At 48.0% G+C, this 143,192-nt stretch overlaps 1 protein-coding gene across 2 annotated transcripts; it reads left to right on the top strand.

Annotated features, from left to right (window-relative positions):
• Window positions 1-818: 818 nt before the first annotated feature.
• Window positions 819-68,755, top strand: MN1 (MN1 proto-oncogene, transcriptional regulator). Of its 2 annotated transcripts, none has more exons than XM_036741414.1 (2): window positions 819-4,814; window positions 63,937-68,755. In XM_036741414.1, the coding sequence occupies exons 1-2, from the start codon at window positions 935-937 to the stop codon at window positions 64,119-64,121; spliced, it is 4,065 nt and encodes a 1,354-aa protein (XP_036597309.1). In that variant the 5' UTR covers window positions 819-934; the 3' UTR covers window positions 64,122-68,755. The 2 variants fall into 2 exon arrangements, with proteins under 2 accessions (XP_036597309.1, XP_036597310.1); XM_036741415.1 differs by having other exon boundaries at window positions 819-4,808.
• The last annotated feature ends 74,437 nt before the right edge of the window (window positions 68,756-143,192 follow it).

Below are 143,192 nucleotides of genomic sequence, written 5' to 3' on the forward strand. Positions count from 1 at the left end.
ATCCCAGCCTCTTGGGTCCGTCACACGAGCCTGGCAGTCCGCAGAGCCAGCAACCCGAAGCCTCCCGCCCCAGGTGCGGGACTACCTCGGCACGTCCCAGCTCTGCCGCGAACCCGGATCGGGCCCCCCACGTTCGCCATGCGGAGCTGTGCCTCCAGCAACCGGATCCCCTAGAACAGAGGCAGCTTGAACCGCGCTGTCTGGAGGAGAGTGGGGGGCGGATCAGAGCCACCCGGGCCAGAGAGTATTTGGACAGCAGGAGTACGGAGACTCCGGGAGGGGGACCTTCCGTCCTCCAGCGCTAGCCTTCTCTGAATGACTTCCCTTCGCGGGGCCTTTCAGCTGGTGCTCCTGGGGTGTAGGCGGCATCTCTCCGGACCCCAAGCGATTTGGACTTGAGAAGGTGATTGCCTTTCTTCCCTCCCCCTTTTCCCTTACCCCCCACTTTACTTTTTGTCCCCGTACGAGGACCTGATAGCCTCCTGCCCCGAGCCGCTGCGGCCCTGGGGCCGGCTCCCCCGCCCCTTCCCCGTCCCCTTTTCCCCCCTCCCAAGACCCACGCGTCTCCGTGCGAACCGCCCGGGGCATGTGGCCGGCTGCTCTCCCCCTAGAGGCCTTACCACTCTGCAAGATGTGAACCCTGCACGCGGGATTCCGGCTGAGGCACTATATTGGGTGAGGAGCGGAGACCTCCACCCAGCCCCCTCCCCACCCCCACCGCCTGGTGTCCCCGGCCCCCGGCCCAGGCTCCGGCCCCAGGGCGAGGTGGCGGCGCGCGCTGCGCCCTTACCCAGTTGAGCGCTCCCAGACCGCCTCGGAGCGCTGGTCGCGGGGCACAGCGAGCTGCAGGCAGGAGGCGCGCGGGGAGAAACAGGCTGTCATGCCCTATTGATTCTCCTTCGCCCCCTGACCCTCTTCCCCCTCCCCCGAAAGTATGTTTGGCCTGGATCAGTTTGAGCCTCCGATCAATAACAGAAACGCTGGCCAAGGCGAGAGGAACTTTGGCGAACCCGGCCTGAGCATGAACGGCCACTTCAAAGCCCCGGCTTTTCACGCGGGGGGGCCGGCAGACCCGACTATCAGCGCTCTGGGCGAGCCCCCTCTCCTGGGTATGAACATGGGCATGACCGGGGAGCCCTACGGCTTCCACGGGCGAGGCCACTCCGAGCTGCATACTGGGGGCCTGCAGCCGCAGCCGGTGCACGGGTTCTTCGGCAGCCAGCAGCCTCACCACGGCCACCCCGGCGGCCACCACCCTCACCAGCACCACCCCCACTTCGGCGGCAACTTCTCAGGCCCGGATCCCGGTGCCTCTTGCTTGCACGGAGGCCGGCTCTTGGGCTACAGCGGCGGTGGGGGTGGCTTAGGAAACCAGCCCGGCTTCGCTGAGGGCTACGAGCACATGGCGGAGACCCAGGGGGGTGAAGGTTTCGGGCAGCAGAGGCCCGGCAACATACCCGAGTTCCAGCACCACAGCTCGGGACCCTCGGGCCATGCGGTACCTGCCCCGTGCCTACCCCTGGATCAGTCCCCCAACCGGGCGGCCTCCTTCCACGGCCTCCCGGCCTCCAGTAGCTCGGATTCTCACAGCCTGGAGGCGCGCAGGATGGCCAACCAAGCGGGCGTCGAGTCCCTGGAATACAATTATCCTGGCGATGGGCCCTCTGGCCACTTTGATCTGCCAGTGTTTTCTCCCTCGGAGTCCGAGGGCCAGCTGCCTCACTATGGGACTAGCAGACAGGTGCCCGGGGGCGCCTTCCCGGGAGCCTCGGCCCTGCCCAGGGCCCCAGGCATGGTGGCCATGTCTAAAATTCATCCGCAGCAGCAGCCGCAGCAGCAGCAGCACGGTGGGGGAGTGTTCTTCGAGAGGTTTGGAGGGGCCCGGAAAATGTCAGTGGGCATGGAAGCCGGGGTTAACGCAGCCAGGCACCCCTTAATGCAACAGGCCCCGCAGCCGCCCCAGCCCCAGCCCCCTCCCCCCCAGCCGCAGCCCCAGCCGCCACCACCACCGCAGCAGCAGCAGCCGAGTTTGCTGGCCAGACAAAACTCTTGCCCCCCGGCTATCCCCCGGCAACCCCAGGCTGAGGCCAACCCGGCCAGCGGCAGCTTGCAGGACGGTGGGCCCATCCTTCAGAACCAGCACGCCCAATTCGAATACCCCATCCACAGACTGGAGAACAGGAGCATGCACCCCTATTCTGATCCAGTGTTTACCATGCAGCACCCGCCGCCTCCCCCTGCTCCTCAGCAGCAGCAGCAGCAGCCGCCGCCGCAGGCGCCAAACCAGAGACTGCAGCACTTCGATGCCCCCTACCTGAATGTGGCCAAGAGGGCGAGGTTCGACTTCCCCAGCACCCCGACCGTGGACCGCTGTGCTTCGTGGAATGGCAGCCTGCATAGCGGAGCGCTGGACAACCACCTGTCCCCCTCGGCCTACCCGGGCCTGCCGGGCGACTTCACACCCCCAGTGCCCGACACCTTCCCCCCGGGCCCAGCTCTGCAGCATCCGGGCCCGGACCCCCAGGCCTTGCAGCAGCAGCAACAGCAGCAGCAGCAACAGCAGCGCCAGAACGCGGCCCTCATGATGAAGCAGATGGCGTCCCGCACCCAGCAGCAGCAGCAGCAGCAGCGGTTGCGCCAGCCCGGCCTGCCGCCACTCAGCCACCCCGGGGACGTAGGACCAGGCAGTGCCCTGGTGCACGGGGGGCCGGTGGCCAGCCTGGCCCAGGCGAACTTTGATCGGGAGGGCGGCGGCGGCAGCGGGGGCGGCGGCGGGGGCTCCAGCGGCGGCGGGGGCGGGGGTGCTGGGCGCATGGGAAACTTCGACCCGCAGAACCCTCACTTGGCACAAGAGAGCGCCTGGTTCCCTGGGCCCCACCCGCCTCCTCCGCCACCGGGAGACCTCCTGCCTCGCAGGCTGGGTGGCTCCAACCTGCCCCCCGACGGTAGCCCCCACGAACTGGGCCTGGCGCAGGGCGGCTCTGGGATGCTCTTCCGGGGACCAGGGGTGGCTGGGCTAGGATTGCAAGAGTCTCTGAGGATGCCCGGTGAAGGCCACGTGCCTGCCCTCCACTCGCCCGGCTTGCACTCCCAGTTCGGGGGTAGCCTCGGTGGCCTTGGCCAGCTGCAGTCTCCCGGGGCCGGGGTGGGCCTGCCCAGCACCCCTTCGGACCGCAGAGCACCACCGCCCGACTTCGCGGCGCCTCCCCTGGGCGGCCAGCCGGGCTTCCCGTTCGGTGGGACCAGCCGGCAGGCCACCCCACTGAGTAACCCCGGCGTGAGCGCCTCCCCGGGCGGCGGGGGCGGGGGTGGCGGAGGCGGGGGCACCTACCCTCCGCAGCCCGACTTCCAGCCTAGCCAGCGGGCCTCGGCCAGCAAACTGGGAGCCCTGAGCCTGGGGTCCTTCAACAAGCCCAACTCCAAGGATAACCTTTTCGGCCAGAGCTGCCTGGCCGCCCTCTCCACCGCCTGCCAAAACATGATCGCCAGCCTCGGGGCGCCCAACCTCAACGTGACCTTCAACAAGAAGAACCAGCCCGAGAGCAAGAGGAAACTGAGCCAGACCGACTCGGACGCGGCGGTGGGAAGCGGCGGTGGGGGCAGCGGCGGCAGTGGCGGCTCGGGGAATTCGGGACCGGATTACTTCCCCAGCGGAACTGCGCCGGGGGGTCCGGGGCCCGGCGGCCCGGGAGGGACCAGCAGCGGAGGAGGGAAAGCCCCGGGCCCCCCTAACCCGCCCGCCCCAGGCGACGGCACAAGCCTTTCGCCCAACTACACCATTGAGGCCACGTCGGGCAACGACGGTAAACCGGTGCCCGGAGGAGGCGGGCGGGGTCGGGGCCGCAGAAAAAGGGACAGTGGCCACGTGAGTCCCGGGACCTTCTTCGACAAGTTCTCTGCTGCTGCTGCTGCGGACAGCGGGGGTTCGGGCGTGAGCCCGGGGCAGCAGGCGGCGCCTGGCCCTCCGGGTGGAAGTTCAGGCGGGGAGCCCCGAGGGGCGCCCACACCCCACGACAAGGCCCTAACCTCCCCGTCGTGGGGCAAAGGGGCCGAGCTGCTCTTGGGCGACCAAGCCGACCTCATGTCGTCCCTGGACAGCGGCATCCAGAGTGGGGCCAAGTCGGCGGGCAGTTCCCCGCACGTCGGGGACTTCGCTGACGAGGTGAGCACGGGCTATGCCAACGAGGACGAGGTATCGTCCAGCTCTGACAACGCGGCCTCGGCCCTGGCCAAGCCCAGCCGCAGCCCCCTGGTTACTGGCTCCCCGAAGATCCCACGGGGCCCGGCCGGGGAGCACGGACAGAAAGCGGCCCCGGGCCTAGGTGGCCTCCTCACTACCTCTACCTCGACCCCAGACAGCTACGGCCTGAGTAGCAGCAGCGGGGCGGCCCACCCGGGCACGCCAAGCCTAGAGCAGGTCCGCACCCCGACGAGCAGCACGTCCCCGCAGGACGAGATCCACCCGCTGGAGATCCTCCAGGCGCAGATTCAGCTGCAGCGGCAGCAGTTCAGCATCTCGGAGGACCAGCCACTGGGCCCCAAAGGCGGGGGCAGCGGGGGCGGCGGCGGCGGCGGCAGCAAGAAGGCGGAATGCGCTGGGGGCCAGAACGGAGACAGCGAGCTGGGCGCTTGCTGCCCCGAGGCGGTCAAGAGCACCATGAGCACCATAGACCTGGATTCCCTGATGGCTGAGCACAGCTCCACCTGGTACATGCCCGGCGAGAAGGCTTTGCTGGACGGCCCCGAGGATGACAAGACGCTGGCGCCGTGGGAGAAGTCCAAGCCCCAGAACCCAGTCAGCAAAGAAGGTAGAGGTACCGTGCCTTCTTCCTTCCCCTTCGCCCCCCTGTCTGACGGTTCTTCCTTCGGGGTCTGGCTGGGAGGCCTAGTTTCTCACCATTCTCCTGGGGAGCCTCCCCTCCTCCCACCCAGGCAGGTGCCCCTATCCTGCAGGGGGAGGAGGGCTCCCTGGTAGTGCATTCCCTGACTTACAGCTCGGATCTGGCTACATCAGAGGCATGCCAGAAAGCCCAGAGACTGTCTCTGGGCTGGAGTCCCTTATAACCCCATAGACTTTTAGGCTCCCCTGCTGGGGGCTGGCCACCCTCGTTTGCCCTGTGGGGGATAGGCCTTATCTGCTGCTTAGCTTTACGGGATTTCCTGTTACTTCCACCCCTCTTTGGGTGAATTGCGGACCGGCTGGTCCTCCGAGGCTAAGATTGTGGCTGGTGGGGGGGGGGGGAGCGGGGTGGTGAGGAAGCAGGAAAAGTTAATACCGACTCTCACCCCAGCCCTCAGGCTCCAGAGCGGCAGGAGTAAGTCTGGTGGAGCAGAGTCTCCTCTGGGCTGGACAGGTTGAGTGTCTCTCTCCTTTCACCCTCCTGCTTTCAACTCAGGAGCAACTTTTGCAGGAGTTAGGGAATTGCTGCACATAGGTGGAGGTAGGACTGCTTGCCAAGCCTTTCTCAAGTCATGACAGAGACCCTACCCTTTTCTACATCAGTGCACGGGTTGGTCCAAGGGCGTGTGTGTGTGTGTGTGTGTGTGTGTGTGTGTGAGACTTTCCACCTCTATCCGCCCTCAAACCCCCCCTCTCCAAATGGCTGGCATTTATATTCCTGCCTGCTGATCTGTGCCTTGAGCTGGGCAGGTGAGGGAAGGAAGGAAGTAAGGAAGGAAGGGAGGGAGGGATGGAGGGAAAAGGAAGGAGAAAGTAAGGAAGGAAGGGGGAGGGAGGGAGGGAAAGGAAGCAGGGAGGGAAGGAAGAAAAAAGAAAGAGGGGAGGAAGGAAGAAAAGAAGGAAGAAGTTGCAAGGCCTTGTGCATATCTCTGAGGCCCTCACTAATTTGACAGTTGCTCTTATAATGAATAGCTGTTTTGTCTCTTGTTACTATCCTGGTTTATATTCGTTGAGAATCCAGAGACCTGTCAGGGCTCCCACGACTGTCCCTGGATTTCCTTTGGCTTTTTTTAAAAACATTTTTTGTTTCTGGGGAGGGGGGCTCATAGAGAAGAGGTGGTGGCTGAGATTGACAAACTTTTCTAAGGCAAAAAAACCTGGGCATATATTCTTGGGAGGTTCGGAGGGCCAAGGGTTTGTCACCAGGGAGCTGCTCGGGGGTGACAGATGTTTAATTCCAACATTCGTTTCCATTATAGGTCTCCCAGTGTCTAGAGGCCATTATGAGTCTATAAGTTGAGGAGGAAAAAAACCTTAAATGGAAAACCATTGGAGTTAAAGTGATAACCGTTCTTTTTAACCTAAAGATGACTTCGGCTCCTGCAGATTTCCGCTTTATTTTAATGAGGTCATTTTTTTAAAGGCTAATGACTTCTTAAAATTATATATCATAATTAAAAAACATATGCAGGGGCTTCTTCCTTCACTCATCAGAGTATTGTCAGGCAGCCAAAAAGCAGCTTGGTTAAACGCGCCTCTATTATGCCTTCCTCATTAGCGCCCTATTTACTGGACTAGGACCTAGCTTGCTTCCTCTTCCTTCTCCTTCTCCTCCTCCAGCTGCTATATCATCTCCTTTTCCTGCTTCTTTCCTGTGCCTTCTCCTCACTACATCTTCCTCTTTTTTCTTTCTCTTCTCCACTTTCCTTCTCTTTGACTCCTATCCCTCTTTCTTCCTCCTACTCTTTCCTCCTTTCCCCTTTCTCCTCTTCATTTCCTTTCTTACCTTTTCCTCCTCTTATCCCTCCACTCTTCCTTTTTCTATTCCCCTTTGCTTTCCTTCTCTTCCTCCCTTTCCTTCTTTCCCTCCTCCCTTAATTCTCTTTTGCCCATTTCCTTTTCTCTTCTTTCTTTTTGTCTTCCCTCCTTTCTTCCTTTTTCTTCTTCCTCTCTTCTATTCTTCTAGCTCCCTTTCCTTTTCTTCTTCCTACTTCTCTTTCCTCTTCTCCTGGTTCTTGTTTATCTTCATCATATTTCTTCCTCCTCCTTTTCATCTCTTTCCAACTATTCCTCCCTTTCCTCCTTCTCCTTATTTTTCCTCTCCTTTCTTTCCTCATCCTTTAGCTGCTTTTCCCTTTTCTTGAGCCTTCCCCTTCTATTGGCTGGGGCTTGTAGACCAGGGTAGCCCTTAGGTAAAAGGTGGCCCAGCACAAGTCCCGAGATCTCCCAGCTCCTAGCTCCTAGCTCCCAGCTTCAGGGAGGCTGGCTCTCCTCCTTGGGCTTTCTGAAGCATGAATGGTCGGTCCCTGCCGTTTGCGTCTTTGTTCCTGGTTAATGCCCAGCCCAGGACGCTCTCCCTGGGAGCCGGAGCCGGGCGTGTTTAGCATGCACAGCAGCCGCTGGTGCCCATCAGTATTCTTCAGGCTTCACCCAGGCAAGGACATAAATTGGTTTTGTTTGGGGCCTTCCTCTCTTCTTTTCCATTTTTAAATGGAGTTGCACACAAGCGTCCTTCCTGGCCCCTTCTCGTTTATTTTCTTGTCCACAACATCTCGATTGGGCTGGATCAATAGCTAGTTAGCACAAATCACAGCTCCTGTCATTTCTACCTTGGCACAAATGCCCCTCCCCCTTCCTCCTCCCCTCAAATCATTAAAAGCAGATTGGCAAAAATGGTGGTGGGGGGGGGCGGTGGGTCAGGTGTGGGGAAAAAAGTTTTAAAAATCCAGGCTGGCTTGGGAGATGACAAAAAGCTAACTGGATAAATTCAAATAGCCACTTTATGGTCATTTAGATCTTTTCTTGCCTTCTCTGTACACCTTCTGTGGAATAAGCAGAGAGTGAGAAGATGGGCTGATTTTGTTTTTTTTTTTTGCTTTTTTTGCTTTTCTTCTTTAAAAGCCTCTTTGGGATTTCAGTAGGAAAAATAAATGAAATGACCTCTGATTGGAGAAATGTCCTTAAAGAAATGGCCCTTGCCTGCAATTGAGGTGTTTATTTTTGGAAGGAGAGTCTGGTGGTATTGGTTTATTCCACCCCCACCTCACCCCCCCAAAAAAAGGAAAAGTGAGTCCTATCCTTGGCATTGTCCTCAGGGATTAGCTCCAGAGCTGCTGAGCTTAGTCAGTGAACGTCAGCGGGCAGGAAGGGACCTCCAGTCCCTTGGTTCTCTTTGTCTCTTGCTCTGTGATGTGGGAAAGGAGGAAGCCGAACCTTCCTCTCAATAAAGCCTGGAATTTTGGTTTGTGTCAGACCTTGGTTCATCCTGACCCACCATCCAGAGCCTTCCAGGCTATCTCATTCAGATCTCACTTTTCCCTGCCTGCCAGTAAATAAGAAAGATTAAACTTTTCATTATGATGAGAGCCTGCTGCTCCCATCTGCCTACATTGTACAGCTAGATTTCCTCTTTCATTACAGATAGCCCCGTGAGTTCTTCCCCGATAAGTATCTTAGGGCTGGCCACTCTCTCAGGCATTGGCTTCTTTCTTGAGGTGGAAGGTCAGGACCTGTCCTTAAAACAAAACAAAACAAACAAACAAAAAACCCAACAATCCTATAAGCAATCTGTGGGCCCTCACTCAACAATTAGCTGTTGCTTAGGGGAAAACATGCTAATCTGCAACCCCCAACCTTAGCCTTCAAGACTTAGGAGGGAGAAGACCCTTCATCCTCCAAGGAAAAGTACCTACTTTATTTTGTCACTCGCTGTAAAATACTTAGCTACTGGAATGATTAAATATTAACACCGTTTCGGAATTCTTCCCGCCCTGGTGACAAAATACCAGTCCTGTGTTTAGCAAAATGATCCACACCCAGGCTGGAAGGCCCAAATAACTCTTCCGGATGGCATGGAGCATAAAACTCCTGAGACGTGCCTAGACTCTCCTATGGGCTCCCATGTCTTTCCTCTAGGCGGGAGATGTGGTGGGAACTTGTACCAAGACTTGCAGCCCGACAAAGTCTGAAGCCAAACATCCTATGAGATGCAAAAATGTAAAGCCTTCTCTGTCATGGCTTACTTGATGGTCTCAGGAAAAAAAAAAGAAAATTAAACAAAATAGAAAGCCACAATGTTCATTTTGGAAAAGTAGTCCCTAGGTTGCAGATGTCCCAAACTGAAAAAAAAAAAAAAAAACAACAAAACGACTCAGGGCCACTTTGAAATGTACTCACCCTGCTTTTTAGAAGACAGGCTGGGAAAAACTGACTGGGGGGGGGGGGCGGGGATGTATAGATGGTTTTGTGCCTCTAAGGACTTCTGTGATCGAACAGAGTGACTGCTAAGGGAGAAGGCAACTTTTTGTATTTTAAAATCTCTCTCTCTTTCTCTCACCCCCCTTCTTGTGAAGATGTCTGGTTTTAGTGGATTTCAGGGCAGATGGAAAAATGGTCAATACCATTAGATTCTTGAATCACCAGATTTTCATGTGGTGAGGTGAGGTGGGGGAAGGAGAAAAACGTTTTCTTCCTCCCTTTTTTATGGTTGGCCTGTTTGTTTTAAGACAACCTAAATTCATGGTGTCTAGAGTAAGTTCACACTTATTAAGTGCCTGGGATAGGAAATTTGAAGCAGTCCCAAACGTGCTTCCATCTCCTTAACTGGTGGGGGTTTCTGTGGATGGCGGCCCCTCTTCAAGAACAGTTTTACATTGATGTGAGGGGAGCCATTGGGAACTCTCGCCTCCTTCGGTTATCTGGCCCCAAAGTGGAAACCCCCCAGGTGTGGGAGAGGGAGGACTTAAAAAAAATCTGAGCCCCATCTGAGTACCATCAGGATAGCCTTGTGTTTGTACCAGTCTCTCACCTCTGAGTCAATCGAAGGCTCAATCGGGCTAGCCGGACATCAGTCAGTGCTGACAGGTCTGAAATCGGCTGCTGGATTGTGGCAGAAAGAGCCTTGAATTGGGAGTCAGAGGACCTGACGGAGGTGAATTCTAGCTCTCTTACTTCCTACCTGGGTGACTTTGGCCAAGTCCCTTCCCTTTCTAGACCTCAGTTTCCTTCCTTTGTCAGATCAGCAGCATTAGACCACATAAGCTCCAAGGACTGTTCCCAGCTCCAAAACCTATGAATTTATTTAGGAAGTCTTATTCTGAGAATTGACTGCCACCTTCCCCTCCCCACTACTGCAATCCCTTTTGAAACCTTTTACTGATGGTTTGAAAATTCAAGGGCAACTGAAATTATCCTTAAATGATGGGAAGTGAGGCACTTCGGAGAGTCTTAGTTTGTTTTATTATAATTTTTTCCCCATCAGAATTTTAAGGTCCCTGCCTTGTTATGGCGTGGGTAGTAGAGAACTGTGTAACCTAAACCTTTACAGGTGTTAATCAGGGGAGATGTAAACAGATCAGGCTCTAGTACCTTTCTGGGGAGGGCAGGGGAGCAGGAATGCTGTTTTCACTTAACCAGCCCAGTCCCCAGAACTGCTCCTGATGTTCCATGGCTCTTTAATATTTCACTGCAGTAATAAACCTGTCTCTCAGACAAGCCAACCAGCGTAACCCCACCCCCCCCAGCCCCGCACACATCTGCAATTATCCATTTCCAATAAATATTAATAAAGGACAGAGACAATTTAAAGCTAGGGAGGGAGGGCAGTGTGGAAGTCATACCTTTCTTTCATCCGCCATTAGATTTTTGCAACTGCTTTTAAGTAGCTAGAGCTCAGTATAATACTTATTATTCTTATTGTTTATATAATAATAATGATATACATATGCATATATCCATATATGTGTATGTGTGTATATACTCACGTGTACACACTATATATACATATATGCACATATACACACACACTCACACATGTGGAGAGTGAGGGGCTGCCCCTGGGGAGACGCCTTCCTTAATATGAATTCATTTACATTTCTCCCAAGTTCCCTTCAGACCTGGTAAAGCAGAGGAAACATTAGACTATTGAAAGGTTCTGTTATTTTATTGAGATTTCTAGGAAAGGAGCGAGGCTCTGTCTGTAAACTAATTTCTCTTTCTAGCAACGACATTCGCTGATCCCTGATATGATTTTGTTTGCCTGACAGAGGTATTTAAACTTCCACAAAGCCTCTTAATAGTTACTGAAAATGCTGCCATCCTTGCCAAGAAGTTATACGATATACTCTGCTGTTAGGAAATATACATCTTTAATAAATAATTCATACTGGATGGGTGGCATGTCCTGAGGAGGGAATTCTCCCCCGATGGCAATTATTGGGAAGACTTGATGAGGCCTCCGATGGGGAAACTGGCCTCAGCCCTAAAAATTCTCCAATTTGGGGATTGTGCCCTCCTCCCACTTTTCCTAACCCTACCTGACTCCTATGACAATCCCACTGTATCATTTCCTCTGCCCAGGTCTCCCCTGTGCCAACCATATTGAAGAGGATGGCCTGGGAGTGCAGACTGACTGACTCACTGGGTCACTTTGCTTCATTTGGGAAGGGAAAATACTGCAGCTCTTTCCTGTCAAGTCTGTATCCTATGTAGGGGCAGGTGGGCTCAGGGAGGCACCTGAAGGAGCACCTCAATCGTATCATAAAACACCAGCGATGGTGGGAATTTATCAGCCCTTCAGAGACAACTGTGTAAACCCTGGATACCATGCTGATCTCCTTCTCTCTCTCCTTCTGATGTCAGCCTTCTTCTCCAGCTCCCATTCCCTGCCGTCTCTTCCTCTCAAGAAGTTCGACTAGCATAACTTTTCTTGTTTGGAGTCAGAATTTCAACTCGCCAGAGATGTTTAGGGGATTCTTTCCAATTTTAGAGCCACTTGGGGTGGGCAGATTTTAGTGTGGAGATTGGTATTTACATGTGCAGGCAATTCTGAGTGCATGATGGGAAGAGATGTGCACGTGTGTATGTGTGTGTGTGTGTGTGTGTGTGTTCGTGTTCTTAGAAACCCTTTGGAAGGGCATGGGTTCTGCTCAGACCTGTTGCCACGTGGGGGAGGGAGGGGTGGGACAGGAAAATAAAGGGCCCGTAGAATTGCCTGGAATGGTGTGGCCAGGGCAGACACCCGGTTTTCACAAGCAGTCACCCAGAGGGAAATGGTGTCCCTATGTAATTCACTAGGTAGAAGATGGAGACATGTTCACATACACAAAACACTCTGATTTCTAACAAATGATCAGGCTGTCTGGAGCAATCTACTTTCTGCTTATTTTTAGAAAGGGAGGCCAGGGAAGAAATTAGTGAGATCCAGACTCCATCGACGGCTTTGACCGAAAAGGACTGAGTTTTGTGAGACATGGTATGAAAGGGAGCGGAGGAACAAAAATAGAGATTATTATGAGATGGCTGTGTGTGCTCTTCTGGACCAGAGGGGATCTGGAGGTGGTGGCTGTATTTCAGAGAGGCATACTCCATTCGGCCAGCCACCCCAGGACAACCCATTGCCATAATCGGTTGGGATGGGGAGTGTGTGTATGTGTTCTCTTGTGTGGTTCTGTGGATCTGTTTGTATGGGGTTTACATTGAATTAGCTCAAATGAGGGCCACCAGCCCAGACAAATTCTCTGAGACCCTCTCTTGGTTTGGGTCTTCTAGAGTAATGCTAGTTTGTCACTGGAAATGTCCATCATTATCATTTTTTTTTTTAGCAATGATGAGCTTGCCGACGGTGTCGACAGAGCAGATCCTTCTGCTTTTCCTAAGAGTTTCTTGCGGCCTCTGCTGCCCATTGGGTCAGGAACAGAATCTCTGTAGAATGACCCAGATAATGTCCAAATCCCTAATCAGCCTCTCTTCATCATCCATCAATACTGGTGCTGGAGTTTTGATTAGAAGATGCCTTTGAGCATACATATTTCTGAGGGCAAAACTTTTTTTTTGTTGTTGTTGAGGATTAAGGGGAAAAAAAACCCCACCACATATAAACGGGACTGAATAAAGGTCAGTCAGTTTACTTTGGGGAGACTTTTGAAAAACACTATCCTCTTGGGGTATAATTATTCTAGGACATGCCTGACTGCTTTGTTTGGAGAGGCTGTATTTTAATCAGCTGTTCATGAGCTTTGGGGTGATGAGATGCTGCCCTGGACATGACATCTGACCAGAGATGTTGTAGATAAAGAAAAAAGCTATGTGGTGTTTTGGAACCTCGAGATCCACTTGGTGCTGATCTACCAAACTAAAATGTTCAAATTTTGGAATTTTTGGTCTCAATAAAAAAAATGTTCGCATGCCTGAGGATATTCTCTCAGCTTAGAATTGACACCCCAGGTGGAGCAGGATAGTAGTATACTGAGGGCAAAGAGTTGTTGGTAGAGGGATTGTCTGGCCACCCAGACTGGAAAGCCCCATGCGTTTATAGTAAGGGTAGTTTCCCATCCTTCTCCTTCTTGAGATGGACCAGGAAGAGAACTTTCCAGCCCTATAGCCTTGCTGAGTGAAGATTTAGTCTGCAGAGCCCTGATCCAAATGCTGTTTAAGTGGAAGCCTGGGATTCAACAGCTGGAGAGCTTGGTGTGTTCATTTCATCGAGCTCGCCGGCTTTCATATTTCATTGAGAACATCGTAGGTGGTACAGGACCGTCTCTGTCCAACACTGCCCCCTCCCCTTGCCCCCTGCCGCAATTTAAAACAAAACAGAGAAAAAGCTAGCTTGTATGGTTTGCTGTCCTGATCGAAGAAGACAGAAGCACATGGTGGTGGATGAGGTGTTCATATTTTCTTTCTCACCGATATAATCAAATGTGTGCTTTATTTCCAGCCTCCATCTTGTCTCTCCTGTCTACATTGCCCTTAGAAAATGTGTTGTTTCTGTGACATAACTGATTTCTGGTTGTGAGTTTAACAGCGTGTGTGTGTGTGTGTGTGTGTGTGTGTGTGTGTGTGTGTGTGTATTGGGTGCATGTCTGTGGTTTCTTCTGTTTTGATTTCTCTCTTACTTCGCCTAGTGCAGAGATTTCTTTTAATTGATGGACCAGTATGAAAATCAGATCTGCTTCTGGAAGCTAGCTTAAGAATCTAGTGACTAAAAGTGATCCTTTGGTTACCTCACAGTGATCCTGTGACTGAGTTGTCAAAGTTCTATCTTTTGGAAAACCTAGAAAAGGCAGGGATGGGGTAGGGAGAGAGAGAGACATATCCACAGACACCCAGAGAGAAAGAGACAGTGAGATACATAGACACAGACACAGAAAAGGGAGTCAGCAGAGACATATCGACACTAAGAGAGAATGAAAGAACAGAGTCAGAGACACGGGGGAAAAAGGGAAAAGAAAAAGACAGATATACATACACACAGAGAAAAAAGGGAATAGTCAGAGAGAAACATACAGAGAAAAAGAGAGGAAGAGGAAGACAGAGAGACAGAGAAAAAATGGAAAAGAGAAAGAGACATAGAGAAAGGGAGAAAGAGAATTCAGACTAACAGAAAGAGAAAGAAGGGAAAAGAGAGAGACACAGTGAGAGAAAGTAGGGGAAGGAGAGAATCAGACACAGACAGACATACACAGACAGAGAGAAAAGAGAGAGTCAGATACACACAAAGAGAGACAGACAGACAGATAGATATGGTGGGGGAGGGGAGGGTAAGAGAAATAGATGAGACAGATGGAGGTAGATGTAGAAAGAGACAGAGAAATACAAAGAAGGACAGATGGAGATAGAGATAGACAGACAGATAGATGCTTGGAACAGGTCTCATTTTTACATGTGGTATGGCTGGAGAAAATCTCAACATTTACTCAGAGATCACCTAGCTTTTCCATGTCTTTGTAGTAAATGTGAATTGACTTTGGTGTTCTTATGGGGCCAAAGAGCTGGGCTAAATCTTCCCTCTCCCTGCTTCTTGGTGCAGTGTGTCTCCTGGAATTCCATCAAAAACAAAATGGCCTAGATATATGAGACTTTGGTATTTCTCTTTTCCTACTCCTCCTCATGGTTAATAGTTTTCAATCCCCCCTCCCTACCCCCAACCATCTGAAAGAGGGTACTCTTTGAGTGAAAAAAAAAAGGATTTGACATGAAGCTAACTTTCATTTGAAGTCAAAGCTCCATAAGAAATTGAGTCCTAAAGATGTGTTTTTTTTTTCGGGGCCCCTTTGGTCAGAGTTTCAGTTAGCTAGGCTGGCACAGGAAAAGTTGTTTTCGAGAACTTTAAGCATCCCCCAGGATCATGGTGGGAACACTTGGCCCCTAACTAGTGACTCACCCATTACCATCTGCTAGTCTCGTCCCTTGGACTCTACGGTCAGTGAAAGGTCCCAAGTCTTCATAGCCGCTGTCTTGTTTGCACTTTGTCAGGGACTGTTTCTTTAAACGTAAATACCCCAGCAACAGTGCTCAACTGAGCTCTTTGGCGGGAATGTCTTCGATGGTGGGGGACTGAGAAAAGAGAAACACAAAAAGGTCCCAAGAGACCCTAGTCTTTGTCTCCCTCTCCGGCTCTTAGAGGAGGCTGCGGGGCGAGTGCGCATTGGATCTTTGGCTGGGAGTTGTCGAGAATGTCAGGACTAGCAAGACCTATAGGGAAAAACCGCCGCTTTGGCCGAGTGAGCCTGCTTAGACCAAATGAAGGCCAGGGTTCCCATGAATTTCAGGCACCCATTCTGGGTTTATTGGTTTGATTCTTCCATCCCACTGGGGGAAGGTTGCAGAAATGATATTTGCAGTGGATATATGGGTGTGTATGTGTGGGGGATTTATTTATTTTGTCTTGCCCGCATGGAGGAGTTGGTATGTTGAGAGCCATAGGCCTCGGTGAACCGTACCTGTGATCTGAAATGATGGAAAGCTAGGACTCTTTTTGTTAAATTGGCTGGGATAGTTTTTCTTCCTTCATCAGCTTTTGGGGAGGGTGATGAAACCATTTAAGGTGTGGGAAAAAGGAACTGCAGACTCATATTATTCTATAAAGCCCCTTGTTCAAGCAGTAGGTAGATGTACCTAGCCATAAATAATGTTCTTTGTTTGGGGTGGGGTGGGTGGCAGCAGACAGACCCTATCAATCCATCTTCAGAAACAGCGGTAACACTGGCACAAGACTTGAGGTGAATCAGTCCCTTACCGCCTTTTGCCCGGGTTTCAAATCGGTCCTCTGCTTGTGGGTCTGTCTGGTGATACACAGTTGTATGGAGGGGAAGCATCAAATGATGCCCTCAGTGGAGGTCTGTTAGTGCTCAGAGACTGTTTCTGTTTAGAATGGGGCTGGGGTGGGGATGGTGGTGGGCCTGACTGCAGGGCCCAGGAGAGGGGGGGGCCGTTGGCTGAGTTCTTCATGAATAACTCCTCTCTTGCCAACTTGCTCGTGAGGGAGACCTCCGTGCCAGGAGGACAGGCTTCTGGTTTCTTACCCAAACCCCTGAGACATTTAAATATCAGAGGGAGTGTAGAAAAAAAGACAATCTCCAAATGAGGGGTGAGTCTTCACCTGCTAACTAGCTCTCTTCTCTGCCATGATTTCGTAGTGTGACCATGTTTTGTGGGATACACGTTCTTGACCAGTCTTGGTTACCTCTGATGACGTCTTTGGTTTGCTCAGAGAAAGGCACTCACTTGGAATTGCAGGACAGTTTGCTATAACTTTCCATTTTAGGATTCCCTTTTTTCCCTCTGAATGGTAAGAGGGGAAAAGGAGGCAAATGAGCTGAATGAAGAGGTAGTTTTCTAGACTCCTGAAGAGCCCAGGAACGGATGGAAAGGAAGGCAAAGAGGATCGAGTAGGATTGGCCTTCTGCCTTTCCACTCTGCCTTGAGGTGACACCTCCCCTTCCCCCCCACCCCAATCATTGTCGATAAACCTTCTGCTCGATCATGGCAAGGCCTAAATTGGCTAAAAATAAACTGACCTCTTAAATGGCCTGGTATGTTACTTTTTGTTGTTATTAGAGAGACCTCATTTTTTTTTTCATATTGGGGAAAGGAGGAGGCGGAGGTGGTGGGGGAAGGTTTTAGACCAAATTTGGTTTGAAAGCAGGAACAATTTAATGATCCTTCTACCGCGAAAATGTCCAAATTGTTTTGTTTGTCTTAGCTAGTTGTCCATGAAACACAAATATACAGTCATGCAGAGGTTGAGCATGAAATTAATTTTTTTTTACAAAGAGTTTCCTCTCACTGAAACTTGAGGGCTTCTCACACTGCAATAGCAACCTGGTTTCCTCGTCTCCCTCAGGCAGGGTCCTCTCGGTGTGGTGTATCTTTACCAGGAATCTGGCTGGGTTTTGCTTCAGCAGAGAGGCAGCCTGGGCCTGCCTTAAGTCTCACTCCTGGGGCTTAGCTAGCTCCTGAGGATTTCTTTATTGTCTGCCTAGAGTGATAAGGAGTAGCCTGGAGGAGTGCGTGTTAACTATACAAAGTTACCCTCACCCCAAATTCCTCCCTTCTGCCTGGTTTCCAGGACGGGGCTGTCCAGCACTGGCCCCTTAGTCCGATCTTTTGCCAAAGAGGCAGGAGGACCCTCTTTTCAGAAGTGGCTTTCCAGTTCATAAGTCCTTTGTGCTCATGGCCAAAGAAATGAAATTTCTCTTGCTTCTTCCTTTGTTCCCAGGCCATAGAAAGTTTCAGGGCATAAATTATTAATCTGTTTGTAGCGATCTACAAAATGGCTACATGTCCATCTGGGTATCCCTGAGCATGCTAGAGATGGAGGTGAGGAAGGCTGGCCAAAAGGGCAGGGGAGTGAAACTGAAGATGTTGGTTTGGAGGAAGAGGGGTGGGGTGTGTGTGTGTGTGTGTGTGTGTTTGTTGGGAGTGGGGGGGGGGACCCACTCACGTTCTCTTCCGACAAATGGTAACAGAACACGCTGGCTCCAGTGGTGCCCACATCAGATCGACAAAGGTTTCCATCGCTTGGAGAACATGATGTGGCCTCTCTCCCCAGTGGTCTCAAAAGAAGAGAGAATGTCAATTTGATGGCCTGAACTTTTCCTCTGCCATTCTCTGTTTCCGACTGATGATTAAAACATCTCCTGTTAGTGGTTGATTTGGTGTGTGTGTGGGGGAGGGTATGATGGAAGAATTTTTGGTGACAGTGGTCTCGGGTAAGATACTTTCCCCAAAGCTTCTAAAGTTTTTTTAAAAAAATATTTTAACTGAGTTCATCCAGAAGACCCATTTTCTTTTCAAGAAGTAGGTTGGGGAGCTAGTCTGTCGGCCCTGAGTCAGACAGAAATGAACTTCCCCGGGGTTGAGAAAACACACATTTGGAGAGATGGCGATACAATTACTTTTTTTTATGTGGGCCTATTAAGTGTAATGGAGGTTTGGTGCCTGGCCTTAAATTCGGAAAGGTCTTTATCTAAGCCCTTAAAACAGAAGCCGTTTCCTGTAATTACGAAACGGGGCATAGGCCAGGCCAGTAAATCTGACTGGTGGAGTTGGCCACAGGGCTTAGAGATGGGGACTAGGGTGGGAGAGGAAAAGGGGGCACCTGTTACCTGTATACACTGTACAATTAGTATATTTCCAGATTCCCTGTTTTGAAGATTGCCCCACTGGGCCAAGAAAGCCCGAGGACATTGGAGCTCTGAACGGCAAGTCAGAGAAATCAAGAGATTTGGGTATTGGGTACTTGGGAAGGGGGCTGCCTCCCCCTCATCAGAGTTCTGTAAGCACAGGCTGGATGACCACTCATTTGGTTTTTGTAGTTCGTATTCTGTTTGGGATATAGGTTGGACTAGCTGGCACCTGAGGTTCCTTCCAGCTCAGACATTCTATGATTCTGTGTGTGCTTATGTCTCTCTGTTAAATGGACTTGGCTAGCCAGTTTGCTGGTGTAGAGTCAACAGAGAGAATCATTCTTTTTTTTTTTTTTTTTTGAGCCAGAGAGAAATGTACGTGCAGATAGTGTTTTGAAACTTCTGGAATTCTGGCAGGATTGGAGGCATTCAGAACTGATCGCTTTCCAGGCTGGTGTCCCATCTCAGGGAGGGTCCGATTTGGCAACCTTCTGCCCAGAGCAGGGTCGCTACTGCTCCACAGGATGTGTTTTTCCTTCTTGGCTTGGCCCTGCAAAGGCCAGGGCACCCAAGCTTGGGTTGAAAGCCGTCTTGTTTAACTCATGCTTGGTTTTTTTTTTTCCTTTTTTCTTTTTTCCTTTCAAGAGAAGGTTTGCAGGGGGGATAGGGTGAAGAAATGTCGCTGAATTGGGGAAATCTCAGCCCGACGTGTTTGTTTGATCTCTTAAAAAACATTTTGTTTTCATGGATTGCTTTTCATTCTTTCCACGTAGGATAGAAAGTGGAAGGTTCCCAAACTGTGGCAGTAGTGAAGATATAAGTGTGTGTGTGTGTGTGTGTGTGTGTGTGTGTGTGTGTGTGTGTGTGTGTGCTTACACTACTTGGTCAGCGTAGACCAACATCTGTACATGGCCACAGTTTCTTAGCTGATCAGGGAATCGGGAGAATCTGACTAAAACTTAAACAATTTTATTCCTTTTTCACTCTGCTCCCCAACATGCTCCCAGAGGTCTCTCAGTGATATTTGTTTTGTCCTTTAAAAAAAGAAGAGCATTCTGTCTTCCATCCGAACTCCCTGTTGGAATAGATTTTAAGGAGTTATTTATTCAAAGTGCTTGAAGACCACTCCAGCCCTCAGCCATCGGGCTGCCCCCAGTACTAATGGCAGTGGGGCCTATTACAGAGCCGTGAAAGAATATTGTAAATGGCTTATGCAGAAAAACCATTTAGATAAAAATGCAATCTTCCCCTCCACATCGAGGGCCAGGAATTAATAGCACATCCTTTCTAAATGGGTATTTTTATATTATATTTTTACCCTAATGAAATTCTTTTCCCAAACAGGAGCTGGTTTCATTGGAAACTTTGGTGGGAAATTGATCTGTTTTTATCCCTTCGAAACCAGTGTCCCAGTTTCTGTAGCTTCCTCTGCCCCCTCCCTTCCCCTCTTCACCGGCCTTGTTAAAGTCTCCTGAGCAAAAGCCTCACGAAAGACTCGGTCTCTAACTCTGTGGAAGCTGCCTGCATTGGGGCTGGAGTAAGGAAGTGGCTTGATTTTCTGACAATTAGGTTTTCTTTTCCTTCTTCAGGATGTGGTTTTATGAGACGATTACCCATTTCAGAAAATAGGGTAACTATATGTGGGAGTCCAGCTGTTTATTTGGAGAGGGTGCTGGACCTGAGATACCTGGTGCAGTCCTGCTTGCCCACTGTGGGGCTGGTTTGAGGCAAGTCCCTTGTCATTTCCATCATCGAGAAAATGTGGAACTGGCACTCAGTGACCTCCAAGGTTCCCTCCAGTTCTGAAACCTAAGATGTCCAGAGGTCACTTTATTTCTTTGCAGGCTCAGTTTTTCCATCTTTAAAGTAAGAGAGGGAGTGGAGCCTAGATGGCCTCTGAGGGCCCTTCTGTCTCTAAAGCCTGGGTGACCCAGGAGCTTTGCAAATCTTAAAATATTAGATACATGTGAGTATTAAAAAAAATTTACTTTGAGACTCCTCAAAGCCCCCATTTTCTCCTCTGTTAAATAGAGTTGACAGTCATTGGCTTGCCTACCTGTTAGGGTTGTATGATGATTCACTGAGAGATCAAGGCCATTATAAGTATAAGGGATTAGTGATGTTATTGTGAAGAGACTCCCAGATAGAGACCTAGCCTTGGAATCCAGAAGACTTGGGTTCAAGTCTAGCCTCTGAAACATATTTGCTATGTGACCTTGGCAACTCTCTAAGGCTCTTAGGTTGCAGAGAAGGTACCAACATTCATTGGTGGAAAGTATCTCCTTATAAGAAGTTCCCTATGAAATCAGAGATCCAAACACAATTGTTACTGTTATTTTTAGTCCCCTCCACCCCCATCTCCACCAAGGTAGATGGTACATGTTGTGCCCCCAACTCTTTTGGGACCCTCCTGCTAGGCTTATCCGGCATCCTACAGAAGCCACGTTTTCTTCTCTTTGTCGTTCCCTCCCTGTTCTGCTTTGACATCAATGCTGGGCTGGCCGCCATCCTTCTCCCAAACCCTGGGCACAGATGGGCTTCCAACCAGAGCACATATGTTGCCATTATCTGAAAGATTCCTATTCAGAACAGCCTCTTCGTCGAGGGTCCCAACCTCCTGGTGATGGGCCTTGTCCGTTGATCTTGCAAGGTGAGGTTTTTCAAGAAAGGGACAGAGCCTGACAAGAGCACTCTAACCGAGGCCATTGGCAGAAAAAGGAATTCTGGAGATCTTTGCTTGGGCTCCTTCCTCCCAAGGCACATTTGTCTTTTCAGGGAATTTTTGTTGTCACTGTTGGTGGATGGTAGTTTATGCTAATGCCTGCCACTAACTAATCACAAAGGATTCAAGGCTGGAAGCAGAGGATGTGGCCCATGGGCAGGAGGTGATTTTTCCAGAGTCATATAGGTGGCAAATAGAAGAGCCAGGATAGGACAGGCCCTTGCTACAGATCCAACATTAGTTACACTAAAGAGTGTTGCTTCATATCAGAATGTTAGAGATGGAAGGGTCTTTAGAACACAGAATGTAGAATGTTAGAGCAGGAAGCAACCTTCGAACGTAGAATGTCAGAACTAGAATGAATCTTAGAATGTAGAATATCAGAGCTAGATGGAGGCTTCTAAGAGGCAGTCTAGTATGGTGGAGTCATAAATTAAGATCCCAGCTCAGTCCCGATGACTTTGGGCAGCTAATTCACATTCTCTGTGCCTGAAGCCATCTGTAAAATGAGGAGCTAGCCACTAGGGTCTCTTTTAGCCCAGATCTGAGATCCTACCAATTATGGACCATTTATGGGAGGAACCTTAGAACGGAGAATGTCAGAGCTGGGGGGGGGGGCATAGAACATAAAATATCAGAGCTGGGAAGGGCCTTAAAACATAAATCATGAAATGTCAGAGATTAAAGACCCCTTAGAAATTATTTAGTCTAAACCCCTCATTTTTCAGAAGAGGAAACTGAGGTCCAGAGGAGAGAACTGACTTGTTGGAAGTCCTGTGGCTTCCTGGTGGCAGAGCCAGACCAAGACCCAAGACCCTTTTCCTCCAGTTCCCCATTGTATCATGCTTCGGGGTTGGGGTTGCTAAGCATCAGTGCAGGCCTTCATCAGGGCCTGAAGCCTTTATCCTCAGCACTCTATAAAGGGCCTAAGACCCTTGGAGGAAAGGTGTGATGACTACGGAAGCAAGGCTAATAGTAATTCTCAGTGAATCACAAAATGCTCAGCTTGGAAGGGAGCTCAGAGATTGCTATTCTAACCCCTCATTGTATAAGTGAGAATACTCTGAGATTCAGAGAGGGAATCAGCTCTCCAAGGTCACCCAAGTGCCCCCAAGGCTCTTCACTTCCCATGACCTAGGCAGGGCAAGTGATCTAATCCCCATTTCATCGGTGAGGACACATAGGCCTAGGGAGACCAAGGGACCTGCCCAATGTCACCCAGCCAGTTTAGGTGGAGGCAGGGCTAAAGCTCCGGTCTCCTGGCTCCCAAGCCCTTAATAGTATTAGACACAAGATAACAGGAGAGAGTATGAACACATGCAGAGATACCCCTCAGACGCCACTGTGTAGGGGTAGTGAGGCGGGGCTCTGCCTCCTGGGGTGGGGGAGGCAGGTTAGCATTCTGAGGCTCTCTTCCCTTTTCAGCCTGTGATATCCCAGGCAGACCCCAATATGCAGCTGCCTTTGACTCTGGCTCCTCAGAGTCACGGGTCAGTGCCTGCTGTATGTGAGTGCCAGGGTCTTTTCTCTTCCCCTTGACAGCTTTCCCTTGGATTCGAAGGAACACTTCCCTGATATGAGTGAGTAATGGTCACTCTTCCGCATATGGCGGCGTTCAGAGATGAGCAGGCGCACTTGGGGCCTCAGAGGCTTGGACTGGACCATAAACTCTCCCCATCTTCTGTCGATAAAAAAAATTAAACTCCAATGCCCCCTAGCCCTCCAACACCTCCCCCTCTAAGAAGGCAGGGTTTGGATTGTATAAAAGCAAGTGGTTTGGAGGTGGGGGGTTGGGGAGAAAGGAAGCTCTTTCCAAGAAATCTACCATTCTTGAATAGCCTGGTTTTGTTCAGTGAGCCGGCGATAGCAACACACCGATGGCTAGCTAGCCGGAGAAACCCGGTGCTTTTAGCCACCAGGCAGGAGGGAAGCTTCATCTTTCGAATAATTAGCTGTGAAGTGAGTCAGCTGGGAGAAGTTTTGCCTTCCGTGGGTTCCCCTCTACCTCTGGTTGTTTATTTTTACGGTTTCTGTATTAAATAGCCTGGGAAGTAATTTCCTTATTTCTCTAAGCATTGTTCTCTGGAGCGGGTAAGAGTATACAGTGCTGATAAAGGGGGGCCCCCTGGGAAGTTAGCAAGTCTGTGCTGCCAGACAAACAGGGGTCTTTCTCTATAAGCCAGTCCCCTGGGAGAATTGGCCTCTTGGGCCCGAGTTGGTAGCTTCCGGCAGCATACCCCGCTGTGATCCCCAGATGGATATGTCCTTGGCTGGACCCTCATGGCTATTCCTCCCTTCCTCACCCCACCCCCAATGAAGCCATCCCTGCTCCAACTCCCCTCACTGGTCCCCTTTCAGATGAAAAACAACTGATCCCCTCCATCTCCCTGAGCAGCCAGATCCTCCACTGAATTGGTCAGGGGATGCCAGCGATAGAGTCTGAGAATCTCAGGGTGGGCAAAGGGTCCACTGGGTCTGGGCTCCAAGGGCTTCAGTCCTGCCTCTGCCATTAGCTAATGATGTGGCCTCAGGGCGGTCCCTCATGTCTGGGCCTCAGCTTCTAGACTGAGGTGTAGATCTAGACCTAGAAAATGAAGGCATTGGGTTGGATGACCTGTGAGATCCCTTTCAAATTCAGATTTAGAATGCTCTTCAATAGATGAAAAGCACTGCCATGGTGATGGTGGGGATGCTGGGGAAGGGCTTTAAAGTTGGCAAAGCTCTTTTCAGACTTTATCTCATTCTAGCCTCACAACAGCTCCTGGGGTGGGGGTCGGGGGCATCGAAGTTACTGTCAAGATTGTTATTTTCTGTTGGTGGAGTGACTTCTTCAGGGTCTCTGGTTTGTAAGTGTCAGAGGCAGGATTTGAACCTCAGTCTCTCTGACTCTGTTTCCAACACGAAGTCAGCTACATCCTGCCATCTCTAACCTACCCTAGCCTAAGCTGTTGGTTTGCTGGGGTGGGGGTAGACAAATCCTGAGCTTTGTTTTCACTGGGGAAAGGAGGCCAGAGCTCTTTCATTTGGTGTTCTAAGTTCCCTACTTGCCCTGACATCCTCTGTCCTAAGGCCCCTCCTAGCTTTGACATTCTGTGTTCTAAGGCCCCTTCCAGCTCTGACATTTCCTGTTCTAAGGCCTCTCCCAGCTCTGACATTCCCTGTTCTAAGGCCTCTCCCAGCTCTGATATCCCCTGTTCTAAGGCCCCTCCCATCCCTGACATTCTCTGTTCTAAGCTCCCTCCCAGCTCTGACATCTCATATTCTAAGGCCCCTCCCAGCTCTGATATCCCCTGTCCTAACACCCTATCCCAGTTCTGACATTCCCTGTTCTCAGGCCTTTCCCAGCCCTGACATCCCCTGTTCGAAGAACCCTCCCAGCTCTGACATTCCCTGTTCTAAGGCCTCTCCTAGCTTTGATGTTCTCTGTTCTGAGGGCCCTCCTACCTCTAAACCCTGTCATCTTATCAGTGCCAGGTGGGGAAGGAGAGACTGAAAGAACATATATATCTATTTTTCTCCCTGTTAAATGGAGTCAGGAAAACTTTCTGCTTCCTGGTGCCTGGCCTGAAAATGTCAGTGTGGCTCCTGTTTCTCCAGGTGGTTCCCCCCTCCCCCTTCCTTGGTATCTTTAATACCATGGGAACAATTGTCAAAGTGAGAATCCACCGGTTCTTCTGTGTACACCATCACACCATTCTGAACCCCAGATGACCAGCTCGAGCCAGTGCTTTTCTCTGGTATGTTTTGTGTGCCTGGAGATTCTGCATCTGGACTCTTTTGGCTTAATTTTGACTGTGTTCAACAGCTTCCTCCACCAAAAAAAGCCCAACCCCTCCCCCCCAAACTCCACCCAGAACCTTAGAGAATCCTTAACCACTCCCTCCCCCCCCCCCCCAATTGGGCCCTTTGCTTAAACCTGGGACTTAGAGATACAATGTAAGGTTATGGAGGGGAGAAGCACTTGTCTGAGGGGAGATCAGAGTGGTGACCTTAACCAAGTCATTTCCCTCAATGGGCCTCAGGTTCCTGCTTCTCTGAAGCCAGAGATTGTAGGATTTAGAGTTTGGAGGAGGTCATCGAATTTGACCCCCTGTTCTGCCAAGGAGGAAATTGAGGCCCAGAGAGGGGAGAGGTCATCCTAGGAATCAGTGACAGGAACATAAGGCAGATCTGGTACTTTTAGAACCAGGCAACCCCCTGGCTCTCAAGGTTAGACAGTGCATCCCAGGTTGTTCCCACTTTAAGATTTTCTGTTCTAAGGCCCCTCCTGGCTCTGACAGTCCCTGTTCTAAGGCTCCTCTTGACTCTGGCATTTTATGTTCCACGATTCCTGCTTCTTGCTTAATGCCAAGTAATTAATGCCAATAATTAATCCATAAATCTGTGAAACTAGAATAACTTTATGCCATTGGTGGGCAGGGGACAAAGCACAACCATGAGACCGATGTGACCGAGGGTCTGAGAACCAGTACCATGAGAGTGACCTGGGCCTGGAATGCCTGGGTATCATCCCTGGAAGCAGGATGGGAATGAAGCCCCTTCTGTCTTTGCATTTTTTTTCATTAGGTCAGCCTGGAAATACATCTGCTTAATATGAACTGCATAGATTTAAATACAATTAAATTAGAGAATAACCTCTTAATTAGGGTTTGCCTTTTAAATCTCATTTGATAAATTCCTTATCGGCCCTGACTTTAAATGCAGGGAGCTCTTCAGGCAGGGATTTGGATCCCCTTGGGGCCCCTGGGGGAAACACAAGAAAACTCACTGTATCTTTAAATGTGTCCATAGCCAGGGCCTCCCCGAGGAAGGCAGCGTGAGAGAGGCCCCTTTTAGGGCTAATTAAACAGAAAATTGAGTGGTGCTGGTAGTAGTGGGGGCTAGTGATAGAAAAGAACCATACAGCCTGGCACCTATTATTTTTTTCAGGGTGTGGGGGGTGGTGGTGGTGGCAGATGGGGGTGGGTGGGTACCCTAAGCTATTAAAAGAAATTCACAAATTCCCTCCTCTCCAGCCTGGTTGTGTGTGTGTGTGTGTGTGTGTGTGTGTGTGTGTGTGTGTGTGTGTTTTAAATGAAAGTAGAAGGCGGAGTGAAAATGTCAGGGGTCAGGCTGCAGGCAGCCAGGAGAGACGTCAGGGCAGCTATAGTCCCTGACATTGGAGGGGGGTGGTGGGTGAAGAAATTGGAGACGTGAACCATATCAGGTTAACTCTTCAGTGCCCAGAGAGGCTGAGCCGCCTTCCCTGGGCTTGGGGGAGCTGGCAGTCTTTCTTTAGATTGGGATCCAGGGGAGAGGAGGCCTGACATCTCTCACTCGCATCTGGTGATAATGACCATTGACGTTTATATAGCGCTTTATGGGTAAGAGTAAGGGCTGACATTTATGGGGTGCTGGAAGGTTTGCAAAGCACTTGCAATGCATTATCTCATTGGAACCCGACAACAAGCTCTCAGGGGAAGTATTACCATCGTTGTGGTGTCACCCATTTTGTAGATGACATAACTGGGGCTTAGAAAGGTGAGGAGTCAGTGGGAAAGCTCAGACACACACACACACACACACACACACACACACACACACACACACACACACACACACGCTGGAGACATGGCAGGTCATTGCAGCTCGAGCCACCTCTTTTTTTCTCTTTTCTAAGACGAAGGGGCTGGACCCAGCAGTTTCTGAGGTCCCTTCCAGCAAAAGCCTGCTCCTGCCTCAGTCCATGAACAGTCATGGATGTGTTCTTGGGCCAACAAATGCCTTTGTCTGAACTTTGGCCTCTTTATCTGTGAAAATCTCTGCTCCTCCTTAACTCAGTCATTCCATGTTCTAAGTCCTCTTACATCTGGAATGTTTTATGTTCTAAAGCCCGTCCCAGCCCTGACATCCCCTGTTCTAAAGTCTCGTCCAGTTCTGGCATTTGAGGTTCCAAGGTTCCTTCTGGCTTTACCATTCTATGAGTCTAAGCGTCCATTGGCCTTCTTATGTTTCTGACTTCATAAGAACAAAGAAACCCTACAACAGAGAAGTCTAGTTCCCTTGGACCAGTTCACTACTTGATCTGGGCCTCCTTTTCCCTGCTCTGTAAAATGAAATGATTTCTGTTTGAAGTGGAGGGTGTGCAACATCCCTAGACTTGTTGGGGTCCAAGCCCTCTCTGGGTTGGCAGGCAGGTCCAAAGTTCTTTGATCTCTCCCCTCCTTGTGCCTTTTCTGGGTCCTGAATGTTGTAGTTTTCAGAGGGAGAACAGGAAATGTCAGGGCTGGGAGGGGCCTCAGAACAGGGGATGTCAGGGCTGGCAGGGGCCTCAGAACAGGGGATGTCAGGGCTGGGAGGGGTCTCAGGACAGGGTATGTCAGGGCTGGGAGGGGTCTCAGGACAGGGGATGTCAGGGCTGGGAGGGGCCTCAGAACAGGGAATGTCAGGGCTGGGAGGGGCCTCAGAACAGGGAATGTCAGAGCTCAGATGGAACTTGGAGATCATCTGGGTCAGCCCCTTCATTCTGGCAGGCAGGAAGTTGCCACCCAGAGAGGGCAGTGATCTCCCTGTGACCCTCTCAGCCAGGGATAGCAACCTTGTGCCTGGCCCCAGGTTCCCCTGACTCCCATCCCAATACCAGAATGGAGCAGAAGACGTGCTTAGCCTCTTTTCACCACACTGGGGCTTCACTTTTCCTTCCTTTCTCTCTCTTTGAAACCCAGAACACAGCATCTGTTTTTGAAGGAGCTGTTTAATATTCAACTGTGATAAAATTAACTCATCCAAGCCACCCTTAAACAAGTGAATGAAACCCTGGGATGTGGGGCTCCAGGGGCTGCCTCCATCTCAGCCTGCTCCCTTTGCCAGAGGTGTGGGAGCCGACTGGTGGGGTCTGGACCCCTCACAAAGTGGGCCGGTGTGAAACCCTGGCAAGGCCTGCTGGGAAGGGCAGAAGGCTTGGGGCTGAGAAGGGCTCTTGGCCTCTGACTTTTAGGTGGTAGAAGGTTGTATGTATATACTTGGAAACTTCATCAGCAATTCCTGCAAGCCTAAGAGAACCCCAGGGGAGGGAGAAGGGGAGGAGGAGAAGGATTCTTTTCTGGAAAGCTTAACACAATGAGGTCTGCTCGAACTGGGTATCAGTGGCGATTTTGTCTTTTGTTTATATTGATTGATATGTCAGGGCTGCCACTCATTGGGGCCGTGGGCGGCAGAGAAAAATATGTGTTATGTGTGAGTGTGTGTGTGTGTGTGTGCGCGCACGCACGCGCGCGCATGTGCGTAGGAGAAGGAGGTGGTCTAGAAGGGAAGCCACATGTGTTCATGTGATGGGAAGAGCCTGGGCCTGGGGACCAGGACCCCTCAATGCTGCTGCCTTGTCGCTCTGAAAGCCGCTATTTCTACACATGTCCCTTGAGCACTTCCTAGGTGTGGGACCTCAGTCTTGGTCCTGATGACAGGAAGAGGACCAGTCTTTTTGCATCTTGGAAAGGATTCTTCACTAAAATTCCAGCTTCTCTGGGGTAGGGAATGTTTAATTTCTGTCTATGGGCCACAAGGCCCAGCAGAGTGAATGGTGCATTGGCTGCACCTACTATATAACATATAGGACATTGCAAAAGTCTTAGAGCTAAGATTTCTGGGACACCCTGTGTTCTTGTTGATTGGTTGAGGGAGGTGTGACAAGACATGCATTTATTAAGTGCTTACTGTGTGCCAGTGCTGGGAATACAAAGACAAGCAAAACTAAAGACAGTCTCTGCCCCAAAAATACTTATATTCAAATTGGGAAACAACACATAAAAGGAAATGGAAAAGGGGGTAGGGGGCGGGTAGAGAAAGAAATCCAGAGAGTCATTAGTGAGTCCTGGGGAGGAAAGAAGAAATGAACAAGGCAGGCCTGGGCGCTTTCCTTAAGATGGAAAATGGCATGAGGAGATTCACATGTCCTTCACTCTCCGATGCCTTTTGGCCTTTTCCCCATCCACCTCAAGCCGGGATAGTGGGGAGAGGGAAGATGGAGAAATAATAGGAATTTAAAATAGGGGATAGAGAGTGATGGCTTCCCTCCCCCCCACCTATGGCTCTCATAAGGATCCAGTGTGGGCTTCTCTGCCCTCTAGAAAGGCCTCAGATCCATCTCACTCAGATGTTCTCCTTGGAGACCGTTGGAAAGTCAAGTTGGAAACCCAGGAGAAAGTGACGATGGGCTGATGCTGGGCAGCTCGTCCTTTGGGTGTATGGGGCAGCTGGGGAAGGTAGAGGCTGCCTCCTGCTGGGCACTAATTGATGGAGTGCTGGCCCATGGAGGGCAGCTGGAGGGCAGCTCTGGTCAGGTTCCACAGGCTGCTTCAGCCCTCTGATCTGACTCTAAATGCTGTAGAATTAGGATGGAAATATTGCTGTAACTCCTGTAGAAGTAAAGGGGTAGTTCTGGTCCTTTCTTGGCTCTGGGTCACTCAAGGTGGTTCCTCTGCTTTGGGAGGTATGGAGGCTGCTAGGAGACCCCCATCTCTAGAATTCCAGTCAGTTCCCCACATTCAAGAGAAAAGGAAGCATGGTTGTAGAAATCTCTCCTACTCAGAAGAGCACAGGCCATGCCTCAGTAAATCTCCTTTGGGTGGGGCAGGCACCCCCAAAGGCTCTGCTGATTTTCCTCTGCAATACCAAAGAAGACCTTGAGCACTGGCTGAGAGAATAAGGGAATAATAAATAATAATATAATAATAATAATATTATAATAAATAATAATAAGGGAATAATAAACCAAGCCTTGCCACCATCCAACACTTCTTTGGATCAGACCTTGACACCCAATGGACTTTGAGTCCTAAATTTCTTACAGAATGTCAGGGAAGGGACCTTAGAGCATAGATTTTGAAGGACAGAGTCTAGGAAATCTGTTTCAAGTAAATGAGGCCCAGAATGTCAGAACCAGAAGGAAGCTGGGAGGGGCCTTAGAATAGAGGATGTCAGGGCTGGGAGGGGCCTGAGAATAGGGGATGTCAGAGCTGGAAGGGGCCTTAGAACAGGGGATGTCAGAGCTGGGAGGAGCCTCAGAGCAGGGGATGTCAGGGCTGGGAGGGGTCTTAGAACAGGGGATGTCAGAGGTGGGAGGGGCCTTAGAACAGGGAATGTCAGAGCTGGGACAAGGAACATTGGAGCTGGGAGGGGCCTTAGAGGTCTCTAGTTCAAACTCATTTTCACAGATGAGCTAACTGAGGCAGGGCATTTGAAGGGACTTCCCAACTCTATTTGGCCCCAGTCATCTTAAAAGCCAAATCATATTGAAAAGCTTCCAGGTAAAAGCAGAATTAATTTCATGTAATTATCTCTGATAAAATTAAATATTACTTACAATTAGTCTCCGGCAATTTCCCCACACAAAGTCACAAGAAACTTGCTTGGGTGGAAGCTGGCCTCAGGTTCCCTTGGCGCTCGGGAGGCCGTGGGCCATGGTGCTTGTTGTTCCCAGGCCCCAGTGAGTGTCCTGACCCACTGAGGGTCCTCAGGTCTGCATCAGCGCTGTCTGTCTGTGGTCTGGAAAGCGGAGGATGGGTGGGTGGGGGGCCTGAGGCAAAGACCTAGTTGGGAAACTTCACAAGACTGCTGAGCCTGGGTTAGGAGCCTCGTGCCCTGACATCTTCCAGGCCCCGCCGGCTGCTGGCCCAGTACTTCCTGCAGACTGACACCTCGGGTGTCTCCCCAACTTGCCTCTGTTTATTTTTCCTCAGCCGCCTCCCGGCAGTCAAACCACAGTGCTTTGGGAAGCAGATTGCGTTTTTTTGTTTTTCTTAAATATGATACACGGGTCTGTCCTCACCTCACACCCCTGCTCTGCTCTTACCAGACAGGCTGCTCCCACCCCATGGTACTGAGGAGGAGACCTGGGCCCGACAGGGACTGCAGGGGTCTGGGCTCAGGAGAGGGGGATTCAAAGAACCTAGGATGTCAGAGCTGGGCGGAGCTTAGAACAGGCAATGTCAGGACTGGGAGGAAACTTGGAATATAGAATGTTAGAGCTAGGAGGGCCCTTAGAACAAGGAGTGACAGAGCTGGGAGGGCCCTTAGAACAAGGGGTGACAGGGCTGGGAGGGCCCTTAGAACAAGGGGTGACAGGGCTGGGAGGGCCCTTAGAACAAGGGGTGACAGAGCTGGGAGGGCCCTTAGAACAAGGGGTGACAGAGGTGGGAGGGTCCATAGAACAAGGGGTGACAGAGCTGGGAGGGCCCTTAGAACAAGGGGTGACAGAGCTGGGAGGGCCCTTAGAACAAGGGGTGACAGAGCTGGGAGGGCCCTTAGAACAAGGGGTGACAGAGCTGGGAGGGCCCTTAGAACAAGGGGTGACAGGGCTGGGAGGGCCCTTAGAACAAGGGGTGACAGGGCTGGGAGGGCCCTTAGAACAAGGGGTGACAGGGCTGGGAGGGCCCTTAGAACAAGGGGTGACAGAGCTGGGAGGGCCCTTAGAACAAGGGGTGACAGGGCTGGGAGGGCCCTTAGAACAAGGGGTGACAAGGCTGGGAGGGCCCTTAGAACAAGGGGTGACAGGGCTGGGAGGGCCCTTAGAACAAGGAGTGACAAAGCTGGGAGGGCCCTTAGAACAAGCGGTGACAAGGCTGGGAGGGCCCTTAGAACAAGGAGTGACAGGGCTGGGAGGGCCCTTAGAACAAGGGGTGACAGAGATGGGAGGGCCCTTAGAATAGCGATGTCAGGGTGGGAAGGGGCCTCAGATCAGAGACAAGGCCATGGGACCCGTAGACAAGTCCATTCATGTCATGGAGCCTCAGTTTCTTCACCTGCGAAATGGCGACAGTGATACGCATTGCCTTCCTCACAGGACCATTGGGAGGATAAAGAGAGGAAGCATGAAAACTTATATATTATATAAGCTCCAGCTATTCTTATTTTGTCCCACCCAGTCCTTCAAAACATGGAGTCCAAAATTACCCCATTTCCAAAGGTTACCAACTTCCAGGGTTGAGAAACCTTCCCTCAGGGAGACAACTTGGCTCTGCCAGCAGAGAGAAGGACCGAGCCCCAGTCCATCGGATGAGTCATAGCCCTCCAACGACCTTCAGTTATCAATCACTGAGTCAATCAGCATCTATTAAGCACCTGCTGTATACCAGGCACTGCACCAAGTGCTGCAGATACACAGAAAGACAAAAGCCAATCTCTGTTCTAGAGGATCTCACAGTCCACTAGACAGGAGAGACAATGTGCACACAGCTGTGTACATGTCAGATATGTAGAGGGCAAAGGTGGAGATGATCAATAGAAGGAAGCCCCGCAATTAATAGTGCTCCAGAAAAGTGATGTGTAAAATGAGAGCTTTGGAGCAGACTTCTAAGGCCCCCCCAGCCCTGACATCCCCTGTTCTCAGGCCCCTCCCCGCTCTGACATCCCCTGTTCTAAAGCCCCTCTAGGCTCTGCCTTTTTCTGTTCTGAAACCCCCACCCCCCACCCCGCAGCCCTGACATTCTTTGCCCTAGCCCTGGGATGGGGAGATTGATTTGTAAATCGCAAAGCCCCTAGGAAGCATGAGTTATTCTGCGACTAAGTTCTTTTGATTTGGAAGAGACATGAGAGGCTGCCAGTGGTCTCTTGAGGACTCACTTAAGGCCTTTTCTCCATCCTCATCTTTCTGGGCTCCTGATCGATATCTCCCCCTCTCCCCATCCTCTCTCTTCTCTCTCCTCACAGGGCCCTCTGCCCACTTCTCCTCCCAAGGTGACCATTCCTTCCCAGTCTCCTTAAAGTCCATCCAGTCTTACCACTGAGCCTAGGAGGGGATGAGACTTCCCAGCATTGCTGCTCTAGAGCCCAGAGGAGCCTCAGAGGCTGTGGGGTCCATCCTCCTTATTTAACAGATGGGGAAGCGAGATCTAGAGAGCTGAAGTGATCTGGCCTGTGTCCCACAACTGCCAAGTCTCTGGGGTAGGATGTGAATTCAGGTTTTTGTGACTTCCAAGTCTACGTCTCCTCTAGTCCCAGCTCATGCCTTCTGCAACCTACTCATGCCCTTGGGGGCTCTGGGCCTCAGTTCCCTCATCAGAAAAACGAGCAGGTTGGAAGCGATGTTGCCCATGATATCTTCCAACTTTGGCTCATTCTGGCTTCAATGGAACTTCCTGCTGGAATCTCCTGCCCCTAACTGTCATAGTTAAAAGACAACTCCCACCAATGTCCCCCCCACTTCCTTTGCCATTCATCACAAGTGAGCCCATGGGAGGGCTGCCTTTGGATACTGACGCAGCTATAAAACCTATGCCTCCCTTCTGGGACCATTAATATCTCGACCCACGGGGTCTCGGGAGCAAGAAGGCTATAGCGTAATTTACTGAAATGATGTGGCCGGTTACGGAATTTTCGTTTCAAGTCAAGGTTGGACTTTCCGTCTCCCCCATGCTTGCCCTATCACCACTGTACCCAGAATGTTGGCCCTTTGGATTCAGTCTTTGCCGGGGCCGGTTTCCTTTTGCACCCCTGACTGAATAAAACCCAAGCATCTGAAGGGAAGGTTTCCATTCCTGATGTCATCTGTTGGGTTGGAGCAAAAATCAGCATCATAATAACATTAAGGAAAGCAGTCATAAGCCCAATGACTAAGAACATCCGTGGAGCTATTCTGCTGGTGACCACTGGGTAGGCGGATGGCTGGCGACTTGGGAACTCAGGGGAGGCTGGTGGTGGGGCTGGGGGTGGGTGGGTGATGAAGGCTGAAACAAGGGGGATCTCAAACAGAGACAAGTCGATGGAAATTGCTGGCATTAGTCATCATTAATAAACTTGGTTTCTTGTTAAAATGTCAAGGTGACAGTTTAGAGCCAGTAAGTTTCTGGAGATTTTAACAAAAATTGAAGATTTATTTTTTGTCTCTCCCTGGTACCATCACAGAGCAGTGTCAAGGAAACTGGTTTCAATTAGACCAGGGAACACTGGACAGTTTCCTTGTGGGTTGGCGCAAATAATAACAGTACAGACAAGGAGAGGTAGAATTTTGACCTGGGAGGTCAGCTGACCCATTCTGTAGCTCTAAGAGGTGACCATGGAGTACTCAGGGCCTTCCAGGATCCATTTAGCATTACAGAACTTTTTGAGGTAGAGACCACCCAGCTAAAGATGACCACCAAGAGCCCCTGGCAGCATGGGCAAGGGTCAACAGCATTGACCCTTGCGCATGTGACTCCCCTGGAACTAAACAGGTTCTTCAGAAGCCCTGGAGATTTTGGTCTTATTCCCTGTTAACTGACCTCCTCAGGCAAAGGGAAGCAAGCTATTCAACATTCACAGCATATGTGAGCCTTTCTAACCCAGAATCAGAACACAGAACAGGGCATCTGGGAGGAGTCTTAGAACAGGGGATGTCAGAGCTGAGAGGGTCCTTAGAACTGGGAGTGTTAGAGCTGGGAGGGGCCTTAGAACAGGGAATGTCAGCTGGGAGGGGAATTGGAACTGAGACTGTCTGATCTGGGAGGAAACTTAGAACACAGAATATCAGAGTTTGGTTGACTTTTAGGATATAGATAGACATAGAATGGCTGGTAGGCACTGTGGAACGTGGAACATTGGATGTGGAAAGATGCCTAGAAGCATAGATTCACAGAATCTCTGTTGAATGGGGACTGATGGGTCACCTGGTCCAAATCCCAGCTGACACATGAAATTGGCCAGCTAGCCAGTGCTTTGTAGGTGATGGAGGAATATGGCCTACATCAGAGAGCCAGGACACTCTTGGAATGCTAGCTACTCCTATTAAGTTGGTAGAATAAATCTGAGGTGGTTCTAGGCCATCTGTTGATGGAGGCCAGGGTGGAGAGGTGGCCCATTTCTCTTCTTGGCGCTGGGTTTGATCTCTTGGTTTTCCTTGTTTGTGGTGGAGTGTCCTATGTGCCTGGTTGCAGAGACTGCTTGGGGGTCAGAGTTGAAAGTGGATGTTGCTACCAGAAGTCCTAGATGGGGCCATGCCTTCTCCCTTCCTAGTTGGTAATCTGGGTTTAATTCTGTCTTTTGATTCTGAAGTATCAGGTTGAGGCCTGAATTTGGTAAAAAGGTGTGGTTTAACAGTTTAAAATGTGAAAATATATATGCACTAATGCCGTTTGGCTTTAAAAGCTAAGAGGGGGTGAGTGGCCTATTAGGTGAAGCGAAAGTGTTCCTCTTAGTCACACGGCCTGCTCAGGGTGTGGAGGGGTGCCTGGACTCCTTTCAGAGGGGCACACCCATCCATTCCCAGGTCAGCCCTGGAGAAGTCATGACCTTGGAGGCTTTTGGGAAAGATGGCAGGTCAGAAGGACAGCTCTGGGAGGGACCAGAGAGATCATTTACCCTCAATGCCTTCCTTTTAGAGAGGAGGTGGCTGAAGAATGGCCAGGGAGGAGGAGTGCATCACCTGAGGTCACACAGCAGAGCTGGGACCAGACGCTAGGTCCCTTGGCCCCTAAGCAGACAGATGTGCTTCCAGGGAGCAGGAATCTCGTGTCAGAAATCGGCATTCTAGGCTCCTGCTGGGAGCTATCCTTGTGACCTGGAGGGAAATTTCTCAGAGCTTCCTGTGTTTTTACACACGTTCTTTTACATACGTGTATTTTTAAAAAAAGAAATTAGGGAAAGAATTCTTACACTTTTGTTTTCATGGGTTCTGGTGAGAATCAAATATGAGAAAACATGCTAGAAAGGTGACTTCTCAGGCATATCCTTTTATGCTTTTTCTGCCTGTCCTTGGCTCCTAGCCCCGGCTCAGAACAGCACTGGGGCTGGGGCTCTCTGCAGATTCTTGCCGGTAGAAACACAGCAGCCTCTTTGCCCCCAGCCTTGGTGAAGCCAGTTTTCTTCTTGTGAAAGGGTGAGAGCATAATGAGTCTGTGTTTTCTCAAGGAGGATGTCTGTCTCAACTCTCCTGTGTTAAGTCAGCCGTGAACCAGTCTCAGAAGGTCAAAACTGGAAAGGGCATTAGAACCCTAATGGGGAGGGACTTTAGGGCATAGAAAGCAGAATGTTTACAGCTTAGAAGGGAATTTAGAGCTTAGAATGTCAGAGCTGGGAGAGGCCTTAGAACAGGGGATGTCAGAGGTGGCCCTTAGAACTAGGAATGTCAGAGCTGGGACAGACCTTAGAACTGGGAATGTCCGAGGTGGGAAGGGCCTTAGAACAGGGAATGTCAGAGCTGGGAAGGTTCTTAGAACATAGAAAGTAGCATGTTTAGATCTAGAAGGAGATTTAGCTGGAAGGGACACAGAATGTCCAAGCTGGAGGGGGCTTAGTTTCATGTAGTCATGGGACCATGGATGGGAAGGCTTTTAGAGACTGTTTAGTCTATTCTCCCTTTTAGAGCTGAGACCCAGGGAGGGGCGGTGCAATAGACACAGAGGTCAGGAGGGGAGGTGGGGCCCTACTAATTTGGTGCTCATTAGTGTCTCTGCCCACAAAAAGACAGCCTAGAAACTCAGGCCCTCAGTCTGCTATGCAAAACTGTCCACCCTGAGAGTTAGGGCAGGGACTTCCATCAAGGGTGGGAAGGGGGCCACCCGAAACTTGGAGTCCCTTTCTTTCATCAGGCTTGTTGAGTAGGAACTGGTCCTTTAAAAGGGGATGTGAGCTGGGAGTCCTCCACCCAGTCCCTCACCTCTCTCCACCCTCTTCAAGTCATACGCCCGGGGTAGCCCCAGCTCTGAGCTAGGTGGAAGCTATTTTCCCTGCCCACATTCATAACTGCAGCTCCCAATTAGAGTCCTCTATAATACCCAGATGAGGCTGGTTGGCTGAGGGTTTTTATTCCCATTTTATAGAGAAGGAAATTAAGTCTCAGAACAGTCAAATTGAATTCAACAAACATTTCTTATTTGTCTATTCTGTGCTAGGCCAGAGAGAGACACAAAGTCAAAAATTAAACAGTCCTGGGGGGCAGCTAGGTGGCGCAGTGAGTAGAGCCCTGGCTCTGGAGTCAGGGGGACCCAAGTTCAAATCCAGCCTCAGACACTTGACACCCTTACTAGCTGTGTGACCTTGGGCAAGTCACTTAACCCTAATTACCCTGCCTTCCCCCCTCCAAAAAAAGTTAAACAGTCCTTGTCCTCAGGGAGTTTTCATTTTACTGGGTGAGAGGGTGGTAGGGGGAAGATACAAGATGTCTAGTAAGAAAATTAACTCCAAGTTTATACAAAGTGATTTCAAAAGGGTGGGGGTCAGGTCAAGAACTCATCCAGGGTCCCACAGCTAGTAAATGAGAGATTTCGAATGTGACCCCAGATCCCTAAGTGCCAAGTCTTGGCCACTTTTTGTCATATCAGGTTGACTTTCCAGCATCTGGAGACAGTGTCTCAGGAGCCCTCAAATCTTAGCACTCCATTTCTGTAAGAAATTATATAGAGTTTTGATGTTCTAAGAAGATTTTACGAAGAAACTTCAAGTTTCTAAAGCTCTCTGTGTCCAAGGCTCTGTGATGCTAAGATTCCAAGGTTCTGTGGGTCCAGGATTCTAGAATTCTTGGTTTTCACAAAGTCTAACACTCTGTTCTGTAGGATTCCATGATTGTGGCATTCTGAAGTTCTGAGATTCATAGTTCTAAGGTCCCCTGGGTCTGAAGCTTCAAGATTCTAAAATTCTTTGTGTCCAAGGCTCCATGGTGCTAAGATTCCAAGGTTCCGTGAGTCCAGGATTCTAGAATTCCAAGTCTAAAAGCAAAGGGTTTGAGGTGCGGGAACAATTTATATGCCACTGATGGAGGCTTCCCTTCCTTCCCCAAAGCCCACGTGGCCCAGCTCTATCTCCTTCACTTCTGCCAGCCTTCAGGCCTCTTGTAGGAAAACCATCAGCCTGGTGACTCAGTCCTACTCCTAATCCCCTTGAGGACTGGATTCCTCTCCAGTTCATTTTCTTGTCTGGTGGAGGGAGACTGTGGCAAGATCAGGGATGTTTGTCTGAATGGATAGACTGATGGAAAAGGCTGGACAGGAAGACAGGGCTCTGGCCCCCACCAGCCTGTGTTTGTGATCCCTTGACACCATCAGGCTCTACCTTACCCTTGATTTTCTATTCTGAGGGCACTGAAGAGTGACCAGCTCTCCGGATTCCTGGGTAAGGGATTGTTGTTTGAGGCTGATGCCTCAAAGCAGGCGTGAGCCCTCTCAGGGAACATGCCTCCAGTGCCACCTCTGCACATAGTTCCAAAAAGAGACGGCCCCTCACGTTTGAATGTTTTACTGGTTTTTATATATGGCTAGACAAAGGGAGTCCTGGAGCAAGACAGAGAATCGGGCAGTGGGCAGATCCCCTGTGCTGGTTGTCTGGACCTTGGCTAGCCTTAGCTCTGCCACTGATTTGTTGGGCAGCTTTGGGAGAGTTACTTTCCCTGTTAGACATTTGTTTCCTCATCTGTAAAGTGGGCTATAATGATCCATATATGTATGTGTGTGCGTGAGGGTGTATGTGTGTGTGTATACATATACATATAGATATACACGCACACACATATGTATGTGTATATATACCATGTATACATACATGTACACACACATATAATCTTGGAGGTCCCTTTCAACTTACATTCCAAGTTCCAAGTTCTCCTCCAGCTCTTATATTCTGTGTTACAGGTTCCAAGGTCCTAAGACCCCTCCTAGCTTGAAAATTCCGTTTGCCTAATTAGGACCCTTCGAGTTCAGAAATTCCATGTTCCAAGGTCCCTCCCGGCTTTTAATTCCATATTCTTCAGTCCTCTCAGTTCAGTATTCTCTGTTCTGAGGTCCCTTCCACCTCTAACACACGTTCTGAGTCAATGGTGAGCAGAGAAGGGTCTGTATTTATTTAAAGTTAACAACCATTCCCTGTTAAGGGCAGCAGCTCACAGGTATGAAACAATTAACACTTGATATTGCAGATACATAGAGCACCTTGGGGTCATTCAGGTTTGGAAATACTGCATACTCTGAGCGACTGCCGATTGATGTTCCCAGATGTAGGGAGGCAGGTGGGGCTGGCCTTGGCCTGGGCCTGGGAGGGAGGAGGTCTGAGTTCCCAGCCTCCTTCGGTCTGGAGCCGGGATCACTTGGCAGGGTCTTGAGGTGGGTAGCAACCAAGAGAAGCTCTCGCTTGGCTGGGCATGGAGAGCCGGCAGCCTCGCGACATGGGAGGGTGGCTGGGACTGTGGGGCACTGTCAGAGTCTTTGCACCAGCATACAGGACAAGCCTGTAGGCTGGTCCTTCTCCAGTCCCGATGCTCCCCCATCCCTGAGTAGCTGCAGCTACTGGGGGATGAAGAGACACATGGGAGAGCTGAGAGCAGCCAGGCCCTTCCCTGGGCTGTGTGAGCTCAGCTTTCTTTTTCCTTCCCTCTCCCGGACTTTCTTTCCTTTTTGAAAACCAAGGAAGGCAAGGAGGAGGAGGACCTGGCTTGGAGCTGCTCCTCCAGGCCTTGAGCAATGAGGGCAGCTCTGACCTTTCAGACCTTTGCCCCTCCTCTCCCATAATTCAGAATCAGGACTTTAGACTTGGAAAGAACCTTCTCTTCCAGACGTGGAAACAGGGCAAGAGAGATGAATTGACTTGTCCCCTAGGTAATGGAGGCAGATGGGAATTTGAACCCAGGACCCCAGGTTCCTAAGCCAGCACTCTCCCTAGCCCCTCACCCTATCAGGGAGTGGCCGAGTTCCTTCAATGGTATTGACTTTTCAGGACATAAGAGCTGGGGTGCTGGATCCCCCTACTATCTAGTCCAAGGATCAATACTTTTAAAGGAAAAGAACCTTGTGTGTGTGTGTGTGTGTGTGTGTGTGTGTGTGTGTGTGTGTGATGTTCTCAGAAACTAACTTTTCAGGAAGCTGCAATATGTTTTATGGATGTACTTGTCCTACTTTCTGTCAGAGAGACATAATACCAACCTCATCTGTTACTGGGGATATAGATTTGGGGGTAAAAGGGACCTCAGAGGGTTTCCAGTCCACATTATCCATCTGAATAAAAAGACCGCACTGCAACTGTAGTCAGTGAGAGAAGTGCCCCCCCACACCCCCTCGCCCCTAATTGAAATGGGCTGTACTTAGGAGCAAGAGCTCTTTCTGACTTCCCTCCCAAATCTCCCCACCTCCTCCTTCTACTCTGGGACCAGGTGAAGCAAATCCCATCCTGTTTACGCTCAGTCCAGCGGCCTTGTTTTTGTTTTATAGCTAGCCACATTTATAGAGAGCTTTACATATGTGGTCCTCACCTTGTCCTGGTAGCATAGGGGCTACAGATGAGGAAGCAGAGGCCCAGAGGGATGAACTGACTTGCAAGTGGCAGCAGTGGGATCTGAACTCAGGATATGGTGGAACAGCATAAGTTGGTTGCCCTGGCTTTGATGCCCACCAGATCTGCCAATTTTTATGCTTGCTCTGAGAGGTGGCTGGCGAAGAGTACCCACTTGGTACCTGGAGACCTGGGCTGGAGTCCCAGTTCAGTCACTTACGTAGTTGTGTGACTTTGAATGAATGGTGGGTACTTTGCTTGCTTCTGTTAGTTAACCAGCATTTATTAAGCACCGACTGTATGCCAGGCGCTGCTCTAAGTGCTGGAGGTACAAAAGAAAGGCAAAAGTCAGTCCTTGCCCTCCGGGAGGTCATGAGGAGACAAGAAGAGAACAGCTATGGACAAATAAGATATATTTGGGATAGTAACTAAGGGAGGGAAGGCATTAGTGTTAAGAGGGATTGGGCCAAGCTTCCTAGAGAAGGTGAGATTTAAATTGGGACTTGAAGGAAGCTGGGAGGCAGAGATGAGGAGAGAGGGCATTTCAGGCATGGGGCACAGCTAAAGAAAATGCCCAGAGTCTGGAGATGGAGTGTCTGGTTCAAGGAAAAGCGAGGAAGAGAAAGGTCCCTGCCCCCAAAGACCTTACATTCTACTTGACAGGGAAAGCCACTTGTACACAGATAAGCAGGGTGTGGGGTCCTAGTGAAGGGGGGGGCAATCAGGAAAGGCTTCACCTTGAAGGGCAGGGTGTCAGGGTACCAAGAGATGAAGGTGAGACCTCCTGGGACCCACACATCTAAGGTTCCTGTGTTGATGAGATGAATCACTGGACAGCTGTGGACTCATTCCTTTCTTTTGGCTAGAAGGGCTGCATGTATGTCCTGGAGGCCCCACCTGGGCTGCAGAGCTGGGCTCCCTGATCCCATCCCAGAGGGCTGAGACACGGGCAGATCCAGTGACCAGCTGAATGTTAGAGCCTGCCTCCTCCAGGCCTTTGTTACGTGACCGAAAGTCACTCTGACGCAACACAGGATGGACAGTTAATAAGAGTCACGGGCCAATTCCCTTATGAAAAGTGGGAAGGCTTTGAGAGCCAGCTTCTTGTCCCCAGAGAAGGGACGAAGTAGAGAGAGCCTTGGGGGAGGGAGACTCCAGTCCCTGCTCTCCTGGGTTAATTACCTGGAAAGTGTTCAGCACAGTGCCTGGCACATGGTAGGCACTTAACAAATCTTGTTCCCTTCCCCTTCTTTCTGTTGCTGTGGAACACCATCATGACCCCACTGGATTAGACAGTGCCAACTTCCTTCTCTGTGACATGAGAGGACTAGACTAAGGTGAACTCTAGGGCCCCTTCCAGCTCTGACATCCTCTGTTCTAAGGCCCCTCTTACCCCTGACATTCTGTTTTCTAAGGTCCATCCCAACCTTGACATTCTCTGATTCTGTTCTTGGGGTCAGGTCCAGAGCCCAGACCTCCAGGTCTCTGGTCTACTGCCCTCTCACCCACAGCAGGCTATTTGAGACTTGGCCAATGCGGAAGGCTCCCATATCTCTCTTCTCTCTTTTCTCTTCTCTTCTCTTCTCTTCTCTTCTCTTCTCTTCTCTTCTCTTCTCTTCTCTTCTCTTCTCTTCTCTTCTCTTCTCTTCTCTTCTCTCTCTTCTCTTCTCTTCTCTTCTCTTCTCTTCTCTCTCCATCTCTTCCTCCCTCCCTCTCTCTCTGTCCTCTCTCTCTCCTCTCCTTCTCTCTCTGTCTCTCTCAGTCTCTGTCTTTCTGTCTCTGTCTCTCTTCTCTCCATTCTCTCTCTCCCTCTCCCTCTCTCTCTCTCTCTGTCCTCTCTCCTCTCCTTCTCTCTCTGTCTCTCTCAGTCTCTGTCTTTCTGTCTCTGTCTCTCTTCTCTCCATTCTCTCTCTCTCTCTCTCCCTCTCTTTCTCTCCCTCCCTCCCTCTCCCTCTCTCTCCCTCCCTCTCTCTCTCTCTCTCTCTCTCTCTCTCTCTCTCTCTCTCTCTCTCTCTCTCTCTCATCTATCTATCTGTCTTTCTCCCAGCTCATGCAGATCTCTCTGCACGGGGCCTAGTGCTGGAGGCTGCTTGCTCCCACATGGGGGTGACAGTGCTGCCACATCTCTGGAGCTGCCGGGTGTGCTGGGCACAGTCTAAGAATAATAACCCTGGGGAGTCTGTAGCCGTCCATCTGTCACAGGTCATCTTTCTGATCTCCCTGGAGCCTGGCGGGGAGGGGGCAGATAGCAAGAGAAGGAGGAAGAAGACAGCCAGAGACTCTGTGAGCCTGGGGACAGAGGAGCCTGGGCCTACCACCCCCAACAGACCAAACTGGGTTAGCCCCACCCAGGTCTGGCCTGCCTTTTGTCCCTGACCAATCAAGGCCTCCCAACCCTTCCTTGGGATAGAGGCAGAGCCGGGCAGGCATGGATGGGGCATCCTCAGCACAGTGGCCCATCCCACTCGGCTTCCCATCCCTCCCCAATCCCCTTCCCTTCCCATGTTTACAGCATCCGAGAGGACCCAATTCTGCGTTTATGGTTCGGGCCATTTCGTTTATTATAATTCCTTAGCCAGTTTTCAATCTATGTGACAGCTCTCTTGGCCAAGTCAACCTGAATTAATTCCCCAAGTCAGGTTTTTCAGGCGTTGCTCAAAACGTTTGTCTAACACCCACCGAGAGCCTTTATTTGCTGGCTGGAGGTCTGCCTGACAGTGCCATGCTGGGCTGTCTGGAAATGGGGAGCTTTATTCTCCACCTGGTTGGCACTTGATTGAGCACCTGATTTGGGCATAACACAGTATTAGGCACTAGGACAGGATGGTGAGATAGCAGGAAGGACAGAGGAATGGGGAGCTAGAAGAATGGGGTTTGGGCTTCAGTTTTTGTCCTTTGTAAACCAAGACCCCTCTCAGCTCTGACATCCCCTGTTCTAAGCCCTCCCAGCCCTGACATCTCCTGTTCTGAGGCCCCTCCCAGCTCTGACATCCCCTGTTCTATGGTCCCTGCCAGCCCTGACATACCCTGTTCTGAGGCCCCTCCCAGCCCTGACATCCCCTGTTCTGAGGCCCCTCCCAGCCCTGACATCCCCAGTTCTGAGGCCCCTGCCAGCCCTGACATCCCCAGTTCTGAGGCCCCTGCCAGCCCTGACATCCCCTGTTCTGAGGCCCCTCCCAGCTCTGACATCCCCTGTTCTGAGGCCCCTCCCAGCCCTGACATCCCCTGTTCTATGGTCCCTGCCAGCTCTGACATCACTTGTTCTAAGGTCCCTCCCAGCCCTGACATCCCCTGTTCTCAGGCCCTTCCACCTCCTCACCATCACAGTGATTGTACTCATGCAGATTTTGCTTTTGCACAAGTCATGGTGACTGCCTTTTATTCCTCCTGTTTCTCCTTTTGCCCTTATCTTTAACCTGCAGCCTTTAACTGACTCGGGTCTCCCTGCTTCCTTCTGTCCCCTCTGGGGTTTCCAGTACCTCCCCTGCTTCCACCTCTTCCTCCCCCTCCCTCACCTCTGGCCCCCAAGGGCTTTGAGAAGGAACATAGTGGGTGTTTCTCCTAAACACTCTTCCTTTGAAAACCAAAGCTTTATCTTAATTATCTTTTCTTCTCTCCCTCTCTGTGCTTATGGGTTTTCTTATTTCCTCTGTAGAATAAATGGAACCTTGACCATAGGATAGCAGAGGTGGAAGGGACCTTAGAAGAGAGAACAAGGACTGTTTGATTTGGACAGGAGCCTTCATGGTCATTTGGTTCAAGTTCAAATTCTCGGCCACTGTGTGACCATACCTCCCTCCCGTTACTTCTCTGGCCCTCCTCCTGCTCCTCCCCCAGGGTCCAACTTTCACCTTCACCTGTCCAAAGTCCCTGCTGGCTCTGCATCTAGATACTCTGAGAGCAGCCTGGCTGTTGCCTGGGTGCCAGGGGCTTGGTCCATCTTGATGAAGAGTTTGGAGGCAACTGTCCTGCCTATAATCAGCTCTTCTTTGCCTGCACAAGTCCCGGCTGATCAATGGATGCTGGCCTTGGCTTCTCCATTACGCGGCTTACAAGGTTGTCTTGCATGTTCAGCATAAGTTTAGGAGGCCTCGGGACATGGGCAGCTGCTGGACTGGCCTTCAGAGGGCCCTGACTTTGGCCTTGCTGCTCCCTAGCGGGGTACCCCTGGTCTCGGGGCTTCCTGCTCCTGCTCGTCTGTAACACCCAGGATTGTTGGGAGGCCATCACATTAGAGCTAGGAATGACCTTGAAGGTCACCTTGTCTGGTAGCTTTATTATAGACAAAGAAATGAATCAGTCAATAAATATTTATTAATGGCTTACGGATGTGCCAGGCACTGTCCTAAGTGCTGGGGATACAATGAAAAGCACAAAACATAGTCCCTGCCCTCAAAGAGCATACATTGTGAAGAGGGAGATACTGTTCTAATGGGGAAGATTCATAAATAGGTAGGTTAGAGAATGTGAAAAATGGATTAAGGAAACATTGGAGGATCAAATGAGATAATCTTTGTAAAGTGCTTAGCATGGTGCCTGGCACATAGTAGGCTCTTAGTGCTTAGCATGGTACCTGGCGCATAGTAGGTGCTATATAAATAATAACTTTTATCATCATCGTCGTCATCACCACTGTTGTTGTCTAGTCTGGAGAAGGAAGATTGGTAGGGTGGCGTTAGGGAGAGGACAGGTTGTTATCTTCAAAGACATGGAGTGATTGTGAAGTGGGCTCTGGCCCCCTCTGAAATCTGTTGTTCATCTTTTGTTTTCAAAGGAAATTTATATGTTGTGTGGCCACAGGCACTTTCCCACCTTGGACCTTGGTTTCCTCATCTATAAATTGGCTATGGGTAATGTCTGCTGTACCTACCTCATGGGGTAGATGTGAGGAGCAGACACTGTGAATCCTAAAGGGCTACATTGCTGGGTCATCCCTACTATGTGCCACATGACTGGTGGAGTTGAAGCCTGGAAGAAACCTTTCAAACCCTGTTGCTGTCACAGACTGGCTTATGTGCCTGTGGGCAAGTAACTTAACCTCTCAGGGCCCCCATGTGACTATCCAAGACTATAGGTTGCATAGAAGGTGCAAAGCTGCATTGGTAGAGAATTTCCTCATCTGTAAAATAAAATCCTCTGTTCTAAAGCCCTCCCAGACCTGACATTCTCTGTTCTAAGGCCCCTCCCAGTTCTGCCATCCCCTGTTCTAAGGCCTCTCCCAGCCCTGACATTCCCTATTCTAAGGCCTCTTCTAGCTTTGCCATCCCCTGTTTCTAAGGCCTCTCCCAACCCTGACATTCTCTATTCTAAGGCCTATCCCAGCTCTTCCATCCCCTGTTCTAAGGCCCTTCCCAGTTCTGCCATCCTCTGTTCTAAGGTACCTCCCAGGCCTGACATCCCCTGTTCTAAGGCCCCTCCCAGCTCTGCCATCCCCTGTTCTAAGGCCTCTCCCAGCCTGACATTCCCTGTTCTAAGGCCTCTTCTAGCTTTGCCATCCCCTGTTTCTAAGGCCCCTCCTACCTTTGCCATCCCCTGTTTCTAAGGCCCCTGCTACCTTTGCCATCCCCTGTTTCTAAGGCCCCTCCCAACCCTGACATTCTCTATTCTAAGGCCTATCCCAGCTCTTCCATCCCCTGTTCTAAGGCCCTTCCCAGTTCTGCCATCCTCTGTTCTAAGGTACCTCCCAGGCCTGACATCTCCTGCTCTAAGGCCCCTCCCAGCTCTGACACTCACAGTCCCAGAGAACCTGGGCTTCCCCTCTTGGAGCAGGCAGAGTCTTGGTTCAGTTGCTCCTTTCTCCTCTCTACAACACTGTACCCAGGGCCATCTTGAATTCATAGTGGCATTCTCCAAATCCCCTGGGTTGGCAAGAATGAAGTCCATCAGAAGAGAATTGCCTTTAAATGACTCTCCCAAGGCATTTCATCCCCACCTGCAGCCGTAAGCTGCTCTGGTCTCAGCATTTCAAACTACACAAAGTTTCAGAGAACAAGACCTCTGTTGGCTTCACCCAGCATCCAGGAGCACTTATGTAAGCTGATAGGGAGTCTCCCTCCCTCTCTGTCCCTGTCTATTCTCAGAGGGGGAGGGCTGTTTGCTCAGTCTTCTAAGACTGCTTTTTTTAGTGCCTGGGCCTTTGTCCCTGCCCCTTGCTCAGTGCACACCACCCCCACTCCGGGAGCCAAGGGCCAACAGCCACCTGGGCCTAGGGAGCCCAGTGACTCCCTGCCCCAGGACAAGAGAACAGCAAACCAGAACCAGATTTCTGGGCAGAAAAATAAAGTCAGCAGGACCTGGAACCAAGGCAGATGCAGATCCCTAACCAAAGTAAACGTCCTTCACCACCCAAAGATTCCTTCAGTGCCATAATAGTGGCAATAGAGATGTTGTTTCTAACTAAGGACTGGAGAGACTAGTAGCTTATTAGGGCTGAGAGGGGCCTTAGGAAAGGGAAGGTCAGAGCTGGGAGGAGCCTCAGAACAAGAAAAGTCAGGACTGGGAGGGGCCTTAGAACAAGAAATGTCAGGGCTAGGAGGGGACTTAGAGAGTCTTTAGTCCAAATTCCATATTTTACCAGAATAGACCAAAATATTCTTTTCCTCTGAATTTGAAGGGAACTGGGCAGTCTTGGTTCCTCTAGTGGGGGTTAAGATCCAACCTAAAAGGGGACCCTGGGAGGACTGAAGATAGAGTTGGTTCCCCTCCTGACAACCAGCCCAGATAAACGAATCTAAAAAATTGGGGAGGCTTTTGGTCCTGGGTTCTCTGGGGTGGTTCTCTGCTTGCAGTCAGAGGAGGGGTCCCCCAAGGCACTTCCCTGGCTGAAAGTCACAAATATATCTGCCTTGGAGCTTTCGGCCATTATTGGCTTCTATGCAGAGACACCTACAAGTTTCATGACCTACGGGCAAGTCTTATAGAAGTGACCCTTTGGTAGTAGGGCTGGGATGAAGAGGCACTGGGTATATGAGCCAAGGCAGAATTGAAACTGGGTTTGTATTTTTAACTCTACTCTTACATAATGGGGCCGTGTGGGCTCAGAAATACAGTGGTTTAATAAGTATTTCAACAGTTCCATGTTCCTGTTGGAGTGTGTTGGTGTATATGTAGGTATGTGAGTGTGTGTGCATATACATATATATGTTTGCATATATATTGTGTGTATATATATATATATATATATATACATATGTATTTTCACAGAGAAGTACATTTTTTAGTTTGTCATTTTTGTGAGTATTTCATGAAGCTGTGACCCTACCCTCAATCCTATGACAACTGTCATTCACTTGTCAGCTGCCTCCATTGGTAGTCTTGCCTAGGTGATTCATTGGCCAATTGCTTCCCACCCCCACCCAAATGTCCTTCAAGTCCCACTGAAAATTCCACCTTCTCCAGGAAGCTTTTCCTAATCCCCCTTAAAGCCTTCCCCTCATTTATTTCCTGTTCTTCAGACTATTTGTACCTGACCTGTGGTGGAGCCTTCCAACTCATATTGGTCTGATGAGCCATAGGCAGACACACTGGACCTTGACCCCCACATAGTGATGCCATTTTGGTCCTCTTGGAGAAGGAAGGTCAACAACCAACCAAATCTATTTCCTGTCTATAGCTTGTTTGTATGTACTTGTTTGCTGGTTGTCTCCCCCATTCTATTGTAAGTTCCTTGAGGGCTGTGTTTTGTCTTCCTTTGTTTTAGCACAGTGCCTGACACATAGTAGGCACTTAATAAATGCTTATTGAAAGGTTGATCAAGCAACCTTTCGCTATTCGCCTCTCATTGAGGGGCTACACTTAGTCTCTGTTGGTCTCTAGGGGATACCTAACATTCCCGTCCTCAGCAGTGAATGTAGTGCACTGGGAAGGACACTGGATTCGGAGCCAATGGTCCTAGGTTGGAATCCTGCCCTTGCTGCTTCCCACCTCTGTGATTTGTGGCCAGTCACTCACCTCTCTGGGTCCTGGCTTCTTTGGCTGTAAAGTGAGGGGGTCGACCAGAAGGCCTATCCAGCTCAACCATTCTGTGAGCAATTTTGTGGTCTTTTCTCCTTTTCTTTGAAGTGAGGGACACTCAGAAAAACCTGAACTAACCAGCGAAAATGACACCTTGCTAAGCCTCCTCCCTCCCTCCATCCTCCAGGAAGGAGATTGGCTATATATGAGATGAGTCCAAGTTATGCAGAGAAAAAGTTAAAGCAGCATTATTATGGGAGAGTGAAGGTATAGTGGTGAGAGCCCTGGACTTGGGAGCCAGAAGCCCTGGATTCAAATCCTGGTTTTGTCTCTTACATTCTGTGCGGCTTTGTCCTAAGTCCTTTACCTTTCATGAGCTTCATTTTCCTCCTCTGTAAAAGGAGTGGGTTGCATTGGATGATCTGAGATCCCTACCAGCTTTAAGTCTAGGATCTTTTAGATCAAGCCCAATATGGCTTTTCTTTAAGGCCCAATTTCACTTTATAGTAACATCAATAGCATAACATAACCAAGTCCCACCATAATGTCGTGGAACCACAGGGTAGGGATATTTGACTGGCTGCCTAAAGATATAAATCAAAAGATCGATGACCATCGGAGCCAGTCAGTGCTTAAGCCCTTGTGGTGTGGACTTGCCCGGTCATCAATCTCCTTGCTGTTCTGTTTATAGCATTTCTACAACAGAACCAGCCTCTCTTACAGAACATTGTTTCGTGGGTAGGACCTGTCACTCACTAAAACCCAAACCATCCAAGTATTGCCTGTTAGAGGTCCTGCTTTAATGAACACAGAATGATTTGTAATTAGCACATCCCAGCTCAGGCAGGCCTGTTGAATCAATTTCCAGCCTGCCCCCCCTACCTCCCCCAGTGCCTTATAAAGAAATGTTCAGTAAATGTTTGCTGACTTTAATTGTATGCAATGGGGTATTTTGAAATGGCCAAGAAAATGGCTTAGCAGTTTCCATTAAAAAAAAATCTAATACATTCCAGCTCCAATGCAGGAGTTACTACACCTTTTTTACTGGGAAAGGCCAAATTAATGAGATTTTACTGTTACCCTCTGAAGGCCTAGTGTTCTTAAAATCAGACTTGAGATCTGGCCCAGACTTCCTCAACTTGTAAGAGGTTGACTTGGTTGGCTTCTGACCCCCCAAATTCTATGGTTCTTTCCCCCAAGTTTGCTGGGGGCTTGAATCCTGGGAAGGGACCTTAGAGACGTTATAGTTCAACCCCTCATTTTACAGATAAGGGAACTGAGGCCTAGAGAGTAAAGCTGAGTTGGTTCAGCCAACGTGGGTTCTGAACCCAGGTCTTCCCCATCCGTGCTATAACAGGATGCCAGACATCCTTGTTTCATTCACCAAATTAGAGTCAAGTCATGGGAGAAATAGTGGAGTGGATTTTAGGTGCCACCCTCTCATCATCAGTAAGTAGTTATGTGGCCTTTGAGTAAGACACAGGACCTCTCTAGGCCTCATCTCCTTTACCTGGGAAGTGGAGATGGCCACGCAAGACCTGCCAGAGGGCAAGGAGCTTTCTTGGACAAGTCGGGGCTTTGAGATCCCTTGTAGCCCAGGTTCTGATCCCATGAGAAGGTGTAGGCCCGTTCACCAGGACTTAGCCATGTGGTGGCTGTGTCATACGGGTTACTGGCCTGATGAAGAACTGGAGGAGAGAAGTGTGGTTTGAAGGGCATGGAAGGTCACTCCTGTCTCCCAAATAGCCCTTCCATGGCCTTAAGAGGCTCAAGATTCTCATAGTAGGGATTCATTCTTTTGGGTCCCTAAAGCTTTTTTGTGTTAGGGATCCATTGTTAGAATCATACAAGTTTCGGTTTTAGAAGGAAGCACAGAACATAGGAATGCCAAGAGTTGGCACTATTAAAACTTAGAACAGGGAATATCAGAGCTGAGAGGAAGCTAAGAACCAGGAATGTCAGGGCTGGGAGGGGACTTAGAACAAGGAATGGCAGAGCTGAGAGGGGCCTTAGAACAGACAATATCAGAGCTATGAGGGAGCTTAGAATGGGGAATATTAAAGCTGAGAGGAAGTTAAGAACCAGAGATGTCAGGGCTGGGAGGGGACTTAGAGCAGGGAATGTCAGAACTGGAAGGCAGTTTAGAACAGGGAATGTCAGGACTGGGAGGGGCCTTAGAACAGGGGATCTCAGAGCTGGGAGGGGCCTTAGAACAGGGGATGCCAGGGCTGGGAGGGACCTCAGAACAGGGGATGCCAGGGCTGGGAGGGGCCTTAGAACAGAGGATGTCAGAGGTGAGAGGGACCTTGGAAATGATCTAATCCATACCCCACAATCAGCAAGAAAAAATGACTGGCCTCAGGTCATAGAGAGAATTTGTGGCAGACCTGGGCCTGGTACAAATGCCTTCGAGGGGGGGCAGATCTTAAACCTTAAACAGGTGTCTGCCCTTATGTAGGTGATGACACCTGGCTGTGATCAAGCCCCTGGGAGAATTGGTCACGGGCCAGGTGATGGAAAGAGGAAGGTGTGAGAGGGAGGCAGGAGGATGTCAGATACAAAGCTCTCTGCTTCACAGTTCCTTAGGAAGTGACCACAATGGCATGAGGAGTCCTGGGGGCCCTGTAGAGGCTGCAAGGAGAGAACCCCCTCCGAGCCTCAGGACGAGGTTCTGCCCGTGCCAGTGGCATAGCCAGTATCTTCTTGCCTCTTGGCTGCCCACAAGGAAGGCCCCTGTTGATGATCAAAACACTCCAAAGCTCGGCTTTGAAAAGCACTTGGAAATACGACAGCAGGGGGACCCATGATTGCTGTGTTATCAGGTGCTAATGACAGGGCTCGTGGCTGGCAGCTGCCCCAGTCAATGAGACATTATCCGTCGGGGCCAAGCACTACTCCTTCTCGACATCTGGCTGCCTGGCACCAGCCAGGAGGAGGGGACTGTGTCGGCTCATTGGGAGGCGAACTTCACCCCCGGTTCCCAGGAAGATCTGGGGGCATTAACAGGGGCAAGGCTGCCCTGCCCTTCAGCATCCCCAGGTGTCCCATTGGCAGCTGCGCCATACTGGAATGGTTCTAGCCTGACCTAGAAGCTATGACACCAGAATTCACTGGCCGCCAGCCAAGTTCTGGTCCTGAAAGGGGCACTGCTGAAGGTTTCTGGATTGAGGACTGGCTTCTAGCCTCTAGCTCCCCAATTTGCTTTCTGAGGGATAAAATATTTTTTGGGGGGGAAGTGTCCTCAACACTATGCTGTAGTACGCTCTGTTTGACTTCTTGGTCATCAGAAGGAGTGGTAATGAAAACACACTTAGGTAGGTAACACCTGACTGGGTCCAGGAGAGATGCTAGAGTTCCCTAATACATTAGGATGGTGACTGAGAAGTGTGGCTCACTGTTGGGCAGAAGCGTTGTGGTTCAATCATTGGCTGGAGAAATGACGTTTGTTCATTGGTAGGCAAATTAGTAGGAATTTGTAGCTTGCTCCTTGACTAGAGAGATGGGCTAAGGAAGAATAGTTTATCCATTGTCTAGAGACAGGTAGTTCCCTGATTGGTTTAAGAACTGTAGTTCACTGTCTAGGAGGTGGAGTTTATCATTAGGAAAAATGTGATCGGAGAACTATGGCTTCCTGATTGGATGTGGAGAGGTGTGGTCTACAGATTGTCTGGAGAGGTGTGGTTTTTTTAATTGGCTAGAAAGATATGGCTTACTGATTGGCTTTGTTTTTTTTTTTGATGGGCTAGAGATATGGCTCACTGATTGGCTGAGGAAGCATAGATTCTTGGCTGGGGAACTGGTTTTATTATTGGCAAGAGAGCCATGGTTTTCTGATTGGATGTGGACGGGTAATTTATTCATTTGCTAGAGAGATATGGCATACTGAATGAGGACTTGAAATACACCGACTGATTGACAAGGTAAAGCTTCAGATTGGTTGGGGAATTCTTGTTGGATGAGAAACTGAGGCGTATTGATTGACCAGAGAATTTATAGAGGATTTGTAGCTCTGGAGCTGGAAGAAGTCTTATTGGCCGGCCATCTTATTTTACAGATAGGGAAACTAAGGACTTGAAAAATTAAGTGACTTTTCTGAGGTTACGCAGTAGGGATTTGAACCCAGATCCTTTGACTCCAAATCTGGCCAGGCTGTGGCAGATAATTTAAAATTGGCCAATAGGCTAGGACATAGAGAAGTAGAAGTTGGGCTAATCCAATGGTCAAGGTCCATTTTGCAAAGCAATTTCTATGAGGAAATGTGTCCTGAGTTTCAAACCAATGACTCAGAAACAAAACTTCTGAAGCAGAACCTATTTGCAGTTTGGGGACTGCCTAGATACTGTGAATCAGACAATCAATAAACATGTATTAATCCCCTACTATGTGCCAGGTACTATGTAAAGTGCTAGGAATACAAAGAAAGGTAAAAGACAGTCCCTGCCCTCAAGGAGCTTATAGTCTAATGTGGAGACAACATGCAAGCAACTACATACAAATAAGGTAAAGACAGGATAAATGGGGGGGATGATTTCAGAACATGGAATGTCAGAGCCTTAGAACAGGGGATGTTATGGCTGGGAGGGGCCTCAGAACAGGGGATGTCAGAGCTGGGAGGGCCCTTAGAACAGGGAATGTCAGAACTGGGAGAGATCATATGTTACAGAGCTAGTAAGGGTCAGAAGTGGGAGCGGAGTCTGGCTCCTGTGACTGTATCCAGAACCCCTTCACTGGTCCGTATAACATGAATTATCCCCCAGTACAATGTAAGCCCCCTGAGGATGGGGCCTGTTTTGTTTTTGTATCTCTAGGGCCTAGCACAGTGCCTCTCTGGTGGTAGGGGCTTACTAAATTCTCATCCAACTGAATTGAATCCATAGGGTGTTTTATGGTTACAGAGTACTTTGTATACTTTGAGCAGATCATAGAGATGTGGTGAAAAGACTTCTGGAGTTAGAGACAGTGGATCTGGGTTCCAATCCTGACTCAGCTACTTAATACCCAGATAACTGCGGGCGTGCCATGTCCCCGCTCTAGGCCTCAGTTTCGCATTTGTAAGAGGATTGGGTTGGCCTGTGCAGTGTCTCGTGGAAGGCTCTCTTCCACGTCTGGATGCCCAGAGTCACTACCAGGCAGCTGTTAAGTGGTCAACAATAATACCTTTTGAGTTTCTCTGTATGAAGAAAACATTATTAATTGTCCAAGTTCCTTCAAATCTTAGGTTTTGAAGATTGGGGTTGACAGCTGGATTATTGGTCAAGCTGGTCTGTCGTTTTTCCCCATCCAGTCCTGAGATTCTTTGTGGGATAGAGCTGACCCAAGAAGAATGGTCTGCTTGGGAGGGAGGGAGTCAGCAGGGTGAAGCAGTGCCGGCTGGCCAGGAGCAGAGGCTCTGAGCCCAGGGTAGGGAGGGAGCCGTCCCTCTGTCCTTTGCTCTGGCCAGGCCACATCTGGATTGGTCATTTGGGGCAGGCGGTTTAGGCAGGGCAAGGATAATAAAAAGGTTGTGTCTAGAGGAAACCTCATTTCGAGACCTGTGCCATTCATACTCAGTGCAAGGCCATGGGCCATCGCCTACCTCCCGTCCAGGTGTTCTGGGCTGCTCAGAGAGGTTTCTAAGCTACAGGTGAGTGGCCAGTGTGGTTGATGGAGGGGGTTCTACCCTGCACGTTCCCTCTACCGAGGGTCCAGAAAAATGGAAAGCATCCGACGGGCCTTGAGTCTAGGGCATATAAGAATGAGTTGAGGGAACTGGGGCTGTTTAGCTTGGGGGAAAGAAGAATCATAGGAGGCTTTGAGAGCTGCCTTCCAGTATCAGAAGGCCTGTCTATGGAAGAGCTGTGGATTAGCTGTGTTTGGTTTGGCCCCAGAGGGAAGAGGGAGGAGGCGTGGTGGGGCTCCACGTAATGAGATTTCCTATTGTTTAGAGATGTCCAAAGATGCAGTGGAGCGCTCCAGGCTTCCTTCTTCGAGGTATCTGAAGGATGGGTAGATGGCTGTCCATCATCTTGTTGGTTCCTCACCATAACCCTTCAGGGTAATTGATTATTCCTATCTCACAGATAACAAAACTGAGGCTTAGAGAGATGTAACCGACTTGCTCAGGGTCACACATCGGGTGAGGGTTGGGGGCAGGATTTGAACCCAGGTTTCTGCTTGCTCCAGATCCAGTGCTGTCGTGCACAGCCCCAGAATGGTGACGACGGAGGCCGTCTTGGGGATTCTTTGGTAGGCCGGGGATGGGTGAGGCGGTGCTTGAGGTCCGTCCAGCTCTGAGATGCTGGGAGTCTCTGAGGGTTTCTGGAGCAGAACTGATGGGAGAAAAGGGAGGCTGGTGTCACGTTCTTGGCTAGGGCTTTCACTCCAGAGACCCCAGATGAAATGTCTACCTGGTTCTTTGTGAAATGGGGGGTTCATTTGTTCATTCATTCATTCATAGTACCTATTATACGCAAGGTCCTGTCAGGAGGAAAACAAGAAATACTAGAGAAATCGGAACCACGGAAGTTGAGGAGTCCATTCAATTCTCCCCACCCCCAACTTGAGGCAGCACTTTATAGCACAGAGTCAGGGAGACCCAAGTTCAAGTCCAGCCTCAGACACTTACTAGCTGTGTGACCTTGGGAAAGTCACTTAACCTGTTTTGCTTAGTTTTTTTAACGGTAAAATAGGGATAATAACAGCCCCTACTTTGCAGGGTTACCGTATGGATGAAATGCCTGGCACTTAGTAGCTATATAGATCCCTATGCCCTTCCCTTCCCTTTTCTTTCCTTGAGGCCAGAGACTGACCTGAGTTTCAAATCCTGCTGATGGGGCTGGGCCTCAGTTTCTTCACCTGTAAATTGAGGGAGTTGGACTAGATGTCCTCTGAGTTCCTTTCCGGCTCTGTGTTTCTGGAATTTTTGGCTTTGTACCCCCTTCCCCCGCTAGTGCCAAGCGCAGTGCTCGTAAATGCTTCATAAATGCTTGTCATTATTCTTCAGTCCTTTTGCAGATGTGTCTGACTCTGTGACTCCATTTGGGGTTTTCTTGGCAGAGATCCTGGAGCGGTTGGCCATTTCCTTCTTCAGCCCATTTGACAGACAAGTAAACTGAGGCAAACAGGGTGAAGTGACTTGCCCAGGGTCTCCCAGTTAGAAGGTATCTGAGCCCCAATCTGAACTCATGACTCCAGACCCGACCCTCTAGCAACCATAAATGCTTGGCTTGACTCTTATCATCCCTATTTGGATGCCCCGGGGGAAGGACACAGACTGGCGCAACTTCATGCACAGCCTGACCTTAGCTCAGACCTGGGCCTGGCCCCAGAGGGAGGGTTTTTTTGGTCTCCTCGCTGAGCCCTTCTTTCACCACATCAGGGTGTGGTGGGGATTAAATGAGATGAGAAATTCCAAAGGGTCCCTTCCAAACCATTACATACTCAGGCATTACTGAGGCCCAGATATCATCAGACAAAGAGAAAGTCAGAGGATTGAGGGCTGGAAGAGGCCTCTGGGGCCCCCAATTCATTTTACAGAAAAGGAAACTGAGGCCCACATAACTTGTCCGTGGTCCCACCTGCTAAGTGTTTGAGGGGGGATGAGACCTGGTGTCTCCCTGACTCCAGGTCTAGAGCTTAGAAGGACTCATGGGACCCCAGGACTCATGCAGTCCTGGTCTGGAGTCCTCCCCCACTGCCTCCCCCCAACCCTAGTCATTTTATAGGTGAGGAAACTAGAAACCAGAGAAATCGTACCCAGGTCTTTTGACTCCAAACTCAGGGTTCTTTCCACTGAGCCATAAAGGCCATCTGGTGCAACCTTCCAGTCCCCCCCACTTCTCAGGGGAAGAGGCTTGCCCCAGGTGGGAGAAGAGCTTGGGATTCAAACCCAGATTCTCTGAAGTCAAATCCTCTTTCCACACAGCCAATCTGTATAATGCATGTAGATATTAGTATACACAAATATTGTTACTTCATCACCTTGCCCTCGGTTTCCAATTTCAGCTGGAACAGCAAGCAGGCTCAAGTGTCCCGGTCTTTTGAATGAAGCCTTTCTTTGTGAGAGAGAAGCAGCTTCACAGGGAGATCCGGGCAGGGCCAGGCTGGCTGAGCTGTCACAAGCTGGGTTGGGATCGGAGGAGGAGTGGGCTCTGGGCTGGGAATCCAGAACGGAGCCCGGTCCGTGTCTGCAGCACCCAGCCCTCCTTCCACCGTCTGCTCCAGTGCTCCCTCTTCCCCCGGGCCTTCTCCCCAATGCCTCTCTATGCTCTGGCGTCCGCTCTTTCTGGAGGCTTCTCCCGAGTCACCTCTATCAGTAATGACCTTTTGCTCGGGAGCTTATATAACAGCTTTCCCAAAGTGGAATGAGGACAGCTTTGGGAAAGAGACATTTCCTTATCATTCAAGCAGGGGCCCGGTGGCCTTGGGAGACAGGATTCTTGGTCTGGCCTAGGTGGAGATTTGGGGATTTTGCTTTTTCACTTCTTGGTCTGGAACCATGATTTCCTCCCTGTGGGAGAACCTTCCGTGCTGCAGAGAGGCAGTCAGCCTGTAGTGGCTAGTCTTAGAGGATGACCTGGGGCTCAGAGAGCTTGAGGGTCTGCCTGAGCCTCCTACCGTCAGTCTGTTAGAGTCAGGACTCGATGGCCAGGCATCATGATTCCAAGGTCAGTCCTCCATCCGTTACACCGCTGTGTAATGGTACGTGTTACCATAAGCCCGCTGGCCTGGGACCTCCATGAGAGCAGAAACAGCTAGGTGGTGCAGTGGATAGAGACGCTGGGCTTGGAGTCAGGAAGATGTGACCTCTGACCCTGATTAGCTGTGTGACTCTGGGAAAGTCATTAACCCCTGTCTGCCTCAGTTTCCTCATCTGTAAAATGAAGATAATAATAGCACCTCCCTCCTAGTGTTGTTGTAAGGATAAAGTAATATTTGTAAAGCATCTTGCAAACTTTAAAGCACTATAGAAATGCTGTCTATTATTCTTATTATCATGCTTTTTAGAACCATAGGACCCGAGTTCAAATCCCAGCTCTGCTATTTATTACCTGTGTGACCTTGGACAAGTCACTTCCTCTGGATATGGACTTCAGCTTCCTCATTTCCACCCCAAACCCCACGATCCTACTTTCTCTGCTCTTTTTAGTGAGCCAACAAACATTTATTAACCACTTGCGGTGTAAGAAGGACCATGCGAAGCAAGGGAGTTACCAGGAGAGCCAATAACACTTTCTGCTCTGGAGAAGCTCATGTTCTGGGGGAGACAACATGCAGATAACTAGGTACAAACAAGATAGATACAAGATCCATTCAAGGCGATCTCAGGGCAGTGCTCTGCATACAGCAGGTGCATAATGTGTGTTTGTTGAATTTGGCTATGGCGTTCTGGAGGAGACAACATGCAGATAACTAGGTACAAACAAGATAGATACAAGATCCATTCAAGGCGATCTCAGGGCAGTGCTCTGCATACAGCAGGTGCATAATGTGTGTTTGTTGAATTTGGCTATGGCGTTCTGGAGGAGACAACATGCAGATAACTAGGTACAAACAAGATAGATACAAGATCCATTCAAGGCGATCTCAGGGCAGTGCTCTGCATACAGCAGGTGCATAATGTGTGTTTGTTGAATTTGGCTATGGCGTTCTGGAGGAGACAACATGCAGATAACTAGGTACATACAAGATACATATGAGATCAATTCAAGGTGATCTCAAAGGGAAGGCCTTTGAATGTCCCAAGCACCAGTGCTCTGCATACAGCAGAGTACATAATGTGTGTTTGTTGAATTTGGCTATGGCTGATCCTAGACTCCTTTCCAGGGAAGGATCCTTTGCCTTAACTCTTTCCTCCTTGCAGGCAGGGCTGAACAGAAATCTCCCTCCACTGAGGAATGTCATGGTCAGGAAAGGAGATATCCCGACCTCCAGCAGCTCTCAAGTCTCCTTGAGTAACACGATCCCGTCTCTGATATGAATAGCGTTCCCTCAGCGGTGACTGCAGCAGGGGAAATGGAAAGAAGGGCCCTGGGAGATAGGAGCTGTGGGCAGCTTGTTCCCATGGTCTGTGACTCAGTTTCCCCATTGGTAAAATATGGCATTTGACCCAGGAAGCCCCTTGGGTCACTGCCTCTGACATTCTGAAGCTCTTTCCAAGCTCTTGCATTTGCTCCTCTAACTAGGGAATGTTGGAGCTGGGCAGGGCTTTGGGGATCCAGCTCGGCCCCTTCCAAGTGGATCCAGCTCTGTGGCCTTTCCCTGAGCTTTGGTGACCCTCGCTTTCCACACCAGAAGGATCGTTCTTGGGTGGCATTGGTTTTCTATGTCTAAATCTCAAATTCCATATGTATTCTTTTAGCCTGGGGTTCCCAAGCCTCTGTTTTCCCTGCTGGTCTTTGCTTCCTATATGGAGACATTTCTGCTTTTCCATATGGGAACAGGTGGCCCCTCAGGTGAATCTTTATTTGAACCTTGCCTCCAGAAGTAGGGATGAGTTTATACTAAGCCATCCACAGTCCCTCACCATTTCTCCTCCTTTGTGAGAAGGCCGGCTTGGGGTCAGGGGCTTTGCCAGTGATCATGGGCTGGAGCACCCCTGGCCTAAGCAAGATGGGGTGGATCCCACTTATCTTGGTACCAGCAACATGGTGCTGTAGGCCGCTGGGCTAATTCTGCAGCCAAGGACAGGAGCAAAGCTGGATTCTTAGCTTATGGAGCTTATCTCCCATAAAGTCTTCCTGGCTGTAGGTACAGGGGCAGTTGGCTGCCTGCCGACCAGGTGGAACTGGGGCCCTTGGCAGCCCCTGAGGACCCCACCTGGGATTACCTAGGGAGGGCCTTGCTTTCTTCCATAAGCTGGTTAGACAGCTTCCTCAGTACTTAGGGGAAATCTCTCCAGGGCTTTCAGGAAACTGGAGCCACCCCAGATCAGTGGCAGAATTAATACTGACCCCCACGCCCCACCTCCCTGTTCTGATTAGTTTCTCACCCCCTGGCCCTGATTCTTTGGATCCTAGAAAGTTAGGGTTGGCAGGAACTTCTGAGGACATTCAGTCTACCACCAACTGCCTGATTCGTGAATCTCCAACCTAGATGTCATTGGGAAACAAGGCGACATCTCCCTCTGCTTTCATCTTTTTGGGGCTAGGGAGCTCACTTTCTAGAACCATTCTGTCCCATTTTGGAAGAGGCTGGATGTGGAGTGAATGGGCTGTGGTTATTGTGATGCCCCAATCTTGTACTCCATGTTTACCAGCTCCAAGTTTCTAGGAAAGCTCTTCCCTGTCTCAGTTTCTAGGAGCCTCCTGACTAAGCCTGACCTTTGATACATTCCCCCCTATACATACATCAGCTCTGATCTCTGGGAACATACAACATGGGGAGAGAGCCCCCCAAAAGGGGTCTTGTTCGAGGGCCCTGGCACTGAAGGCAGGTCTGGCCTTGGGAATGACAGGGGAAGACAGGGGGTTAACTTTGGGGGTCTTACTCTCCCTCTTCCTAACCCCTCTTGTCCCACTCTTGGGTCTGGCTGCTCAGAACCCCTGATTTCAGGCCTCCGCCCTGCACCAGCTCCCTAATTTGATCTCTTCTTCCCCCCAATATAGAATCACAGACTCTGAGAGCTTGGAGGGAGCTCAGATATCACCCAGACCAACTCCTATTCAAGCAGGAATTCCCTCTCTGGCATGTACCCAGCCTTTGCTCAGAGACCTCCAGTGATGGGAGATCTTCTGCCTTCTGACAGATCCATTCCCTTGGGGAGAGCTCTAAATGTTTTTCTTACATCAAGTCCATCATCAGACTTGGAGTCAGGAAGACCTGTGTTCAAATCTCACTTCTGTCACCTACTAGGTGATTTTGGATACTTCTCTTGACCTCAGTTTCCTCATCTGTAAAATGAGGGGGCTTGGACTGGATGGCCTCTGAGGTCTCTTCCAACCCAACAATCTGTGATCCCATGATCTTCAATGCAGGTGGTAGAAGAAAAGCAACCAAATGGAATTCAGTTATACTAAAATGTGAATGACTGACAGAACCTTCTATCATGCCCTGTGTATTTGCATGTTAATAGATGAAACTCCTTAACCCAAAGGACCGTTCACCTGGAAGAACTTAAGATGTTGAGTGGATGTAGAGAGGCCCTTTTAGACTGGGAAGCCTTCTGTCCAATATGGTGGTGGCCATTAAGGCTGATTCTGGCTGAAGATATTCCTTGGGTCTAAAAACACCAAAGAAAGGCCCTTCAATTGGCCACAAGTGGTCCTCAACAACACTGCACCGGAAGGAGGGAGACTAGGGTTCAGGTCACAGGTCACAGGTGTGCCACTGACGTATGGTAGGATACTGGGAAGGCCCTTTCCATCTTCAGGCCTGACTTTTGTTTTCTGTAGAAGAAAGGACTGGGATCTCTAAGGTTCCTCCTAGCTCTGACATTCCCTATTCTAAAGCGCCTCCCAATTCTAATATTCTCCGTTCTAATGTTCCTCCTGGCTCTGATTATTCTCTGTTCTAAGCTCCCTCCTACCTCTGATATTCTTTGTTCTCAGGCCCCTCCCAGCTCTGACATTCCCTGTTCTCAGGCCCCTCCCAGCTCTGACATTCCCTGTTCTCAGGCCCCTCCCAGCTCTGACATTCCCTGTTCTAAGGCCCCTCCCAGCTCTGACATTCCCTGTTCTAAGGTCCTCCCAGCTCTGACATTCCCTGCTCTAAGGCCCTCCCAGCCCTAACATCCCCTGTTCTAAAGTCCCTCTCAGTTCTAATATTCTCTGTTCTAACATTCCTCCTGACTCTAGTTTTTTTCTATTCTAAGGTCCTTCCAGCTCTGATACTCCATGTTCTAAGGCCCCTTCTCACTACAGCACTCCATGTTCCAAGGTCACCGCCAGTACCACCATTCTTTGTTCTAAGGTCCTCTCCCATGGATCATAGAAATTCAGTCTGGAAGGGGCCTAAGAGGTTATCTATTCCAACCCTTCTCATTTGTTGAAGAGGAACCTGAGACCACCTGCTCTTCCAGGCCTCAGAAGCCTGGTTCCAGCCACTGAAGATTTTGTTCAGAGTAGTGGAGAGAGGGTGGAGAGCTCTGGGGGCTGACATCAGCCAGAAGCTGCTGAGCTTGTCTCTGGAGCTGCCTAAGAGATGAGGAGAGCCTCCCCACCCCACCCAGCCACCAGCACCACCCTTGAGAAAGGGTGGAAAGGGGGGCTCCTGGGCTGGGGGTGGGGCCAGATGGGTGGGGCGAGACGCCCAGTAGTATTGGGGTGAAACCCTCTCTTCCTGGTTAGAAGAGGATGTTGCTGTGCCTGGGGAGAGGCCCATGGGTGTTCCCACAGAGTCAGGGGATGGTCTGAGCAAATGGGAAGGTATCACCCTGCAATACCAGCTTGTGTATTCCTGCCATCACTTTGAATTCATTTGAAATCAACAAGGCATTTTAAAAATCACATATAATATGCTAGGTCCACAGGCCAAGAAGTCCTCAAATCCTGGGTTCAAGTCTTACATCTGATCCGTATGAATGAATGAAAAAGCATTTTTCGAGCTCTTTGTAATATTCAGTCCTGTCTGACTGTATATGGATCTCCTGGATGAGAAAAGTACTTCTAGTCTATGCTAGCTTGGGCCACGGAGAGGTGGGGTCTTGCTGGGTGGGGTGGAGAGCACTGATACCTGGGAGAATCAAGAAAGGTCTCTTGAGTTGAGCCTTGGAGGGTTCTGAGATGGTGAGTGGGAAGCATGCTCCAGGTAGAGGCACCAGCCTAAGCAAAAGTCCAGAGATGGGAGATGGGAGATGGGATATGATATAAGAGGTCGGGTTGGCCAGAAGATGGTGTCTCCCTCCAAATGTGTATTTCTTGTATTTGTGTTCCCAGTGCCTAACCCAATGCCTGGCATACAGTAGGTACTTAATAAGTGTTTGTTGAGTGGTTGATAGGGAAGGAGAATAATATGTTCCAAGAATCCTGGGGAGGGAGGTGATATAAGCCTTATTATCCCAATTTCCTAGAGGAGGAAGCGAGAGAGGCAGAGTGGATTCATTATCTTCCTCTTTCAAACCCCATACCCTCCAAATAGTTCTATTACTTCTGAGGGTACGGCTATCTTCTTGCTCGTTCAGGCCTGAGACTTCAGGGTTATCCTCGACTTCCCTTTCCCAATAACCCCACAATCCAATCCATTGCCACATCTTACCATTTTATCTTCCCATCTCTCCAACATGCCCCCTTCTGTCCTCGGACCCTGTCCCCATCCTGGTAAAGGACCTCATCATCTAACACCTGACGTACCTGCTGGGGGGATGGGTGGGTCTGCCTCCCTCAGGCCTCTCCTCACTCCAGTCCAGCCTCCATTCAGACACCAAAGAGTTCCTCCTAAAGTGCAGATCTGATGGCGTCACTCCATTATCTCCGGCGGCTCCCTATTAACCTTCAAGATCACATCTGAAATCCTCTGTTTGGCTAAAGCCTTTCCCACCTGCCTCTACGCACTCTGCAGCCCAGTGACACCAGCCTCCTTTCTGTGCCTCACACACGCCACTCTCGACTCCGTGACTTCTCACTGACTGCCCCTCTTTCCCTGCCCTCCATCCCTATGGCCCGAACCCCTGTCAGGACTCGGCTCAAATCCATCCTTCTTCAGGGGTACAAAGATAAGGCCTCCTGGAGCAGGAGCCATGGGCTGGGCCTCGAAGGTCCGGTAGGATGCAGACAGGCAGACAGACGGTGACTGGTTGGCTTTGAGGCTGTTGGGCCTGCTTTGAGCAGTGGGTAGGGTAGGGACAAGGAATATGGCCTTCAAAGTCTTTCAAAGGAAGCTCCCTGAGGGGAGAAAGTGTTTTGTCTCTGTATCCTGCTTCATATGCAACAGAATGTGTGGCACTTAGTAGGTGCTTAAAACATGGCTGGTGATGAACTGAGTGAATACTTCAATTTCTTTTTGTCCATTTCCTAAGGATAAGAATGTATTTTCCAAGTATATATGTCCACTTTCTAGTATGTATGTGGCACACTGGGCCTGGAGTCAGGGAGGTTCATCTTCATGAGTTCAAATCCGGCTTTAGATACTTCCTAGCTAGGTGACCCTGGGCAAGTCGCTTAATCCTGTTTGCCTCAGTTTCCTCATCTGTAAAACGATCTGGAGAAGGAAAAACATTCCAGTATCTTTGAAAAAAACCCCAAAATCCACACAGTCCAAATGGGGTGAATGACAAATGCATATATTAAAAACATATTTATAAATATATGAATGTAAGCATATGTGTATATATAAGACCATATCTATATATAAAAGACTATATACCTCTCCCTTTACACACACATATACATGTGTGCATACACATACACTAGGTATAATATGCATATATGTATAATAGGTATAATACGGGGGAGAGAGAAAAGGACACAGGAGAGAGAGAGAGAGAGAGAGAGAGAGAGAGAGAGAGAGAGAGAGAGAGATTGAGACAGGGAGAGGGAGAGGGGAAGAGAGACGGAGAGAGGGAGGGAGGGAGGGAGAGAGAAAGAGAGAGAGAGAGAGAGAGAGAGAGAGAGAGAGAGAGAGAGAGAGAGAGAGAGAGAGAGAGAGAGAGAGAGAGAGAAAATATCCCTGGTTCTGATTGAGAAGATTGGCTGAAAAACCCAAACGCCGCTCGCCGCCTCTCCGCATCCCCAGCGGTCTGACCGTTCCCCTAACCCCCAGCCAGCCCCCAAATGTGCTCGGTCTCGGTTTTCCTGAGCTGAATTTTGGAGTGACTTTTGCTTGTTAACCCTTTCCAGGCCACGATCTCCCCCCGAACAAGACGTCGGCGGCGGCGCAGACCGGCAGCCACCTGCAGTGCCTCTCCGTCCACTGCACGGATGACGTGAGCGAGGCGAAGGGCAGGACCTCGGTGCCCACGTGGAGATCCCTGCACTCGGACATCTCCAACAGATTCGGGACTTTCGTGGCTGCCCTCACTTGAAACGCAAAAGAAAGATTTGTCCCTTCTGGTCATCTCCCACCTCCTCCTTCCCCACCCCGGCCCCCGACCCCTTTGCTCCCGCCCCCTGCTTCACTTTTTAATTTGAAAGGGCCGCTACTGCTGGGGGAACTATTTTTTTCTAGGTTGGTACCTGCTTAGTGGCACATGGACTGGAAAGGGTTAATTTAAAGTAAACCTCAGATTTTTTTTTAATCGTCTGCCACAGTATGTTACCAGTGTTAACCCTTCTGCAGTTAGCACACTTTGGCTTAATTTTTTTTTCCTGCTAGAGATTTCTTTCCCATTATTCTGTAATCTTGGCATACACCTTTAGATGAAGGCTCCCCCATTTCATCTTTCTATGTGTCTGAGTGGTGTATGTCATAATAAGAAAAAAAAGACTCTGTTCTCTCTCTCTCTCTCTCTCTCTCCCTTTCTCTCTCCCTCTCTCTCTCCCCCTGTCCCTCCCCCTTTCTCTCCCATCCCCCTCTCTGTGTCTTTCTCTCTTTCCTCTCTCCTTGTATCCTTCCCTCCCTCTTTCTTCTCTCCCTTCCTCCATCTCTCTCTGTCTCTCTCTCCTTTCGCTTTGTTCAGTGCTTACTAAAATGGAAATCCTGGAGTACAGTGGTACCGGAATAATGCCGGTGGAAACAATTATCACCACATTCTTTACCAACACTGGACTTTCGTCTGCTGCCCTCCATCAGACAGAAACCAAACAGTTAATGCTCTAGCCATGGAGTCCAGCCTCTGATGGGTTTTTTCTTTTTGTCCATTTCCTAAGAAAACATAGATATTTTTGTTAATAGGAATACCCTTGGTCCTTGGCTCTCCTCTTCCTCTCATGGTGGAGCTGGCCATTCCTCTTTATTGGCCCACCTCACCTATCCACTACCTTTGGGAAGAGAACAGCCTACGTGAATGGTGCCATTGGGGGCTGTTTCCTCTCCTCTCCTAATTCCTCTCCTAATTCCTCTCCTCTCTCTTCTCTCCTTTTCTTTCCTTTTATTTTCAGTCTTTCTTTTATAAACTGTATTCTTAGGAAGCCAAGCTTGCAGGTGAGCCCTGCTCTTTGACTATGATTTTGGGGAAAAGAGACTGATCTCCCAATGCCCAGTACCACAGGGAGCTAATCTACCATCTTCCTCCTCCTCATCCACAGACCAGAGCTGGAGGAGCTGGGGTCATGGGCTCCCCTCCACCTAGGAACCACCATCCCAGGCCCTCTTGGCCAGTCTCTGCTCCTCTCCTTTTTACTGTTTTTAGATGGGAAGGATTGCTTGACCTAAGGGGAGGAGACCTTTGTTTCTTTAAGGACAATGGGGAAAAGGGAACAACAGATGTCAGGGACGCAGCTAGTTCTCCTCTACTTCTCCCTTGTGTTCCTCAAAAAAGGGCCTTGTTGTTTCTTCTTTCTTCTTGAAAATCGGTTTGCAAAGTGCCATTCCATTAAAGCATGAACATCCCAGCCTTCTCTGGTCCACAGGCTGTTGGTTGCTTGACTCAGGGCCTTACCATTCTCTTTCTTTTTGCCTTCTGAAGAGCAGCCCTTGGGGAGCCCTGGCACCCCAAGACAAGGAAGGAGGAGGATAGAGGAGTCCTGCTTTGGCTCCCATTGGTCCCTACTCCCTGCAGTCTGCAGTCACAGCTCAGAGACAGCAGGCATCCCAGAGAGGGAAGGCCTAACTTGGAGCTGTGGGGCTTCCCCAATTCTCTCTAGACCTTGGAGAGGCAGGGGGCAGGAACAGCAAGAGGAATTATGGGAGAGATGCGGTAGAGGGAAAGTCAGTCTTCCTGGCTTCCCGCCACCCATAGCATCATCAGGCTGTGGTGCCCACAGTCTGCCCAGGTACAGATGGGGCTGGGGGACTCCTTCATCTGCAGAGTTCTAGATTATAACCGGGAGGCCATGATACCATGACTCCCCACAATGTAGGCAGAAGAGAGGAGAACAGAGCTAGGTAAAGGGTATGTTAAAGATACTCTCCCTCCCCAACTTAGGACCTGGGTCAGGTCCGTGAGGACCTTACAGGATCCCTGCCTCCCAGTACAAATGGTTTGGAAACTGAGGGCATTTCCCTGCTGTTGCCAGGACTTCACTAAAAAACCCTTATTATTTTAATTTCTGAATGATGTTTTCTCTTGTAGTCATCAAGGGTTTGACTTCTGTGAGGAATCTCAAAATTCAGTGAAATCCTAATTCTCTTCCCTCCTTTCTGCCACCTCCTTCGGTTTTGGGTCAAAAGAGCTTTTCAGGCTTTGGCCCTCTGTCCTCAGAAATAATTGTAACTTGAATTTTTGTGACTGACAGCTCTGGACACCCTGGGCACCAGCCCAGTTTCTACTGCCGAAGGGGTAGTTGAATGGGGGTGGGGGAGGCTTCTTGTAAAGGCATCATAGGATTTTGGAACTGGGAGGAGCCCTAGAGGGTTAATCTAGACCAGGTCCCCTTGGGCAACAGTCTGGAGAAAGGGACCTGTTCTCAGAATCCTGCCTTGAAATGCATAAAATTAAATGCATAGGATTACAAAGGAAATCTATTATATTGAAATAAAGATGTCATTTTTTTCCCATCCAAGTTTACCGACCCCCTGAAATCTTTCCATGGACCTCGGTTTAAGAACCCTTGATTTAGTCCAGCCCTCCCCATCTGGGGCCCAGAGAGGAGGAATGGCTTGGCTGGACTTCCCCACACTGGCCACCACCCTGATGGTCCCTACTGTCACACCCTTCTGCTCCCACCATGAAACCAACCCACAAACAAAGAATACTGTTTTCATCAAGTTCTGAACACTTTCCACCCTGTTGGGTGTGGGCAGGTAAAGTGGGGCAATGGTCTTTTTGTTCTTTGGGTAGTTGGGGCCCCTTCTCCCCAAAGCCACCTCTTGTAAAGACTGACAATGTCTTAAAGAAATGCTAGGTCGGGACAGTGAGTCGAGTGGCTTGGATCCTTCTTCGATGTTGGGATTTAGAGAACCATGAGTTGAGATGGAGAGAGAACAAGTTGATTTTAACTCCTGGGACTCCTCCCCACTCCTTTTTGTGTTTCTCCCCTCCTCCCCTCTGAAAATGTTTGGTTGTGGGATGGCTCGGTGCCCTTGGCAGAGGCCCAGCGTTAGGGGTGATTGATACAAGTGAGCTGATCAGTGTAGCCCAGACAAGCCCAGGGTTCACTTTGCTTCTTATCAGAGTGTGTGTTAGTGGATGGCAATGGTCCTGATGACCAGGTTGGGTTCTGTCACCTGGGGCCTGGCAGGCAAGGGCCCAACAGATGTTGGGAAGAAGGCACTGATGCCAGTAATGAAGCCTTATGGTGCCCTAGGCTACTGGTGGGCTAGTGGGGTGCCAGATACCATGCTGGGGTCAAATAAGAAGTGACAGATCATCTCTTAGCCTGAACCCCCACCCCCCAGAAAAATATCAATCCTGATTTAGAATGAGTGAGCCGAAATGGTTAAATGCTCCATTGCCCAGGTCACAAGATTTAAAGAGTTTACTGCAAATCTCTTCCCTCTTAGAGCCTGGTTTCTTTTTTGGGGGGGTGGGGGTAGGGGCAGGATTGGTGGGGGGTGGGGAAGGACTTATTTACACTTGAGATATTGTTCATTTCAAAGAACTTTTGCAGATGGGAAGGGGAGGAGCATCACCCCCTCTCATCCCCATCTCCCTCCCCTCCCCCCATTCATCTCCTTTTTTGGTTTCTGTCTGATTTGGGAAGGATTCTCACCATCCTAGGGGCCCAAGATCCCTAGACAGCCTCCCCTAGAGACTGGGTGTTCAGGATTCCCTCCGAGAAGAGATGTGTGGCCCACGATAGACCTGCCAAGCTTGCCAGCTCTGTTTCTCTCCCAATATTTAAGGAAAGGGGTAAAAAAAATCCCCATCAGTTAACTCCAGGTATGGGAATTGTTTTTTTTTTCCTTCCATGTCTCAGTCTCCCCTTTATTTAAATTCTCAATGGAGATTTGGAAAACTAGTGGCTAGTGATGATCTGGCTTCTTTTTCTACCAGAATCCTTTCTTCTCCATGGCTCAAGGAAGGTATGCAGCAACCCAGGTTTTGTCTTGGACTTTTTCCATGAGGTTGCCAGTTTGAGCAGCCCTGTTCCTCCTAGCCCATGGGTGTTTGGGCTTCTGGAGTTCCAAGGTCTGAACCTTCCTGCTCTCCATAATCCTGTCCTCCCCAACCCCCAATCAGACAGCTTTACAAGTCTTAAGCTAAAGGGTGTTATTTCTTTAAATTTGGTTAATAGGGAAAAGAAAAAAACTCAACCACAGCAAAACAAAACAGAAGCCTGCAGACACTGGTACTCTGTACTGAATAGCAACTCTTCCGATAATCTAATTGCACATGTAAAATATAAGAGCAGAACTCTGATATGTGTTAGGCAATCCTGCTCTCTCTCTCTCTCTCTCTCTCTTTCTCTCTCTTTTTTTGACTCTTGTTAAATTCATTTCCGAAATGCTTGGTTGGAAGACTGTAATGAGAGCTCATGAAATTGAGTTTATTTTTCTTTCCTTTTTTTTTAAAATGTAAAGTGCAGTCTTCTGTATTCATGCATATTGTATATAACTGTATATGTTTTACTGAACAACAAAGTAACAATAAATATGATGTTAATGGTGGCGATTGTAGATCTCGGTGATGGATTTTGTGTGTGTCTTCCTTTGACTAGCCCTCTTGGCACCTTTGGGGGAAGGGGATGATTGCGGTTGGTCCACTAAAATCTGGCGGCTGTCTGGCTTGGCGGTGAGAGGCCCATCTCTAGGTAAGTCTATGTCCAATTGATTCAGTTGCAGAGATGCACTGGGGTACAGTGGAAAGAGCAATGGTTTTGGGGCAGAGATGCTAAGTTGGGTTCCCACATCTGGCACTTCTTATCTCCATCTCTGGGTTCCCTCCAGTGCCAAGGATCCCAATATCCACTTCTGGACGGCTCTCATAAAAAAATAAAATTTTAATTAACATCTATTTTGTCTTTTTCACCTTCAATTCCCTTCTCCCCACCAATTAAAAAATAAAAACAAAGGCTTTTTGTTTTTGTTTGGAAACAAAAATCATCATCAAACTAAAGAGATTCCTACATTGGCTAGCCTCTAAAATGTGTGTCTCATTTACCCTGAATTCAACACCTCTGGGAGGAGGTGGGCAGCAGACTGAATCCTTGGTATTTTGGAATCAGGGTTGGTCATTTCATCGATCAGAATTCTTAAGTCTTTCAAAAAAAATTGTATTTACAGTGTATTTGTCTTTGCAATTATATAAATCTTCTTCCAGTTCTGTTTACTTCCGTCCGTATCGGTTTGTGCAAGTCTTCCCAGATTTCCCTGAAAGCATCCCCTCTGTCATCTCTTACAGCACCAAAGTGTTCCATTGCCCTCATATAGTATTCATAGACCATACTTTGTTCGGCCATTCTCCAATGGATGGACACCCCTTCAGCTTCCAGTTCTTGGCTACCACAAAAAAGAGCTGCTGTAAATAATGTTGTACATATACGTCCATTTCCTTTGAGTTCTTTGGGGTATAGGGCTAGTATGAGAATTAGATAGTTCTCATTATTAGGAAGTTCTTTTTGTCTTTGTTTTTAAACATCAAGCCTTCCTCTGTCTCTTCAAAGCCTCCTACTCCTAGTTCGGTGCTCTGGATCTCTGCAGAGGAAGCATAGTTTCTTGATATCCCTTCAATCACTTAAAGACAGACATCACATCCCTTCCTGAGTCTTTCTTTCTGTGGGCTAAATATCCCCAATTCCTTTATTCTTAGGTCCTACTGACCCCTACTTTTTGCTCTGTTCGAGCAAGCTTGATTATTTCTTTGCCGCATCCAGAGCAGATTAGAAGCAGCAAATTTCGAAGGAGTCAGGAAGGGGCGGAGAAGAATTTCCCCATGTTACACTTCATTTTTCTCCTCTGTAAATTTGAGAATATCTCTAAGGTCCCCGGCAGCCAGAAATCCTCTGCTCCTAGGCTGGGAAATAATGGTGGGAATCGACATCTGACAGACCAGGGAGGGGCTCATAGACATAGTCAAGAGCTTAAAAAGGTCGGTATCTTGGGTCCATTTTCTGCTTAGGGGCAGAGGGTTCTCCTCCCCTCAGAAGTCCCTGTGCATGGAGTCCAGTATGATGATCAGTCTTCACCATGAACTGGAGGCATTGACAAAAGATGAATTCATGCCCATAAGATCATAGATTGAGAGAGGGAAGGGATAGACTTTGTTATTTGTCCTTCATTCTTGGACCTGTGACGTCCTGGCTGACTTGCTAGTGAATTGAATTGTAGTGATGCAGACTTGTAGTAAGTGGTTGGCCTCACTCTCTCTTCCTGAGTCATCGAAGTCCAGTGGCAGGACAAGAGTAAGGAGGACTGGTGATGGCCCGGATGCAGTGAATGACCTTGGTGTCTTTAATGTCTGACCAAACTCTAAGCGCGCCACAACACCTGCTTCAGCTGCCTGCATGGCCATTGGAACAGGTTGTTCTCATTCCACCAGGGGAAGTCTTCACATGTGAGGGGTAGACAGCCCCTAACTCACCAATGGGTTTGATATGCTTTGGTTACCCTCAACCTGGCTTAGCCCCTCTACCGAAACAGTTTACCAGGGTGTGGCCACTGGGCATGTTACAGCTTCTTGGAGCCACAGGTGAGAGCTGGGTGACCGGTGAACACCAAAGATGGACAAGCAGCCCTAAAAGGGATTCAGCAACCCTCGCACCAGAGGTGCCAGGCCTCCCTGAACATCCCGTATACACCAAGGGATATAAGTGGTCAGATGGTCCAACCCCCTCATTTCACAGATGAGGAATCTGACACCCATTGGGGGAAAGACTTGCTCAGGGTCATATGACCAGGTAAGCAGCTGAGCCAGGATTTGAACCTAGGTCCTCTCCATCCAAATTCAGTATTCTTGTCACCACATCATGATGCTGTCCATTTGCCTATTGCTTCAGAGTGTGGGACAAGAGAGGGATGTCATTTAGAAAGATCCCATCACAAATTATTTAAAGACTACTTTGATGATTAAAGTTATAAAAGCTTGGTTTGAGATCAGATTGTAGAATTTTAGAGATGGAAAGGACTTTAGAGACCATCTAGTCCAACTATGTCCATTTTACAGCTGAGGAAACTGAGGTTCCCTCAGGGATGGGGGTACTTGTCCAGGATCACATATTTCATAAGTTCTAAATTTTCTGAACCCAGATCCAGGCCCTTTCCCATATTGTCCTAATTCTTAGACCACTTGAGTTGGAGCCAAGAAGACCTGAGTTCGAATCCTGCCTTAGGTACTATCTTTGTGACCCTGCATAAATCACAGACCTGGAGAGCCTAAGTGTCTGAATCTGAAGAATAATAACACAGGGCTGTTGTGAGGTTCAGTTGATGTGATGCATTTAAAAGACTTTGCAAATCTTAGAGTGCTACGTAAATTACATTTATTATTATCAATCACTATGGCGTGCCACTCTCCCAGCTTACACTGGACCTGGAGTCAGGAAGACAGAAGTTCTAGTCCAGCTCTCAGAAATTTACTATCTGTGTGACCCTGGGCAAGTTTCTCTCTCTCTCTCTCTCTCTCTCTCTCTCTCTCTCGCTCTCCCCTCTCTCTCCCCCCGTCCTCCCCTCTCTCTCCTCCCCCCCCTCTCTCTCCCGCCTCTCTCTCTCTCTCTCTCTCTCCTCTCTCTCTCTCTCTCTCTCTCTCTCTCTCTCTCTCTCTCTCTCTCTCTTTCCCCCTCCTCTCTGTCTCTCTGAGATAATATTTGCAAAAAGCACCTAGGACAGCGCCTGGCACATAGTAGGTGCTTCACAAATCCTTCTTGCTTCTCTCTCTCAAGCCCCAAGTAAGTGGAAGGAGATGATCAGAGAGCTAGCCAGCATGGACATGACATTGGATTTGGGCTCAGGAGCCTAGGGTTGAATGCCAATTCCACCTTTTACTTTTTATCCTTGTTGTTCAGCCGTGTCTGACTCTCTGTGACCCGATTTGGGGTTTTCTTGGCAGAGATACTGGAGTGGTTTGCCCTTTCCTTCTCCACCTCATTTTACAGATGAGGAAACTGAGGCCAGCAGGGTTGGGTGATTTGCCCAGGGTCACACAGCTAGTCAGAGTCTGAGGCTGAATCTGAACTCAGGTCTTCCTGACTCCATGCCCATTGCTCTGTCCAGCTAGTTGCCCAACCTGCCTCTTACGAATTGGTGGTTCTTGGAGCATTAGACTATGGGACAGAGTGTTTTGCAAACTTTACAGGGTCCTCTATGAATAGGAAATTATTACTGTGTAAAGGTGGGGGCCCAACTGAGTAAATCCATCGAACGCTGCCCTCCATTTAAAGTGAAACCTCATCAGTCAATCAGATTCCTTTATCACTGTGAGTGATATGGAATAGGAAGCCTGTTCCAGTTGGCCGGGGAATCTTGGGCACTCCCTAGGACAGCTCATACATGCCCATTTTGCCCTCCTTTGCTTTTGAGGAGACCTTGGACAAGGCAATCCTCTCTGCACCCCCTACTGCCACCCCTGAGTGGTTCCCATTCCTGGCGTGACTGGATGTGCTTTCCAGCCCTGCACTCGATGCAAGCCCAGCTGGCTTGGTTATTTGGTAGTCAACCTCACGAGAATGACCTGGTTTCCTCAGCCAATCCAAACAACATTCCTGTGCAATGTTACTCCAGTCAATAAAGGACTTTTCAATTAGCCAGGTAACAAGGAACCTGGGTTTGAATCCAGTCTTAGACACTGGCTTCATGACCCTGGATCAGTCACAACCTTGGAGAGTCTCGAAGCTCTTAAAATTGGCCCCGGTGTCTAGGAGAAAACCCTTTCCCAAGAGCCACTCCTAACCCCCTGCTCTGGCCCTACACCCACAGAATGAATTCAATGCTTTTAAATTCCTCCTGTATTAATCAAGGTTAGGTTTCCTCCAGGGATTCCTGAAACTCCTCAGCTGGAGATGTGGACAGAAATCTCGAGGTGTCTCCTTCTACACCAGGCACACTAACACTTCTCCAGGAGTCGCCATACCATAGATGATGCTCTTGGAGTCAGCACAAGATCTGCCATACATGTTAACATTTCTGGGAAAATTTCCTCTAGTTCTATCTACTGAAGGGTCCCCGAAAATGCCCAATGGATTTCTCCCACTTTAAGGCCGATCCAAATACAGTTTCAGACTGACCCAGTCATAGGACAAATAGGCTCAGTTAGAGACTGGAACATATCAGTTAAGCCCTTAACAAGTGTGTGGCTCAAAAGAAAAGGGATTAAACACATAAGGTCCATTACCTGGGGCTTCTAGGCCACTAGGCAAACCTTATTCTGTATACCTGTGGTCCAGAAGGTACTCTCCAGGACATAAACAGTCTGGCACTATGGGAAAGCAAAAGGAAAAAAAACCCAAACCCAAACTGATAATAGTAGCAGAAGCAGCAGCAGCATCGGCAACGACCACCACCACCACCACAACAACAAACAACTCCAAAACACAAACATTTCTCAGCCACACACCAGCCAGCATCTGGGGGATGAAAAAAATCCCTTCTGGCCCTGTTAGCTACAATACTCACACTGGGTACAGTAACACAGCAGATGTCAATATTTAAGCTTTCAAATGGTCAAAGGTTGTTTCAAAAGAACTGGTCTGATTTTGCAAGGAAACACACTGGAAAACTGAAATTTTACTGAAATCTGAAACCAAATTATTTTCTCTCCTGGATCCTGCAAATGAGTTTGCAAAAGCCTTGAGTGGAGAATGGAGGGGGGGGGTGAGGGTGGTGAGAAGGAAAGGAATAAAGATTTGTTAAGTACCTACTGTGTGCCAAGCTGGGCAGCTAGGTGCAGTGAATAGAGCGAGTGGCCGGAAGTCAGGGAAGACTCATCTTTCTGAGTTCAAATGTGGCCTCAGTCACTCACTAGCTATATGACACTGTTTGCCTCAGTGTCCTCATCTGTAAAATGAGCTGGAGAAGGAAATGGCAAAAATCACTCTAGTCATCTTTGCTGAGAAAACCCCAAATGGGATCACAAGGAGTTGGACATAACCGAAACAACTGAACAACAAAAATGTGTCCAGCGCTGTGCTAAACCCTTTACAAATATTATTTCATTTGATCCTTACAACAACCCTGGGGGGGCATCCTCTTTTACAGTTGAGGAAACTGAGGCAAGTTGAGGTGAAGGGACTTCACAAATATAAGAGGGAGGTGGTATAGGAGTTCTTTGGTAGACTCTGAGCTCAGTATGGCCGGGGGTGTAATGGTGAGCAAAGGGGGACTTTTTGCTGTTTTTTTCCTTTGAAGTGCTTCTCAGCACTAAGGCTTTTAAGTGCCTTTGATGGAGTCTTGCCTTTGTTTGAATCGGGAGTCTTTGATTGAATCAAGAATCCTTGATTGGAAACATCATATATATTCTGAGGTTAGCATTTTGCTTTGGGGGTCCACTCATTGGAAGAGTGTTTGTGTATAGCCAGACAAGACTCTGGGTTGTTGTTAAGGAGCCCCCCGGCTTTGAAAACCCAAATGTTGGTGCTTCTCTCTCTGGTAATTGTATGTATTTTTATAGTCAGACAGTTAGAAGCCTGTCTGTTGATTTGTGTTATTTTTTCTGTGTGTAATTTCTGTTTGTATTTGCTCTGAAGTTCAGGGTGCTGACTTTTTCTCCTGAACTAAATGAATGACAAATGTCTATCTATCTCTATCTCTATCTCTGTCTCTGTCTCTATCTCTGTCTGTGTCTCTGTCTCTGTCTCTATCTCTATCTCTATCTCTATCTCTATCTCTATCTCTATATGAAGTAAGTAAGATTGTTAACCCTGAAATAGCTATCTTTCCTAGGTAAAGCAGATCTAAGAACTTGCACTAGCAGCCATCCTGGGTATGCCAGTGTGGTTGCCATTACATGGGGCAACCCCCAAAGGCAATAGAGATCACAGGCAGCATTTTGAGAAGCCGTGTCCAGGCCTGGAGGTGGTGGCAGTGAGGGTCTCTGGCCAGATCATGTCACAGCATCATGTTTTAGGAAGGATATTGCAGAGATCAGGAGTGTCCAGAGGAGGATGGTGAAGAGCCTTAAATCAGTAATGAAAGAATGAATGATTAAAACATTGCTTAAGCACTTACTGTATGCCAGGCACTGTGCTAACAGTGAGGGGCTACAAATACGAGCAAAAAGGACAAAGAAAAACAGTTCCTGTGCTTAAGGAGCTTACATTGTAATGGGAGTAGAGGACACATAAAAGGGAGGAGCAATCTGAGCAGGGACATGCTGGGAAATGTTTAACAACTGGCTTTGGGAGGGAAGAAAGTATACTCAACGCACTTTGTTTACTTTGACACTTTATCCATCACTTTTAAAAGTCCAGCAATCAACGAAACAGTAAATCAAGTTTGATTTGCAATGTTTGCTGATTCCTGAGGCATAAATGCTCATGCTGAAAATAATAACAGGAATAGTAATTTATGTAGTGCTTACTATCAGTCAGGCACTGTGCTGTGTGCTTCACAATGATCTCATTTGATCCTCATAACAACCTTGGGAAGTAGGTGCTATTATTATCTCCACTTTACAGATAAGGGAACTGAGGCAAGCAGAGGTTAGGTGACTAGCCCAGGGTCACATTACTAGTAAGTATCTGAGGCTGGATTTCAACCCAAGTCTCCTTGACTCTAGGATCAATGCTCTACCCACTTCGCCACCAACTACATCATCACCATCACTATTACCATCACCATCATCATCACCATCATCACTGTCACCATCACCATCATCATCATCACCACCACCATCTTCATCGTCATCATCATCATTTAACAACCAGCTCTTGATAGCCAGTTGGAACTGGCCCTAGGAAATGAAGGTGGTGGTTGGATGGTCCTAAAATGGTTAGAAGATGGCTCAGAAGCCTGGTTCTGAACAAGACAAAGTGGAAGCTCACCCTTGGGACCCTACACTCCCACAGGCAGAGGCCACAAAGAGGAGGAGGCAATTGAGGAAGACGGATGGAGCGCAGACAGCATGATTTAGAGGTGTCGGGGCAGATCACCGCCAGCCAGCATTTCTGAGAATCTGTTGAGGGTTCGGGAGCTCTTTAGCCTGGAGAATAAGAGACTCAGGGGCATGGGAGAGGGCTCTCAGGAAAGGAGGGATCAGCCTTTTTTCTGCTTGACCCTAGAGGGGAGAAGTAGCAGAAATAGCCACAAAGAAGCAAATTGAGGCTTGGTGTCTGGGGAAAAAGTGACTAGAAAGGAAATAGAGGTAATCCATGGAATGGCTGGGGAGCTGGGGAGTGCCCTCTCACTGGAAGCCTGCAAGCCGGGGGTTTGTGCTTGAGCATGGACTAGACTGGCTGCGCTAGTGAGCCCTTGCTCCAAAACTGAAAGGAACCTTGGAGATCATCGAGTCTAACCCCTCATTTCACAGAGAAGGAAACTGAGGCACAGAGCATTACATGTCTTAGGGTCATAGACCCATAGATGAAACTGGAAGGGGTCCCAGAAGTCTGGCACAAATTTCATATTTTATAGCTGCGACCGGGCCCCGGAGAGAGCAGAGGGGGGAGGGGCAGCCACTGGCCTTTCAGCTGAATCGGGTGCTATTGTCGTTTTGTCTTGGTGCTGGAGGAGGACTGTGACCCCAGGGGGTGATGCTGTGGGATTCGAACCCACCACTCCTTAATCCCCCCATACTGAGCCCAAGAGAGCCTGACTTGTTTTTTAGCCTCAACTCCCAGCAGACCCTGGGTGGGGGTCACTATTCAGTTGTAGAGAATTCCCCAGCCTTTCTTTCTGCAAAACATGGGTTCTGTGCTTGTGTCTATGTGTGGAAAGTGCCTTTCTGTCTCTGTCTCTCTCTGTCTCTCTGTCTGTCTCTCTGTCTGTCTCTCTGTCTCTCTCTGTCTCTCTGTCTGTCTCTCTGTCTCTGTCTCTCTGTCTGTCTCTCTGTCTCTCTCTCCTGTCTCTCTGTCTCTGTCTCTCTCTGTCCTCTCTCTTTCTCTGTCTCTTGCTTTCTCTCTCTCTCTCTCTCTCTCTGTCTCTCTGTCTGTCTCTCTGTCTCTGTCTGTCTCTGTGTCTGTCTCTCTGTCTCTCTGTCTGTCTCTCCTGTCTCTCTGTCTCTGTCTCTGTCTCTCTGTCTCTGTCTGTCTCTCTGTCTCTCTCTCCTGTCTCTCTCTCCTGTCTCTCTCTCCTGTCTCTCTGTCTCTGTCTGTCTCTCCATCTTTCTCTCTCTCTCTGTCTCTCTGTCTTTCTCTCTGTCTCTCTCTTCCCCTCCCTCCCTCCCTCTCCCTTCCTCCTTCCTTTCTTCTTTCCCTCCCCCTCTTTCTCTCTTTTCTGCTTTCTCTCTCAGCTGCCTCTGTCCCCAGGGGTCACCAGCTCCTTGGCAGCCCCTTAATATGTCTCCAGGTCTGTCTGGGGCTGTCACTTGCTCCCCTCCCAGTCCCCAGCCCGTACTCACTCATTAGGCAGTGTCGCCTCTGTGAAGCCTCGGAGCCCTGGGGCTCCATCCTGTCTCCTGAGCTCTCTCTCTTTGATTGGCTCCCACTTAGTCCCATCATAAGTCATTATAACCTGGGAGGCCTTTTTCTTGGCCCAGGCAGGTGACACTCAGGTCTGACTCTGAGCCCTGACTGCCACACAGTTTAGGTGACATATTCTGGGGTGGGGGTGGGGGCGGAAGGAGCATTCTCTGTTGGGGCCTGGGGTTGTGGGGGTGTGGGGAGGACATAGCCATCCCTGCTGCAAATGAGTTGCTAAGATGCTTGACTCTTTTCCCCAGTAACTAAACAGTCTGTCAAGGACTTCAGGGTTTGGTTGCTAATCACCAGCTTGGGAAAGCCAGAGAGAGAGCAGGCCTCAAGGGGACCCTAGAGGGAGGTGGCCCCTGGCGGGGAATAAGACATCGTCCTGGAGGGCTCAGACCCTGAGATTCAGGCCTTCTGGGATGGGGGAGAGATTTCAAAATCCCACCATGGTCTGGCCTGGGCTCAGGCTTGTTGGCTTGGCCTGAATTTCACTTTGTCTGCACCCCTTCAATAATCATCCCTTACACTGGTGGAACATGTTGGCAAAGGGCTTTCATTTTCAGGCTTCTCTTAAATTCTTGGAATGGCCAGGAAGGAGGTAGGACTCCTATTATTCAGGCCTGTTTTATACAGCAGGAAAATGTGGCAGAGCCCAGTCGCAGACCAGGGGTCCTCACTCTGAGGCTGTGTCTCTTCTAGGCTTCTGTCTTCTTGGTTTGCAGTTTCCCTTGAGGGAGAATCAAGCAAAATTCCTGTGACTGGTCACATCCTTAGGGTGAGGGTATTGGAAGGCATGATCTCTGAGGGCCCTCCTGGCTCTGATGTTCCTTATTCTAAGGTTCCTCCTAGCCCTGGCATTCCCTGTTCTGAGGCCCCTCCCAGGTCCAAGACTCCAGCCTTTTCTTCTGTTTAGGACACTCTTGGGGAGGTGAGGGAGTAGTCACAATCCTGGAATCCTAGACCCTCAGAGTCAAAAGGAACTTCTGTGGATGATTTAGGACAATATAGGAGCTGTCCTTTTGTTGGTCGGTGACTCAGTCTACAAATGGGCCTGATAGCTGTGCTGTAGAACCCTGCTTTCCTCCTCATCCACCGTGTTTCATATTTTCTGCAAGTTGGTATTAGGTATCTCAGCCTTAGAGACCCCCATTTCAAGCCATCTGGGTGAGTGGCCTTCCACTGGTCTCTATTCTGAGTCACAGAGTTATGGAGGGAGGCCCTTCTCAAGCCTCAGGGAGCTTATCAGCTATGGGTGACTCAAAGAGGGGGCAAAAAGAGCAAGGAAGCAAAGCATAGTAAAATTTACCTGAACCTACAAAGGGGCCCTGTCAGTCACAGATGTGAATGCTGACATTCTCTGCCAAGGTTCCTGTCAGAAGGTGAGCTCCCTGAGGGCAAGAACCATGCTTTTGCTTTTTTTTTTTTTTGTATCTTTGGTGCTTAGCATAGTGCCTGGACATAGGATGCCCTTAACAAATGCTTGTTGACTGACTCCTCCTGAGCAATGCAAGAGATGGAAGGCAGGTGGGCTAAATGTAGGCCAGCCAGGTGGGGAAGGAGCCACCCAGAGCACACAAGGGAAGCAGATTGGCAGAAGGTCACTGGATTTCAGGATGGCTTTCCTGATTCATGCCCCCACCTCCACCCCCTTACAGATATCCAAACTCCAGGGATGGTGTGGTATAATGGCTAGACAGTTGACCTCAGTTAGAAAACCTGGGTTCAAATCTTCCCTGTCACATATATTGGCTACATCCTTCAGTGGAATGGGAGCTTCTTGAGAGCAGGCATTATTTTATCTTGTGTTTGTATTCTCGGTGCCTGGCATATAGCAGGAAGCAATGATAATTGCTAACATTCTCAATTGCCAAGGTTTTCAGATCATTGCTGCAAATACCTCATTTGATCCTTGACAATCCTGAAAGGTAAGTGCTATTACCACCCCCATTTTACAGATGGGGAGACTGAGGTACATAGAACTTGAATGACTTATTGAGGGTCACATAGCTAATAAGTGTTTGAGGTGGGATTCCAACTCAGGTCTTTTTTACTGTAAGCCTAGATACTCATTATACTGTGAAATAGGAAAGAAGATCACAATAGCTAGCATTTGTATAGCTCTTTGGGATTTACAAAATGTTTTACCAATGTCTTATTTGATTCTCACAACAACCCTGGGAGGTAGGTACTATTATTACCCCCATTTTATGGATGGGGAGACTAAGGAAGAAAAAAAATAAAGTGATTTGCCCAAGGTCACACAACCAGTAATTCTCTGAGGTTGCATCTGGAGCCAATCGTTAAAGGTCAAATGTGAGCATTTATACCTCCAAGGTCGGCAAACTACAAATTAAGGTTTGATTTATTGTTTTGATGATTGCCTAGACTTAAGGAAATAATAAAATGTTAATGACATAGATTAAACTTAAAAGTATATATGGTGTATATTTCCCCCTCCCAAAAGCTGATTGTTAAACATACCTCTAGCTGGATTTGTATTCGGGTCTGTCCTGATTCCAGGTCCAAGTTTGCCTCAAAATGAAAGCTCAAAGAGCTCAGTGTGAATCAACAGTGTGATGTGAAAGTAGAAGCAAGAGGATACAGTATCCATCTGCGCCCTATCAATGTTGCTCTATGTAATCGAGACACTCTTTCCTTCAATGTCTGAAGGATTAAAGACGAATGTCTCCGTGAAGGTGAGATAGAGAAGAGTGTGGAAAGTGTGAACAGGCGACACCTCAAACTGACCCAGTGAGGAATGCCAGAGAAGTACAGGAGTTCCAGATGTTATCAAGGAATAATATGAATGAATGAATGAAAGAAAAAGCATTTATTCAGCACTGTGTTAAGTGCCAAGGATCCGAGACAGTTCCTTTTTTTCAAGGAGCTCATATTCTAATTGGGGGAGACAAATCAAATAGGAGATTTCAGTTGCAGGGGGGATGGTGGTCCTTAGGATGTGCCCACAGAGCAGAGGGCAAGGCCCAGGGGTCCCGAGGGTGCATGGGAATGTCGGATGGTAATGCCGGGTAATCCTCTATCTTCCTGGAAGGATTACAGCTGGTGATTACTCGCTCATCCAAGTGGTATGAGTGTCCAGAGCTTTCAACAACCACCTTTGAGAAGAGAGGGAATAGGAGGCCTGAGGCTTGGAGTGTAGGATGACTCTTGGTAACTCCTACAGGATGGGGGGAGGGTCAGCATTCAGTTGGTAGGGGGAAGGGATTGGGCACACTGACCAAAAAGTGTGGGGGAAGGGTGTCCTTTGACACTTGCTCTTCCTACCCGATGGGAATAGAAACAAATTGAATGAAACAGCCACTACTACTACTACCGGCACTACTACCACCACTATCGCTGCTGCTGCTACGGCTACTACCACCATTTATCTAGGACCTACTATGTGCCAGGCTCAGGGCTTTATAATACTGATGTCATCTGATCCTCACAACAACCCTGGGAGGTAGGCGCCGTTATAATCCCCATTTTACAGATGAGAATCTGAGGGAAAGTAACTTACCCAGTGACACAGGCAGAATTTGAACTCAAGTCTTCCTGACTCCAGGCCCAGCACTCTGTTCACTATACCACCAATATACCAACAAGGGCTGTGTTGATTTGATTTGAGAGAGATAGATAAATAGATAGAGACAGAGACAGAGAGACACGGAGAGATAAAAAGAGACACACAGAGAGAGACAGAGAGACAGAGAGACAGAGAGAGATGGAGACAGAGACAGAGAGAGAGGGAGAGAGAGAGAAACAGAGAGACTCATGACTTGGTTACGTGGAGAGGATGAGGACGGACCACGCTCTTTTGGTAATCTTATGATGTCGGGGGAAAGTGAGGCAGAGAGGGCAGCATGGTGGGCGGACCCTTCCTTGACCCTGGTGAATTTAAGGAAGGACTCAGAGGAGAGGCTCGCTGGGCAGGCGCGCATGGGCTGCAATCAGCTTCTCTGGAGGGCGTTCCCCTCCGGATGAGATCACGAAACCCTCGGAGCATTTTCCCATTAAGAACCACAGGGTCCGGGACTAGGGAGGTGACTGCCCTTCTGTTCTCTGCCTCTGGAAGACCGTGTTCGGTTCTGGGGACGTACTGCAGGCAGCTTTGTCTTGTAGCCTCAGAGCCCCGCAGAGCGCCTTCCGCACGGCCGATGTTTAACAAATGCCTGTGGGTCTCACGACCGAGTCCATCGTTTACCAAACGGCCACCTCTGGAGGATATCCAGAGCAGGACTTCCACGCTAGTAAAAGGACTCGAGGTTGTACCACAGGAGGATCAGCTGAAGGAGCTGGGAACGTTCAGCTGAGAAAAGAAGGCTGGCGGAAGGAGGACAGGATGATATCATCCTAAGGTTTCTGAAAGGCTGTCCGAGGGACAGTGGTCGAAGCTTGTCCCAAGAGAAACAAGAGCGACAGATGGGTGGGAATTTGGGAGAAGCAGGTTTATTTAGAACCGACTGATGTCAGAGAAAGCTTCCTAACTGAGAATTATCCCCAAGTAGCCAGGGTTGCCTTGGAAGGAGGTGGTGAGTTCTCCCTCATTGGTGGTATTCAGGTGAAAGCTGGAGAGAGGTCATAGACTAGCTGGCCTCCAAAGTCCCTCCAAGTCAGAGACCCTTGCATCCTCTGGGGCCTGGCCTTGGGCTCAAGCCCTAAATGCCGCTCGCTGGCTCAGTAACCTAAAAAGCATGTTCTCAGCCTTGGTTTCCTCTTCTGTAAATGGGGGTGCTAAGGCCTTCCTAGGCTTGCCGCTAAAATGAGGCTTCGGATGTGAAAGCCTTTTGTGAGACTGAGCCAAGGGCTGTGTCCGCTCCAGCCATTGTTATTCTTGGGAACCGGGGGAGCCCTGCTGGGGCCGCCTCTGCCTTTATAGGGCGGGGGTTTGTCTCCTGGTGGCACAGACTCCGTATGAGGCTTTGTTCAGCTTCCAGGACCGGCCGGAGCAGTGCGAGGTCAGCGGACTACCAGGTTGAGAACTAGAGGAGGCGCTAGAGATCTCGTTCAACCCCTTCACTTGACAGCAGAGGAAACTGAGGCTCGGAGACGTGGCATAGTAGATACTCCTCCTCCTACTACCACCACTTCTATTGCTACCACTACTGCTATTACTATTGCTACTACTACTATTACTGCTACTATTACTGCTACTACTACTGTTACTACTACTACTATGACTCCTACTACTATTGCTACTACTACTACTATTACTGCTACTACTACTGCTATGACTACTACTACTACTACTACTACTACTACTGCTACTACTACTACTATTACTGCTACTACTATTACTGCTACTACTACTACTGCTGCTGCTGCTACTGTTACTACTACTGCTACTACTACTACTATTGCTACTACTACTACTATTACTTCTACTATTACTACTAGCCAGCAGTTCTATAATGCTTTAAGGTTTGCAAAGCACTTTATGAATATAAATTTATTTGATCCTCACAATGACCCTGGGAGGCGGGTTGGGTTGTTTTCCCTCCTTTTACAGATGAGAAAACTGAGGCAGGCAGAGATGAAGTGACTTACCTAGGGTCACACAGCTAGTAAGTGTCTGAGGCTGGATTTGAACTGAGGTCTTCCTGACTCTGGGTTGGGTGCTGTATCCACGGGGAAGCCTAGCCGCATGCACATAAACACAGGTACATATAAATATACACAGATCATATATGCGCATGTATACGTGTACGTGTATACTTATATACGTAGCCTCCTCCAGCCACAGACACGAGTCACTTGGGTCACAGTTTCCTGCTCTGTGGAATGGTGGGAAGGAGGTGTAGATCAGTGCTGTGGACCCCCTGGGAGGCTGTAGCTTTACTGTGAGGGGTCCCTGAATCTGAATGCAAACCAAACACTACTGCTGGACTCTTAATTAAGCTCTAAATCTAAAAGCCAAATGATTCGGATACGAAACCAGATTTTGTCACGAAGCTTTGTCTCGTCAGCCAAAGCTTCCTCCCAGCATCTGCTGCCTTACTCCATGACTCAGTGGCATAAATCAGCAAACTTAACTCTGGAGCTTGAATGAGTGAGTCTCTCACAGAGAGGTATTACTACAATTCAGATGTTGTGATTAATGAGATACAAATTTATTTGAAAGACTTGTTGAATTCTGAGGAGCTTTTTGTTACCAAGAGTTTTCTCTGTCTAATAACACGAGCTATTGGGTGGGTGGGACGGGGTGCTTCAATTTATTGGATGTAAAAGAGTACTGCTGAAAACGGCTTGGAAATGACTGCTCATGATGGTATCTAGGGTGTCTTAGAACTTTGACACTCTGCGTGCTCTTTTCTAAGCACCTTCCCCCAGCTCTGACATCCCCTGTTCTAAGGCCCCTCCCAGCTCTGATGCCATCTGTTCTAAAGCCCCTCATGGCTCTGACATCCCCTGTTCTAAGACCCCTCCCAGCTCTGACATTCCGTTCTCCATATTCCAAATTCTTTCTCAACAAAGTTACTAAACTGGCAGATCAGGGAAATGCAGTACACATAGTTGGCCTAGATCTCAGCAACAAATCTGATACATTCTTTCCTACTTTTCTGGTGGCAAAGCTGCGTATGGGCCAGAAGAGAATCGAAAGACTCAGAAGCAGTTGAAGGGTTGGCCTAGAAGTGTAGCTGGTTGGCCATTGATGGTGTGATGTCATCTCCAAATCTGGTCTCCAAAGGGGTGCCCCAGGGATCTATACTTGGCTCTGTGCTATTCACCATTTTTGGAAAAGGGCTTTGTTAAAGATACAGAAGGGATGCTCCTCACATTTGCAGAAAACACAAAGGTGGGAAAGAGCCAACACATGACAGGGCAGAATCAAGATCCAAGAAGCTCTTGACAGGCTTGACCTGAGGTTCTCAAACTTTAGTCCTGGGACTCATGGAGGAGGTGAGGGGGTAGGGAGGGCAGGAACAGGGGTGATGGGTTGTCCCCCAGACTGTTTCAGGAAGTCTTCAAGGTCAAGACTATTTCCATAATACTTTTCAGTCATGTCCCACTCTTTGTGACCCCATTTGGGGTTTTCTTGGTAGAAATACTGGAATGCTTTACCATTTCCTTTTTCAGCTCATTTTACAGATGAGGAAACTGAGGCAAACAGAATTAAGTGACTTGCCCAGGGTCACACAGGCTAGTAAGCATCTGAGGCCAGATTTGAACTCAAGGAGATGAATCTTCCTGACTCTAGGTCAGGCACTCTATCCATTATGCCACCTAGCTGCCCAGTATTTCATAATACTAAGATGTTTAATTTCTAATACAATAAATATCCGTAGATATTTACTAATCGAAAACTTCTTGGGGTCCTCAGTGTGTTTTAGGATTATGAAAGGATCTTGAGACTGAAACATTTGTGAACCACTGGGTTGAAAAGAGCGTGGGGCTGAATCGAATGAGATGAAATTCACTAGGAATAAATGTAAAGTCTTATCTTGGAGCTCAAGAAAGTATCTTCACAAGGACAGGATGGGAAGGCCTGGGTAAGACTTCGTGGTGAAAGGCACAGAGTTGTACTGGGCTGTAAGCTCACTTGGAGTCAGCGAGGATGGGATTTTGGGCTGCCTTGAAAGGGACAAGGAATAGGGAGATGATGGTCACACTAGACCCTGCCCTCATCATGCCTCCCCTGGATCAGCCCTGGGGGCCCCAATAAGCCAGAGAGTGACCAGAGAGGTCCAACCAGGATAAGGAAGAGTCCTGAGTTATCCTCTTGAAGGAACTGGGCACATTTAGCCTGGAGAGGAGAAGATCCAGGAGAGACATGATATTTGTCTTTGAAAGGCCACAGAAGGAAGATTAGATTTGATCCTTTTGGCCTCAGAGGGTGGAATTGGTAGCAATTGTGGAAAAGGAAGAGACAGCTTTAGTCTTGATGTCAGGAAGGACATCCTGATAACCAATGAGAGATGCCGGCCAGAAGTGGGATGGGCTGCGTTGGGAGGCAGGGGCTTCTACCTCACCCAGGATCCTGCAGGCAGAGGTGTGACGGCAAGTCAGTCCTTTGGGATGTTGTAGGAAGGCTTCCTTATTTGGTTTTCCTGAGGGCCCTTCCAACCCTGACTCTCTGACAATTGTACATGCCATGTTTAGAAGATCCAGAATCTCAGTTAGAAAGGATCTCGAAGGTGATCTCATCCAACACATATCAGAACAAGACTCTCCTTTATAACACCCACAGTAGGAGATACTTTTCTTGAAAGGCCTAGGAACTTACTGCCTCTGAGTTCCATGTAAATTCCCTAAATGCCCTTTCTTGAATTGAGGAAGATCTGGGTTCAGGTCCTGCCTCTCTGACCCATAGCTGCTGTGTGATCACTGGCAAGTGCCCTGGTTAATTTTCTAAGTCTTAATTTCTTAATTTACTAAGTTTACAGATTAGGTAGAGATCTCGAGAAAAGGAGGAAGCTTGCACACTGGGAGCTCCCCACACATCAGTCCTCACCAAATATTACTCTCAGCAATAATATTCTCTGCTCTGAGGCCCTTCTCTGTTCTAAGGGCCCTTCCAGACCCACCGTCCTATGGCCTGTGCAGAGCAGGTGATTCCGTTTTATCATCACAGGCAGGAGGAGGCCTTTGCCTAGGGCCTGGGTCTCTTTGTTGAGGGCACCTCTTTCTGGCTCTTTGGGAATTCGTTCCCACTCTTCCCTTCCCAAAGCAGGAAGAACAAAATTCAGTCCTCCACTCTCCCCCCACCCCCCATCTCCCCACTGGGCCTTTTGTCTGCCCACTGGTCTTTGTTACATTGTCAGCTCCCCCACACAATGCCTGTGTTCCTGGGATGCTGTGTGTGTGGGGGGCAGAATTGGGGGGCGGAGAGGGGTGGAGGGGAGTGGGGGCCTCCCAGCACTCACTGAGGCTTAGGAAAGCAGCCTCCCTGGGAAACAGGTATCAGAGTGGGCCATGAGGCCCAGGGGCAGAGCCTGGGCCTGGCTTTGAGCAGGCCCCAAGGAACCCAGAAACAGGGGCTTTGAGGTTGGTCCAGACTTGGGGAGTTTCTTATTTCTCTGCCCTCGTTCAGAGACCTTTGGTGCCCAGGTCATTGGGCTGACCAAGGCTGGGTTGAATATTTTGCTCAAAGGATTTGGTTTTGTATCCTGATTCTGCCACTTTTTTCATGACCTGGGGCAAATCACATCCCTTGTTGGGCTTCAGTTTGTGATATGAGGTGGCTGGGCAAGACAATCTCTGAATTTCTGCCCAGCGCTGAATCTATGATTTTAATATCTCAGCCCCAGCCACCATTTCACAAGCATTTAAGGAGTCAAGAGACCTTGGTTCTCTCTCCAGTGGCTATGTGACCTTAGGTGGGGTGGTAGAGGAGGCAGAGTCTGGACTGGGAGTCTGGATAGTCCCTGGGCCCAAGCCCTTAGGAGCTGCGTGACCCTGAGGAAATCTCCACCTTTCTGGACCGAAGTTTCGTCATTGATTATGGCAGCACCAGTCTCTAGGAGTCAGAGCTCACAGGAGCGTAACAAGGTTTGCAAAGCACTTTACAAATCTCGCCTCATTTTGTTCTCACAACAAACCCAGGCAGGTAGGTGTTGTTATCATTCTCATTTTTACAGATGTGGAAACTGAGGTAAGTGATTTATTCAGGGTCACAGAAAGTCTCTGAGGCAGAATTGAACTCAGATCTTCTGGACTCCAGGAGCATAGATTTAGGGCCATCGAGTGGGATCCCTTCATTTTACAAACGGAGGCACAGAGAGTTTAAGGGACTAGCCCCAAGGTCACACAGCTGGGAAGGGTTTGGGGGAAGGTAGGATCCCATGCCTGTCCAATGCTTGGCAATGCTACAAGTTCTAGCCAAATTCTGGCTATTGTTAGTAGGTGATCCCACCCTCTCACTCCACCTTGGCTTGCTCACCTAGCCCTGTTATTCTCAGCTCCAAAGATCACAGTATTAGCTCTCCGAGGCCAGGAATTGTCTTTTTGTGGGTCTCCAGGGCCCCCGGCACAGAGGAGTTTAGTAAATGCTGGAGACTGCCTAGGTTAGGAGCTAGAAGGGACCTTAGAGAACCTGAAATCCAACCCCCAATAGATGAAGAGCTGATGGCTAGAGAGATAGAACAGCTGGGATGGACCTCAGTACAGGGGATGTCAGAGCTGGGAGGGGCCTTAGAACAGGAGATGTCACAGCTGGGAAAGGGCTGAGAAGAGGGGATGTCACAGCTGGGAGGGGCCTGAGAACAGGGGATGTGAGAGCTTGGAGGACTCTTAGAACATAGACTATTAAATCTGGGAAAGATGTTAGAACATGAAATGACAGAGATAGGACAGGCTTTTGATCAAAGGGCCTTTCGAATAAAAAATGTTAGAACACAGAATATGCAATATTAGAGATGGAAGGGACCATGTGGAAACTGGGAACCAGGGAAATACAGGACGAAGAGTCTTGGGTTTAGTGTCAAAGAACTCAAGTACAAATCTGGACTCTGTCTGGTAACATCTGTGTGACCTTGGACAAGTCAGCAATAATATTCTCTGTTCTAAGGACCCTCCCCCATCCCCCGACAACTCTGACATTCCCTGTTCTAAGGCCCCTCCTAGCTCTGACATCCCCTGTTCTAAGGTCCATCCCAGCTCTGGCTTTCTCTATTCTAGTTCTTCTCGCTGCTCTCACAGTCCATGTTCTAAGGCCCTTCCTGAGTCTGAAAGCTCACACTTCTAGATTCTCACATTCCATGTCCTAAGGTCCTTCTTATCTCTCATTGTGTGCATGATCCCTTCCAGCTCTGATATTCTTTGCCTCTGTAGCTGGGGGTCCTTTATGGGGGGGGGGGGAGAAGGATATCCTTTGACCTCTAACCCCAAAACAAAACCCCCTCCCACATTTGAAACAATAAATTGGAGATTGGTTGGGGGGAGCCTCTATCCCCTGCCCCCCCAAGTCAGTGGAGGCCTGCCCCACACTGAGCTTCAAGGGGTGAATGAATACAGGTCCTTGGAGGGGCTGGGATGGAGGAGGTGGGAACTTTCCTCCGGGCCCCGGACCAGCTCTGGGCCTCGCCCCCTCCTCTTCCCCCCACTTTCTCTTTAGAAAGCTGGCCTCCTTCCAGGGCCCGCTGGAAAACTTTACTGTGTAAATTTGTCCTTTGTGCGGGCAGGCCTTTGTTGGTCTGGCATTGTGAGGCTGGGGGGGAGGGCTGCAGGAGGGGGGGCCCTGGGGAGAAGGATTTGAAAAGCCCTGACCCTCGATGAATAAAATCCAGCACATTAGCGCATTCTTCCATAAATCCCCGATTGCAGATAAGGTGGGAGCCCCCGGGGCCCTGCCTCGGTTTCCATTAACCCCCTGGGGGCTAACCCAAACAGGCTGGAGTGTTTGCTTAGCTCCCTGGGCCTGGGGATGCCTTGTGTCTTGGCCCCTCCTCCCTTGCCTTCCCCCTTCCCTAAACCAAGTCCTGAGGCGGGGAGGGGGGGCAGTAGGCTGCTCCCGAAATGGTCCCTGGTTGTAAACTGGGATGCTCATTCTTTTGGGTGGGTCTGAGAATTTAAAGGACTAATCTTTTACAATGGGAAGAAAAACTACCTCTGAGGTCAGGGGACCCGGGTTCAAATCCTGCCTCTGATACTATCCTGTGACCTTGGATCAATTACTTCACTTCTCTGGCCTCAGTTTCTTTGGTAAAATGAAGGAGTTGGAGTGGATGAGACTTGGGACCTCTTCTATCCTTAAATCTATCAGCCTAACCTATGATGTGGGTTCAAATGAGGTTCTGTTGCTTCCTCCCTGGATGACCTTGGGCGTGCAAACCATGCTGTAGCAGAAGGAGCCCTGACTCCAGCGGGTCCGAATCTCACCTCTGAGGCATGGGTTTAAAGTCCATTCTGACTCTAGATCCAGGCTCTTAAGTCATTTATCAAAAGCTCCCACAGTTAGAGCCTGAAGGGGCCTTTGCTCTCACGTAGTCTGGTCTCCACATTTTGTAAATGAGAAAAATGAACCACAAAGAGTCACATATCTGAGGTCATGGAGCTTCTGCCACTGATTAGCTCAGAGGGGTTTAGTGAAAAGCACCCTGAGTCTGGATCATAGGGACCTCAGAGGACAGCTAGTCCAGCCCCTTCATCTTACAGATGGGGAAACTGAGGCCAAGAAGTGAAGCCCAAGGTCACACAGGTAGAATCCCATTTCTGGGATTTGAACTAAGATGTTCAGCCTCCAAATTTGGTCACAGTGTACCATGCTGCCTCCTGGGTCAGAGGTCCTGGGTTCAAATTCCGACTCTTCCATTTACTGCTTTTGTGGTCTTGTCTAAATCACTTGGGCCCTGGCGTGGGGGAGGGGTATATGTGGTATTTCCCCTAACTATAAACTGAATGGTTGGACTAGATGACCTCTAAGGCTCTAGATCTAAGGTCCTTCATGTCCCAGGTGGTGAAGTGGGAACTTTGTTGTAGTGGTCATATTTTTTTGGGGGGGGGTGGGGGGGGTTGGGGGAGGTCCAAGGGCCTGGTGGAATGACTTTATTTTGACTGAACCCTCGATTTCATGAGGGCAGAGATTTCCTAGTTAATAAGTTTTTTCTACCAATGGAGATGTTCACTATCTTTATAGTCTTCTAGATTGCCAAGAGCATTGAGAGGCTCTCACTAACCTGGGAGGCTCACAGAGTCTATGTATGTCAAAGTGCATTCCAACCCAGCCCTTCTAGGGTTGGGATGGGGTGGGGGAGAGGCAGTCTCTATCCTTTACGTGGTCTGCTATAGCAGGACAGGCTTCTCTTTAGTCCTTGGCCATCTCCTTGACAGCAGCCTTAAAATGAGGCTAGCTTCCCTTACCGCCCCGGCCCCCCTCCCCCCCCCCCCCCGCCCCCACATACACGTGAGCACACACACACACACACACACACACACACACACACACAAGCTTCCAGTCCTGGAACCGTACTAAAACCAGGATTAACATCCGTTATAGCCCCATTCACCATCTTTATCAATTTCCGAACAAAAATACCCTCCTTTAGTCACTACTCCCATAGAATATCCCTTTGTTAGAAAGTAATCCTCTTGAGGTTGGGGAGTGTCTTCACTTTCGAATTTGTATCACTTGCGCTTAGCACAAAGTAAGCTCTTAATAATTCCCCCCCTCCCCATGTCCAGCCATTCATCCATCCATCCATCCCTCATTCTTCCCTTTATGCAAAGATATTTTAAACAATGCGGTCAATCAAATGCTTTGAGTTTTCCAAAACACTTTCCCTGACAACAACCCTAGCAGATAAGAAAGGTGAATATAATTACCCCAATTTTACAAGTGAGAAAGAGAGCTCAGAGTTGGAAAGCTTGAGGCGGAATAGCTACCAAGTGCCGTTGGTCTCCAGGCTCTTGGCATCTCAGAAGCATCCTAGGTTGCAAACTGGGAATCTCCCAAGGTCCTTTGGGCAGGATTGATGGAAACAGTGGCTGTTTGCAAGCCCAGGGTAATGAAAGTTTCTTTATCTTCTCCTCATCCCCCAGATCGGAGTTAGGAAATGTGTATTATATTCCAACCATACTCACTGAATCTTAGAATTAGGAGGGACTTCTTAAGTCATTTAGTCCAACCTGAACCTTGCCCTGTCCCTCCCCCCATCCCCACTCATCCAATGGTCATCATTGAAGACCTCCGTTCCTTAGTGAACTTACCACCACTCAAGGTAGTCCCTTCCAGTTTGGGCTAAGTTAGTGTTTTTCCTAAGTTAGGAGTTTTTCCCAACATCAAGCCTAAATTTTCCTAGTGCTCCCTCTGTTTTTCCCCCTCTGGGGCTAATGGGACCAAGGGAAATATGTCTAATTCCTCCACCTTGACAGCCTTTCATGGACTTGATTTCCTCCTCTTTCTCCCACCACCCCCAGCCCAGCTTTGTCTGCTCCATGCCTAACAAATCTCCATGCTCCATCCCTTCAAATAATTCTCATGCAGCACTGACTCAAGGCTCTTCATCTCTGGTTATCTTCATCTGGATGATCTCCAGTTTATCACACTTTACTGTTAAATAGCTGTGTGGCCTCGGGCAAATTGTTTAACTTTTCTGAGCCTCACTGTCCTCTTTACTACAGAATTAATAATGCCATATGTGTGAGAAGGCTAGGGGCTAGACCATCTGTTGTCTTGTGGTCCCTTCTATCTCTGAAGGACAGGTAGTGGAATGAATGCTCGATATGGAGCTAGACCTGCATTTGAATGCCAGACCTTCTGTTACTACCTGTGTGACCTTGGGCAAGTCACTCCCCTCTCTCTGAGGTAGCTAGAGGCATCAGTAAAAATAAATACATAAATAAAATCTAAAGTCCCTTCCAGCCTTAAAGATCTTGTGGTCTTGAATTCTGCAGCCCCATTTGTGCACACTAAACCAATGTTATTGTCTTCTTCGAAGTCCAGTGGCAGGGCAAAAGTCAGGACGACTGGCGATGGCTCAGGATGCGGTGGATGACCTTGGCATCTTTGGTGTCTGACCAAGCTCTAAGCACTCCACAACGTTTGCTCCAGCCATCTTCATAGACTTTGGAACCAATGGTTCTCATCTACCCATTTCACTGGGGGTATCTTCTCATGCTTGGAGTAGACACCCCATAACTCACTGACACTTTTGAGGCCTGTCAGCTACCCTCAACCTGGTTTAGGAGTCTGCCGAGCCGGTTTTACCAGGGTGTGACTGCTGAGCATACTGCAGCTTTTGGAGCCACAGGTGAGAGTTAGGTGAACGTGTGCCTTGTCACCCTTTCCAACTCTGACATTTCGTGTCCTACATTTTCTCTCCTCATCATCTCCCTGGCTGGCCATGACTTCCTGAAATGTGGCATATCCTCCTCGAAGAATGACAGCTTCTTGAGAGCAGGGACTGCCTGGCGTTTGGGTCTGTTTCTCAGGTGCCCAGCACACTGCCTGGAACATAGGAATTGATTGATAAATAAATCCTGGTCCATTGATCTGTGGGCTTCAGTTTCTTCATCTATAGAAGAAGGGGTGGGGAAGTGTATAAAATGATTGCTAAGATCCCTTGCTGCTCTAAGTCCTGGGATCCCAAGACCTGCCTGATTGACCTCAATCATGGGCTGGTGGGCTGGAAACATTAAAGTGCTTTAGAAATGGGAGCTATCACTATTAGTAATAATATTCAACATTATCTAATAAGATCTATAGTAGATTTCTTATAGAATTTATAGGCTTTAATAATGTGTTTATACAATATATGGTTTATTAATATATTTATATTTGTATTATATATTATATACAATAATTATATATTATAAATCATATGCAAATTATATATAATCTATGTAATATATAATAATATAATATATTATACATTAATATTATTAATATTATGTTATTCCACTCCCTAGTGAGATAGCTTCATTTGTCTGAAAGTTCTTCCTTATCCTTTGTGTCCCTGTAACTCCCTGGCTAAAGCCAGATCTCCCCTTTGGGGCTAGGGAGGGAGGACAAGTCACAGAATCATAGAGGTTGAGAATTGTCAGGGACCTCAGGGACCATCCAGTCCATATAGAAAAGAGAATTCCTGCCATGACCCAGCCAACAAATAGTCCTCCAGCCCTTGCCTGGGGAGAAACTCACACTGAGCAGCTCCAAAGTAGAATGGCCTGCATCGAAAGGTGGTGAGTTTCTCTTTGACATTGAATTTATATCTGTCCCATTGTCTCTCCCACCCATTATTTCTGGCTTTCTCCTTTGAAGCCAAGAGGACTTGTATGCCATTGGGTTACCTATCCCTTCCAGCTTTGAGCCATCTGAAAATTCAATAAAGCCTATTATCTATCACTTTATCCAAATCATTGATAAAATTGTTGAACAGATCAAGCACAAATCCCTGGAGTATTCCATTGGAAACCTTCTGCCATGTTGACATTAAACCGTCAACAACTTTTTGAGTTTGGTCGTCCAACCAAGTCTGGATTCATCTAATTGGGTTATTGTCTAATCTCAGTCTTTCATCTTCTCTACAACAGTAGTATAAGATGCTTTATCAGGAGCTTTGCTAAAATTGAGGTGAACCATATCCTCAGTTCAGTCTTTCTTCTGCCTGACATTGTTTTCAATCTTTTCTGCCATCCTGTCCCTCCAGCCCTTCCTTCTTGGTGTCAGGTTCTCTGTGGCCAATGCAGAGAGAAAGAACAGATTTCTTTCTTTTAAACCAGTGAATGAATAAATGGATTTTTAGTTTTCAACATTCACTTTCATAAAATTTTTAGTTCTAAATTTTTCCCCTTCCTCTCCTCCCCCCACTCCAAGACGGCACGCAATCTAATATAGGTTATGCATGTGCAATCACATTAAACATATTTCCACATTAATGATGTTGTAAAGAAGAATCAGAACCAAAGGGAAAAACCACAGGAAAGAAAAATGACAGCAGCAAAAGAGAAAATAGTCTGTTTCCATCTGCATTCAGACTCCACAGTTTTTTCTCTGGATATGGATGGCATTTTCCATCATGAGTCTTTTGGAATTGTCTTAGGTCATTGCATTGCTGAGAAAAGCTAAGTCTATCAAAGTTGGTCATCACATAATGTTACTCTTACTATGTACAATGTTCTCCTGGTTCTGCTCACTTCACTCAGCATCAGTTCACATAAATCTTTCCAGATTTTTCTGAAATCCACATGCTCATAATTTGTTATGGAGCAATAGTATTCCATTACATTCATATACCATAACTTGTTCAGCCATTCCCTTTTTGATGGGCTTCCTCTCAATTTCCAATTCTTGGCCAGCACAAAAAGAGCTGCTATAAGTATTTTTGTACATGTGGCTCCTTTTCCCATTTTTATGATCTCTTTGGGATACAGACCTAGAAGTTCTATTGCTGGATCAAAGGGTATACACAGTTTTATAGCTCTTTGGGCATAGGAAAGAACAGATTTCTAACCTTGTGCTCTGGGTGCCTTTTCCAGTTACTGTCTACCATGTTGACATTCAAAGTCGCATAGACCTCTCCCCATATCAGGATCCAGGAAGATCTGTGAATGCTGCCTAATTAAGACTTGACCACTTAGTAATGACATCCTTCTGATGACTTTGGAAGACACTTCTAAGTGTTTTGTGTGCTCTAGCATTCCCAGGGTTCAGGACTTGTGACAAGGTCATGACTTTCCCTATGTTGGAGCATGTGAGGCTTCAGATGAAAATTTACCAAAGTTGCCAGCAGACCTCATGCCTTTTTTTTTCTGTTCCCCACCAAGTAACTTAGAACATAGGGTATCAGGGCTGGGAGGGAACTTCAGAACATAGAACGTTAGACCTGGGAGGGACCTTAGAACATAGAATGTCAGAGCTGACAGAGAGCCTAGAACCAGAGCTGTAAGGAAATCTAGAACATAGAACACCAGAGCTAGAAGGGACCAACCTTCTCATTTGGGAGGAGGAAAGTGTAGGGTTAGGAGGTAATATGATTTGTCCAAAATCAAATAGTTAAGTCAGTGGTGGAGAAATGACTTGAACCGAAGTCTTCTAGTTATAAATCCTGGCTGTCATCCACATGGCATTTGGTTGGGAGCCCCAGAGTCAGTCTTGACCTTGTCAGGCAGATACATTTCCTTATACCTTACTGACCAGGATCACTTTGAAGAAAAGCAAGTAGGAACAAGGGAAGATACAGAGAAAGGCAACCCAAAATGATGAAGGGAGAAGGAGGAAGCCCGTTGCTCCAGAGGACCCATAAAATCTTGTCAATCTGGAAAAATTGGCTAACTTTCCCAAAGCACACTGTAATGGCAGGTTGGGTCCCTAGATGGTGACTGAGTACTTCTTTCCTCATGAGCCCCCATCTGGTGTGCCCTAGTGTTGATCAACCAGTTGACATCTCCCAATATCAATGACCTAATTAACCTCAATTAGGTTTTACAAAGGGATATTTGTTGAGAAGGTATAGCAAGGATCAAATGATAACATCCCCTGAAAACTCTGGGACACACCCTCCCACAAGTACATATAAGGTTCAGGGATAAGTAGGCTTAAATTTAGACATTACATGTACCAAAGGGAGTATTGTACAACCCATGGCCAGATGAAAGTCCTCTTCTCTCTTCTTAGAGTCCTTGTGAAGTTCTCTTGAGGGACAGCTCTTTGTTGGACTCTGCGGGTTGGGGTCCTTATAGAGAAAGTTCTGCTCCTGCCTTTCCAGGTTGTATCTAGTTTGTCCTCCAGGTTCTGGTACAGATGTGGCTACTCTAGGGACATGGTCAAGAAGTGGGGAGGGCAAGGGAGGAGACAGCGACTCTGACCTCTCCACTCCCAAGGGATTACCCCTGTAGGGATTGGTTGGAATTTTTCCATCACTAGGCTGGCTGGCTATTAGAATGCCTCTATCTATTAGATTCTGAATTGACTTGCTGTTTTTATGCAAGCCCCACAGGGCATAACTGAATCTCTTCAACCATTCTCAATGCATTTTCTGGGTATTGTCACTTCACTTCATCCAACCAGAGCATTCCACTCCTTCCAGTGTGATTAAAGACTTTGTTTGAACTGAGCTTACACCTTTCACTGATTGATGGGTTCAACAAAAGTATCTAGGAATTGTTCACACCTACTTTACATTTTTGATTGACTCTGTAATTCCATCAAAGAATCCTTCTCACCTGATTTAAGTCTCTGCTTTAAGCATTTTGTTAGATACATTAATTGGGGGTGGGGCTGTGAAACACTCGCCTTACCCAGTTCTACTAGAGCTGAAAGGAACCTTGGAGATCATTCCATCCAACCCTCTCATTTTAACAGAGGTGGAAACTGAGGCATAAAGCTGGAAGTGCCTTGCCAAAGGTCAAACAAGTAGCAACTGGAAGATCTGGAATTTGAACCCAGCTTTGTTTCAATATACCACACTTTTCCTACTGTGCTGTGTGGTGAATAGGGCTGCAATGGAAGCCTTCAAGGTCATGGAAGAGATGGCAAAGGGGGGGAATATGGAGTTGACACCAAATTTTGAGATTACTGGAACTTTAAGGTTGAGAGAGAGGTAGTATGATGCAGTGGGAAGAAGGCTCTCCCATTTTCTACCTGTTGGACGTTCAGCAAAGGATTTCTCTCATAAAGGAGACTTTATAGTCTCCAAGGTGCCTTTCAGCTGTGATCCTATTGTAAGGCTGGTGTTTCACAGCCCCACCCCCAATAACGTATCTAACAAGGGGCTTTAACTGGATTTGCACCCATCATCACTACCACAGTGACCATGCTATAGCTCTTTTAGGGTGGTGAGATATTTTACATAATAACAGCAGCTAACAGTCATATAGGCTTTAAGGTTTGATAAACAATTTTGAGCCTTACAACAACCCTGGGAGGTAGATGCTATTATTATCCCCATTTTACAGAGGAAGAAACTGAGGCAGACAGGTGAAGTGACTTGTCCAGGGTCACACAGCTAGTAGTTATCTGAGGCTGGATTTGTACTTAGGGCTTCCTGATTCCAGGCCAGCACTGGAGTATACTATGGATTCTAATCTTGGGATCAGGCACTTTCTATGTGGTCCTCACCTCCCGAGGTCTCAGTGTTTCTCATTTATAAAATGAGAAATTTAGACTTGATGGTTCCTAAGGTCCCTTCCAGCAGTCTATAAGCCTATGATTCCAAATTGTTCAACTTCCCTGGGCACCCAGAGAGTGGCATCCAAGCTCGCCACTGAAGGATGAACAGATCATGGACAATGGAGGTTGGGAAGGGGGGCTTTATTCTGAGCTTGCTACTAAAGTCTGGGAAGAGGAAGGTGGCAGGGGGAGACCAAAGGCCAGAGAGTCACCTAAGTTTAATTGGAATATAGAACATTGTAAATGAAGAGAAAAGAGATAAAATTGGACAGGTAGGTTATAACCAGGTGGTAGAGGCCTTTGAATGCCAAGTACTTATAATTTCAGTTTCTGTTTCAAAATCAGGAATTTGTGCTTAATTCAGGGGGAAATAGGGAGCCATCAGAGGTGTCTGAGCAGCATCATAGTGTTGAGATCAGGGAGATTGTTTCTTGGTTGCTTGGAAGATGGATTGGAGATTGAGGACAGACTGGAGGCAGGGAGACCAATTAGGAGGCTATTACAATTATAAAATTATTCTACTTTCTTCCTTGGTAAGTTGTATGCTCATTGAGGGAAGTGGAATGTAGCAGAGGTTTTGCTCTGTGTGGGATGGATGGATGGGGTCCAGGTGTTTAGTCAGAGGACAGATGGCCAACTGGGGGCCAGCTGGGAGGGATTAGTCAGAAGGGAGGTAGGACTTTCTTCATTTCAACCCAGGGGTCCAGAGCCCAGATGCACAGACACGGATGGAGCGGACAGCTGTGTTTGGCTCCTCTCTGCCCTTCCTGGTGGCCTGTGGTGGGGCAGAGGGGAGGAGTCCCTGAAGTGTGTGGGGCCCCGTAGGGAGAAGACAGCTAGGCACAGGGCTTGGTAAATAGGGTAGCAGTGTGGTGGACTGGATGGTGCCCTGAACTGGGGGCCAGGACACATGGACTGCAGTCTGCTACTTACTGCCTGTGTGACCTTGTGAGTGGTTAAGAGAGGCAGCCGGGCATAGCGAGAGTGTGGTGGGTGAGAGAGTGCCCTGGATGGGAGCCCTGTGTTGGACACTGCCAAGCTGAGACCTTGCACAAATCACCCCTGGACTTCTGCGTCCGTAAATGCAGAGTATACTACCTGTCTTCCTTGCTTCCCAGACTTGTGAGGATCCAATGAGATGTTATCTATTTATCTGTATTGATCTGTCTATCTGGGGCAGCTCGGTGGCTCAGTGGACAGCACTCAGGTGCTGGAGTCAGGAGAACCTGAGTTCAAATCCATTCTCATATGCTTAGTAGCTGTGTGATCCTGGGCAAGTCACTTAACCCTGTTTGCCTCAATTCCTCCTCTGTAAAATGAGCTGGAGAAGGAAATGGCAAACTAGTATTTTGCCAAGAAAACTCCAAATGGGGTCACGAAGAACTGGACAACATTAAGTTGACAAAACAACAATCTATTCCTACCTCCACCTACATCTATCTATACATATACCTATATCCATTTCTCTCTCTCTCCTGATATCCATATCTATGCACATATCCATATCTATCTATTTATCTATATATCAATATCTACATATCTATATCTATTTACATCCATATGGCATTTTGCAAACTTTAAGGGGCTATGTGAATGTCAGATAAAAAAAATAAATTGCTTTGTTTAGCTTTTGCAGTTCTTTAGGACCTGGCCATAACCTACCTTTCCAGCCACAGTGGACATTCCTTCTTCTCCTGCACTCTGATCCAGAAAAACTAGCCTTCTCTCTTTTCCATCTCCCACCTCTTTATTTTTGAATTGGCCATGTCCCATGTCTGGCGTGCCTTCCCTCCTTACCTGTATTTCCCAGAATCCTCCCTGTTCTTCAAGATGCAGTTCAAACACCTCCTTCTACATGAAGCCTCTCCTGATCTCCCCCCACTGCTCCTGCCTTCCCTTCTTCTCTCCCAAGTGCTCTTAATTTATTCCCTATTCTGTAAATATTTATATGTAACGTATATAAATATATATTATAGATATAAACATATATATGTATATTCCCCCCTCCCCCTTCAGAATGGCTCCTTGTGAATAGAGATTGTTCCATTCTTTGTCTTTGTGCCCTCAGTGCCCAGCAAGAAGCTTGGCACATAGTAGTCACTTATCATCTAGTTTCTATATCTGTAAAAAAAGGAGGCTCATTCCAGCTCTCAGTCCATCAGTCGGTCAGTCAGTCAGTCAACAAACATTTATTAAAATACCTATTATGTTCCAGGAGCTGGAAAGAGAAAGGAAAGGGGACCAGTCCCTGCCCCCAGGACCTAGCATTCTATGGGGGGAGATACTGTGTCTACATATAAACACACAAGATGCAGACCTGGTAATTTGGCTGAGAAGGTGCCAACCTCTTGGGGGGTGAGGCAGGTGGAGGAGATGCCATTTGAGCCCAAGCTTGGAAGAAATCTAGGGATTCTAAGAGGCAGAGGTCATGAGGGAGAGCATTCCAGGCATGGGCCAGTGGAGCTCCTTTCTGTTTGACGGCTGAGGAAACCGTAGATTTTGCCTGACCTCATCATTATAGTGGGTGCTGAGGGGCTTCTCCTTCAGCACCATCTGGGGCTCTGTGGCTTATGTCCAGGGCTCTTTGTCCAGAGGGTGGTGCTCAGAGCCAACCTCTCTTGCCTGTCCTCTCTTCTTCCCTCCCTGTTCTCCCAACCCAGCTTGCCCCTTGGCCCCAAGATGAAGTCTGGTATGTTGGGGGAACAAATTCTACTTCGAATTTTGTAACAAGAATGCAAGGTCTTTGCCTATCTATCCCCAGCACCTAACACAGGACCAGGCACATAGGAGACTCTGGATAAATGCTCATGGATTGATTATTAGCCCCAATTTGCAGATGCGAAAACTGAGGCTCTGGGAAATTTAAGAGACCTTCCCAGGATTGCACAGCTAGTAAATGCCTGGGGTTTGAGCCCAGGACTTCCTCAAGACCAAGTCTAGAACCCTAGCTGCCATTCAATACTGCAATACTGGGCTTTTGTTTTTGCCTTAAGATCTAGGGTTCTGATCTCACCTCTGGTGCTTACAACCTGTGTACTCTTGGGCCCATCATTTAAATAGTTCTGTTCCTCAGTTTCCTCTTCTGTTAAATGAGAGGGTTGGACTAGCTGGCCTCATTCCAGCTAGGGTTCCTTGATTCCTTGCTCCTGTAAAATGAGAGAGTCAGGTAAGGTCAGTCAGTTAACACAGCAGTCAGTTTTAATCGATCAGACATTTATTAGGCTCCTACTACATACCACCTCTTAGAGTCTCCACAGGTTTCCCTGGCCAAGGTCATACAGCTGGGAGGGCCCATAGATCTGCTTCCTACAACTTGAGGAGACCAGACCAATAGTTTCCTCTGCCCAGGGCCCCCTGAAAGTCACCTTCGTGACTGAAGGCAGCCTGCAGCAATGTCTGTCACCAGCGCCATAAAGTACGGGGCTCGGTTGTTCAGTCCTGGGCCCCACTGCGGAGTAATATATGGCCTGAGGACAGGCCTAGTAGCTGTTGGCCTAATAATTAAGGCATTTTATCTTAATTTGAGCTGTTCAGAAGGATCCCCCCCCACCTCCATCCCTCCCCTCCCCCTTCCTCTTTTTGGGTGGGGGAGGGATGATTTATAGGCCCCGGTGTCTGTAGTTCCTCCATGGAATGTTCCCAGTAAGACCCCAGTGGGACCATTACCCAGTGTATGAGAGGTTAGCTCAGCCTCACAGCATTCCAAGGGCCGGCTGCCTTTCATTGGCTGATACCCAGCAAACGGGCTCCAGCTTCCCACTGTCTGTCCTGTCGGCCCCCTGAGGATGCCTTTTGACAGATCAAGGCCTCCCCCCCTCCCCAGCCCCTTCCTTGGCCCCTTCCCCCATCTCTCTCCTCCCCTTCCTTGCACACCTCCCTCTGATTTTTTGATTTCACACTGGGGCCCCAAGCATTCTCTGATGACAATATGAGCCTGGCGGATCGGCCGGTAGAATTCCCAGACCATGTGCTCCTGGGAGGAGAGGGTGGCAGTGGCCAAGGGCAACCTGGTACCAGAATAGGATTTTTGGAGCACTGATCTGAAGCTGGCGGGAGCCTTAGAAACTGTCCAGGCCAACCCTCTCACTTTACAGATGAGGAAACTGAGGCCCAGGCAAGTGAAATAACTAGTCTAAGGGCACACATGTAGCAGGTATCAGAGGTGAGATTTGAACCCAGCTCCCCTGGATCCAAATGCAGGGCTCCCTCTATATCCCCTAGGGTTTAGAGATGGAAGGGACAGATTCAACTGTGTCTTTTTGCAAATGGAAAACAGAGTCCCAGGAAAGTAAAGGAATCTAAGACCACAGATGAGAAAGCTTAGCCTCAGAGAGACCCTACTTCCAAGTCTAGTGAATTTTCCTAGGTTACTGACCTCCCCAAGAGGTTCTGGGATGGTAGCCCCCTCAGAGGGGAGCTACAGGCAGAGAACAACTGGGTCCTAAGTGTTGAGGAGGTGGGAACGTTAACAGATGGAAGCCAGTGCCTGGCAACTGTGTGGGACCAGGTGCCACAGCTTGAGAGATCCCTAGTCTAGCAAGGGTATGGTTACTCAAAAGGGAGAGCCTGGCCCCCTGTCTCCATGGGGAGCAAAATCCCAAGAGCATTTCAGAGCTCCTTGGCCTAAAAAGTGTCCAGCATCAATGGTACATTATGGGGAAACCCGTTGCCCATGGGATAGGTTTGAACTCTTTAATTTGGCATTCAAGGCTCACTTTTATCCATCTTACTCTGACTTTTTGAACGTGTCTTTCTCCCCTGCCCCCTGCCCCCCAAAAGCTTCCTGTGCTTGGCTTGCCCCTCCTTAGGTCTTGGAGTCTCAGAAGAGTTGAGTGCTCTGCCCAAGGTCACTCAGGAAGTGGCAATGATTTTTCACTAAGTTCCTCTCATTCTAAATCCAGTGCTCTTGGCAACCTGTCCTTTCCTCCTTCTGTGTGCATCCGATTGAATTTCACAAACATTTGTTCGGTCTCTGATACGTGCCAGACTTGACATTCCCTGCCCTGGCAATGGGCTCATCTCCATCCCTGTCTCACATTGTCCACATCTTCCTCATCCTTTAAGGCTCCACAGTTGCCTCTTTTCTGAAGCTGTCCTGAATATCCATCCCCCACATCCACCCCACCCCCACCCCACCGCTCTCTCTCCCTCCCCAGGTGAGCTGCTGTCTTACAGCCCTTTCTTTTTAGGTCTCTCTGACCCTTAGAGCATCCTAGGAATTGTGTGTGTGTGTGTGTGTGTGTGTGTGTGTGTGTGTGTGTGTGTATGATTGTCACACTTGAAAACAATATTGTATTTGGAGTCCCAGGACCTGGGTTCCAATCCTGCTACTTCACTTATGTCAGCCTCAGTTTCCTCAAATGAGAAGGTTGGACTCAGTGATCTCTAAGGTTCCTTTCAATTCTTTAAAAATTTTAACGAATTTTTTTTATTCTGACCTTGATAAACACCAGAAAAAATGAATATTTCTACATACAAAGTTAAATCGAATCAACAAGCATTTATTAAGCTTCTACCATGTGCCTATGCCAAGCTCTGGAGATGCAAAACAAGGCAAAAAAGGGTCCCTCTCCCCAAGGACTCACATTCTAAAGAACAGAAAAAAGCGGATTGTGGAGGAAGCTGTGCATTTAATTACATGTAGCTTTAAAAAACCAAGGCAGCCACAGACTCACAGATTTCTACATTAACCTCTGACCCTTCCCTGTGTTTTTCCTTTAAATCGGCCATCATTCTTTCTTTCTCTGGTTTTGACATTGCTATTACAAGCCTTGGTGACTCAGTGGATAGAGTGCCAGGCCTGGAGTCAGGATGACCTGAGCTCAAATCTTGATTCAGATACTTCCTAGCTGTGTGACCCTGGGCAAGTCACTCAACCCTGTTTGCCTCAGTTTCCTCATCTGTAAAATGGTCTGAAGAAGGAAATGGCAAATCACTCCAGTATCTCTGCCAAGAAGACTACAAATGGGGTTGCAAAGAGTCAGACACAGCTGAAAAGACTAAACAACATTACTAGCCCACCTTTCTTTTCCCTATCTATCTACCCACCCACCCCACTTTCCTCTGTAACAAGGTAGCACATTCAATCAAGAGCAAATCCACACATTGTCTACACATTGGAAAGTGTATGCCTCATTCTGATCCTTTGGTCCACCACCTTTCTGTCTACAGGTGGGAAGCATGCTCTGCCATCGGTCAATTGATCAAGCAAGCAATCCCCACTAAGCATTTATTAAGCGCCAGTGTTACCTCACTCTGAGTACCCAAAAAGCACTTAGCTAAAAGGGCCAGGGTATCCCATTGCATCCTGGGCCATCTCCAGTCATCCCAATGAACACCTGGCCACTGGACCCAGACGGCTCTGGAGGAGAGAGCAAGGCTGCTGACCTTGCTCAGCCCTCCCTCGCTCCAATCAAAGTCACTGCAAGTCATGTCTTCATTTCCCCGATGTCATGGTCCTCTTTGAAAATGAAGGACAAACACAACAGCAACAAACCTGATCTGGTGCTGAACTGGGGGTATAAAGGCAGAATGAAGCCGTCCCTGCTCAGAAGACACTCTAATGGGGCAGGCACGAAGGACTTCTCTAAATGCGTGCAAAGAAAACATAAAACGAGTGGCACAAAGTTGTAAGGAGCTAGTGTGGGAGAGAGGGCACCGACAGGATCTACAGCTGGGGGGACCTTAAGGGCCAATGAGTCCCACCCATAGATTTTATAGATGAGGAAACTGTGCGTAAGTGACCTGCCCAGGTTCAACTAAGTGGGCAGTGTGGGAAGTAGGATTTGAACCTGGAGCTTCCTGACTCCACCTGATTCCATAGTCTCTGGAGTGGTGGTTGGCCACTGCATTGATCAAGGGTTCTCAAGTTCCACTCCAAATCTAGGATGCGGTGATGGTAGCTATCTCTGGGTAGCTCATTTTCCAGTCGAGACTATAAGCTCCTGGAGGGCAGGCACTGGGTCTGGTTCTTTCTTAGCATCCCTTGCTCTGTCTCACCCAGGGAACTGAACACAGGACGGAGAAAGTCCTTGTTTATGAAAGAATGGAATTGGAGCCAGCTTAAACTGTTGTAGCGGAGGCTGCCCAGGGCTCAGGACTGGAGTGGGGAGACAGCCTTTGGGAAACAGGTCTGTGATCTGCCGAATCATCTTGGCTGAGTTCCCTTCGGAGGGTCAGAATCTATCCCAACTACAAACTTTAGAACAAAGAGACAAGCAGAGTCATGGGATGTCAGAGCTTCAAGGGACCTTTGGACATGGAACATAGAACGCTGGACCTGGAAGGAATCTTAGAAAAAAAACCAAAGAATGTTGGAGCTTAGGGAAGGTTTACAATGTATAGATATGTCAGAGCAGAGAGGGAAGGTCAGAGCTGGGAGGGGCCTTAGAACTGAGAATGTCAGAGCTGGGAGGGCCTTAGAACAGGGGACGTCAGGGCTGGAGGGCCTTAGAACAGGGAATGTCAGGGCTGGGAGGGCCCTTAGAACAGGGGATGTCAGAGCTGGGAGGGGCCTTAGAACTGAGAATGTCAGAGCTGGGAGGGCCTTAGAACAGGGGATGTCAGGGCTGGAGGGCCTTAGAACAGAGGATGTCAGAGCTGGGAGGGGCCTTAGAACAGGGGATGTCAGAGCTGGGAGGGCCTTAGAACAGGGGATGTCAGGGCTGGAGGGCCTTAGAACATGGAATGTTAGAGCTGGAGGGGCCTTAACAATGCTCTGTCCTGAGCCCTCTCCTATCAGATTACATTATCTCATCAGCTCCTGTGGGTTGTTACCATCTCTATATTGACAGTTCCCTGATCAATATATCCAGCCCTCACCCCTCTGCCGAGGAAAAGTCATACATTGTCACCTGTCTTTTGGGCATCTGTCCCAAAGGCATCTCAAACTCAACATGTCCCAAACAGAGTTCATCATACCCTGTGCACCCCTCCCCCACCCCAATTTTCTGCTCCTGTGGGTGCCTGAGGATGCTCCCACCATCTTCTTGCTCCCTTAGGCCACTTACCAAAGGGATTTTCCTAAACTAGAAGTCTAACCATGACTCCCCATTGCTCCCAGGGCTTCCTATTACTTGCAGGGTCAAATATAAACTCTTATTTTTGGCACAGAAATCTCTTCCTCCCTGGTCTTTTTCCTCCATTTCCAGCATTCTTATACCTTACTCCCTCCACAAACTCTACAAACCAGTTACATTACCCTGCTTGTGGCACCTAGAACCCAACTCTCCATTTCCCATCTCTATTGCTTTCCATTTGCTGTCCGTCATGCCTGGAATACTTTTCCTTCTGACCTACATCTTAGCTCTCTTCGCTTCCTTCAAGACTCAGCTCAAACCCCTGTCGGAGGCCTTTCTGAATTTCTCCTCCTCTTACTCACCCCTCCAACTGCTACTGACCTTTCAGATGACCTTCATTTACTCTGTCTATATCTTACATATCCTGAGCTATGTCTAGGACTCCCCCAGTCGAGTGTGAGACCCTCGAAAGCAGGGACTGAGTTTTTCTTGGACCTTTCTTTGTATCCCCTAGGTTTAGCACAGGGCTTGGCACAAAGGTAAGCACTTAATAAATGCTTGTTAATGGATTGCTTTTACAGAATCATACAGGATCACAGCTACAAAAATGGTTTGAAAAGCATTGTATTCTATCGATGCCTAGTCTGGTTTTTATTATTTACCTTTATAGACCCTGATCTTGTCATCAAGATAAATTTGAGTCACCCCCAGTGGAGAAAGATGGCAGTAGAGAGGAGATAGGTCCAAGTCCAGACTTTCCCAGTGGAGATGAGAACACACAGAACAGGAGTGGGAACACTTGAGGCCTGGGGCCTGGAAGTGGTGCCTTGCAAGCCAGGCTTGATGTCCTGGATGGGAACCTTCTGGAAATCATTCCCTCAAAAAGCCAGAGAGACTAAAAATTGACCCCAGCCCAAGCAGATCTGATTCGTGGGGGAAGGGTCCATAGCAGCACTTACTAAGTGAAAGCCATGATGTTTGGGATTCTCTGACCTCAGCTTTAAGTACAACCATACCCTCCCTCAGACCATCCATCCCTTTGTGCTCTTGTTGGAGACAAGCAAGACTCCCGGGGTTAGCATTTCTTGGGTTTGTGTGCTCTTAATCTACTGAACCACAGTGGGTGGGAGAAGGGCAAGACTCTCAGTGAAGGATAACAAAATCAGGGCTCCAGTCTAGGGTTTGTTACCCTTTCTCCAGCCTGTTTGGACACAGTTGTTTGAATGTTTTTTCTGTCATTAGACTGTAAGCTCCTTGAGGTCAGGGACCGAGTTACTGCCTTTCTTTGTACCCTCAGCACTTTGCACAGTGTCTGGGACATAGTTAGTGCTTAATAAATGTGTGTTGACTTAATTCATTACAAAATAGCTGTGTGATGTTGGCCAACTTCCCTTCCCTCTTCGGGCTTGTGTTTCTTGTCTGTAAAGTGGATAGCACCCACCCTGCACAGGTTACATGAACTCAGGCGAGCTCATTGATTTTTTGGTGAAATGGTCTAAGAACATGGCTGCCTCCTGAAGGTTCTACATAGGTGGGTAGCATGGCGTAGAAGAGAGGAGCCTAGGCCTGAGAGTCAGGTTTAAAAGCTATTTTAATAGTTTAATATTTTAAAATTTAATATTTAATAGTTTAATGGGCACATAGTAGGTGCATAATAAATGTTAGTTGACTATCTGGGTGAACTTGGGCAAGTCATTTAACTTCTTTAGGCCTCAGTTTCCTCCTCTGTCAAATGAGGGGGTTGAATTACATCATCTCCAGTGTCCTTTCTACCTCAGACATTCTGTGTTCACTGCTGACATTCTGTGTTCTAAGGTTCCTACCATCTCTGTTATTCTACATTCCAAAGTTCCTTCTAGCTCTGACATAGTATCATAAGATTTGGATTCCTCATTTTTTTTAACAGATGTGGAAAATGAGGACCAGAGATGGTAAATGAATTGTCTAAGGTCATCCAGTTAAAGAGTATCATAATACAATATACCATAATAACAACATTAGAGAATTAGAAAGGATCCCAAGGAGGTTGGATTTCTAGTAATGACACTTATGAGCCCCCACTGGTGTGTTTCCCTTTGATGATCAGATTTAATTAGCTTTTTAGCAAAGGGCATTTACTAAGATACTAAAAACAATTGGAAAAAAACCACTCCAAACAAAACATTCCCCCTAAACTGAGAAACACTTTACTACTGCATATAAAGATCTCTGAGGAGAGTGGACCCTAAGTAGTGAGATACATGTGTGGGGAACCCATGTGGCAAAGGGAAAAATTCTAATTCCTGGTACTGGGAGTCCTTTTCTCCTTTTGTGGAGTCCTCATGAACTTCTAGATGTCATTACCAGCTTTCTCTCTGCCACAGGGGGTCATACTCCTTGTAGGTCCTTCCTCCATTGGCTGGCTAGCTTTCTGTATCCATCTGTGTCTGTGTTTATCCTTGGTCTGCCCCCAGTTAGATGTGTTGTTCCCTATTGGTCCTGTGTCTCCAATAACATGGCCAGTGGTGGTGGTGACAGGGAGGAGTGCAGCATGTCCTCTAAGCTTGTTCTCATCTCCACCCTTACTGCCTTCTGGCCCTAATGCAAAGGTCTACTTCCTTTAGATGCTCCAAACTTGGTCTTCTCTATCGCTTGACTGGTCTGTCACTGAACTGGGTAACTTGAATTTTCTTCTGCTATTTAAAGCTCCAACAGGACAGTTAGCTTTTTTAGTTAGACTAGATCTCTTCTTGATTTAATCACAGAGAAATCCAGCCCTGGTAAAGAGATCACAGGGACTAGAAAGTCTCATTTGTACCTTAAAAACTCCATTTAGATGGGGGTGCTGAACACCTTCTCTTGTAGTGGAGTGGAAGGAAGGGGCCAGGTCGTGGAAAGCTTCAAACCCAGATCTCCTACCTCCTGATCAAATGTTCCTCTCTCTACCCCAAGACCCTCCTTCTATGATCTAGGGTCTTATGGTTCTGCTATTTTTATGTTCTAAGATTCTTGCCCAATCCCTGTGAGAGTCTGGTCTGGTCAGTCACCAGTATGTATTTTACAGATGAAGAAATGGAAACCCTAGAGAGGTTGAGGCTGCCCAAGGTCACACAGAAAATTAATAAAAGACATGGGACTAAAACTCAGGGCTCCTGCCTCCTCGCTGAGTGTTCTTTCCATCCCACCATCTGTTGTGGTTAAATGCCTGGGTGTTGTCCTAGATCCACAGGGCAGAGAGCGGGTGGATTTCTGCCCGGTGCTCGGGTTCCTGCCCAACCACAATACCCCGATTAAGAAAGATGTGTGGTCCTGGCCAGTTCCTATCTTCAATGGGTGGGGCAGATCTCAGATCTCTTGACTCTCGACTTTCTTCTCCCCCTTCCCTTATTCCTTGGGATCCAAAGACATAGAGCTGAAAGGGACTTCAGAGGCCACTGAGTCCAACTCCTTCATTTTTACAAATGAGGAAATTAAGGCAAACAGAGAATAAGGGATTTGCTCAGGTCCACACCAAGTTGTAGAGCCCAGAACTTGGACTCAGGTGCCCAGACTCCAAATCCTGTTTGCCCCCAGATTATTTCTGGCCACCCCCTGACATTCTTAAGGTTTTATTGGCTAGAGTTGAGAGTGTAGAAGGGGGAAAGGAGCGGATTACTGAAGGCTGAGCCTGGGGCCCTGGGAGGAGGGGGCTGGGAGTCAGAGACTGATCTTTCATGAGTTAAGCCTCGACTGCTCTCTGATGTCTGATGTGTGAGAAGGTCCCAGCAGCATCTGCTCCTCATTTGCCGTGTCATTTACATTCTTGTCTCCCAAATAACGTTTTTCCCCCAAAAAAAGAAAAAAAGAAAGAAAAAAGACTGTAACCAAATGTGGCGGGTCACGCAGGCCATGGCATGAAAGAGCATTGAAGAGAGCCTCCAGCACCCAGGGTGGAGGGAGGACCCATCTCTTCTCCTGCTTCCCTCCTCCTTCCCTCCTCCCTCAATGCCTTCCCCATCACCCTCCAGCCAGGCACACAGCTGCCTCTTCGTTCAGGTCTGCAGCCTCCTGGAAAGGGAAGAACAAAGCCTTGGGCCCTGACTGCACCCCATGATGCATCCCCCTTTGCCTAGGACTAGGAGAGGGAAGCAGGCACATACCTCCTCCACAGTCTGATGAGGATTTTGAAGTTCCACCATTAGAGAGTCATTCCTTTGTATTGAGGCTGCTGTCTCTTTGGGAAGGGTTAACACAGGCAGCTATTAATACCTTAGTATGAATTAGTTGATGGGATCCTTGCCTCCTTGACTGGAAGGGGGATAAAGGGAATTTGGAATAAAAGAGCATAGATTTGGGCAAGGCACTTTGATGGGTGAGTGGGAGATGGGGAAGCAGCAAGAGGTGCCTAGCACCTGGTAAGACCTGGCACCATGCCAGGAGGTGGTAGATAGTGCCAAAGATAAACATCATAACACAAAGAATAGTAGAGGCATAATGGTCCTGAGAACAAAGAGCATTAGATCTGGAAATAATAAACATAAAATTAATATTAATAATAACCGATAATCTTAGAACATAGAACCTAGGATGTCATAGCTAGGAAGGTCCTCGGGACATAGAACGTCAAAATTAGAAGGAGCCTTCTAAAATAGACTGTCAGAACTAGGAGGGAAGAGAATGTAAAAATAGAGAATTTCAGAGTTGGGAGGGAGCTTAAAACATAGAATGTTGGAGCTGGAAAGGACCTTAGAACATAGAACACAGAACATTACATTTAGGAGGAACCTTAGAACACAGAATATGATCTTGGGAAGGTCCCCTAGAGATCATCTAATCTAGGCACTTCCTTTTTCAGATGAGGAAACTGAGTCCAAAGTGGATGGAAGAATTAACTTTCACAAGATCATATAATGAATTCATCCGGGAGAACAAAATTCACCAGAAAAGTTAATAACAAAATTCATCTGGAAGAACAAAAGGTAAAAAATACCAAGGGAATTAGTGAAGAAAAAATGTGGAGGAAGGTGGCCTAGCTTTATCAGATTTCAAATAATGTTACAAAATGGTAATCATCAAAACAATCTGATATGGCTAATAAACAGAGTAGTGGATCGGTGGAATAGATTAGATACACAACACAAAGCAGTAAGTGACCAGGGTAATCTTGTATTTGCTAAACCCAAAGATCCAAGCTTTTGGGACAAAAACTCACTATTTTACAAAAACTACTGGGAAAACTGGAAATCGGTTTGGCAGAAACTGGATATAGACCAACATTTCACACTGTATACCAAGATGAGCTCAAAATGGGTGCATGATTTAGACATAAAGAGTGACATCATAAACAAATTAGGGGAGCATGGAATAGCTTACTTGTCAGATCTATGGAGAAGGGAAGAATTTATGATCAAACAAGAGATAGAGAGTATTATGGGACATAAAATGGATAACTTTGATTACATCAAATTAAAAGTTTTTGCACAAACAAAACCAATGCAACCAAGATTAGAAGGAAAGCAGGAAACTGGGAATTTTTTTACAGCAAGTTTCTCTGATAAATGCCTCATTTCTTAAATGTATAGAGAATGAAGTCAAATTTATAAGAATATGAGTCATTCCCCTATTGATAAATGGTCAAAGATTATGAACAGGCTGTTTTTAGAAGAAATCAAAGCTATCTGTAGTCACATGAAAAAATGCTATAAATCACTGTTGGTAAGAGAAATGCAAATTAAAACAACTCTGAGGTACCACCTCACACATATGAGATTGATTCATAAAACAAAAAAGGAAAATGATAAATGTGGGAGGGACTGTAGAAAAATTGGGACATTAATGCACTGTTGGTGAAGCTGTGAACTGATCTAATCATTCTGGAGAGCAAATTAGAACTATGCCCAAAGGGCTACCAAACTGTGTATATCCTTTGACCCAGCAATACTACTACTAGTTCTGCATCCCAAAAAGATAAAAAAGGAAAAGGATCTATATGTACAAAAATATTTATAGCAGCTCTTTTTGTGGTGACAAAAAATTGGAAAGTGAGGGGATGCCTATCAATTGTTGAAATGTCTGAACAAGTTGCGGTATATGATCATAATGGAATACTATTGTGCAATAAGAAAAGATGAGCAGGATTCTCTCAGAAAAAAAAAAACTGGAAAGACTTACATGAACTGATGCAAAGTGAAGTGAGCAGAACCAGGAGAACACTGTACACAGTCAGAGCAATATTGTGGGATGATCAATTGTAAATGACTTAGCCATCCTCAGCAATACAATGATCCAGGACAATTCCAAAGGACTCATGATGAAAAAATGCTATTAGTCTCCAGAGAGAGAACTGATGGAATCTGAATGCAGATTGAAGAATACTTTTAAAAAAACTGTGTTTATGATTCTTGGTTTTTTTTTTTTGGTGTGTGTGTATTTTCTTTCACAACATGACTAATATGGAAATACGTTTTGCAGGACTGCACATATGTTAGTAATCCATATCAAATTGCTTGCCTTCTCAAAAAGTGGGGAAGGGAAGGAGGAAGGGAGGGAATTTGGAACTCAATATTTTAAAAAAAAATGTTAATTTTTTTATGTGTAATTGAGAAAAAAATAAAATAAGAGAGGAAAAAAATATCATGTAATGAATTAGTGACACAGCTTGTACTAGAACCTACCATGGTACAATGGAATGTGAGCTGGTTCTGGGGTTACCACTTTGCTTCAGATCCCAGCTCTTCTGCTTACCATGTGGGCTTGGATGAATCTTTTCAGATTTTGTAACTCAGTTTCCTTTTCTGTAGAAGGAGACTTTTTTTGACTCAATGACTTCTGAGGTCTCTGTCAGATCCAGAACTCTGACCCTGTGATCCTGCCTGTGTGACCTTGGATTTCCTCTCTGGGCCTCAGTCTCCCCCTCCATAAAATGGGAAGCATGGGCTCAGTAGCCCCTCAGATTCTTTCTGATTCTGCAGTTCTGAGCCTCAGAGCCTGGGGCTCTTTCCACCACACCGCCTCCTGCCTTCATGTCCCTTGTGCCGAGGACAGAAGGATGTGTGGATATAGATAGTCTGCTGCCTCCTGCACAGGCAAGGAAGGAGCTGCTCTCTGAAGCTGCTGGGTGTCTGAGCAGGTCTGGGACAGGTGGATGGAGAAAGAGCTCAGAGAGCAGCGGCTGGCATATTCGCATTGCTTTACTGAGCCTGACGGCCTCCCCCACGAAAGTCCAGGCAGGTCCTGGGAAAAGGAGAGACTGGTGGCTATGGGTCCACAAGGACCCTTTTCCCTGCTGTCCTTTTGGACTCACCCCACCCCCCCGACCCATCTCAAAGTCCGCAGGGACCTCAGCTACTATGGAGTCCAACTCGTACCCACAAATGAACCTCCCTTTCAGCATCCCTAATGAGAGGTAAGCTAGGTTATCCAGTCCCTGCTTGAGGACCACTGATGACAGGAACCTATTCCCTCCCAAGGCAGGCCAGCAGACTGCTGGCACATTCTCCATCCCTCTCCCCTCTTCCGCACAGAAGCTGCCACTTTTATTCCCTCGGAGAATTCACCCCTTCCTTCCCTCCCCACCCTGCTCTGTTCATGCCTGAGAACCAGGGTTTCTGCCCTGTGGAAGGACCTACATACTGAGACTCCTTTTAGACTCCTTCTAGCTGGGAGGGCCTTTAGAACACAGAGCTAGAAGGAACTGTAGAATCTAGAACCTAGAACATTAGCATTGGAATGTGTCGTAGAACACAAAACAGAGAATGTTCCAGCTGGAAGGGATCTCAGAATACAAAATGTTCTGTCATTTTTGTGTGTGCCCATGTTGGAGCTGCGGGGTGGTGCAGTGGTTAGAGCAGCAGCCGTGGAGTCAGGAAGACCTGAGTTCAAATCCAGCCTTGGACGCTTAGTAGCTGTGTGACCCTGGGTGAGTCACTTAACCCCATTTACCTCAGTTTCCTCATCTGTAAAATGGGGACACATTGGAGAAAGAAATGGTAAGCCACTCCAGTGTCTTTGCCAGGAAAACACAGAATCAGAAATGACTGAATGACAATGACTATTGTGTCCTCTGATAGGACATCAGTTTCTCAAGGCCAGGGACTGTTTCATTCTTTGTCTTTGTTGTTTGTTGTTATTCAGCTGTATCTGACTCTTTGTGACCCTATTCAGGGTTTTCTTGGCAAAGATACTGAAACTGAGGAAATAGTAGGTTAAGTGACTTGCCCAGGGTCACACAGCTAGTGGGTATCTGAGACTGGATTTGAACTCAGGTCCTCCTGTCTCTGGGCCTAGCGCTCTATCCACTGTGGCGCTGGCTAGCTGCCCCTTTGTCTCGGTGGTGCCTGGAATACAGCAGGTGCTTAATGAATGTTGGTTGCTTGATTGATTGAATGTAGATTTAGAGCTGGAAAGGACGACAGAACACAGGAGGTTAAAGATGGGAAGGGCCTCAGAGCATAAATAGAGAACATTAGAGCTGGAAGGGATTGCGGAACACGGGAGGTCAGCGTTGGGAGGCGCCACAGAAATTCCCCAAGAACTTTCCTTTGGCTGTCTCATTGGCTCCTCCCAACAACCCTGGGAGGTAAGTGCTTTTCTTATCCCCATTTTGCAGACGTGGAAACTGAGTCTGAAAGAGGGCAAAGGGACCTGACCAGGGTGTCACACAGCTAGTAAGTGTGTGAGGTTGGATTTGAACTCAGGTCTTCCTGACTCTAGGCCCAATGCTCTGCTCAACTATCTGCTAACAGAACATTGGAGCTGGAAGGGACCTTTAGACATTCTCTAGCCAGACTCTTCATTTTATAGCTTAGGGAAGTAGAAAGATTCAAGGTCACAAAGGTCCCTTGATTTTGTGGGTAAAGAAATTCAGATCCAAAGAAGGGAAGTGACTTGTCCAAGGTCACACATCTAAGCCAGGGTTTGCCTCCAGAGTTTCTTAGTTCTGGTTTCCAAAGCTTTTCTTATTGAGTCAGGTTGAGGAGACGGAGGGAAAGTAGAGATGTACCAGGCCCGGTAGTGTTAAGAGACCCTTTCTAGCCCCTCACTGGTCCCTCTCCTCTGGGTCAGCAGCTTCCCTCTGTTCCTTCTGGGCCTGGGCCTCACGATCCTTCCTGCCTTCCTCCAGGAGAGGCAGCTGGCAGCTGTGGGCAGGGGCAGGGAGGGCTGCCCAGCTGCCATCGCCATGTGGGAATGATGGCCCCAGAGACCGCTGTCCAGATCGCTCTGGAATAGGAGAACAAGACTTGACCTTGGCCCTCTCCTGGATGCCCAGGTGTTTGGAGGGAGATCACAGAGCAGGGACTGGGAGGAACGGGAAGCAGAGAAGCTGAAGAGGCAAGAGGGGATTTGTGTTGGATACTGAGTTTGAGAGCTGAACAGTGGGAGGCTGAATAGCACTTGTGTGGCCAAGAGGCTATTTACATCACTTGGAAGCTCTGAAAAGAGCTATTTGGAGAGAGCTGTTGACCTTCTCTTCTTAGAATGTCATCAACACAGAACATCAGAGCTGGGAGGGGCCTCAGAACAGGGAGTGTCAGAGCTGGGAGGGGCCTTAGAACAGGGGATGTCAGAGCTGGAAGGGGCCTTAGAACAGGGGATGTCAGAGCTAGGAGGGGCCTTAGAGCAGCGGATGTCAGAGCTAGGAGGTCTTTAGAATAGGGGATGTCAGGGCTGGGAGGGGCCTTAGAACAGGGGATGTCAGAGCTAGGAGGTCTTTAGAATAGGGGATGTCAGGGCTGGGAGGGGCCTTAGAACAGGGGATGTCAGGGCTGGGAGGGGCCTTAGAACAGGGAATATTAGGCCTTAGAATCACAGGAAGAACTCTGTAAATCATATCGTTCTTCCCCTTAGTTTTGAGAAGAAAAACTGGGATTTCATCCCTGGCTCTGACGGTAACTTGTTTTCTGACATTTGGCAAGTCACCTCATCCCTCTGGGCCTCGGTTTCCTGGATTATCAAATGGTCCCGAACACACCATCTGCCTGGCCTCCCTCGCAACGTCCTGTGGCATGGCATGTGGAACCTTTCCTGTGAAAAGGCTGCAAACAGTATAAAAGGCCCCAGGAAGTCAACCCAGGAACCATATGTATCCAAAAGGCTGAATGGGCGGACTCAGGAGATAGTGAACTCCCTGTCACTGCGGACTCCAAGCCAAGGCTGGATGACCTGGTGTGGCAGTTAGAGGTGGGATTCTTAGATGGATCTGGGTTGGACTAGTTGCCCTCTGGCCTCCCTGACAGTTCTGAAATTCTAGGTCCTGTGAAAATATGTGGCCAAAGCAGGATTTGAACTCAGGTCTTCCTGACTCCTAGTCTGGCACTCTGTTCACTATCCCACATGGCCAGTAGGGGACGTTAGAACATTCGAGGGACAGCTGGGGAGATCATGTGCTGCAGGGACAGAACCTTGAACTGGGTTTTTCTATTTAAGGATCATAGGATTTAGGGCCAGAAGGGGCTTTTAAGGTCACTCAGTCTAAGGAAACCAAGGCTTGAGATGGGGAGGGGCTTGAGGCCCTTTGGCTCTGAAGCTATGGCTCTTCAAGTCACATGACTTTAAGCATATCCCTTGCCATTGTAGGCCTCAGTTTCTCCATCTGTAAAATATCAGAGTTGGGCTGGCTGGTGACTACAAGCTCTGATGCTGGAGTGCTAAAGGCTTTTCCAGTGCTGCCTTTCATCCTGTCATTTCTTCCGTTGTTTGTCTCGGCCAGGAAGCTTGAGCCAGGCTGGGGGTGCTACCTTTCCCTTGTCGCTAGATCCCCTCCCCTCCCCAAGTCACCAGCAGCACCCAGGGGGAAGCCTGGAGAACAGGATTGGAGGGTGGACGCGGGAGGGACCGTGCCTCTGGCCAAGGTCTGGCTGAATGATAAGCGAGAAAGAATCTCTGCCATACGGATCCAATTTCCCTCCCAAACACACAAAGCTTTGAAAGCGCTTGATGAAGGCTTTCTGGGTTCGGCTAAGCCCAAAATATTTGGGAAATAGTTTGAGATGTTTGACAATTCCAAGACACAGTGGGATTGGCCCATCTTTCCCTGCATGGTGGAGACGGAGGTGGCAAGGGGGGGGGGAAAGGATTGGGGGGAGGAGGGAGAATCACCACTCAGACCTCAGAGCCCCAGCTCCCAATTCCAGGAATAATGGAATTCCACAGCTAATCCTGTTGGCATGCTAATGACACATGGAAACCAAGGTGGCTGGGGAATTAGTCCATTAGTTACGACAATCTCCCTCTCCAGATGCCCTCCTCCTCTTGAGGATGTAGAGGGCCTCCCAGACTTAGGGGGTGGGGTGCGGAGAGGATTGGTGAGGAGCAGGGTTAGGAGAAGCAACATCCTTCCCCCTTCCTGAACCCTCCCTTTAGGGGAGGCCTCATGGCATAACAGAAAACCAAAGACTCAGAATTCCAGTCCAGTATTCTCCACTTGCTTGCTGGGTGACCTTGGGCAAGTTTCCTGGACCCCCTGATTCTCATTTCCTTCAGCAGGATATCAGGTAGTATGGTAATGCTCAGAGACAGTGCTGCTTTCAGAGTCTGGGGACATGCCCAGCCTCTTTCCCCAGGTGGCTGTGTTATAATAGATGGGAATGGGCTTCGTTGGACTATAAAGATGAGAACAGGGACAGAGTTTGTCTATCTCTTGAAGTGCTTGAGTAGTTCTCTACCCCATGGGGGAGTTGGGAGTGGGGCTCACTCTTCTTGGGAGGAGGGGTGAGGGCAGAAGTGGGGAAGGAGAGCATGAAACAGTGGTCAGCTTGGGAATGTTTGTCATAAAAATAAAAAATCAGCCTTTTACCCACTTGTGCACATGTTCTCTCTCTCCCCTCCTACCATTAACCCCCAAAACTTCCAATTAAGAATGTAAGCTCTTTGAGGGGGAAGACTTTTTTTTTTTGCTTTCTATCCCTAACACCTAATACAGTGCCTGGCACATAGTAGGGGCTTAATTAATGCTTGTTAAATTTAATTTAAGAGCCCTGCGAGGGTGGGGGGGGGTGTTGTAAGGATTATCCTTTCCATTTTGCAGAGGAGGAAACTGAGTCCCAAAGAGGGGGAGCCAGCTTCCTGCAGTGTCCCCCCTTGTCTGGGGCAGATCCTGGGCCCAGGGTGCTTCCTGCTCCTCTCAGACAACAGCAGAATCCAGAATCTTCCCTCTCCCCGAGCTGTGATGCACAGGCAGCTCCTGGCTCCCCGTCCCCTCTAGATAAGGTGTGACTTAGGTCTCCGTGGCAGCTTTTAAGTGACTGTTATTAATTGCCAGGGTGACTTGTCCCCCCTCCCGCCCAGAGTTCAGCTTGCTGGAGCTGAGTAATTGTGTTGTTTATTGCCCTAAATGCAACATTAATCAAGCGGCTAGAAGGAGCTCGGCCTTTCCCAAGGGGCCAGACTCTGTGCTTATTATCTTAATGGGAGGAAGTGTACTAATTGGACTCCCAGCCTCCAGGGGAGCTGGCCACGGTACCCAGGCAGCTGAACTCACCCCTGCCCCCAGGCCTGCCCTTCAGACTCCCTTTCTGGGTCGGGGTGGAAAGGTCACCCGCCCCTTCCCCATCCTCTCCTTGTGGGCTGAGACACTTGCTGGTACCTCCAGAGGCAGTCCTTTTCACATTCCAGAGGATCAGGTGTCCCATCATGCCCTGCCATGGCCCTGATGGTAGATCTACAGTTTATTGCACGGGGCTCAAAGACTTTTCCCTTGTAGTGTAGTGAGCCCCCTGTCACAGTGGAGAAGTGTGGGTCTCAGGAATATTTTAGAAGGGGGACTTAGGCTTCTGAGGTGAACTAAGTGACTGAGCTAAATAACATCTCAGAGTCAGAGCTGGGAAGGGCTTTAGAACAAATATTGGGTTTTGTTAAATTGTAAGTTTTTCAATTAACAAGCATTTATTTTCTTTCCCTCATCTTTTCCCCACGGAGGCGGAAAAAACCAAAACCCTTGTAACAAATATGTATAGTCACATTCATAAATGAATTTGTCATTCTTGCATATTGGTCTATCTATTGGTCTTTTATTTGAAAGTAAGGAAACGAGCATTTATTAAGCACCTACTATGTGTCGTGCACTGTGCTAAGCGCTTAAATATTCTCCCATTTGAACCTCATAACAAACCTGGGAGGGAGGGGCTATTGTCACTCCCATTTTACAGTTCCAGAAACTGAGGCAGACAGGTTAAGTGACATGCCCAGGGTCACACAGCTGGTAAGCATCTGAAGTTGGATTTGAAATCGGGTCTTCCTGACTCCAGGCCCAAAGCCCCATCCACTGCACCACCCTGCTATTTCCACTGCCCGTGAGGTTGGAAGGGTTCCTCTTTATCAGTCCTCTGGGATCATGGTTAGCTGTCCAAAACACAGCCCGCAGGCTGGCCCTCAGTGAGATTTTGCGCGGCCTGCCTGTCAGTTTTAATTTTCACGAGTGAAAAAATTAATAATTTGCATGGAATTTTAAATTCCATCACTAATTAATAATCTGGTCGATGTTCATTTTCCTTGGTGTTTTTAAGTGGTGTTATGGACGGAGCACGTCGCACGGAATTTTCAGTCCATCTGTGGGATGCGTTTCCGTCTGTATGATGCAGACTAGTCAGTGTGCGTCTACCTTTATACTGTTGTGTTGTTGCTTTGCTGTTTTGTGTGTGCTTTCGAGCTTCGTGCCTTTGCCAGTCTATTGACTTTGTGTCAGATCACCTTTTCCCCACTTTCTATTAGTGTGCTGTGTGTTTTCTGGGTGCGGCCCTGGAATAATTATTTTATTTTAACGCGGCCCTGAGGTAACCTGAGGTGGGACAGCCCTGGGTTAGTTGAGCAGAGTTCTTACACCTTTTAAAGCTCTTTGTCTTTATGAGGTCGTTGGTGAAATGAGCTCAAGAGGTAGTCAGTGTGATGGGGATTCTTTCCATTTAACAGAGGATGAAACTCGGGCAAAGGAAAGGCAAAGGCCTTCTCCAGGACCGCAGGCGACCAGACTCAGGCCTGTAACCCAGGTCTACGCGAAGCACAGAGTCACAGAGTATTAGTCCTGGAAGGAAGCTTAGGGCATAGGATATCAGAAGTGGGAGAGGCCTGAGAACAGGGGATGTCAGAGCTGGGAGGGGCCTTAGAACAGGAGATGTCAGGGCTGGGAGGGGCCTGAGAACAGGGGATGTCAGGGCTGGGAGGGGCCTGAGAACAGGGGATGTCAGGGCTGGGAGGGGCCTGAGAACAGGGAAGGTCAGATATAGGAGGGGCCTTAGAACATATAATCTAGAGCTAGAAAGGGTCTTAGAAAGCATATGGTCCAGTCCCCTCATTTTCATACTTATGAGTAAACAGGCTCAGAGGAGAACTTCTTCAGTTCAGTGGAAAGAATGCTACTCTGGAGTCATACATAGGGTCTAGGTTAAAATTATTCCCCTGATGCTTATTAGCTGTGGGACCTTGGGCAAGTCACTTCTTTGGGTCTCAATTTCCTCAGCTGTCAAGTCAGTCAGTCAGTCACCATTGATTAAGCACCTACTATGTTCCAGATACTGTGCTCAGTGCTGGGCTGGCTGGACCGGAGAGCAGCCTAGGCCCCTTCAGCTCCACATCTAGTATTTTCTGGTGCTTTGACCCATGTAGCTCCAAGATTCTCTGAAGGTCCCTTGAGGTCATCCCTGCTGGCGGAGGGCAAACAGCTCCCAGCTCTAAATGAATCTCTATTTATTTCTTTCCCAGAGGAAATTGTTCCTCTGACCCCCCCACCCCCACCCCAAGCCCTTTGCATCTGTTCCCAGAACCAAGTCAAGGCCTGGGGTTTGGACACTGGTCAGCTGCCTTAGACAGGAGAGGTTGTAATGTCTCTAATGGGGAAAGGGGACCCAAAGAGGAGGGGAGTGGGAGGCTGAAGGCTCAGGTTCAAGGCCACTGAATAACGAGGTTCCTGGAGTCTCTGATCCTAATTGGGAACACATTGGCAGTGTCGATGATTAAGTCCCTAGATCTGAAGCTTTGGTTTCTGGAAAACTTTCAACCAGAAGAGTCAGAATGTTCCCATCTTTCTTAGTAGAATGTTGACATGAGGGCATTCTTGGGTTCAACTTTTAAAAAATCCACGTGGATGGGATCAGCTCATGCCACACGAGTCATTGCCAGGTGCCTCCCTCCCATCATTGGTGTGGGAGAAAGGTTGACCTTGGACTGGGCATAATGGAGAGGGTTACAGGGAAGATGGCACATGTAGGTCTTGCCTGGGAGGCAGGAGACCTCGCCCCCTGTGTGTGACCTTGGGTAGGTCACTACCCCCTCTGTGTGTGACCCTGGGTAGATCACCCCCCCTTCTCTGTGGGACCTTGGGTAGATCACTCCCTCCTCTCTGTGTGACCTTGGGTAGATCACTCCTCCCTCTCTGTGGGACTTGGGGGTAGATCACCCCCTGCTCTCTGTGGGACCTTGGGTAGATCACTCCTCTCTGGATCTGTTTCTTCATGTTATAAAATAACGGGGTTATATTAGATGGCTTCTGAGGTTCCTACTAATTTCTAAATTGTTAGATCCTAGGAAATCATTATCTCCATACTTCCCCAACTTGGAAAAGGAGGAGGGCAAGCTCAATGACTGTTCAATTTTCTGTTGGCCCTGACAATGGGCGTCTCCTCCCATCTTTGACAGACAGTGGGGAGAGGTCTGGACCTGGAGTCAGAAAAACCTAGATTTGAATCCTGTTGCAGACTCTGACTGGCCGTGTGACCCCCAGGAAGTCATAACCTCTCAGCCTTAGTTTCACCATCTGTAAATGATGGGGTTGGATTATATGGTCTTGAAGATCCCTTCCAGTTCTCAATCTATGATCTTATGATACTGTGTTCTCAGGCCCCTCCCAGCCCTGACATTTTCTATCCTCCTTCCCTGGAAGGCATTCCCTTTCTCACTTCCACCCCTCAGAATCCCTTAATTCCTTCCAAGACTCAGCTCAAATGCCACCTTCTGTACCAAGGCTCTCCTGATCTCCCTGGTCACTGTTACCTTTCTCTGTCCCTTCACTGTCCATCTTTTTGGTACATTCACCTACACACACACGCACACACACACACGCACATGCACAAACACTACATAGAAGCTGCCTCAGGCTAGATTGTAAGGTCTTTGTGGGCAGGGACTGTATTTACTTCTGTTGTTTGTATCCCTAGCACTTAATACAGTACCTGGCACGAAGTAGGTGATTTGTCAAAGTTTCCAGATGGATTGATTAATTGAAGTCCTAGACATGGGTGGTGGTTTTGAGAACAGAGAAAGAAGGACAGACTTAAGAAATGTTTTGGAATAAAACCCTAGAAGGAATAAAAGACTGAACTAAAGAAAAGGGAGGGTTAGGTTTGACTCCCAAGTGTTGGATTACTTGGGGAATAACAGTGAAGTAGAGAGAAACAAGAGTTCAAATTTTAAAGTGCTTTAAGGTGAATGCAACACTTTCTTCACAACAATCCTGCATCAGGGAGGGCAGCAATTATTGGGGACAGATGGTGTTTGAATGACATAACAGCTAATATATTGAATTACAGAGGAAGAATCTTCAAAAGATCTCAACACGCTACAATTATAGACCAAATGTAACAAGGTGACATTCAATGGAGTTAAATGTAAAGTCCTGCATTGGGGTTCAAACAATCAACTGCTCAGATACAAGGACGTGACATAAATGGATCGGAGTTCATGTGGACAAGGCCTGGGGTGCTTTAGGGGGTTACAAAGTATTAAAAAACAGATCCTGGGAAATTAAAGGTCAACTTATCCACTTAAAGTGGAATCAGAGACATTGCATTGACATCAAAGACTTATAATCTTAGAATCACAGACTCTCAGAATTGGAAGAGAGACCTGAGGACCAGGCCAACCCTTTCTTGATCAGGAATCCTCTCTACAACATCCCCAGCTGCTGCTTGAACACCTTTAATATATTCCCAATGATATTTATGATTATATAAGGAGACAAGATGCTCATGGAGACACAGAATGGTCAGGAGGAATGAATGAATAAAAGTTTTTATTACATGTATGCCAAGTACTGAAGACAGAAAGGAAAAAACCCAGCTTACCCTGCCCTCAAGGAGCTTACATTTTAGTAGGGAAGACGTTGTGAAAAGGTTAATGGTGAATACAAAGGAAAGGAAAGGAAGGAAGGAAACAAATATTAACGAATTGCTTACTATATGCCAGGCATTGTGCTAAGCAGTAGGGATACAAATACAAGCAAAAAGGAAGAGTCCCTACCTTCAAAGAGCTTAAATTCTAATGGGGGAGGAATATACAAAAGTAAGGTAAAAAGTTGGCAGGAGAATCACACATAGTGGATGGGGTGGGAATAAAGGTCCCTGATGAAATCCAGGAGCCAGAAAGAAGGCTGGGGGGAGGAGGGGATGAAAGCCAGTTTCGATCCCTTCCCAGGGTGGAAGGAACTCACCAATGGGAGAAGGGAGAATGGGAAGGACCTTACAGAGGGATACTCCAGGTGGCAAGAATGATTGGATGTTCCAGGGTGAGGATGCTCTAGCTACTGACCAAAGTTCTAGGTTGAGATGACAGCAGAGTCACAGAAGCCAGGAACACTGGGAGGGGAATGACAAGCAGCTTGGGTCAGTCTGCAAAATGGACCCAGGAGCAACTCACCAATGGGAGAAGGGGTTGGAAGTTACAGAGGAATATTCCGGGTTGAGAAGGTCTTAGGGATGGTGGAAGGTTGCAGGGCAAGGAGGCATTGCATTTGGTTGGCACACTCTTTCCAGAAGCATGGAATTATTGCAGAAGAAACAGAAAGGTAGTATTGATGATGACAGTCCCTAGAGATATTGGCAAGATGGGTATCAAGAAGGTAGCCGAAATGAATATCTGGAAGCATAGTTTGGTGGTCTGCAGTCAGCTAGATATAGCAGGTAACAGTGAGTTTGAACTCAATGATTCTCCAATCAGGACAGCTGGCCACCCCACCCATTTCTAGTTGAGTGGAAACAGCTGTAGGTAAATCATTTGCCCTCTCTGAATCTCAGTTTTCTATCTGTAAAATGGAGATAGTAATACCTGGAGGATCCACATTGTTGTGGGAGGGTCCAATGAGTAAATACACGTAAACCATTTGATAGCATTTAAACATGATAAAAGTATCAGCTCTTTTATCCCCTGTTAACAGGACATAACAGATGGATGGCCTGGAGAAGAGAAGACTCAGGACGACATTAGAGCTGTCTCCAAGCATTTGGAGGGTGGACGTGGGGAAGAGAGATCAGACTGGTTCTGCTTGGCCCTAGTGGGCAGAATGAGAAGCAAGGTGGGGGGGGGGAAGCTGTCGAGTGGTCAGAGCAGGACTGAATTCAATTCAAAAAGTAGTTATTAAGTGTCTCCATGGGAGAGGTGCATTGTGCTAGGCACTGAGGATTCAAAGAGCAAAAGAAACAAAATGAGTGAAAACAATGAAGTGCTGTGCCTCTTCTCAAGGACCTTATGTTCTCCTGGGGAATAGAAGCAAGTAAATGGATAAGTAACTAGGTAAATAGAGATACGTAGGTAGGTAGGTAGATGAGTAGAGATAGATGGATGGATCAAAGGATATATGTATAAACATATGTATATATATATATGTATATATATGAGAGATGGATAGATGGATGGATGGATGAATAGCTAGATAGAGATAGGTAGGTAGATTGATGGATGTGTGGATGGATGGATAGAAAGAAACAGCTAGATGACTAGATTGATAGCCGGCTAGATATAGAGATGGTTAGATAGATGGTGAGAGATGGATAGAAAGACTGACAGATGGATAGATATTGAGATATATAGATGGACAGCTAGAGATAGTTTAGATGGATGGATGGCTAGATAGATAAATGAATAAATAGATGACTAGAGATATAGCTAGCTAGCTAGATGCCAGAGCATTTATTAAGTGCTTAGTATGTGCCAGGCACTGTACCAAGCACATGTAATATACAAATAAGATTGTCTCTGCCCTCAAGAAGATTACAATCTGATGAGGGAAGACATAAACACATAAAGAGAAGCTGGAAAGGGAAGAAGGGGCACACGCCATCAGAACAGTACATGGAGGCCTGGTTCCCAGCACAAAAAAGAGAAAACTCGTCTGGTCAATCCAGGGGTAGCACTCACTCAGATAGTTTTTTGGAGGTGAGAGAAAGAGAGAGAGAGACAAATAGAGAGAGACAGAGACATACGGAAATTTTGAGACCCAGAGCTATAGAGCAGGAGAGAGAGAGAGAGTGAGAGAGAGAGAGAGAGAGAGAGGGAGAGAGAGAGAGAGAACAAATTGGACTATTGTGCCATTCTTGTCCTTGTACCCCCAGCACCTTGCACAGGGCCTGGAACCTAGAAAGTCCTCTGTCGAAGCCTATTGCCTGATTAATTGCCAGAGTGTGGCTGCTGACATCCCATCCAACTCTGAGAGTTTTGGATTCAGTGATGAGCCAAGTGTGGTCCTGGTATTCCCCTGATATTAACAGAACCTGAGGGAGGTGTCCTTCCAGCTGGGGAGATCTTCAGTGGAAGATTTATGAAAGGATGAGAAGGGGAGAAGGTGCTGATGGGTTGGGGTCCAAGTGCCATCTTGACAAGAACTTGGAATATCCATACAGCTGCAAGACAGGTTGGTTAGTGGGGGAGGAGGATGGGTGTGGCTTCAAACACACTGGATTTCACCTCTGGCAGGACCTGGCAATAAAAACATCCCAGACGAGGTTGGAATAGGGAGATGCTTAGCACTGGGCCACCATAGGGCTCGGTCCTATGCCATTTACCACTTTGGTTCATCTTGAGACCCCCCTCTAGTCACGTTTTCAGATGACACAAAGTTGGGACAGAATCCTGGGTGGGGAATAGTGGAGAAAACGCTGGCTCTGAAGCCAAAGGGGGTAGATTCAAATCCTGCCTGTTTGACCCTGGGCAATGTCCCAGGACCTCAGTTTCAACTGCAAAATGAGGAGATTGGGACCCATGGCCTTGTGGCTCCTTCCAGTCCAAATCTATGCCCTTGCGGCCTTGACTGCAGAGTTTTCCTTCAAGATTCAGTTCAAGTTCCACCTTCTGCTGCAAGGCCTCTCTTGGTTCCCACCCCTCCCCCCCCCGACTCCTAGTGTCTTTCTTTCTGAATTGCCTTTCCTCTACTCTGTTTATAACTTATATGCTTAGTTCAGACATTTTCAGACTCTTCCTGACTCCATTTGGGGTTTTCTTGGCAGAAACACTGGAGTGGTTTGCCATTTACTTCTCCAGCTCATTTTACAGATGAAGAAACTGAGGCAAGCAGGGTGAAGGGACTTGCCCAGGGTCATATAGCTAGTAAGTATCTAAGGCCAGATTTGAACTCACTAAGATGTCTCCCTGACTCCAAGCCTGGTGCTCTGTGCACTATGGTGCCACCTTGCTGCTCTATAACTTGTATATACCTATTTATTTAAATGCTGTTCTCCTCCATCCCACTAGCACAATCTTCTTTTATCTATCTTTGTATCTCCAATACTTAGTACAGTACGTGGCATATAGTAGGTGCTTAATAAATGCTTCTTATTGTCAGGCAGGAGCACTAACACTCCGGGGTCCCTGAGTCATGATCCAATAAGATTTTGATTGGGTTGAATCAACTAAGATGAAATTCACAAAGCATCAATGTAAAATCCTACAGGGGTTCAAAAAATCAATTTCACAAGTCTGCCTTTTTAGATAGTAGTTTGTTTGATACAGAATTGAGAGGCATATAAATGAAATATGAGTCAACATAGGATATAATAGTTGGAAGGCATCCAGAGGATGATAAAAGTTGAAACTCCTTGCTGAGTGAAGGCTGGTTGAAAGAATGGGGGTTGTTTAGCCTCAAGAAGAGAAGACTCAGGGGTTATATGATAGCTTCATGCAAGTATTTGAAAAGTTGTCATTTTGAGGAGGGGTTACCCATTTTCTGTTTGATTCCAAAAGACAGAATCAAGATTCATGGGGGGAAGTCACCAAGAGGCCTGTTTAGGCTAGAACTTCTTGACAATTAAAGCTATCCCAACAAAGAATATCTGTCACTGGGGAACTTCACACAGAGGAAGGAAAGAAGGAAAGAAAGAAGGAGGGAAAGAAGGAAGGAAGGAAGGAAAGAAGGAAAGAAGGAAGTAAGGAAGAAAGGAGGGATGGGAGGGAGAGAGGAAGGAAGAAAGGAAGGATGGGAGGGAGGGAGGGAGGAAGAAAGGCAAGAAGGAAGTATGGGAGGGAGGGAGGAGGGAAGAAGGAAGATAGAAGGGAGGAAGGAGGAAGGAAACAAATATTTATTAAATGCCTACTATATGCTAGGCACTGGCCTAAACACTTTACAAATATTATTTAATTTGATTCTTGCCACATCCCTGGGAAGTAGGTGCTATTATCATCCTCATTTTATAGGTGAGAAAACCAAGGCAGGCAGAGATTAAGTGACTTATCCAGGGTCACACAGCTAGTAAGTATCTAAGGTTGGATTTGAACTCAGTTCTTCCTGACTCCAAGACATTGCCCCACCTTGAGGCTGGGGGAGCCACTTGTTGAAGATTCTGCAGAGGGGATTCTGGGTCAGATATGGGTTGGACTGGATGCCTTCTGAGACTCCTTCCCACTTCGAGATATTATCACCTTAATAGACCTCTCTTCCCCCGATTTGCTCTTGGGCTATATAGTAAGGCAGCTAGACACCAGATATATGCCCATTATCTAAATCCCTATCTTGGTGCTCCAAGTCAAGGGAATTTCTGAGCTTAAATTCAAAGTCGTCCAGTCTTTAAAAAAATAAAAATAAAAAAACCCAAACCAAAAAAAGACCAAATCATGACATTCTCCAATGCAAAGATATCATTTGCTTTCAGAGCAGTTCAAAGAACCATCATCATAGAACTTTAATAAACTTTCCCTGAAATCACCCTGTTCTGCAGAGAAGGAGGAGGAGGAGGCGTTGATGGGAGAAAATTTCGAAGCTTCAACCTCAACGACTTCCTCGTTCTTTCACTGTTTTGGGGGAGGGCCGTGGGGGGAATTTCATATCTGCAGATTGTGACGAGGTGGCTATTTTTAAAATCCCCCCTTTTTTGTATTTAAAGTGCGTGAATCTCAAAACTACCATGTTAAAAAAAGTCAGAAATCTCTAAAATTAATACCAACAGGAACAGCGAGGCACAGGCCCCCTACTTAATGTCAGGATGGTGTGGGATTAGCACCTGGCACCTGATCCCAAGTCTTTTCAGAGGTGGCATGGATGGGGTCAAGGGATGACGATGTTGTGGTATGGTGGAGAAAACACTGATCTGGGTATTCAAGAGACTTGTGTTTTAGCTCTGTCTCTTCCTGTGGTGTAATGGATTGAACACAGGGCTTGGAGTCAGGCAGACACATCTTTCTGAGTTCAAATCTTGCCTCAGACACGTCTTAACTGTGCGACCCTGGGCAAGTCACTTAACCCTGTTTGCCTTGGTTTCCTCATCTATAAAATGAGCTGGAGAAAGAAATGGCGAACCACTCCAGTATCTCTGCCAAGAAGACCCCAAGTGGCATCATGAGGACCCGACTGAAAACAACTAAACAGCAACAACTTCCCCTGACTTGATGGGGAATGATGGGCAAGACAAGTCTCCTTTCTGGGCTTTAATTTTTTGTATGTAAAATGAGGAGATAGCACTACATGACCTTTATGTTCTCTCTGAGGCCTGACATTCTTTGTTCTAAGGTCCCTCCCAGCTTTGAGATTTTGTGTTCTAAGACTCCTCCCATTTCTGCCATTCTAGGTTCCTGGAGCTCTGACATTCTATGTCGTATTTCCAAAGGGCCAATCTTGGGGATGCTATCGATCCCTTAGGCTGATGTCAGAGGATCTGGGCTCAAACCCTAACTCTGCCACTTGCTCTCCATGTGACTTTAGGCAAATTCATTTAATATCTGGGGGCCTCAGTTTCCTCATCTTTAAAATAAGGGGGTTGGGCTAAATGACCTTTTAGAATCCTTCCAATTATGGCATTAATCACTGTCTTAACAGGGATGGTCAGGGGAATCCCATCCCTCAAATTTGCTGGATTGGAGCACTTCCCATGGAACTGATTACTAGCCTGGCTGCTTCTGGTCAGTGGTCCCTTGATGTATGACCAAAGGCTTGGTCAGTCTCTTGGTCCTGGTCACTGGGGGCTATGTTACAGGTGATATGTGAAAGAACAGGAAGATGCCAATCATTCAGTAGACTTAAGAGGAATGACTCTCTCCCTCTATCCCTCCCTCTATCCCTCTCTCCTTTTTGTCTCCCTGTTTTGTTTCTGTTTTTTTTCTTTCTCTCATCACTTCTTCCTGAGATTTTCCAATGATGAAATCTTTCTTATCATCCTCTCTCCTAAGAGCAACGGTGACTGTGAGCCCACGGCAATGAGAATGTGTTCACTTTGTCTAGGTGGGCCTAGATCTGGACTATAGGTACCTGTTTTCGTCTGAGCACAGGTGACCAAATGGCAGCCTTGGGATGGAGGTTTCCAGAGGCGTCTGCAACCTCATGAGCTCAGGGGGTCCAACTGATTAAGATGTCCAGACACTGTCAGCTGGAGGGCCTCCTGAGTCTGTTCCTTTTCTTGGAGGAGAGGACCACCAACATGACGATGAACCATGCTTGGACAGAAGAGAAAACCTTGAGTGAATCACTAACATGATGTGGTGAATGGGAAATATCTGTTTAGAAACCCTCAAAGTTTTTTTTTATATTTTAAGTGGAAACCTCCTGATACACTATATAAGGAATGATGAGTTACTGTTAAATGTTCCAAGTACTTGTTAAAGTGTACTTATGTGTATTTATTCCATAAAGCAAATAGCTGACCTATACCCGATTTATTTTGTACATTGGGTACCTTTCTAGAAAGAAGACCTTTTTGGGAATATTCTAGATACAAACCATTACTAAGCTTTGTTTTAGAGATTTTCTCCAGAGTTCTGCTTCAAGGTGGGGGCATAATGAGCCAGGGTGCACTCTTTTAAAGGTCAGATTCCTCCCAGGCCTGAACACAGTCTTCATAATCCCAGAGCCCTAGTCCCTTGGTGGGAAAAGAATGCACCTCCTCCCTCCCTCCTGGCCCATGAATCTTTCCACTGTGATCTGACATTTTATATTCTCTAGCTTTATAGGGTTTTACCCAGCTCCCTTACTAATGGAAGGAAAAAAAAATCCTCCATTAGTTACAAAATCTTGCAATTGAAGGGGACCTTGGGGGATATCTAGTTTGATCCATACCTTACCAAGAATCCTTTTTTTAAGTATCCTCGTCACTAGAGACCTAGCTTTTGCTTGAAGGCCCCTAGTGATGGGGAACTCACTACCTCCTTAGGTACCCTATTCATTCCATTTTAATATAGTTTCAGAGAAAATAAATGACTCAATTCATCTGAACAAAAATGTGTTGAAAAGTAGAAGCAGTGTATTATAATCAATCAACAAACATTACATAAACATAATAGAAAGATCACTGGATTTGGATGGAGTCAGGGTGCCTGGGATTGACACCTAACTTTGTAAATTTCAACTCGAATGATCTTTAGCAACTCAATTAATCTTTATGGGCCTCATATTCCACATCTATAAAATGAGGGAGATGGATTTAATTCTCCAAGGTCTTGTCAAGCTCTAAGTCTATGCTCATTTGGTCCTCTGGTCCCACCTCCACTCTTTCTAAATTTAGCTTCCCCCAGGGGGTAGAGGGCAGCCCTAGAACCTCACTCTCATCATTGGAATTAGTTCAAAGAGGGAAGAATACACACACATACACACACACACACAGACTCACTTGGGTATAGAAATCTATCTCATTCACCAGGGTAATAGGAGGAAAAGAGGATAAGAGAAAGGGAGGAAAGTGATAAAAGGGATGGAGCATTAAGAGAGGCAGTGGTCAGAAGCAGAACAGACTTTTGAGAAGGACAAGGCAAAAAGAGAAAGAGAAGGATATAGAAGAAAATAGAATGGAGGGAAATATACAGCTAGTAATCATAACTGTGAATGTGAATGGGATGAATTCACCCATAAAATGGAAGTGGATAGCAGAATGGATTAGAAATCAGAATCCAATGATATGTTATTTACAAGAGACACTTGGAAAAGAAAGATACTTACAGAATTAAAATAAGGGACTAGAGCAGCATCTGTTATGCTTCAGCTGAAACGAATTTAGCCTCCTCAAGTCAAAGGGAAGCAGATTCCATGAATTTAGTCAATGATGATGGAAAGAACTTCCTGGCAAAGAATTTCCTGACTCTGGTTAATGGCAGCTGAGATGCCTCCATTTCTTCTATGCCTAATTTTTCTGGTCTGTTAGGCTGTGGGGAACCCTGACTCAGTTCAATTCAATTCAGTTCAACTTAACAAATGTTAAGTTTTTACTATATAGAAAAAAATAGATTAAGAGTTGGAAGAGACCTTAGATGTGATGGATCTACTCCAGTAGAGTGTAAACTACTCGAAGTCAGGGGCTGTTTCATTTTTGTCTTTGAAGTGACTTGTCCAAGGTCACGTAGGTATTAAGTAGCAAGACCAGGATTTGAATCCACAATTTAATGGACCCTCCATGGCTCTCAATGTCCTCATCAGAAAATGAGAGGGTAGGACTAGATAGCCTCAGAACTACCTTCCAGCTCTAGATATGTGATTCTGTGAAGTCATTCAAACTCTGAGACTCAGTTTCTTCCTCTTTAAAATGAAGGGGTTAGATTAGATGACCTGTGAACTCCTTTTTAGCTAGGCAAGAGCCAGGTTCAAATTCTGATGTTAACTAGCTATGAGACACCTCTGTAAAATGGGGACAATCATACATACAGTGATTTTCCCTCAAAGGCTTATTGTGAGGCTTGGACAAATTGATGTCTTGAAATTCCTTTGTAAATCTTCAAGCCTATAGGAATGTCAGCTGTTGCCATTATTACAATATGCATGCTATTTCATTTGCTCCCAGAATAGCTCTGTGAAGTAGGCAGGTCAAAAGCCATTACCTTAATTTTATAAAAGAGTAGACTGAGTCATGGAGGGGATGAATGTCTTGCTTAAAAGTATTATGGAGAGTGTCAGTGATGGTTCACACACTAGTACTTGGTTCTCCAAATTAGAATTCAAAGATCGCTCCCTGGTGCCTCTCAGTAGCCCCCTGGCCTTTAGCTGTTGACCTCTGGTTTGATGAGCTTGGTATAATGAGCTTGATGAGATGCTATAATGAAGGACCCGGTAGGAGAGACCTGAGGGCTAGTCCCTGGATCCGTTGGGAATTAGTCAGATGAGTATGAGCAAGTCACTTCTCTGAGAGACTCAGTTTCCTCATTCTGTAAAGACAGCTTAATGGGATCATCCCAGACATCATCGAGTCTGACTCTATTATTTTACATAGAAAGAAACAATCTCAGGGATCTCCCTCACACATGTCATTGCCCACCCCCATCCTGGAACATACTTCTCCTTCATCATCACCTCTTGTAATCCCTGGTTTCATTCAAAGCTCAGCCCAGATGCTGCCATCTACATGAAGCCTTTCCTCATCCCCCCAGATGCTAAGGTCCTCTTTATTGTTGTTCAGTCATTTCATTCATGCTTGACCCTTCTTAACTCCATTTAGGATTTTCTTGGCAAAGGTTTGCTATTTCCTTCTCCAGCTCATTTGAGAGATGAGGAAACTGAGGTCAATAGGGTAAAGTGACTTGCCCAAGGTCACACAGCTAGTAGGTGTCTGAAGCTGGATTCAAACTCAGTTCTCCCTGACTCCAGGCCCAGTGTTCTATCCACTATGCCACCTAGGTCCCTGAACTACCTTGTATTCATTTTAGAAGCAGTCTGTATATAATTCTATGAATACATGCAGCTTCCACCACTAAAAAGTAAGACTCATTTATGCCTTTGTGTACTTGGCACCCAGAACAAAACCTGGCACATTGCAGGTGCCTAATAAATGCTTATTGATTGATTGAATGACTTGTCCAAAGTCCCACCAGTCACAGATTTGAACTAAGGTCATCTGACCTCACCTTCATCCTTTCCATTCTAATCCTTCTACAACTTTTCTTGTAGGGTTGTTATGGGGAAAGACACATTAAAGTAAACATTAAATAACTTTTGCTAGGAAATGCATTTATTAAGTACTTACTGTATACCAGGCACCATGCTATGTTTCTTTAGAAATATGAGCTCATGTCATTGAGGGGGTGGGGAATCGATGGGCAAAGTGTTTAGTAACTAAGTCACTAGAGGTCTACATAAATGTCAGCTTTTCTACCCACTGGCTGATGGAAGAATTCCTAGGGAGCCAGCTTGGAGGTTTCATTAGGAAGGGTCATTGGATGGTAGGATTAAGAAGCAGCAGAGCCCTCAGGGATCATCATCATCCAACACTCCGCCTTTTACATAACAAAAATTAGACTCAGAAGGTTTCTCTGCATGTCTCACCCAAGGTCACAGCAGTAGGAAGCACCAGACCCAGGAGTCTCTCCCATGGTGGAGGCTGTGCCCCTTGGGCTGCTCCATGTAGCTTGAGTTAAGGTCAAAGGTGGCTGGCCACTGAGGATGCCAGCACCAACTAATTCGGACGCACCAGCGAGGCTGGAAGGGCCAAGCTCTTGGGGATGGTGGGAGGGACGAGGGAGACAGGATTGCGGCATCATTGAGTCTAATTATCTTGGCTCCTTGCCTGCGCTCATACTTTTTCTCTGAGGAGGAATAACAAACACCTTTTGAGAGAACAGTCCAAAAGACATTGTATCATCAGCATCTTTTTGTTCACTCCCCTCCTGGGCCCCCACTGGTGATGTATGAAACATTTGTAATAGGAACTATTAAGACAAGTGCAAAGTCAGAACATTTTAGGTGGGGAGATCTTCAAAACTGTCCCTGAAAGCCCAACCATGACCCATGACCATTACTGAGGTCCTTCCACCAGCATGATCCAAAGAGTGGGCGGGTTTTCCTGGTAGAAGCTCTAGGAGGCAGCACATCTAGGCCTCTTCTATGACTGGTGCCACGAACATCCCTTTTGACTTTAGGCAAGTCACTTCCAGATGACCCCCAGGTCAGCTAGGTGACAAAGAGGATAGAACACTGCATCTGGAGTCAGGAAGTCCTGAATTCAAATTTAGCCTCAGATGCTAGCTGTGTGACCCTGGGCAAGTCATTTAATTTCTATCTGCCCCAGTTTCCTCAACTGTAAAGTGATGAAAATAATAGTACCTACCTCCCAAAATGTTGTGAGGGTCAAAGGAAATAATGTTTCTGAGTGCTTGGCACTTAGTAGTAAAGTGCTTGGTACACAGTAGGGATATAATAAATGTTTGTGTTCTACCTTTAATGTTCAATGGTGCTAAGATCTCATCTGGCACTGATATATTTTTTGTTCTAGCATTCTGTGTTCCAACTCCTCTCCCAGCCCTGACATTCCATATTCTGTTTCCTCCCAACTTGGATAGTCCATGATGGATGTGATACCATAACACACGATTTTCTGGCCTCATCACCTCCTGCTTCAGTCCCTGAAGTGTGGTTTATGGAATCCTCTCTTGTCACATCGCTAAGGCCGCCCCCTACTTTGGGTCTCTGACTGGAGACCTCCCCCCCCCCCCCCCCCCCCCGTTTTCTCCTCTGTTCCCTTAGTCCCAAAGAGGGACTTCCTCTGCCCTAATTAGGTGGGTCAAGCCTCCACCTTTGTCATTTCATATTCAACTTCCTCTTTTCTCTCATTGTCTCTCCTCCCCCATCTCTTTCCTCTGTTTTTGTCAGAAGAAGAAAATGGGAAAAGGTTTTCTTTAGACTTGAGTTAGAACAGTGTTTGTGGGAGGCTCATTAATTCTGAGCTCCTGTATAACCATGGCTAAAAATACATTGTTCCTCAGCCGGATGCTTTACTGTGCAAAGAAAAGATGGCAGCCATGTGGAGTTCCTTATATGGAGATGTGTGGTCTGGGAGGCAGTGTGCTGGGAGGAGGCAAGGTGAGGTCTCAGGGACCCGGCAAGGGCCGGGCCGACCCGGCTCTGGATTTGAACACAATGAAGACTCACCCACATGGCCCCACACTTGAGGTCTCAATGAATGTCCTAAACTGTAAAATGAGGGGAGTAGGACTTGGGGGTCTTTTGAGTCTCTCTCAGAACACTATATGTTCTATGTTCAAAGGTCCCTTGCTATTCCAATGTTCCATGTTTGAATAATCTTTGCTCTGTGTTTTAATTGTCTGTTTTAAGATCCTGTTCATTTCTGACATTTTCAGTTTTAATATCTCTCCTAACCCTGACATTCCCTGCTCTAAGGCCCCTCCTAGCTCTGACATTCCCTGTTCTAAGGGCCTTCCAAGCTCTGATACTCCCTGTTCTGAGATCCCTCCCAGCCCTGACATTCCCTTTTCTAAGACCCCTCCCAGCCCTGACATCTCCTGTTCTGAGGCCCCTCCCAGCTCTGACATTTCATTTTCTAAAGGATTCTTCTGGCTCCGACAATCTCTGATTCACAGGATCATAGATTTAAATCCGGGAGGAACTTTAGAAATTTTCTTCTCCAATCCCCCAGTTTTACAGATGAAAATACTGAAATCCAGAGACAGCTGGTGGTTTGCCCAAGCTCCCTCATCCTCTCTTATCAGTTATCTGAGTGACTCCTTCTATTTGAGTTTCTTTTTCTAGTGGGGTTTGCCACCAGCTTCCGCCCTTCTCCCTCTGACCTTCCTCCTGTCCTTTTCCTCATCCAACAAGCATGACTGGATCAGAGATCCAGGTCCAGAGTCCAGATTGTCTCCCCTTCTTGAGGAGCAGGGCTGCCAAACTCACCATCTCGTTTCTATGGAGAAGCCCTGGCTTGAGTTTTCATCCTGGCGGTCGAACCATCCGTCTGTAATTGGCAGTGTGTGGGCCAAGATCGATAGGACCTCTTAGCAAATGGGTGATAGGAAACATAATTAACAATGTTTGGAATTTAGTTAATTGCATTGGCTAAGGAGTGTAAACAACCTAATTTGTGACTTTACTTTTGGGTTTGTTTTGGGCTTAATTGATCGTATTAAGGCTGTAACCAGGACAGGAATAATTTATAGGTGTGACAAATTAAGGGTAATCCAAAGGCCAGGTTTATGCTCAGTAGACAGTTTCTGTCACCCTTGAAGGGGATCTGACGCTTGGCAAGCCTTTCCATGGTGTCTGGTCAAGACCAAACATGGGGGATGTGTGTGTATGAAAAGTTCAACCTTTGGTGGAGGGTCATTCTCCTCTCATATTTCAGAGGCCAGATCTCCTTCACTGACACCCTCCTCCCACCCTCTAGTACCTCTACCCCTCACTGCACCCTCTATCCCTTCCCCTTTCCCCCTCCCACCCCCAATATTACTGATCCCTCCTTTCTCTGAATCCTGTGGTCCCGATTAGCATCATAGATTCAGAATAGAATTAGAACTCTGAGGTCATCTTGGAAAACCCTCTCATTTGACAAATGAGGAAACTTGGCCAATGTCACACAAGTAGCAAAAGTCCCTTACCTCCCAAACCTGCCCTGATGTGAGTCCCACGTGATGTAGTGGGAAGAAGGCTGTCCTGGGGATCAGGGGCGATCTGCGTGTGAACGCTGGCTGGGAGATTTTTTATCAGCATGTTCTTGAGTAAATCCCTTTAACTCTCTGATCCATCTGCAGAATGCCTGAGTTACTTACAGCTCTGGGCTGTTGGAACCAATGTGTAAACATGAGCTCATCATAGATGAATCAATCACACAATAAGCATCTATTTAGTGCCTACTCTATACAGGATACTGGAGCAATGTGTAAAGACTGGGAAGGTAGGAGGGAACCTGAAGAGATTTAAGTGCCAGACAGAGGAGTTGATATTTGAACCCGTAGGTAATAGGGAGACATGGCTGTTTATTGAGTAGGGGAGTGACGAATTTTTTTCCACGGAGTTGAAATAGTGATTATAGAATCAGAAGAAACCTTGTTGGGTATCCAGTTTGTCTGCTTAACTCCTGTAGGAATTCCTTCTCCACGTAAGGGTTTTTAATCTGGGGTCTGTGAACCTGGCTTAAAAACAGAAACAAATATTTTGATAATTGTTTCTACATAATTGGTATCCTTTCTATCCAGGTGAATGGGGGTGGGATTTAGTGGCAAGTTGGGTGGAAAGTACTTTGTAAGCTTAAGCGTTGTTGTGGAAAGAGCTCTGGATTTTGAGTCGGATGACATGTGTACAAATTCTGACTGCTACCATCTCACCGTGTGACCTTGGGGAAGTCACTGCCTTTCTTTGTGTGACCTTGGGCAAGCTCTCCCACTTCTCTGGGCTTTGGTTTCACTTCTGTAAAATGAAGGGACTTAGTATGGTGCCTGGTAGGTAGTAAGTGCTTAATAAAAGCTTGTTGACTGACTTTAAGGTCCCTGAAAGTTTAATATCTCATGATTCTGAAGGATTGTAGAAATGGAAACTAGTATTTCTCTCTTTCTCCTTTTCTCTGTCTCTCCCTCCCTCTTTCTTCCTCTCTCTTTCTCTATCTCCTTCCCTCTTCCCCTCTCCTCTTGGCTCTCCCTTTCCCCTTTTCTCTTCTCTTCTCTTCTCTTCTCTTCTCTTCTCTTCTCTTCTCTTCTCTTCTCTTCTCTTCTCTTCTCTTCTCTTCTCTCCTGTTCTCTTCTCTTCTCTTCTCTTCTCTTCTCTTCTCTTCTCTTCTCTTCTCTTCTCTTCTCTTCTCTTCTCTTCTCTCCTGTTCTCTTCTCTCTCTCTCTCTCTCTCTCTCTCTCTCTCTCTCTCTCTCTCTCTCTCTGTCTCTCCCTCCCCCCCACCCCCGGCTCTCCCTCCCTCTCCTTTTCTCTTCTCAGTCTCTGTCTCTCTTCCCTCCCTCTTCCCCCTCTCCTTTCCTCCTCCTTTCCCTCCTTCTCCTAGCTCCCATCCTCTCTCCTTACTCAGGTCCCATCTGCTTGTCTGTTTTAGATGGGGAAACCCACTGGGTAGGGACAGTGTCCAATCATTGCTTGCAGCCAGCCCCGTCTCTGTGGCAGGCACCCAGGATGGGCTCCCAGGGGGTAGGGAGAGGAGAGACGGGAGGAGGCCGGGGACCTATCTTCATTCCTCTGAGCTGCTCTGTGGATAGAGTACCCAGCCTACTTTGGTAACTATTTGTTTTCTCTGGTGGTGGATGGGTGTTGGAAGCTGGAGACAAAGCTTAAAAACATGCACTGAAGGCCACAATCTTTTCACTTGAAAGTGATTTTCTCGTAATCCTTCTGGTAAAGTGATGGGAATGTAGGTTTCCAGAAAGGGGAAGGTGTTTTCCTGAGCTATTCACTTGGGAGCCGAAACCTTGGTCAGTTAGTCAATACACATTTATTAAGTGCCTACTATGTGCCAGGCACAGTGCTAAGCTCTGGGTCACCTTTGCACTCTGAACTTTATTTTCTTTAGCAGTGAAATGGGATCATAGATTTAAAGCTGGAAGGACCTGACACCATCTTATACACCATCCACATTTTACACACAATGAAACTGCAGCCCATAGAATTTTAGTGACTTTCCTAAGATTCCCCCAGGTAGTAAGTGGCCAAGGCGAGATTTGAACCCAGGTCCTCTGACAGTTGTTACTGGAGGTAATTTTGTTGTTCTGTTGGTTTTCTTGGCAAAGATTCTGGAGTGGTTTGCTGTTTCTTTCTCCGGCTTCTTTGACAGATGAGGAAACTTAGGCAAACAGGGTGAAGTGACTTGTCCAGGGTCACATAAGTGTCTGAGGCTGGATTGGAACTCCAGTCTTTCTGACTCTAACCATTACACCACCTAGCTGCCCCTTCCTGGAGGTAAAGCATTTTCTAGACCTTCAAGTTCATACCTGTGATTTCATCTGTGTGGGGAGCTCCCAGGACTAAGGAACACAGGCTACTCAGCGGTCACTTCGAAAAGCTAAGTGACCTACCCAGAGTCACACAGCCAATGTGTGTCAGGTATACTGCTTGACCTCAGGTCCTTGTGACTCAGAGGCTGACTCTGCTCACCCCACTACCCTGCCCGTTACTGTGACTGCCATTGTCATTAGCAAATGCTTTTTAGATTAAACATTCAAGTCCCTCTGTCCCCTAGGTTAGGATCAGAGAGGAGAAAGGATGGAGAGGTGGAGGATGAGAAAGGGAGGGGGAAAGACAGAGCCAGGAAAAGCTGGCCGCAGGCTAGCCCCCGAATCCCCACCTGGCCTTGGCTTGGTTTGTGGCAGGCTGGAGGAAGGAGGGGCGGGGCATTAACCATCAATTCCCGAGAGCCTCTGCTTGTTCTTTCTCTCACTAGGTCCGGGTGAGGGGAAGGTGGATGCTGGGGAGTGGGGGGTGGGCAGGATAAATGATGCTCAGGCACCAGGCCTTCAAGCCTGCCTGGCTGCATCGATCTCAGCCCCAGGGGCTTGTGCTTCTATCGATCAGGGCCTCACTCTGCTGCTGACAGGGCTGAGGGATCCATGTCCCCTCCCTTTGCCGCCCCCTCTGAAAAGCCCCAAATGGGAGGGTGGGAAGGCCATGGAGGCTCCCCAGGGCAGCCGCTGCTTCCTGTCCCTCTCTTCCTCCTTCCCTGCTTCTTTCCCACCTTTTTCTTTTCTCCTCCTCCTTCCTCCTCCCTTCTCTCCTGTCTTTTCTGGCAGTTTCCTCTCACTTTCTTTCTCTCTCCCCTGTCTTCCTCTTTTTCCTACCTTCTGCCCCTTTTTCTGGCCTGGGTAGCCTGGCTGGGCCTCGATCAGGTTTTGTGTGTGTGCGCGCGAGAGAGAGAGAGTGTGTGTGTGTGTGTGTGTGTGTGTGTGTGTGTGTGTGTGTGTGTGTGTGGTGGGGAGGAAGTCTCCAGTAATGATCACAGTGTTAATTATTGCCAGGTCTGGGCTGAGGCTGCCTAAGCACAAGCCAAATGCTTTGTTTATGGATTTGAATTATGCCCAGGCACATGTTTCAGGAGAATAACCCTTTCAGCATCCCAGAGCTTCAAGGAGCCGACAGGCAGGATGCTAGGCACTCGAATATCAGTCACCAAGTGTTTACTAAGCACCTACTGTGTGTCAGCCTTGGTTGGGCCTTGGAGAAGGCCTGGGCCCTGTCCTCAGTCTGGTTCCTACACTGGCTCTACCACTGACTTGCTGGGTGACGTTTGGCAAATTCCTTCCTCTTTGGACCAATTGCCTTGTGTGGAAAATGATGGGATGAGGTTCTTTAAGGTCCCGTGGAAGACATACGGCTGGAGGATGCAGGGCCAAAAGGGACCATCTAGTCTAACTCTCTGAGTTTACCTGTCTGGGGTCAATGAGGCTCAGGGAGAGACTGGTAGGAAGGATGGGGATTCGTACCCAGGTCCGTTGGCCCTGAATCCGGTGTTCTTAGAGCCGAGGCTGTCTCCTCGTCCTCTTGGTACCCACAGAGTGATGAGCTGCAAGGCGGATTGGGGTGGTGGAGGGGAAGGATGGGGTTGTTTTGGGTCTATACTCTCTTCCCTACTTGTTGAGGCCAAAGTCTATCTCTTCTTCTGAGGCCTGTGGGCCTCTTGGGGGCTCTGATTGGCTAATGTTCTTTACCCTCAACCTTGATCTGTCAAGATTTAGAGTGGGAAGGGTCCAATTGGCTAATGTCTTTTACCCTCAACCTTGATCTGTCAAGATCTAGAATGGGAAGGATCTGATTGGCTAATGTCCTTTACCCTCAACCTTGATCTGTGAAGATCTAGAGTGGGTAGGGTCATCAGAGGCCAGCTGAGAAACCTGTGGCCCAGAGAGAAGTGACTTGTCCAAGGTTATCAGATAGTAGGAAACAGAGTCAAGATTTGAACCCACCTCTTTGAGGTTTCATGTCCCACTGTTTTTCCAATGCACTGAAGGGTCACAGTCTCAACTGTCAGATGGAGTCGATAAGAATACCTGATTCCCAGCCTTGTTGTGAGGATCAGCTGAGAGAATTGGCAAAGCTCCTAGTACAGTGCCTGACACATAGTAGGTCCTATAGAAAGACTTATTCTCTTCCCCTTCCATTCGTAATGACATTCCTCAAGCACTTATCAAGTAATAAGCACTGCGTTAGATACTGTGGATATGAAGACAAATAGGAAGACATCATTGCCTTCAGAGAGGTTACATTCTGATACATTCTAGGTCTTTTAAATTCTATTGTTCAAGTTGTCTCTCAGGGCTAATGTTCTATGTCCTAAATTCCCTTTCTCTTTTAAAGTTCTATGTTCTAGAATTTTCCATTTCTAATATTCAAAGTTCCATGTTCTAAGATCCTGCCTGGCTCTGACACTATGTGTTCCAAGGTTTCTTCCAGATTTGACATTCTGTGTTCCAAGATCCATTCTGATTCTGACATTCTCTTTTTTCTCTTCTAAGGGTTTTTCCAGCTCTGAATTCCATGTTCTAATGTCCCTTCCAGCTCTGATATTTGGTTTTCAGTTCTAAGAGCTCTCTGACATTCTATGTTCTAAGGTCTCTTTCAGTCTGATACTTTCTACTCTAAGGTACCTCTCAGCTCTGATTTTCTACCTTTTAATGTTTCTCCCAGCTCTGACATTCTATGTTTTCAGTTCTAAAGTCTCTCTGATATTCTACGTTCTGAGGCCCCTCCCAGCCCTGACATCCCTTGTTCTAAGGCCCCTCCCAGCTCTGACATTCTGTTTTCAGTTCTAAGGTCTCTCTAACATTCTATGTTCTAAGGTTTCTCCCAGTCTAACATTCAGTGTGCTCTAGGTTCTAAGGTCTTTCCCAGCTCTGCAGGTCCATGTTCTGTGTTCTAAGGTTTCTCCCAGCTCTGCCATTCTAGGATTCTACCATGACTGGGACACCAAATATGGTGGGTGTGCTTGGCTCAGTAGACAACAGCTTCTGCCTCTGGTCCTATGAGAGAGTGATGCCTGGGTTTCCCTACCCAGCTCACCAACCTTACAGACTCAGGCCCTCCTCCTTCCCAGCTCCCCCACTCCCAGCAGGGCATGTTAATTCGAGAAATCAGTCCTTTTGGAGCAGAGGGACCGGGATGCCTCATAGACCCACAGAATGTGAGGGTCAGAAGGACCTCACCTCTACCCCTCTCATTTTACCAGTGAGGAAGATGAGTCTCAGGGATCCATTCAAGGTCCCAGGGCTTACAGGTAGAGTCTGCATTCATAGACGAGTGTTCTCATTTAACCTAAGGGCTTTAAACACCAAAGTGTTCTAGCAGAGGCTTGTTGGGGATGTGAGATGGCGCTTTTTTATTCCCATCCAGCCTGGACTCAGTGCTTTGGAGGTTCCTTCCAGTTCTTAGGGTCTGACATTCCCATAATCACTGGCTAGGGACCCATCATACTTAATCTCTTATGGGCTTCTGCTTTCTTCTCAGTGCAACAGATTCCTTCCTTTAGCCTCCCTGCTGCAAAAAGCAGGAGTCCCTATGTCCTAAAACTACCTTTTCTTGAGCTCTTGGCATTTCTGACAATGGAATATTCTTCTCTGGGGGTTGGTGGAGGGCCCCCTGTGGGGCAGATGGGATGATTTCTGGGAAGGCAGATGGCAGAAGCTGATAGCCTCATGGATACGACTCTCTGAGCAAGCTGTGACTCTCTGCCTTCTTGCCCATTCCTTCCAGAAGGCCTTTGAGGTTGCACACAAGTTTGGGGAGCAGAATAGGGAGGTTGGAGTGTGAGGGAGGAGGAAAAGGAGGAGGAGGATGAGGAAGAGGAGGAGGAGGAGGAGGACAGCTGCAGCACTTAGCAAGTCTTTGGGGCTCTTAGCAGCTTCTCAACTCTCTGTTCAGTCAATCAACAAGCAGGCTTTGGGCTCCCTGGGATCGTGGTCCAGTCCAACATGGAGTCCTGATTTGGGTACAAAGGGCTTCTGCCCTCAAAGAGGGGGAGATAGGGCATACAACCCCGATTCAGGAACTCTGCTTAAAACCCTTCAAGGACTCCATATCTTCCATCAAAGAAAGCCCTATGTCCACAGCCTTAATACGTGGAAGCCATTAGACTTGAGGGCAGGGACCATCTTTGTTTTTACTTATATTTGCATCCCCAGTGCTTAGCACAATGCCTGGTGCACAGTAGGTGTTTAATAAATGCTTAGCAATTGATTCTGCTCCTGGTTCCAACTTGCTACCTGAGTGACCATAGGTGAGTCAAGTGGTATAGATCTCATTTTATTCACCTGTAAAATTCCTTTCCCTATCTGACATGGATTTGGAATTGGATGGGAACTTAGAAATGATCCAGACAGGGATTCTTTATCATTTCGGTTTCATGGACCTCTTTGCCAGTCTGGTGAATCCATAATAATAACAAATATTTATACAGCTCCTACTATGTGCAGGCTGATATTTACATAGCTCTACTATGTGCCAGGCACTGTGCTAAGCACTGTTATCTCATCTGGTCCTCATAAGAACCCTGGGAGGTAGCAGTTATTATCTTCCCCATTTTACAGCTGAGGAAACTGAGGCAAACAGAAATTAAGTGACTTGCCCAGGATCACACAGCTAGTGTGTTACTCAGGCAGGCTTTGAGATGAGCCTTCTGGGGACATTGCCTCTAAACCGAGATTGACCTTAATGGTGGACTTTCAGGCACCTTCGTGGTCCGGTTCAGACAGAGGCATTCTGGTGCCTAGCCCCACATACCATGTGGGCAGGCACCTAGTTCACTCATGTTTAGGGAAGCAGATTGGCCTAGTTCTTATCCCCCCGATACCCTCCCCTGGAGCTGAGCACCCTGGTGGATATCAGTAAAAAGTTATGGAATGAGTGAATTCTAAGAGAGGGAAGGTGGCCCAGAGCGCCCTGGGCAGACAGGCTGGTGGATGAGGGCCGTGTGAGGGGGATTTGATAGTCAGCACTTAGGGTTTAATAGACCCTTGCTCTGCAGTATTAATTTTATTGAGTTTGCAGGCCCAGCTCCAGGACGTTTTTCACCCTGGGAGTCTCGTAGGCTGCTTTTTTTACTGCCTGGGAATCCCATCTCCTCCTTCCTGTGCTCTGGGAGAAGAGGCAGGCTTTGGGGTGGAAGGAGGCACTGGGAAACCAAGGCTAGGAAAGACCCAGGCTCCAGGTCTGTCCAAGGGGAGACTGGATGACCA

This window comes from Trichosurus vulpecula, chromosome 1 (genome assembly GCF_011100635.1).
Source record: "Trichosurus vulpecula isolate mTriVul1 chromosome 1, mTriVul1.pri, whole genome shotgun sequence".
Classification (NCBI taxonomy): domain Eukaryota; kingdom Metazoa; phylum Chordata; class Mammalia; order Diprotodontia; family Phalangeridae; genus Trichosurus; species Trichosurus vulpecula.

Coding starts and splice junctions, on each gene's coding strand:
- MN1 (XM_036741414.1), top strand. CDS start 935: ATGTTTGGCCTGGATCAGTTTGAGCCTCCGATCAATAACAGAAACGCT. Junction 4,815..63,936: donor AGTCAGCAAAGAAGGTAGAG/GTACCGTGCCTT, acceptor AACCCTTTCCAG/GCCACGATCTCCCCCCGAAC.